Source organism: Nansenia antarctica, assembly GCF_963989245.1.
Source record: "Nansenia antarctica genome assembly, chromosome: 1".
In the NCBI taxonomy this organism is placed as follows: Eukaryota; Metazoa; Chordata; class Actinopteri; order Argentiniformes; family Microstomatidae; genus Nansenia; species Nansenia antarctica.
In genome coordinates, this window is record NC_137674.1 from 106,791,890 (window position 1) to 106,910,930 (window position 119,041).

Genomic DNA, 119,041 nt, shown 5'->3' on the forward strand with positions numbered 1-119,041 from the left:
CTATCTATCTATTAACCGATCACAGGACTTTAACCCTATCCTGAGCGAACACTCCAACATGGCAGGTGGCGGTACGTCACCAATATTGCCTATTTATAACGCAAAATATATATATTTTTATTAAATCGCCTATTTAAAAATTATGTAACAGGATGATGTTCTAGAAACACCTAATTTGCATATTAACATAATACTTGAATATTGGGGTTATTATGTTGATGGCATCAACTCAGTCTGTCCAACTGAAACAGGTACCACCCACTCATTCATGATGTCACACTTGTTTTGGACAACATTCCGACCTGCGGAATTAGAGAATACGCAAAATCCGCCCACAAATTAGATATTTTGTTGTTGCAACCCTGCTGTAATGCCTTAATTTCCCCCTCCGGCATCAATAAAGTACCTATCTATCTATCTATCTATCTATATCTATCTCTATATCTATCTATCTATCTATCTATCTATCTATCTCTATATCTATCTATCTATCTCTATCTATCTATCAACCGATCCATCACAGGACTTTGACTCTATCCTGAGCGAACACTCCAACATGGCAGGTGGCGGTACGTCACCAATATTGCCTATTTATAACGCAAAAGAAAATTGAATTAAATCGCCTATTTAAAAACTAAGATTAGTGCCCTGACCCACTTCTCCACACTACCCTGAGCATTCCCACTCTTTAGAATGAGTGTTTCCAAGTCCATAAACTTTACAGAAATCTCAACAATGAGCGCTGTTGTGTCCTCATACACTTGCTAAAACAAGTATTGAAGACCTCAAGACTGCAAGTGCAGAATGAAAGGACATGCACCTCCCATACGATGAGGACATGCACCTTCCATACGATCCCAGTTCATTTACGAGTGTCCCCTCTAGGGTTTATAAATATATACAGTTTCAAACTCTTATGTTCCAAACAAACCAGGGGTGAAAGCTACTGAAATGTATTTATTTTATTGCTAAAGATTGAAATGGAATTGACCCCAAGGCTAGGAAAAAGTTCACAGGCAGAACATGAGATGGGATGCTCCAGAGTTTCAAGGTATTGTTATGTCACATTACACCGAAGAACCGAAGCCTAAAGGCCAATGCACACGGCCCCGATTTTGTCGCACCGCCGAATTCGATTCCATTGTTTTGAATGAGACAATGCACACGGCGTGCGATGCGATTTTGTCGCACGACCACATTCGATTCTCCATTCACACCCACTCACTTCGGTGGTGTGAATTGAGAATCGAATGTTGCGTGCGACAAAATCGCATCGCACGCCGTGTGCATTGTCCTTAAGAATCTTACACTTGTGTAATGTGACATAACAATACACTTGAGAGTCATGACAAGACCATGCAAGAGGACGAGATGCTGTCGGCAACAAGGCAGGGCACAGGAACAGACGGCACAGGAGCAGACAGAGAAGCCATCACAGACGACAGCGCAGTCACAGTGATGGTGCAGTCTCAGCCACAGCTTCAAGGGTCACATTCAGTTCGGAGATGCAATTTGTCCCTGAAACAGACGGTTCAAAGGACAGTGTAAACGGAGGAGACATGTCACAAAAAACAGTTTGTATATGTTAAAGTGCAGCATGTTGAAGGTGATACACACGATGCATGTTGAGCACAGCGTAAACTCTCTTCCGGGTCTCCTGGATGTAGTGGCGCATGAAGTCTCGCCCAAACAACTCCCTGTCATCCTCTTCATCCTCGTCCTCGTCAGATTTCTTCGGGGTCGGAAGCTCCACGTCGTATATTAGAGGATTGTCTCGGAAATTCACAAACCTGCAAATGTCATGAACAAAATCGGGGGGGGGGGGGAGAATTTTCTTTTTTTAAGTAATTTTTTCTGAGTGGGGCAGTCCCACTCATATTTTTCTTTATTTCTTTATTGACAGATACAGTAGAGATTTTGACAGGAAGGATGGGTGAGAGAGAGAGAAGGGAAGACATGCAGGATATAACCCTGCGGTCACATGGTCAACGCTTTACCCGTTACACCACCAAGCACCCCAGAATTGTTTTGGATAAGAAAAAAGTTTTCTGTCAATGACATGAGTGACTCATGACTTGTCTATACTGCTTGCTAGCACAGTTGCATTTTGTTAGTAGGTTAGTTAGTTGTCTCCCCCGACCTTCTTCTATTCCGCCCCAGACCACACATCAGCAGTCAGGCACTCACCTGAGACTCACCTGAGCTTGTTCATGTCTTCCATCAGTGCGGGAATGTCACGTAGCTTGTTGTTGCTAAGCACCAGCGTGTCTAGGCTGCCCATGCGGCTGATGTTGTCCGGCAGGTGCTCCAGCTCGTTCCTCTGTAGCCACAGTGTGTGCACCTTCTCCATCCTGGGCAGAGCAAGTGTAGCACACGTGTGTCTGGTCAGTGCCATCACTTGCCATCATAAATGCAGTGGCTAGATACAGTATGTTGGTATCGATAGATAGATTGGGTACTTTAATGATCCCTAAGGGGAAATTAAGACGTTACAGCAGCAACAACCACAACAAAATAAAGTGACAATTGAATAATATATATATATTTTTTAAATAGACATAAATAGACATCTGAAACATTATATACAATAACAACAGTCCAGTTTAATTAAACACCCCCCAGCCGGAGGAGGAGTTGTACAATCTTATTGCGGCAGGCAGAAAAGATCTGGTATGATGATAACTCCATGAATGTGTACTCTTGTACCTGTGAATGTCTTGTGGTAATTCCTGCAGCCTGTTCCCTCCCATGTCCAGCCACTCCAGGGCCGGGAGGCTCACCACGCTGTCCGGTATGGTGGTGAACTGGTTCATGGAGAGATCCAGGTGGGAGAGCTTCTTCAGGTTGCTGATCTGAGGACAACGGCACAGAGATACCATGGCAACAGCACAGAAACACCATGACAACACCATGCACCAGGAAGGTTCCACTCAGGCCCGGCACCAGAACCGACACCTTCGGTTAGCAGGGCCCGACAGGGCGGGGGGGGCAGCAGTAGCAAGGCCAAGATGAACCACCGGGGGTGGGAGGGGGGGGTAGGGGGAGTCTCTTTCTAGCAGTAGCAATGCCTACAGTACAAACAAATTATGACCTTAAACATTCAAACACCCCCCCCCCCCCCCCCCCAGAATATCAATATCAATTCTGGGCACGATGCACGTTTGGGGTGGGCTGAGCCCATCCCTGCCCGTAGCCACGGCCGGCCTTGGTTCCACGGATGTGACATTAAGCCAATGCTCCTGCCATATTAACGTACTTCCTCAGGCAACTCGTCAAGGTCTCTGTTCATTGCCAACTCCAGTTTCTCTAGACTCTGGCAACAGCCCAGCTCCTCTGGAACACTGCTCACTCTGTTGTAGCTGACCAGCAACTCCCTAAGCCTGGTCAGTTTACCTGGTGGGGAGGGAGGGAGGGAGGGAGGGAGGGAGGGAGGGGGAGGGAGAGAGAGAGAGAGAGAGAGAGAGAGAGAGAGAGAGAGAGAGAGAGAGAGAGAGAGAGAGAGAGAGAGAGAGAGAGAGAGAGAGAGAGAGAGAGAGAGACAGACAGACAGACAGACAGACAGACAGACAGACACACACAGTTCATGAATTAACAGCTGCACAGCTGAATACAACGGTCCTCTGTGGCTCAGTTGGTAGAGCATGGAGCTAACAACGCTTCGGTTGTGGGTTCGATTCCCGCTGGGACCATATATACAGAAAATGTATGCACTCACTGCAATGTAAGTCGCTAGAAGCGTCAGCTAAATGGCCTATACTTGAGTACTTCAGCTAAATGGGATCTGCATAAAGATTTGCATTTCCCAGACAAAGGTTCAGCCTAATTAATCTTAGACTAAATTGCACTTTTCAACTGGACTAATTAAGTGAACGTCGTGAGTGAAATAAGACTGACTAAGATAGATCTAACTTCAGTTCAGAGCACTTTGTCTTGGGCGATATTGAGAAGTGACCGTCAAAACCCATAGAGGACAGTCATCATAAAAGTGCAATCTTGGCTTCATCTTTGGTTTCATCTTTGTTAATTCGCTTTCATTTATGACATGATTTATGAGATGGGTTCTTCTAAACGAGTTCTCTGTGCAGTAAGGAATTAAAGATATTATCATCATATATATTATTTAAAGATATTATCATCATATATATTATTTAAAGATATTATCATCATATATATTATTTAAAGATACTATCTTATAAGATAGATGAATCGAAATGTACAGTTCATTTTGGGCGTGGACCCTAGCCTTCAGTAGCCTACAAATATAACAAAATATTAAGGATTTTAACTTAAAATGATCTGATTTTACTGACCGATCTCCTTCGGGATCTCTGTGATGGCGTTGCGGGACAGGTCAAGAACAATCAGATTCTCAAAACTGGCGATGAAGCGTGGTATCTTCTCCAGGCCGACCCTGTGGAGCTGCCACTCCTGCAGCTGAGGCAGCTGGACCAGGACGGGAGGCAACGTCTGTCACAGAACAGAGGAAGTCCACAGGTGTTAGCAGCAATATGAAGAACTAAACAACAACAGGTTACTAACAGCAGCACTCGAGTTGAGGGGGGATGAGGGGGGTGAGGCATCCCCCCTGAAATAAAAACAGTCAAAATCATCCCCCTTCTAAAACTGCCATCCCCCCTTTCCATCCCTTAGGTCATTTTATCAATGAACGTGGTATTACTGCTATTTCAACATTTAGTTTTGCGCATATTGAGTAAAATACTGTGGGCGAGGCGAGGGGAAACGCACACATGCAATGACATTTTTACCACGTCACTGACACTGAAGTCACTGGCGCTGTGGGGATGCTAAAATTGTCCCCATATGATAAAATCCACCGTCCCCCCTGATTTTCTTTTACAACTTGAGTACTGACTAACAGGTGTTGAGTCCTATAGGATCTCCCCTCAGCCACCCCCCCCCCCCCCCCCACCCCCAATGGTGCAGTAGGTAGCTATTTTCATGAAAATGTGAGAACAATGTGCAAAAGGTACCTTCCACTCCTCCTTCTCTATCCTTAGAATGACACGGCCTTCTTCAGTCACCACCTTCTCTTTCAGTTTGGCCAAGACGATCCTGTCTTCCCATGGGCCGTGGGCCAACCTAGAGCAGAGGAGTGGAGCTCTATTGCATGACAGTCAGACACAGACCAACGTTTCTCAGAGGTTTTGGACTCCTTCTCTGCTCTTTCATTTGGCCTGTTTTCGGCTGCCTAAGACATGTACAAAAACATTGGTCACCTCCCTGCGAGAAAATAATCGTGAAGTATCTTCGTTTCCAATGAACTAAATCTGTACATTCTAACATTTCTCTGACAATGCTCTGAAAAGTCTTCAGTCTAAGAAATAACATTCACCTGATGATCTGCTGTTTAGAACTACTGTACATTGCTTACAATGTTAAGAGTAAGTAAGTAACGTGTATATATATAGCACAACATTTACAACGACAACAGCCGCCCAAAGTGCTTAACAGATAAAAGATAAGAGATAAAATACAGATTCAAGAAAACAGATAAAAGAGATAAAATACACTAAAAGCAAGGTGCTGCTTAGAGACAGACAGATGGGTGCAGATTCTAAGAAGAGAACAGTCACTCACCTACCTACAGCAGCTTTGTTTGTTTTCTGGAGATCCTCTTTGCTTTTCTTAATCCTCGTCTCCCAGAGGGCCTTGATGGAGTTCACAGCTCCAAAACACACTGACACACCCGTCATGGTGAGCCTGCATTAACTGTGTACAGCTCCCAGTCTCAGAAAAACAAAGGCTCACCAGTCACTGCTAATTTGCATTGTAAAGCCATGAGAGGAAGACAGGGCCAGATTAGGTAGGGTGATCTTAAATCATACACATATTTCAACAGGTACAATCCTTAATGTGTGTTTAAACTAAAGGGAAGTCCTGCCACTTGATTTCCCCTAAAAGTGAGCTACAGGGCTAGAGAAATGTAACCCCTTAGTAGTAGTTTTGCAATGGTCAAATCTTGAAGCCAGCACTTACCCATCTCATCTCAATTGTTCAGCTCCAGTTCCCACCAAAATAAACAACTTGTGTTTCCCTCCTCAAGTTCAAACCCATGTAATACATTCCTCAGACATGTCCTCGTGTGAATATCTCCCTCAGTGTTGTTGAAAATCATGTCACTCAGTAGCAACACAGGTCCTCTCCCTTTGTCAGTCGTGTCCCGTAAAGAAACATGACCGGAGAGACTGGATCTAATATTAGCCGGGGTAGAACACTGAGAATGGTGGGAGTCACATGCTAAAGTTGGCTCATGGACATTTGTCCTAGCCCCCCCTGACTGACACATGCCTTCAAAAGACAGTTAAAGGTGCAATGCCTCATTTGTTTTCCAGCCATATGGCTGGCCCCTTCACCTGATTGGTTTAAAGTTGAGAGATGGGGCAGATGGGGGGAAATGGAGTCACTAGTTTTAAACACATTTCAAAGCTACAGTATGCATTCTGTTTGTAAGTTGTTAAAAACACTCGTTCTCTCGACACAGATGTAAAACAGCCTTTTGATTCGATTCCGGATGTCCTGCATATCATCCCTCCTCTCTCTCTCTTACCCATCCTCCTGTCTAAATCTCTACTGTATCTGTCAATAAAAGGAAACATATGAGTGGGACTGCCCCACTCAGGGAAGAAAAGAAAAAACTGCCTTTTGGGTTACGATGAAGTAAGACAACAAAAAAAGCTATATTTCAGAGACAAATATATTTACACCTCAAATTTATTAAAACTTGTTTTCCTAGATCCATACTCCATATCAGACAGTACAGTGGCTTGTTGGTGATGTCACCAGTTCCTGCAAAACTATAATCTTCCAAACATTTTTGGAAGCCCCACAGCACACATTCCGAAAATACAAATACATAATACACTAGGGTGTTCCAACCAATAACTATATTTTCCTTTAAAGACAAAATAACATTATCAGACGACAAGAAAAGCAGTTAGAACATTCTAGAAAAGCAGCACCCTTGTATCATACAAGTTTGTCAAACACAGTTTGATCGGGTAACCAACCATGGATATGAGCTTTCTGTCCACTAGCTGTTGTGACAACACACAATTATTATCATAATAGCTAATATTACAGCAACGATTAGGGATGCTCCGATTTATCGGCCACCGATTTAAATCGGCCGATTTCACTCCAAATGACTCGATCGGTGATCGTCAAAAATGGCCGATCGCAAAAACCGATCTTTTTTTATTTTTATTCCTGGGGAAGACAGATAACTGAACAGAAAACATAGGAGGACGTAACAGTATGTAAACCATGAAGGCCACGTTTATGATGTCTTTTATACAGCCATATCGACTGACTTGGGCTTCAGGCCCTAACTGGGTGATAGGCCAGACCTTTACTATGCCATAAAAATGGGTCTGCGTTTGCTTGATGCCTAATGGATCAAAACTTTTGTCTAAAAAGCAAAAAATATTTAGGCTATCCAGTCAGTTATGTATTTTTTTAAAAATCGGTATCGGTATCGGTATCGGTATCGGTTGATCTTGAGGAAACAAATCGGTGATCGGTATCGGCCCCAAAAATCCAGATCGGAGCATCCCTAACAGCAACGATGCCTTTTACAAGGGAGTGAGTTTCTTGTGTGTTGCTGAGGGGACAACGTGGGGGACAGTTTTCCTTCAGATAGACAGTAGTAGGGTAAGGTTACAAAAGGCTCTCTTCTCCCAACATTTAGGTCCTCCGGTAAACAGCGCTACTGCTCATAACCGTTCTGTCAGTAAGGCAACAAGAAGAGAGGCCCCCGACACAAACTAAGGCCACACACACAAGGAAAAAACAACAACAACAACAACAACAACAACAGACCACTGTGAGATACAGTACCAGTCGAAAGTTTGGACACACTTTCCCCCCCATTCAATTGAATGGGGGAGAAAGTGTGTCCAAACTTTTGACTGCTACTATACTTGTCTAACAAGGTATATCGGTTTTCCGTGGCTTGTGCATCCATGGTATGAGGAAGGTATGAGGAAGGTTTGGAAAGGAGGAAGAGGGGGAAAAGTAACACCCAGTCAATGTGACTACCCATAGTGAGTCAGCAAGACGAACCATCTTCACATAATCATGGCTGTTGGCTGAATCTGCATAGCTGGGAGAGAGCTTTGCGTTCCTACGGAGGCCCGGCGGGCTCATTTTAGATCCAGGACCATGGCCGCCGGGTTCTCCAGGTACGCCTTCCACAGGTTGGAGAAGCGAGACATGGTGGCGCCGTCGATGATCCGGTGGTCCGCTGACCAGCTGATGTTCATGAGGTGAGCCTTCACCACCTCGTCCCTGGAGTTGAACCTCGGGAGGACCTAAGAAAGGGGGGCGTGATCATAATTAGTTGACAATTAATTAACATGAAGTTATCCTGAGCATTGATTTTGATTTAGCATTTTGAGCATTGATTTTGATTTAGATTTAGCATTTTGAGCATTGATTTTGATTTAGCATTTTGAGCATTGATTTTGATTTAGCATTTTGAGCATTGATTTTGAAATTAGACAAAATAACAATGCATCTGAAGCAGCTTCATACATACGTCATTTTAGTTCTAAAACTATCAAGGATATAGCACAACAAAGCAGAACTGCTTATTTCCATTGTGCATTCAAAAACACAGACCCATAAGCACCTAATAAACCAACAGTGTCAGAGGGGTCAGAGGTCAGAGAACGTTCTTTGTCATGCTGTGAGGACGATGGCTCAGTCAGGCGTCTGTATCGTGCCGGCCCCCCCCAGGTCAGCTGGCCACATGCCCTCTGACCTGGGAACTAGAACCAACACCCAGCTCCCATCATCAGCTGGGGTCCGTACCCCTGCGCTGCTCATCATTGCCATCGTTATATATATTTTGGCTGATTTTTGCCAATAATTTTATGCATTAAGTGAAATCTACACAACAGGTTGTGTGGACAATGGACTCCTCTTGACTTGCATTGCAGTGAGTGCGTACATTTCAGTATATATGGTCCCAGAGGGAATCGAACCTACAACCTAAGCGTTGTTAGCACAATGCTCTACCAACTGAGCCACACAGGACCACATACCACCATACACAGACATTAAAGGCATATTTTGCCACAAAATCAACATGTTGCCAATTATTTTATGCACTAAGTGAAATCTACGCAACAGTTTGTGTGGACAATGGACTCATCTTGAACGATTTGAGAATTGAAGAACTGACAAATTGAGTGGGGTTGGAATGTGCTTTACAATACATATGTTACGGTACATGTGGGAATACGGTACATGTGGGAAAACTAGGGTTAGGGTTAGGTGCTAGGGTGCTACGGTTAGGGTTAGGGTTAGGGTTGGGGTTAGACATGCCAGCATGTACCAAGTGGACATAGCACCTAACCCTAACCCTAATTTTCCCACATGTACCGTATTCCCACATGTACCGTAACACATACCTCCTATGGTGCATGTTGGAGGAGCAGGTGTGCATCCCTCTAAAATCAAATGTGAATAAATCTCTCTAGTTGAATCTTGGGATGATCAAGAAGCGGCATAAATGCATTGAAATTGTATGACAACGTAACTGATATGTCATTTGGAATCTCACGTAGGTCCCGTGTCCTCACAGGTGTTACCTATTCAATCTAGCCTGCCTGTCTATTTAATGGCTGTCATGCACCATGTTGTTTGTAAGACTTGACAAAGGCTAGGGCCGAAACCGTTGTCAATTGAAATCTACACTTTTGCACCTGGAACTAGAGTGTGCGGCTTCTACTTCATTCTATAGTATTCTGCTCCGTCGCCAGCACCTCGCCTAAGTTTTCTGCGGTGTGCGTTCTCTTCTTTTTCAATTAACGTAACTGATATGTAACATAATTCATGATGATTCACAAACCTGGATCTTCCCAATGGCTCCGATGGCCACCTCAGGAGGCATGATCACCGGCTTAGCATAGGTTCCTCCAATCTGATTTACACAGACACATAAGAAAACAACACATGTTATTCATTTTCATGGCTCATGTGTTTACAAAGCCTCTTATAAGATTAGCTTATTCGCTTTCACATCAGGTAATCAATCAACAATACCACATTTCTGTACATGGCTACCTTAACTGTACTTAGCTCATAAATGTATATACCTCTAACTACCATACCTATCACTGTCATGTTCTTATATCACATTTGCACATCTGGTTGGATGCTGCTACCTGCATTTCGTTGGTACTTCTACTCTGCAACGACAACGACAATAAAGTTGAATCTAATTTAATTTTGTTTAGCTTAACACACCAGGCAATTCTTCTGCCTTTACACTATCCCTATTAGCAAAGGTAGGGACTACATGTCACGCACTTGTTATTAATAGATGTACTTAAGGCCTTAAAGTGCTGGCAGTTGAAATGCTGACCGTATAGCCACGGCCGTCCTGGGATGCTAGAGTGCTTTGTCAGTAAATTAGAGATCGACAGGGAAGGCTTTCTCAGGGCCGATGCTAATAACAATTATCGGGGGTTGAAGACAGACGATTTTTTTAGCAACATTTTAGGCCAATATTAAATGTACAGAAAAAACAACAACAAATAAACAAAATGGGAGCAATTTGGGGTTCAGTGTCTTGCCCAAGGACACCTCGACATGTGGCCAGCTGGTGTTCAGAACCGCTGATCTGCCGACCTTGCGATCGTTAGACGCCGTCTCCACCTCCTGAGCCACAGCCCCCCTACCGCCACCCCCCCCTGCTCACCGTGCCGATGTTGGAGAGGGTGAAGGTGCCTCCCGTCAGCTCGGCCGTGCCCAGCTGGCCCGTGGCCCCGAGGGTCTGCAGGCGGTTCAGCTCCACGGCGATGTCAAACACACTCAGCACTTGAACATTCTTCACATTGGGCACCAGCAGGCCCTGGCTCGTGTCCATGGCCAAGCCGATGTTGTGGGACGCCTGGGGCAGGATACAGGGGGCGAGACACAAGGGGCAGGACACAAGGGGTGGGACACAGGGGGCAGGACACAAGGGGTGGGACACAGGGGGCAGGACACAAGGGGCAGGACACAAGGGGCAGGACACAAGGGGCAGGACACAAGGGGGTGGGACACAAGGGGTGGGAAAAGGAGAAAGAGGCAAGAAGAGTTAGATCCCGTTTGGGTTTTGCCACTGGGGGCGGGTCCCCTAAGTAGTCAGAAATAATCTCTGAGTGCCAGAGTCTACCATGACTGACTAAGAACTGTACTTTTTAACACTAGGCAAAAACATTGAGGTAATAAATTAGCAACACAACTTTTCTTTTCGATCTGGCAGTTCATTGGTTGATTATCACTCGGAATATTGTCAATACAGTACTTTCATTATGACAATACTATGAGTAAGCACATTTTCCACATTTTAATATTCCTGTTGAGACAGTAGGCCTAAAAACCGTTTCTCTCTCCAGCACTCACACATTCACAATTCCCTTACACAAGTGCGCGATGCTTGAGAGCCTTAGCTTGTTGGTTATATTCTGACAGGACTCAACAATGCTTGAAAGCTTTACCTTGTAGGTGATATTCTGACAGGACCCAACAATGCTTGAGAGCTTTATCTTGTAGGTGATATTCTGACAGGAGTCAGGACCCAACAATGCTTGAGAGCCTTAGCTTGTAGGTGATATTCTGACAGGACCCAACAATGTTTGAGAGCCTTAGCTTGTAGGTGATATTCTGACAGGAGTCAGGACCCAACAATGTTTGAGAGCCTTAGCTTGTAGGTGGATATTCTGACAGGACCCAACAATGCTTGAGAGCTTTACCTTGTAGGTGATATTCTTACCTTGTAGGTGATATTCTTACCTTGTAGGTGATATTCTGACAGGACTCGTCCAACGAGGAGTTGAGAACGGGGTAATGGAGGAGTCCGAGGGAAGCAGCCTGCTCAGACGACAGAACATCATCGTCAAGACAACAAGCTGACCATTCTATTGACATTTAAATTAAGCTTATGAAATCCAGGGCCGGTTTCACAGCAGACAAGGCTTAAGCCTATATAGTCCTGGACTAAAATCACACTTCCAATGTAAAAATCTCCATTGAAGATGCTTTTAGGGGTCAAAGGGCACCTTAATGAAGAAGGGCATGTAGCTGAGCTTGACCCCCCGGTCCTCACACAGGCCTTTCAGCTCCTTACGCAGCTTCACCAGGCGGGTCATGTCCACCTCGTCACAGTACCCGAAATGTGGGATCTTCAGGGCTGCGGTCATGATCTTCATCATGGCTTTGTTAAAACCTGGTCGTATACAAACATGACAATGACGACATTTCAATACCGGTACATTCCCAAAACTTACGGCAATTAATTACAGACATCTCAGTATATCAATAAAAAAGGCATGGTCTAATTTCTACGACACAAGACATGAATAGGGCTATGCGAGAAATGTTATACAGCCCAAGTTGCGATATTATTTTGCACCCGTAACTAGCCATGGTTACTTGAAAGCATACAGCTTTTTAAGCACATGATGCAATATATGAATCATGCCATGGCTGTTCAATGTTAGCGCTACTTTGTAGAATTGTACGCTGGCGCTTAGTGGTGTAGCTTAGTGGTGTAGCACACTAATAATAATCATTATAATTATGAATAACTTTTATTTGTATAGCACTTTTCCTGCAAACGTTGCAACTCAAAGTGCTTAATGAGCATAGCGCATAATCACAAGGTCCCTAATGCCCTAAAAACATAAAAAAAAGAAGAAGAAGAAATGTATCCTACAAAGCAAATAGAGGGTTAGTTCCCATGAGCCTGTGGGGGGGGGGCTCACCTTTCAGGGGCTCAGTGACGTCCTTGCCAGTGAAGACGGGCCTGGGCATGGCCGGGCGTGTGACAGTCGGAGGCACCTTGGCCATCGGTTTGGCAGCAGGTGAGAGGGCCGCTGCTACTGGAGGAGGGGGGCGGATCTCATGGAATGGGCTAGAGGGCAAGATGGCCCCCGTCTGTTTAGCCAGGAAGTTGAGAATGTCCTCTTTGAGGATCCGTCCGTCCCTCCCGGTCCCGACTACTTCACTTAGCTTGATCTGGAGAGGAATGGGGTATGTTGGTAACCCAACCCAAGGGATGTTTCACTATTTTGACACCATTTTTCTTATATACAGTGACGTACTGTGTACGTAATGGAATAGTGAAGCATGTTTTCTTCTTTTTGCTCTATACTCCAAAAGTTTGGATTTCAAAATCAAACAATTGCTATGATGTTAAACTATAGGGTTTCTGCTTTTATTTTAGGGCATTTGTGTATTGGTTTCACCTTCTAGAAATTACAACACTTGGTTGTACAAGTATTGTGTAGATTTAAATAATTGGCAAAAATCAGTACACAAACAAATGGTAATAGTATACAAATTATAGTATAATAGTAGTAGTGCCCCTATTTCAGGGCACCAAAACTACTGTGACAGATTCATATAACGTCAATTATAGATTAAGCACTATCCTTTGCATGCAATAACTGCCTGAAGTCTGTGACCCATTGACCCCACCAGACCCTGGGTATGGGTGTATACGTGTCTTTTGTTGATAACTTACACTGTTCTCCATGGCCAAGCGGCGAACTGCTGGTGTGGCCTGAGTCTTCAGTCCCTTGATCTGCTGGTGGGTGTGCTCGTCATTCGATATCGCCGGGGTCTCCACCACGTCCTCCTCATGGGCCACGACTGACAGAAAGAGACGCCACATCAGTCAAATTCTCTCAAACTTGACCTGTGTAAATGCTGTTTTTTCAGAATCTGACTTATTTTTATTGCCAAGTATATTTGCACATACAGGAAATAGACTTGGTGAGGTTGGTGCATAGAACATAAAAAAAAAACAATATATAAGCAACAATAATTTAAAAGACAATGGCAAAAAGAGCAATCGAAAAATAATTATGTAGGTTGTAATTTAGAATAAATGTAAAACTAATATAAATTACACTGTCAGTGCATTGTATGTGTGTGTGTGTTTCTGACATCAATACGTTTTTACCATTTAGAAATAAAAACACTAGGCCTATGTATGTGGTACCCCCATGTGTTGAAGTCATACGTATTTGGACAAGTTAACCGTAAGTATCTTCAAGTAGTCAAAAGGTTTGTATTTGGTCCCATATCCACTGCATGCGATAACTGCAACAACTCTGTGACTCTCTGAACTCTTTGGATGCATCTGCAGCGTATTGGGTCATGTGTTGTCCAATGGTGAGAGAGTGGGGAAAGAAACAGATGTCCGCCAGTGGAATTCTTTTTTGGAAAGCAGCAGCACACCAACCTGAAGTTGCCTCAGTCTCAATGTCCACCAGCGGCGTGCCAACCAGGGCTGTGCCGTCAACCTCGTAGTACAGTTTACGGATGACACCGTCGTAACGACTTGTAATGGTGACAGATGCCTTGTCACTCTGTACCTCACAGATACTGTCAAACTGGGACACCTTGTCCCCCTCCTTCACATACCTATTATAACACAAGACAGAAGTTCCTCATCACAGGGTTCTCCTCAAAGAAGGTAAGAGGGCCGCTGTGCCACTTTGTCCACTTAGCTTTGCCGTTATGTAAACATTTCAGAGCAAATTTAAACTGATATTTAGTAATGCTAGAGTAACTAAGTTCGATCGCCAATGCCATCATTGTTAGATTAGATTTAGATTCGAATTTATTGTCATTGCACAGAGTACAAGACCTGGGACAGCGAAACTTTGGCAAAGTCTGGCATCTAGACTAATGCAAATAGTTTCCTAGTGCAAAAATACATGATATGTACACAGTACATGGGATTACAGTATGAGGTATTAATAAGAGTATAAATAAATGTAAATAAAACGTGAACATGCATGAGATGAGTCTCAATATGATATGTACAGTGAAGTCATGATGTACAGTATGGTATATACAGAAGAAGGGCGATAGGTCTTGTGTAAACACACAGTAGTGTGCAAACACACAGGTAGTAAGGCAGGAAGTTTCCATAATGCCATGCTCTCTGTGCCCCCTCAATGCCCTCCAATGGCAGTTCCCACATACACTGTCTGCAAATGTTGTGATGCCCAGAGAAAACAGCTATCCTAACTTCCACCAGCGGTGTCTAGTCCTCTCTCACTCTTTACATTTACTTCCCACATGTCAACTGCCCACCCCCGTTTGGCTGCTCTATACACATTCAACAAAACTTTTGCAGACTTAGGCCTAGTCCACACGTACACAGGTATTTATGAAGGAGTTTTCAGAACCTAAAACACAGGTTGTGTGTGGACAAAAGGCCAAAACCCATAGAAAAAGCTATGTTTTAAAACATACCTGTGTACGTGTGGACAGGGCCTCACAGAGTAAGCAAGACAAACCTTGACCATAGGCACTGTGTAATATTCGTATACATACATACCATTCTTTCACTGTCACCTCCATGATGCCCTCCCCAATATCGGAGAGTTTGAATGGCACAATTGGTCCGGATGTGACTATAAAAGCAGATACTCAATTAAAGTAAGGCTATATCCACAATTAAAAAGCTATGTTTTTAAGACTACTTAACTCAGTCAATCAACTACCTAATGGGTTATGAAAGCGTAAACATACCATAGTTGGTGCGGAAAAATCTGGCGCTACACAGTTGAGGGACGATGAAAGAATGGGCTTGGAAGGTAGATTCTGGTCTGGCAGTTTGGACCCGGGAGCTGCAGCGCTTGCATTGATGTGAAAGCTGCAATGACATTAAAATAAATCGCATTGGATTTGTGATGTCATGCGATGTACTTTCTCAAGGTGGAAAAGATGAGATACACATTGCAGGGATCAACTGGGAGGTTTAGTGCAGTGTGGCAGCCTTTCATTTCTTTCGTGGAACGTCTAACAATGCCTCTTACTTCTTAAAAATGGCTTTGTATTATATATGAGAAGTACTCTGCGAACTGTTATTTATTATTATTTTTGTTTCTGTTTTTGTTTTGTTTTGTTGTTTTGTCTGTGTGCTTATGTCTGTTGCGTACTGTAATTAGTGATACTCCGATCTAGGGGTGGGCATCGACGATCGATAATTGATCGATAAGGATCTTGGTCGATCACAAAATAAAACATTTGGTCGATCACAAAAACAAAAAAAACAAAAAAATTTTGGGGTGATCGACCAAATGTTTTATTTTGTGATCGACCAAGATCCTTATCGATCAATTATCGATCGTCGATGCCCACCCCTACTCCGATCTGATCGGCGCCGATCAGTATCGGCCGATATGGCCTTGATCGGTTTTGATCGGAGTTCTCAAAACGGCCGATCAAACATGACCGATCAGTTTACAAAATGGCGTCGCCAGTCTGGAAATATTACACAGTGTCGGAAAGAGACAACAAATATGCCGTTTGTAATGTCTGCTCAAAAGAAATACCTTGCGGAGGAACGCACGCAAGGTCTTTCAATACCACGAATATCATACGGCATTTGCTGCGTTCGTCGATTCGCTCAGAGAGCGCCGAAGCGCACACTGGGCTCGACGTCATAAAGGGACCGAGTGCTTTGATTGGACGAGAGGCGTTCCACGAGTGCTGGTCAGAGTTCCAGCGCGACTTCACGAGCGTAGTGTAGGTAGTGTTCACCGACGTCATGTGACCCCGCGAGCAGGAAGTCACTTGGCCCATAGCAACAACAACTATTAGCGCGTGAGTTTTAGGTCTTCCTCTGTGCACCTTGCACAAGTGTAGATAGCGAGCGACTTTTCAGCAGCAGGACATATTTTAGATGATAAGAGGAACAGGCTGAGTGCCAAAAACGCTGAGATGCTTGTATTTCTCAAGGCTAATCTGCCAGTGATGCTGCTTAATCAGAAGTAAGGTTTGAGTCTGAAATCTCCTTAGGTGCAATGTTTTGTTTTTTTGTTTTATTGATTATTGCTGACTTGCTGTCTTATCTCCTCCTAAATATGACTTGAAACTGACTGACTTGAAACAGTATTTTATATTTGGCTATAGCCTGTTTATGTTGCAGTTTAGTTTGGGTATGTTTATTGTTCCTCAGGAAAGCTACAGTTACAGTATAAGCTCCAAGTTCTCTAAGAGCCCCTAGTTCCTCTCATTCGAGTGGAATGTTGCACATTTGATGTGACAGTGTACATTTTATTTATTATGATTTTTATTTTCACATTTTATTTGTTTTTCCTGAAGTAAGCTACAGGTGGTTGTGAATTCAATAAAACAGATGGTCGTCAATTCATGATACTTTCTCATCTCCTAATTTCATTTAAATACTTAATATACAATGTCAATGGTGTTAAGAATAATTTAAAACATAAATAATGCTACACAATAAATAGAATGCTTCAATTGCCATTTTCGACGCTGTGATCGGTGATATCGGATCGGCAGATCACTGATTCCAGTGATCGGTGATCGGTGATCGGCACCAAAAACCCTGATCGGAGCATCTCTAACTGTAATGTCTCTGAAAACTAAATAAAAAACACATCGAGTAAAAAATAAAATAAATCGCATTCATATTGTGGCTTGCTTCAGCAAGTCCAACTTTTGAAATCCCTAGAACCGTTGTTTGCCTTTACATACTAGCCTCTAGTATGGCTTAAACCAGGGCTATGGCTTAAATGCATTGTCACAGTCAACTACACTTCTTGATTATGATAAATATCAAGGAAATGCCTTTCAGGGATTACAAGCATTCTTTATACTCACAACCAACAAAACAAGGACCAAGCAGTAAGCACCTCTTGTGCACAACTTGAACACATATGACAATGCCTCGCCCTCGACAAGACCACAGACCACACTAATGCTGAACAAAAACCTGTTTCATCCTACTTGTTTGTTGTTATTGTGGGACGTTTAAATGAAGTCAGATACTCGCCAGAAGGAATGTTTTGATAGTTTTTTTCCCTGTGGCTTTCTTCCTGTTCCTGATCTCAGAGCATGTTTTTAAGACTGATCTAATGTAAATTATTGTAAAATAACAATGATAGTGGCTTACACTCCTGCAAAGCAGTTTCCTGACGACATAATTACAGTTATTAATGATACAATACAGTTGTATTACTCTACTTTTGCAATTATGATTAAGACAAACATTATGATTGGGATGAAAATTGCAGTAACATCAATTCCTGTTCTGAATGACATAATGAATGTTCAAATGCATTTGAAGTGCGATGGTGGCTGGTACGTTACCCATCAGTTAGTAGATCCAAAATCACAATGAATAGGAAGGGGAACATTATCTGACCAGAGGACACATGACATACTGTGACAGGTCACAGGTCACAGGTAGGAAAACACCACCGCCACAGACACAAAGGGATCAAACGCCACTTGTTCTGCTGAGTATTTTTGGGGGACTTATTTCAATTTTCCGCAAGAATGCAAGAACACAAAAACGAACAAAGTGCAAGAGCATTGGCAAAAAATCCCCCATAATGTAAGTTTAAGCTACATCATTGAACTGAAACTGATTAGTGTAGACACAGCGGCATCGTGACAATACATCAGCAATTATGGAAAAGTATTATAACGCTGCCAACTTGTGTCAAAACGAATCCAGACGTGACGTTGAGCTGATCAAAGACATCAAAGACACCGTAACCTGACTTGACATTGCCACTCAAGTTCAGTCGCCAGCGTCAACAACCAACAACTGGGTTCACATGCAAACTATCTTTCTCACAACATCAGATGTGAAAGTAAATAATCGTTCCTTGCAAAAAGGAGAGAAAAACAGACTCATTCTTTTTTTGTTTGTTGCAAAATGTCAAGCGAGTCAACTAAAGGTACACAACCTCAAATCAATGGGGTCGTATGTGTGATCGAACATTTACCATGTGTAGAACCAAATATAACTGGATGTAAAGTAAACGATTTGCAAACCTCTGACAAAAGCATAGTTTATGTGGACGCCAGAACTTTTTAGCTTCTCACACCGGTCCATTATGAGCCTAGGCGGTCAACCCATCCAGCTAACGTTTGCGATCCGGCTAAGCCCAGCTAGTTTTGGGTAACTGACTTGCCTAGTTTCAGGATATATAAGCTCCCAACTGTTAGCTTTCCCTAACGTGGATCGTTGTCGTGCATTCTACTCTAGTTCTTAGAAACCGTGCACATTTAGGAGAAGACATTTAGAAAGAAGTCAATCAAAACCTTACCAAGCGTCTCATTGATGTGAATGTGCATCTGGTCACTGCCGCCATCTTCACTACCTCTGGAGCCCGGATGTTACGCAGGACGCACGCCCCTTTGAACAGCCAATCAGATCGGTCGCATAAATGCGCCCCCTCATGTGTTCCGATTTCGGATGAGAGGACAGTTTGCGAACTACCAGTCAAGCCAAATAAAAAAAGCATCATTTTCACTTGGATAATCTCTGGTCAACCTATCCATAATAGACAGTGGAGAATTTCCTCTATGCCTATTATTACGACAGCTAAAATTCCCAGGTCAAAGCCAAAGAAAGAAAGAAAGCCATTCATATAGTGGGCAGCTGCTGCATCCCCCATACAAATGCAGGAATGCCAAAGGGTTGGCATTGGGTTGGCATTGGTCATTGGACGTTATAAACAGTTTTTCATCTCTATTTTTATTTTTTTATTATCTTTTTGTCTATTTTTGTCCTCACACTTTGTTTATTGTTATGCACCACCAGACTGTAATGTGGCCAGGAACAGTACCGACTCCTCCATTGGAATTGCAAACGTTTAAAAAAAACATAATTTGGTTGCAGGACAAACCCCCCCCCAAAAAAACAAACAAAATGTATACGGATTAGAAACGTTCCATTTTGTTTTGAAACAAATAAACATTGGGTGCGGTCATTTGATGCTTAAAATCATATCTCTACTAGGCCTATGTCCAATCTCTGGCCAACATCCGTGGTCAGGGTGGTCTTGTCGACAACACGTATGAAGTATCGCGGGACTTGGTAATGACCTTACTTTGAGCCTAGATGGCAATTTGCTCCTTCTTTATTTCTTAAGTTCAATTCACCACCGTTTACATTTCGGGGCATTCGTTTTCTACTGTTTGAACACGCCCTTATTGCCAGAACAATTACATTGACGTGGGGAGCATTTCTGGTTTGAACATGCGTATCCTCTCTGAAATGAAAAAAGCTGTGTAGAAATGTTTCATATGCCTACAATACACACCAAACAAGGTAGCATTTAAAATTAAAATAAAAAGTCGTATTACAGAGCTTCTGGCTGCATGACCTAATTGATGGGAAACAATTTAATTAATTATTTAGCCGGCACTGCAGCAGTCACTGTTGGGAACTGCGTGTGTGCACCAACGGCACGCTCGGTGCACATAGACTGCGATGGAGAGACTGCCTTCCCCCTGCCTAGCATTATGTGGATAAGTGGGGGCTAGTAGGGCTGGGTGGGTTTGTGGTGCAATGCATATCCTCATTCAAACAATTGACAGTCTGGCTGCATCTAAAAGTATACGATTTTCATAGACTAACCAGTGTTGTTGACAGTTCGGCTTACAATATCACAAAGTATTTGTCTAACTCACTTTCACCGGAAAGGAAAAGCCTTTTAACGCACAGCTAAAGCACCCGGAAAAGCAACGTGCGCAGCGCACTGCTTCCCATTGAATACGGGGCTGTGTTCGGAATGGCATACTAGATATAACGTATATTTTGAGTATGCAGTGCGTTCACACTGTAGAGTATGTGAAATTTGAGTATGCAAGAAATGTATACTAGATTTTCGGTCGGCTGGTATTGGCATACTTATTATGAATTTAGTAAGCAGTATGCAGTATATACTAATTGAGTATGCTAGTATGCAGTATGCTAGTATGCCATTTCGAACACAGCCCGAGACTTCCGCCTGACCTCAACTAGCGCATTGCGCAGTCTATGTGCACACGGCGTGTGGAGTCTCTGCGCTGTGATCTGGGGAAGTTCGCGCCGCGGAGGGATCGGTAGTATTGTTTGACTCAGAACCCGGCCGGCGAACGACACAGGGCCTTGACTTGTATCTCTGAACAAGACTTATCACGCGTGTATCTCGCAATCAAAGGATCTGATAGGCCACAACATTTCTTATCCAGTGGTCTGTCAGGCCGCAAATAGCTTAAGTTTAAAGAGTTTTTCTCTTCTTTTCTTTATCAAAAATGGCCGCAACAGCGTTGGATATTGACGGAAGTATAATGGAGGGTGTGAGTACAGTAAAAAAAAAGAAAAATCGACCATTTTAGCCCGTTTTTTAGACCGATTTGCCAGTAAACTAGCGAACATGTTCCTGTTTTTATTCCATTTTGTTATCTTTTATTCCAGGGTGGGCAAATATTGAGACTATCCGCCGCGCTAAGTTGCATCAATGGGTCATCCATCAGAATAAACAAAATCCGTGCTGGGAGAAGCACACCGGGATTAAGGTAACTAACTTCCTTAGATTCATTTAATTTAACAATCCTATTAGATGAATACATCTGTTAAAAAAAAAAACAAGGGCACTTGTTAAGCTAACCGACTAATAGATAGATCGGTTTCTTATAGCCTAGTTAGCACAGCCTATAATATAATATGTTAGGCGGATAGGCTGCCCCCCCCCCCCCCCCCCCCCATCTCTACCATAGTTCACAATCAAAACAAAGCAAAGGAAGCGTTTCTAAACTGAGATGGATCTGAAAGGTTTTCCCTGATCAACAAACGATCACCGTTTTTATTAAGGCCTGCTTAAACCTCTGAGTTTGGTCCTGTTTCCTAGCCCTCATACATTTTTCATGGGATCCTTTGTTGGTTTATGGAGCGGTTAGTCCACTTGTTCTCATCTGAGGCTGTAAGCTAAACCAACTCACAAGTTTATTTGACCGACTGTGCCATTTAAGGACCCGACAAAGTTTGATTGCCAAATGTAAAAATCGGATCGCTTAACCCAGTTTTAGGCTACATCATGCTAGCTACCATTAATAGCCTACACTGCTGTAGATTTTGTTATTGAAAGATACAACAACAGATCATCCTAATACATTACATTTCTCTTATCGATTCCCTTTGATGCCTATGATTCGGTGGGGAAGAAACAATGCATTGATTCAACTGCCTGTAATGATGGAAGACGTTTTTTTCTCCCATTTGTATTGTCACAACCCCCTTCCCTTCCCTTTCACCCCCAGACCCCAGCATCTGTCAGGCTTGGAGCTGGTGAGGGACATTTGTGGGGGAAGTCTGGAGGGAGCCACAGTTGGGTCGACAGAAGCGACGCTGACCCCAGGGAAAATCAAGGCCGGGAACCACACCGCCGATCCCCATACAGCAGGGTGAGTCAGGCAGACAGGCCCCTTTGTACTTGACTGCATACATACAAAGTTGTTTCTGTCAACGGGACGGGGGTAATTATGTTCCTTTTAAAACTGGCAGAAATTGTGATGACGATCAAAAGATTCTCCGTCTTGAATCGGGAGTGCATATTGGCACATCGAATTAGTAATACAAGTGGGTTTTAACTAAATATCCTAGGGGTAATTGGCCCATTCAACAATCAATGCTTTAACCTTGTAAGCTATTGTCAGCTGCTAAAACATTCGGCTGTGTCTCACAAAGTAATTCATGGTATTTTATTAAAACAACATCTCGCGTGGCCTGGGGTGGTCCAGGGGTCTAGCACCGTGGTCTACAGTGCGCACATATGCCCATGTCGGCATGGGTTCGAAGGCCTATACCCTAATAATTAATAATTTTGCCATTTAGCAGATGCTTTTAATCCAAAGCGATTTACAATTACGAATTACAGGGACATTCCCCCTGGAGTAACTGAGGGCTAAGTGCCTTACTCAAGGGCACACTAGTAGTGGTGTGGTTTCAGGCGGGATTTTGAACTCACAACCTTCCGATCACAAGTCCAACTCACTATCCACTAGACCACCACTACCCCTTTACCCTGTTGACATGTACCTCTTCTCCTTACTTTACTGTCTATCTTCACTATCTCTATCCACTAAAAGGAAAAATATGAGGACTGCCCCACTCAGAAAACATATCCTTAAAAAAACATCGAGTTAGTTCAGTATTCTTGATCATAGTGGTCTGTGAGGTGTGTCTGTCTGCCTTCAGTATGGAGACATCTCTAGGATCTATAGAAACATCTCTAGGATCTATAGAGACATCTCTAGGATCTTTTCTAACCATCATTATGCTGCTCTGCTCTAGGAGTGTTGGGCTGCTCCTGCAGGTGTCTCTCCCCTGCGCCCTGTTTGCTGACGGCCCCTCAGAGCTCTGTCTGAAGGGGGGCACCAATGCAGAGATGGCCCCACAGATTGACTACACCATGAAGGTATGGGTAACCTAATTTTGGGGGGGCTCTGCATTCTCTGAGTATGTACCGCTTTAGCAAACCTGAAGTCCAAATATGTCAGCCTCCTAGACGGCTTTTCAGAGTCAGTTCATGCAGCTAAATGAAACCTGAGGAAATTAGTTTACTACCCGTCCACGCCACAGTCAGTCTCCGGCACTGACGGCGTTTGTGAGTTAATGTATCTCTGTGTTGGTATTGGAATTGCTCTGAACTAACGCTAACCCAAATATCCTCTAGGTATTCAAGCCCATAATGGAGAAGTTTGGTGTACATTTCGAATGTGACTTGAGAATGAGGTGAGCATCTCTTCATGTTGTGTCTGACACAATACCTGCTCCTGAAAATATCTCAATAGATGAATTTACAATCCATGGAAGTATTTGAAATGTATGTGTGTTGACCTCGTGTTTTTGTTGAGCAGAGGATACTACCCTAAAGGCGGTGGAGAGGTGATTGTGAAAGTAAACCCGGTGAAAGAGCTGAGTCCCATCAACATGACTGAGCGTGGCACCATCACCAAGATATATGGGAGAGCCTTCGTTGCTGGGGTGCTCCCCCACAAGGTAGAGTACCTGGCCCTGGTTCAGAGTTGAGTGTGGCATATGTGCATTGTTAGGAATGTTACCACTAACGACATCCCAACTGCAAAAGATTATCAGTTGCCATGAGTAGAATGAATGACTTCAGATATAAACCAGCAAGACATTACACTTGTTTTTTTTAGGGCATTTCTGCTTTTATTGGGATCGAGACAGTAGAGATTGACAGGAAGGATGGGTGAGGGAGGGAGGGAGGAGGGGAGGGATGACATGCAAAATAGTCGATTTTAAGTACATTACAGAATGAAATAAAACAGCAACCTCTCTCTTCCTCAGCTTGCTAAGGACATGTCAGTGACTGCGGTGCGAACCATCAGAAGAGAGATAAAGGATCTGTACATTAGCATCCCGACGGTGCAGGAGAAGGACATGGCCTGTGGCAACGGCAACGGCATCATGTGAGCATCTTCACCTCCTCTTCCCCTCCTCCTCGTTAGGGTGAATTCTGGGTAATCTGGGACGTTGGGTAATGTCGGACACATAAACCCCAGTGTGTTTTATTTCAGAATCTAGAATCTTTTTACTATAGGCTTAGCATAAGTAAGGAGTAAGTAAGTAGATTTTGGTAGAACAGGAAATAAACACACTGGATGTCATTACTCAATGTCCAAGATTACACAAATTCACCCTACCTGATTGTTTAGTTTTTTTCTCCCATTACCTTTCTTTACCTGAAGACCATGTCATCTTGCAAGATGTGTATTTACATTTCACTTTGTTACAAGGTCCTTCTACATTAACCCCCCCCCGCGCCCAAAAACCCTGGTATAATACTGTAATTAGTTGAATCTGATGTGTTAGTGCTGGGCTAGTCTTGATACCATACCTCCAAATCTACGTTCCCACGCCCGTAGATGGTTGCTTGTGTGTGTGTCGTCTTTTTTTTTTTCGACCGGGGAGGACTATTTAGCAGAGTTGTCGCCTATGCTAGCTTTTTGGAGTCTTTTTGGAGCCCCTCCCAAGCAAGCTATTTGATTGGTTTGATATGTGGTGAGGTGGCAGTAATTTCAAACTGGTTCTCACCCCCTTTGTAGCTACATTCCTCAAAGTATTACCCTGGTGTGGCCTGGGGGGTGGTCCAGTGGTCTAGCCCCGCAGTCTACAGTGCACACATTATGCCCACGTCGGCATGGGTTCGAATCCCGGCCCACGCCCGGCTGACATGTACCTCTTCTCCTTACTTTCCTGTCTACCTTCACCATCTCTATTCAATAAAATGACAAATATGAGTGGGACTGCCACTCAGGAAAACATATATATATTTTTTTTAAGTAATTTTTTTCTGAGTGGGACAGTCCCACTCATATTTTTCATTTTATTTGACAGATACAGTGAAGATTTAGACAGGAAGGATGGGTGAGAGAGAGGAGGGATGACATGCAGGATATGCCCCCGGCCGGATTTGAACCGGGGACCCTGCGGTTACATGGTCGACGCTTAACCCGCTATGCCACCTAAGTGCCCCAGGAAAACATTTTAAATATAAAATGAAAGACAAAAAAGTATTTCCCTGGTATTTTGAGACTAGTGCTGGGGTGGATGACTGGTTGGTTAAATTCTATCAATGGTGGTGGAATTTATTCCAGTGTGGGTAAAGAATAATGGCATCACTGAGGGTTTAATCATCAAATAATTGCTCCTAGATGACCAATACACCAAGATGACCAATCTCACTAGTGTAATTATCTGTGTCACCTAAGTTCGGGTTGATAAGAGACAACGACTTGTATCTTTATGTATTCATTCATAGTACCGACTTGACTTGACGACTAGTGATTCGTATGCTGCGATTTGTTTTTTTACATGGTGTCTCTCCACCTTCCTCTAGAATCATTGCAGAGTCCTCCACTGGCTGCATATTTGCAGGCTCATCCCTTGGCAAGAAAGGTGAGAAATCCACTGCTATTTTGGCTAGGAGCTTAGTACACGACGTAGTACAGTTCTGCGCCACTAGAGGGCAGCATCCTACAAAAAACATACTTTGTCTAGTCTACGGTTTTTAGCCTCCTCACAATGGCTCTCAAATGCTGCCGTCCCGTTCTGTGCCACAGGTGTGTATGCAGACAAAATAGGCTGGGAGGCTGCGGAGATGCTACTGGCAAACATCCGACACAACGGTTGTGTTGATGAGTTTCTCCAAGACCAGGTAATTCATTAAACACACACGCACACTTCTCCCTGTCAGTCCGTAACTTAATGAATCCTTAATACGATGAGTATGTACGATGTTTATTGTTTTATTTCTGTGGTAAACCCGGTCATCTTGAGCCAAAGATACACTCCACATATTTACAGCCAATGTTCCTACTACTCCCGTAGTAGTAATTGTAAGTTCTGCCGCCCGCCTGTATACAAAAGTGCTGAGGTTTGTGCTGTAGTACAGCAGCTGGACTTTCCTACTGTATTCTATTAACAATTCAGCGATGTTCTTCCTTGCGAGGCTGTTCTCCATTTGCTAGGCTATTGTGTAATTGAATTGGGTTAGGGTTAAACTCACTCCTAGTTTAGCAAACCTCCACCCACGCCATGAAATTGTTAGCTTTTCGGTGGCGTAGCCGGTTAACATCGGAGGGCGTTTCAGGGGGCGTTAACTTACGCTTACAATACAGAGAGAGGACCCACGATCAGGACTGGAGTGCTAGCTTGTGAGGGAGGAATCAATACTGTTTTTGCGGCAGAGAGACAGCGGTTACAATCGCAATGACCAATAGGAGTGAAGGCAACAACACAGGGAGCATGGGACCTCTCGCTGGGGCATCAGTGCCCTGGTTGATTTACATACCGTTGAGTCAACGATCCTACATAATAATAATAATATTAGTCATAGTCAATTTATTTAAACACGCACCAAACTACACCGGTTTACGGCGCCCTGGGCGCGGACTCTAAAACAGAGAAAACATGATGGAATATGGTGACACAGACGGGAAAGGACAACAAAACAAACATGGAGGACGTCCAACATTCATAACCGCACACATTTAACGACAGACATTCATACTATTATATAACACATCGGAAACATCTCAGTAGCCAAGTTCACAACAGTAGTGAGTTTTAAGCAGAGTCTTGAAAGTCTCTCGGTCGGGGGCGGTCTTGATGTTCATTGGTCTATTGGTCTGTATTTGGCAATTCCTCAATAAATTGTTGCGGCATCGCCATGATATCACCCAGGTGATCCAAGAGCCGTCCTCAGCAGAGCCCAGAGCTGCCCTCAGAGCCCAGGGTTGCTGGTTGGGATACGTGCCCATACCTGTAGCCACCTATAGCCACATAGTTTTGAGACACTTTTAAACATATTTAACTTGATTCAAATGCAAATGCTGAACTTTTCCTCCTCCCTCTGGCTTTCTCTGTTCCAGTTAATCATCTTCATGGCCATGGCAAACGGTACTTCCCGAATGCGCACCGGGCCGATCACCCTACACACCCAAACCGCCATCCATATCGCAGAGCAGCTCACTCAGGTTGGTTAAACTGGTCCACTTTGTCACTTTGTCACTTTATTACCGTATTCTACTCTTTTAAACTTATTGTACTTTTTTTTTTTATTACTTACCGTACTTATTTGACTATCTTTCTATTACTGTTGATTTTGTATCCTCCGGCAATGCTAATGTCGAACCTGAGCCTAAGAATTTCACTCTTGTGTACCCGTACATTGGATGTAATAAAAGCAATTCTGATCTGAATTCTGATTCTGATCTGAATTCTGATTAAAAAGAGAGTGTAATGCCATCAAGGTTGAGCTTTCGCAAGCTTCTGTATGTGAGAGAAAAATAAGACAAAAAGAAGAAACGAAATAACAATGGTCATGATTTACAGCTAATAGGGATGGGACGAAATATCGTATGGCGATATATCGCGATACAAAAACGTGACGATACGCATCGTGTTGCTAGCTATCTCAGAGGTGATGAGATGAGCTAGTCTGCTTGCACACTTGCCAACTGGATGCACTTTATTATTTTACTTAAAGTAGATATACAATCTTTATTATTCTGCTAGAATTGGGCTTTATGGTAATACCACAATGGCATATTTATAGTACATGGACAGTGGATTGAAGCATTGTAAATGTCTGTTTTTTAATAGTTGGACATACTATGTTTTTTTTCAGGTGAGAGAGTAAAGTCAAAATGACATTATCTGACTGCATTGCCCACAGCAATCCAATATTCAATTATAATAATGTTATAAATTGATATGGATCAATTTATACCTCTTATTAGATTAGAAATACTCTGGTTGTTATGTTTGCCTTTTGGTTGACAGCAAAAGAGGGAGAGGAGGATAGAGAGGGAGAGAAGGAGAGAGAGCACACCAGAGAGAGAGAGAGAGAGAACAAGAACGAAGTGAGAAAGTGCACAGGTAGTCAAGACCACATAAGTAAGTAGCCTTGAGAACCGATGGTTCTCGAGCCTAATGGGCAGGAGCCTATCTCATACACCCCCTGGACATGACGCTGCCCCCCCCCCCCAAGGCAGCAAACCTAGGGGAAACACTGATCTGGTTTTATTTACGATATCGTATCGTGACTGTATCGTATCGTGAACCCCTGTATCGAGAGCTGCATCGTATAGTGAGTTGAGTGTATCCCTAACAGCTAACATTTTATTTTGTTTTTTTTCCCCCTCCCTCCCCAGGCTAAGTTTACCGTGACCAAGGCAGATGACGAGAACTCCAACAACGACACCCACATAATCGAGTGTCAAGGAGCGGGCATCACCAACCATAATATCTAGTGACTAACGGGTCACACCAGCTTCCCCCTTTACTTTTAGGTCTCCGCATGCAGCCGTGTATAGAGGCAGCACTGGAGTGACTGAAGGACTCATAGGAAATACACTACTGTGATGTCACTGGAAGATTAGATTCTTATTTTTTTGTAAATGGAACCCCATGATCCTCATGTAAGAGCTACATTAACTATTGTTAACCTCTCTCAACTTGTTGTACGTTACTCAGGGTATTGCCATACACTGTAACGAAAATGTTATTTCATTTCTGTTAAAGGTTTCTCTGCTGAAAACGTTAAGTGTCATGTTGTCTGAGGTTATTGAGCGGTTTTCAATTCATATCATGGTTTATCTTAATTTAAATGGTAGTTACATACAGTGTAGTATGCATGTACATAGTTTGTATGTACATAGTGTGCATGCAGCAAACAGGTATATCAATCTCAAGAATTTGCAAATCTAAAGGCCAATGCACACGGCCCCGATTTTGTCGCACCGCCGAATTCGATTCCATTGTTTTGAATGAGACAATGCACATGGCGTGCGATGCGATATTGTCGCACGACAACATTCGATTCTCCATTCACATCAATTGACATAATTCAAAGAATTGAGAATCGAATGTTGTCGTGCGACAAAATCGCACGCCGTGTGCATTGGCCTTAATTTAACAACTATTCATTTGAGATGTTTACAGATCTAAAGAGCACAAAACTGGAATAACAATAATATTAATAGTGTAATACCACAAATAGGAAACATGTATACTTGTATACCATTTGTACAGTACGTACTATGTGAAAAATAATAAAATATTAAAATTATAATAATAATTATACAAGTGATAACTATTTACCCACATCAGTTAAATTAGGACTTGCTGTTAATTGCTTAAACATGTGTGTTATTCAAGCTCTTTGGTGACAGAAATGGCAGGAGGGTTGACTGGAAAGTGTTGCTCGCAAGCCTGAGAATCAAAGGTTTTACTGCTGTAGCGGCACGAATACAATACACACGACTACACTAATGTGTAAATACAAAAGTTTGAGATGTGATATCACAAAAGGCAGGGAAAAGAGACATTTATGTCTGTCTCATAATGCCCAGAGAGAAGAAAATGTATGTACGACATGTTCTTTGTCTAGAATTTGCCATCCTTATTGAGTACAGTAGAGTGCAGGTAAACCATCTATTTACCCGTTGGTTTACAGGTAAGCTAGTCTTTTCCATGATGTCAGACTTCGAAAGTATGAGATCATCTTCAGCAGGGCCCAATTCATACTGTACCAAATGAAAACAACTGCGTCATCCACAAAGGATTTGTGTCAAATGATACACCACAATACAAGTGGATGAAAAGACTAACCATAGGCGGGAGAGCGATGTAGAGGAAATTGCGCATTAGTGGCTGATGAATTGGAAAGGTAACTCAAGGAAGCTTGAAACTCACACCTTGGTTCACAGTGTAACAGGAATAGGACCGCCATGTGAGGGTTGGTCTGGTCACGTTGCAGTAACCCGAGGTGGTCACCTGAGTTGACTGTCCCTAGCACTGTGTTCCACTGACACGCACAAGGTACAGCTCGTACAAACCTCTCTTGTTTGTGATTCATTGACTTTGAAGCCATATTGGTCTCCCTTTTGGTTTGGAAGGCTGTTTGGATTGGAAGGCGTGCAGTGTTCCATAGAGTTGTTGCTAGCTAAGGTCCTGGGTGGGGTGGCTCAAACCTCTTGATTTGCTGCATCCCAATGAAGGCATGTCAGACGTTGCGTCCTGGAGGGCCCAGGAGAACAACGAATGGACCCCGCCTGCTGCAGAGTCGCCCCAGCGGGTCTGGATCTCTCTCATAGCAGGTACGGTGGGTCAGCTGAGGGCCGCTCTCTCTCTCTCACTAACTGCGGCCCGAGGCACAAGCCTTGTCTTTACAAGGTTTCAATAGGTAGTTTAACAGTTTGATTTATGTATTATTTTTTGTCTTTTTTTCTGTTATGGATTAGTGAAATAGCATAATGGGACTATTTTCTGAAACTAACTCTGCTAAAATGTGGGGTATGAGGGGTATGCTCCTTACTAAAGTCTTAGAAAATACAATTAGATGTATTATAAATAGTATATGATCATGGAGTCATGTTCTCACACTTATTTGTCGGTTGATATACTTTTGGAAATACTGCATTTTTGGTGTATGCAGAGACTGCTCAATATCATAATAGATTTAAAAATATATATATATATAATACCTGTGTACAAGGAGTAGGCCAAGCATCTTTCATCTGTCCCTTATCATTGACAAAAGCTTATATTTGATGGTAAACAACTGTAGAACCTAATGAGGCCTGAACTTCAGGGCCAACCTGAAACTGTGCTGGCTCAGATATTTTCCTTTCACATTGCCCTTTTCCCTGTCTCAGCAACTACTGTGAATGCATAAGCAGGCCTGCTGCACAGTATAGCTCAGCTTGGCTAAGATTAGTTTGGCGCTGTAGTGTGAAGACTATTTTCTGCATATGATTTGAACACAATCACAACGTTGCAAGATTATGATCTGCAAACCAAAGTCTCCCATCTGTCCTGGATTGACCTTATGTTGTCCACATAACTCCATTAGCAATATTCGATCCAAACTATCATTTGAAGTAGTCCACTTGTGTTGGGATCTAATAATTACATGGCCTGTTTATGGTGATATATATATTGTTTGTTTTTAGTTGTGTCCCTCCCTCTGAAACAACTGCATTAGTAATTGTTGACCCCTGAATTTAATCAAATGAAATATACTCCTGGATTATGAATGAATGAATGAATGGTCTTTATTGTCATTGATATAGTACAGGTACCAAACAACGAAATTTGGGAGGGGGGGGCTCCCCTGGTGCTAGGAAAAAAAGAAAAAAAAAGATTATGACTCCTAAATACCTTCATGTGTTGTACATCTTTACAACCATAAGGATTTATTACTGTATTGTTTCTGTTTTTGTTGACATACTCTAGGAGATTTTAATTCAGTACAACAAAACATAGGAATCTAGTCATATTTGCATTTCCCCCATTGTTTACATTTTACAAGATCCTGCATGCCATTAAACAGATGTTATTATTACCATTTACTTTCAAGAAACAGTCGGGCATAATCTGAGAAATGTTTGTTTATACATATAATGTTGTCATTACAGTATGTGAGAGTAAAATAATAATAATAACACCTTTTTATTTGTATAGCGCTTTTCCTGCAAACATTGCAGCTCAAAGTGCTCCAATCATTATATAATCATAATTTAATTATTTAGTCATTTTAAGGCAATATTAAAAGTATTTAAATATAAAGGCAAAAACCCAACACACAACACAACACCTACAACACAATGTTTTTTTAAAGGGGACAATCTGGGATTCAAACAACAAAGTGGTCACCCCCGCCACTTTTTTTGGTAAACAGCTGAGGGATGGGGATGGAAAAAATGTACCCACTCTCAAATTCATAGAACTATGGATGCAATGGCTGACCATCCATGAGATCAACCATGAGATCAACACAAAACAACACAGTGTTGGTTTACAAGTACATTGTTCAACAACAATGGCGTTATATTTTGGTTTCTGATGGAGTCTGACAGTTGAACTAAGCTCATGATGAGCCTCACCTTATATTTTTCAATAATTAATGACTATACATGATTAATTTAAATGTCAAAAGTGTTGATGCACAATCCCAGTTTGCCTCTTTTTAAACTCTGAAAGTGACTTTCAAAGACTTTCTGTGCCAAAATGTTTTTTCCATAGAGTTCTTTGGTAGACTCAGTGTGAGTGACCCTACACTAAACCCTAACCTTACCCTCTAACCTACCATTAACCTAACTCTAAAAATGACAAATGGGAGATTGGGTCTCATAACGTCCAGTACCCTAACACAGGGTATATCCAGGAATTTTGAGGTTAATTTCAATACCTTTCTAAGACTTTTTAAAGACCTTGTCAATATTTTTCCCGACCTCACCGCCACTTGGAGCTGTAACCGTTGACATCAGTGACACCTTTAACTTAACAGTTTTAGTTTGCAATAGACTAGACCACTATCATACAACACAATTTCCGGTTCATATTCGTTTTTTCTAGTCTAATTCAGAAAAATACCTACAAAATTCAAGACCTCATAAAATAGAAAAAGACTTAAAAAATAATTTTTAATACTTATTAAGGGTCTTGATTTTCCCAAAATTGATTTATCAACTTTTAATACTTTTCAAGACACCGCGGATACCCTGCTAACCGGAATGTCCCGCCCTCTAACCATAAATGTAGCACTTAGCATTGTTCTATCTCCCTCCCTTTATTAATTTTAGACTCCGTGTGTTCTGACCGCTGATTGGTTAAAAGCGACTCTGTCCTAGCAACGTGCCTTGTGTGTGGTGATAGGCCTGCTGGTTGCCATGTGATGTCCCTTTAAGATGCGTCCATCATCATGGCCAAGCCGAGGGAAGATCTGTGCCTTGGAGTCTGGATCGGAAATAAGTGAAATGTTGAACAAGGAGTTCATCAGATGCGTGAAGATTTCCCCTCTGTCGTCTAAATGAAATGACGAGGAATGCAATTATTTCTTGATGCAGATTTTTAAATATATTTCGAATCGGAATGGCAAAGATGACGTCTAAAATTGATTATTTCGGCAGCAGATTTCAGCATAGTGCGTTAGGCTAGCAGCATCTGCTAGCTAAGCTAACTAACTTCTAAACCCTTTACTGTATAAGCCTTACTGGTTGTTTGTCTGCCGACTTGATCTAGCTTGGCTAACGTACGAGACAACGCTAGCGGAATACTAGCTTAGCTTTTCTCCCAATTTAGTTGAGGAAAATATTGGAAACTTCTGTCACTGATCACTCTATCCCCGATGATGTCTCTGGACAGCCTTAAACACTCTGCTGTCCTGTCCACTTTGTTTAAAATGGCAGACGACATTGAATTGATAGGAGCCTCCGAGTTGATTAAAGGTAAGTTATTAAATTGAACTATGCTATGCTATATCCCTTTAAATTCACCGTAGAAGTGCTTGATCCCCCTATAGTTGGCTATAAGGGGGGGGGGGTGGTGTGTGTGTATACATACATACATACATACATACATACATACATACATACATACATACATCCCTCCTGTCTGTGTGTTCGAGATTTGCGTAAATAAACACATTTCATTTGAAGTTTGCGTCCAAAAAACCATTTCGTGACGTTAGAATTATAAGGTTCTATCTCCATTTTTGGTCAAAATTGAGTTTTTTTTTTTACATAATCTGATCCATTAGGTGTTTATTAATGCCTGTGTGGTGTTATTTTAAAAATGTTGACATTTTTGAGGTAGTAATTCATAAAATACAAAATCTCACAAAACATAATGGAATGTAAAAACTTTGGCGCTCAATGTCTCAGAACTACCCTAAACGGAGATAGAACCTTATAATTCTAAGCTCACGATGTGTTAAATTAAAGTTAAAACAATTCTTGTTCGTCCCAAACTTGTTTCGATATCAACGTGTACAACACACACAGCAAGTCTTAGGAAGCCAGTTATTAACTGTGTAATGTAACGCATAGTATTTTCTGTCTGTAAAAATTGCTCATTTCTTTCTATCTCTCTTGTTTTCTCAGAACGGTTGTATTTCGCCACCCTCAGGAGCAAGCCAAAGAGCACCGCGAACACACATTACTTCTGCACGGATGACGAGTTTGTGTATGAGAAGTAAGTGTTGGTTCTCCCTCCTCCTCCTGCGTCTCCACATCCATCATCGCTCCAACAAGTGTCCATGGCGCACAAGAACCTGATGTTATGCAAATTGTTTTAATAGAATAGACTTTATTGTCCTTGTACAGTTGCCTATACAATGAAATTGTAGTGGTTCTTCTGAAGGTGCAAAAACAGAAAACATATTCACATATTCACAAACATATACACATATAACATATCACAAATATTACACACTAGACAATTAAAAAGCGAAAATGCTATAAAACAAGCTAAGAGACAATGAGGTCCGTAATGAAACACTTTTCACTGTTGCCTCGTGATTTCAGGTTTACCCACGACTCACATAAGGCAGTTTATCAACAAACGTGGGATTATTATTACATCTGTGGCTCACACTACTGGGGCACTACTGTGATTTGAAAATAAAAAACGATGGTGTTCTTTCTCCAGTTAGTTATGTCAATCTATCTATCTACAATGAGCATGTGTGGTTTGATCTGTCAATGTTATTGCACGTTTGACATCTGTCTTTGTTTTTTTCTCCCATTACATTTCAGCTTTTATGCTGATTTTGGACCCCTCAACCTAGCCATGCTCTACAGATACTGCTGTAAACTCAACAAAAAGCTGAAGGTAAGATCCACCTTGCCGCCTCTCTCCTCCACCCGCAGAAAGAATGTACACTATGCATTTGGAGTAACAAACGCACACATGGAATGTTACCTTCTACACTCGACGACAACAACAGTAATATCTGTGGAATTTGGATATTTGCCAACGGTTAGCGGGTTTTACTCTGTACGGGTTATCACAACGTGTGGATGTCACAAAGTAGGATGTGGAATTAATTGGCCTCCATGGTAATTAAGTATATGAGAAAAATGTCATCTGCTGTAGTTTGGAACTTGAAGGTTCTAATTTGGAACTTTGGAGGGTTCATCACTCCTGATTGGATGGAGGTTGTCTCGCTATGGTGAATCAGGGCTTTGACAGTTGGGCTTAACAAGCTCTCTGTTTTTAGCCACTGACTCACCTGTCCCAAAGCTGAGTTCGCAGAGTTCGCACTTCCCTGCTACAGAGTCGCCTGAGATGCCACAATGAGCGGACCTGTGACGCTCTCTCCATTGCTCTGTTAGTTGATATGTGCAACACAATGGTCTGGCCTTTTATTGTACAACACATAAAGGTGTATAGGTAATAGATAGTTCACCCAAAATAACATTTTAACATAATCGCACATATCTTGATTTTGGTCGATTCATCAAGTTTACTGTCGAAAGTCTCCCCTAAAGAAGCGTTAGGCTAAGTTTTTCAAGATTACATTGTTGCGTTTTATTATGTGACTTACTCCATCGTTTTCAATCGCTTGTACCCCTAAACTTATTTTGAGTTCTGATGAGTGTTGACAAAAACTGACCTCCCCGCTTTCTAAACATGTCAAATGTGTTCTCAACTCCCAATAATGATTGTGGAAGAGCCAGTCAGAGTGTTACTGGACACTGATTTGGAGAAGTCTACTCTTTCTGAGGCAACAGCTATTGAAATCCACTCGCGACCCCACGGACACTCACACTGTGTGATGGCTATCATGCAAGTCAAATTAGCCACCGTCCTCCTGGGGTTGGTGTTAGTGTCAACGCACCTTGTCACTTGTGTCACTTCTGGTCAATCCGTCCGTAACCAATATCGCCGGCCTTTCCAATGAATGAAAGTGCTCTTAAAATGCAGAGTTACAGTCTGTGGTAATAAGTCTGTGTTCTGTCTGTATGCAAACAGTAACAAACAAAAAGAATATGTTCTCTGAATGTGTCGTATGGCGTGATTGCACGCAAACGCAAGCTAACGTGGTTGAAAAACTGTGTCGCACCCTCACGTGTCAGGACTCATCAAACCCCAAAAAAGGAGAAATTCCCTCCTTATATTCTATATTGCGTCCGTATGTTGGGTGGGACACACTTTCAAAATAAAAGTCTTAACCTTAGCCAAAGTACCACTCAAAAAAGTTTTAAATTAATAACAACATAGAGCTTTTTGGCTCCAACAGCGTGGGGCAAATAGATTCCAAACGGCGCCAGCCTATGGGTAATAAGTTAAGTAACGAGAGTTGCGAGAAAAAAACGTGTTGTTTGCACTTTTAGTGTTCTGGTTGCTGATGTAAAAGGTTGGGGTTCTTTATAACAGTTGAAAGCCTTCCTCAACCTAGAAGGTTCTATAGCCTAGATGCATCACAGTCATTTATCAGTTTATCGTCGTTTGAAAATATGTTATAACAAGTCCTTACACCCTATCCTACGACATCAACCACCCCATTGGCTATTCCTTCGTCTTCTTATGAAGGACACAAGGAATCCGTTGGTGACGGTTTACCTGTCCTCTACTTTGATTCGTTCAACCATTTGTTCAAGCACTTGGTATTTGGGCAGTTATTTTTAATTGTTTTTAACCTGGGAGTTCTAGGTCCAACTCCTTAGCAAAGGCTTGACGATTAATTAATAATAATTATAATAATAATAATAATAACAACCACAAATAGAGATGTGCAACCCTGAGACGGGGTCCCTTGCCTGGAAACAGCCATGAGCATTGGGTCATGGGAAGCTGCTTGTTTTGTGGGGATTTTTATCTTGAGTAGCAGGATGTGATAAGATCAGTGTGCATGTCGTCAAGGTCATGATAGTAGCTGTAGCAGATGATCAGGGCACAGGCACGAGAGAGAGAGAGCTTCCGTCAACTTCTACAACTACTTCAGGTTCAAGCGGGGAAATTCCTATACGTTTTCACCATCAGTTTAAAGTGTTTGTTTTACACATAGCCGTACAGTTTCATGTGTTTTATTATTATTTCAGATCGAGAAGTAGTATTTGGTTCTGGTAACCATTTGTCATTTATTTTTGTCTTTAAGTCCAAACTGGAAAGTCACTTAGCTAACCTAAAGATTTGGATGCACCGATCCGATACTGAGCATTGGTATGAGGCCGAAATTTGGCCTAAAACGCTGTATCACACACACACACACACACACACACTAGGGATGGACGGTTTTTCGGTTAAACCGAAAACCGGGGTTTATAAAAATAGAAACGGTTTTTTATCAAAACCGTCTGAAACCGGATTTTTTTTTTTTTTTTTTTTTGAAGAATAAAATAGAATAAGAATAAAACTGGAACATGTCACATGTTTGTCGTGTGTGAAAATAACAATGATACAGTCTGAATCTGCCGCGCAATGAGTGAGAGGTTTGGTCAGTTGTGAAGAATAACTGAGGATTAATATCTAATTGGGATTATATTTAAGGGTAACGAATCACTCTATGGGAAAGATAGTTGCCTTCAGTTATTGGTAGATAGGAAAGGTTTTTTACAATTACTCGCTTACATTTAATAAGATCATTTTCGCTGCTCTCTGTAAAGCACATTGGGTCACTTTTGTGAGAAATGCGCTATAGAAATAAAATGTGATTTGATTTGATATCAATCAATCAATCAAACTTTATTTATGTTCTATAGCACAAATCATGCATTGAATGTAACTCCAAGTGCAGTATTTACTAAACCACAATATAATAAAACAAGAGCTATACGGATCAAGAGTGTTTGTGCACAGCGCCACTGTGTGTGAAGGCGCTACTGAAAGTGATGACAGAACGCATGTCTCAGAAGATACGCGGTCACTTAGTGACGCAAAGGTAGTTCTGTATTTATCTCTATCTGTATTAGTACATTTATTTTGAAAGCTCTATTTTGACAGCTCTACCATGGGCACTTTTATTTTGATGGGGCATTCTTTGTTGACTGACTTACGACAGTTCAGGACGAGTCAGTCTCGCGGCATGTGGTTTTTATGAAAAGCTTTAAGTATGTTCACTGCATAATTCTAAGTCTAATATTTCAGTGATTATTGAGCAGTATTCAAATATTTAAATACATTGAGCAGCAGCTGAAACTTTGTCTAAGAACCAAGATATTGAGAAAGCAGTTCATTCAATGAAGACGCTGTTCCAAGAGATGATCTTCCGTGCAGGCGTGCACCCTGGATCAGCGGAGCTGGTGTGTTAAGTGTTCATGTGTTTTCATGTATGGTGTAGCTTACAAAAGTCTGCCTTTCCACTTATATTTGTGAAACTAAGTAGCCTAAATGTGTTGCGACTGTGCTTACGGTGTTTTAATGGTGTTCGACATGAGTGTATTGTAGCAGTAGGGCTCAATTATTTGAAATTGGCGCTCTTTAAAAAAAAAAAAAAAAAAAAAATTTTTTTTTTTTTTTTTTTTTTACTGTATTTTTCGGTTAACCGGAAAACCGCGGTTTTACTCTCTGACGGTTTTTCGGTTTCAATAATTGGAAACCGTCCATCCCTAACACACACACACACACACCTGCAGCCCACCTGCCTTGCCAAAAGGCTCCTCTATCTGCGTCCTCAGCGGAGTTGTTGGGATCCGATGCCATGATGCAAACGGTCATAGAAAGTTGCCAAATATGTCGGCTGACGGCCCCAGAGCTGAGATGACACACGCATGTCCATGTCTACGGTCTCTGGAGTTACTTGAGAGGGACACTGGTAAAACTATGTGCTGCAGAATTGGCACGGCGAGTGTTTTTTTCGAGGGTTGGCAGTAGCATTTCACATTTGAAAAAAGATAGTGTTATCAGATAGTGTACCGGTTCAGAATCGTTATCGGCAATGAATGGTATCAGTGTGTCCTTACTGAGAGATAAGAGATAAGCCAATAGGATCCATGCAGTTCTCTTCCCTTGGCCGGCTCAGACTGTTACATATGACTTTATAGCGGTTAGAGAAATGCTTCTCTCATCTGATCTGGGCTATAGAATACGGAGGAGGCCGCCAAGGCATGAATTTATATATTTTAAGTAATTGTAGAACATCAAAGTCAACCTGGAATCGACCTCATTTGGCCAGGAACAATACCCAACTCCACCGTTGGAATTACTTGTGAAAAGTGACATTTACAACAGTACCACGAGTGACCAACACTGAACAGTCTACCCAAAATGTCTTGCTGTGTAAGCACTAGGCTGTAACCCAAGCAATAAAACAATGGTGATGGAGATGGAGAAAACGATTTATTCTACTTTAGATTTCAATTGCTCTTTCAAACAAGGGGCCTAACAGGCCAAAACCTTGGACCTAAAAGGTCCTAAAGGCACACAGTGGAGCTCCCAAGACCACGGCACACGACAATAAGCACTAAAATGTCCTCTTTTTCCCCTGCTCGTGTGCTTCTCCAGGGATGTAACCGTTACGAAAGAGGGGGGGGTGTCATTAACAGAGTCTCTGTCTCTTCTTCTTCTTCTGTCTTGTGTTGTTCTGGAGCAGATAGGATGTATGTCTCTCATGTGTTCATGTTTTGGAATGTTGAAGGTAAAGTTTCAAGCAAGTATGATGTTTGTTCTGCCGCCCCCCCCTCCCCCGACCCACCCACCCACCCACCACCCTCACCACGCTTGCCAGGATACCATGTTTGTGTTGTGTACCGCGCGTTGCCTTAGCAACAGAATTCCTTTGAGTCCCACTGGTTTGGATCTGCATGACAAGCTGAATATCGCGAATTATTGAGAAATGCTGAAATGATGCCTTCTGAATAATAATGTTTTTTTTAATGGTCTTTTGTGAATTGAACCGAGTGAAGCTTTGACAATCTCAATCTCAGTGTTTTGTTGCTGTTGTTGTTGTTGTTGTTGTTGGACTGGGATCTGCGATTGAGAGTGTCAGTTTGAGTCGTGCTGCCCTCTCATCTCCCCCGGCCCCCTAAACCCCCTCCCCCCTCACTACTCATGCATGTGTCTGGCCCCTTGATTGGTCTGGCTTAACCTGCTGAATGATATCTAGCTATGTCTATAATTTACACCCTCCCATCACCACGGAGGATGTCTCAGAACTCTCCTGGACAATGAGTGTATGTCTGTGTACTTTATTATTGAGGTATAGGCCTACACCTCCTACACCTATACCTATACACTTCACCACTTGCAGTATACAGAGTAGATTGTCCTACAAAGACACTTAGATTTAGATTAATTAGACCCCTACACTTTCTTTTATTTATTTTGTTTCTTTTTATTATTACTACTACTCAATCTTTTCAGTTTGTAAAGCGTCTTTGAGTGTCTAGAAAAGCGCTATATAAGTCTAATGTATTATTATTATTATTATTATTATTATTATTATTATTACACTATTACTCTCCCTGACCCAGGCCTAAATGGTATTGATGGATGATCCAGTTGCTAGTAGGCTATATCTCAGTATGGTGAAATATTCCTCCCCCTCATCCACTGAAAGCTGTTGGTATGTGTCCACTCAGAGAGAGCTTGAATTAATCATTGATGTGCAGGTTCATTTCCATACCTTAGCGGGGGGGGTCGGGTTGTGATTTGTCTAGCAGAGGTCTGAGCTTGTGGGGCTGTGAGAGCGTCTGTCTGCGTCCTGGCCTGCCTGCTGCTTCCTCACTGCTTTGGCACCATGCAGTGATTCAGTGAGAACACTGAACACACACACACACACACACACACACACACTGACACCGCCATATATACAGTATATATGTACATACACAGTCTCACACACACACACACACTCACCCACACACACACACACACCTGCAGCCCACCGGCCTTGCCAACAGGCTCGCCTGCCTGCGTCCTCAGCGGAGGTGTTGGGACCGGCTGCGTGCGTCTGCAGAGAGCAGCTGCTGCTGCTGCGTCTGTCTGCATCTGTTGACATCTGCACAAGCCAGCAGAGCGCCAGAGCTCCAGATGTGCATTCCCGGTTTATCACCTCCAAAACCAGACACGTTTATCACCTCAAACAGACACGTTGCATCGATTTCTGAGTACAATTAGGCAATTAACAAAATGATTCTACTCTGAGATGGTGGGCAAGATGAGTCAAATCAGAGTGTAACTTTCTTCATGTACCGGTACATTGAATTACAACGTTGACTTTGTACATGAAGGATGGTTAACTCACACAAGCTTAGGCTACTAGCCTACATTTTTATACGGCATGCTCCTCTGATGTTTTATAGCTTTTTTTTTTACCTGACTTGAAGTCATTACTGTGCAATTTGTATTCAGTCCAATGTGACATGATGAAGTGTTTGGGGCCTGCAGTCGACACAGCCTTAGATCACAGGAGAACCTTGTTGTGTTCACTTGGGGAGTGACACCTCGGAGCCTATTAGCCGCCTGAACAACCAGCATCTTCTCCCTGTAGTTATTGTACAACTAAAACATTTCCTCAACCACCACATCTTTGCAAAAAAACTCTTGACATGAGTTGAATTGGAGTTTGAGGGTTAGTCCCATCTGACGGTCCAGACCAAACGAACACACAGGCTGGGTTGCACCAACATGGATTATATTAATCCTGGTTTAGGATTAACCTAGGTTTAAGTGGAAATTAAACCTGGATTACCAGAGGTTAGATTTAAACTTTGAGCTGCATTTCTTGTATGAAAGGTGCTATATAAATAAAGCTTTACTTACTTACTTACTTACTTACTAAACCAGGCTTACATTTAAACTACATTTAAGATAGGTTTAAAGTTGGGTGCAACAGGATTAGTACATAAACCTTGACTTTAATCCAGTTTAATTGGTGCAACCCAGCCATAAGGTTTTGTTGTCTTGAACAAAGTAAATGATCGCAGCAGACCTTGTTCTCTTCTATGCCGGTAGCCATCTTGGACCTGAGGGGACTTGATCCTGTTGCTTGTTCCAGAGAGTATGGCCTCAGCATTTGTAAGGACTTGACTCCAATTACAGGGAGTTGGTGCCAGCTCTGACTCGGCTCTGACGCTGCACTGACTCCAAAGACATGTCAGTTGGTCCCAAACGGAGAGAAGCAGAGAGAGCATCAGTTCGCTTTTTATGTAGGAAAAAATAAGAACTGTCAGTGTGGTGAAAGAATTGGAGAAAACCGTCATTTTTAACCTAATTTATTGTGATTTAATTTGTTATTTACAGTGGAGACATTCAGTATTAAGTTGATTTTCAAGTATAACCTGAACTACTCCATTTGATGAGGTTTTGATTGATTTGATTATCTTATCTTTATATATCTTCATTGCATTTATGGTATGTATGTTTCTTTTGTCTGCAGTCCTTCACATTGACCAGAAAGAGAATTGTCCATTACACCAGCTTTGACCAGCGAAAAAGGGCTAATGCTGCTGTCTTAATCGGTGCCTATGCGGTAAGTATCTTTAAAAAAAAAATTTTTTTACTTTGTTTATTGGGTTTTGCAAGAGGATACAATTGTGTCAATAGAGCATTCTAAAAAGTAAAAAGGTACATATTCCCTCTATAGAAAAGACGTGACAGTTGAAAAGTGACAGTTGACATATTTCTAAACACCAAAACAGCTTACAAAGACTGATAACACCAAAATAACACAACACCACAACAAAAAACATAATTCAGCTAATAGTGAACCGTGTCAGAGTCTATCTCTAATAGTCAGTATAGCAGCATATCGCCCACACCACAACAAACACAATATTGATATGCGGCCAGTAAGTGCCCTTATCTCCCCTATGATCTCTCTCTCCCCACGCTGCTTGGAATGTGAAGGTTTGGAGGTTTTGTGCAAGGGAAGGATTATGTTTGAGGCTCTACTCTACTGTCATGTGCTTGCCCCCCCCCCCCCCCAAAAAAAAAACTCAAGTCATTTCGCATCAGTATCAACGTACTCGGATGGTCCCTGATAGCGTCTTTCCCCTTAGTTGGTTGTTTTTGTAAAATTCAGTTCATGCAGTTTTACTTACTCAGCTCATTCAGCCAGTGCTGATGCTACAGTTTTAGCATGTTAGTGCCAGCAGGGTCCGTCTCTTTTTCACGAGCTCCTTCAGAATAAATTACATTTACATTTTTGGCATCTTTAGAAGACGCCACCGTTATCCAAAGAGACGTTACGACACACTTACGTGTCTAAGTAAGTACAACAACAAAATAAAGTATCAGTTGAATAAAAAATAACATAAAGGTGGACCTAATAGACATCTGAAACCTTATTTAACATCCGCCAGCCTGACTGATCACCCCGATCGAACCAGCCGGAGGAGGAGTTGTACAGTCTGATTGCAGCAGGCAGAAAATATCTCCTATAGCGCTCCTTAGTGCAACGACGTGGTTGTAGTAGCCTGTTGCTAAAGGAGCTCTCTGCTCTGCCACAGTGTCATTTAGGGGATGCGAGGGATTGTCCATGATCAGAATCAGAATCAGAATCAGAAGACTTTTATTGCCATGACATGTAAACATGTTAGGAATTTGGTTTGGTACCATGGAGCACGGTTTACAGCAGGACAGGTGCAAGACAGGACAAGACAGTGCAAACCAACATCAAAGTGCAAGAGTCATAATTAATATAAATATAAAGTGCAGAGATCAAGTGTTCAAGTGTTCATATCCAGACAGTCCAGTGGGGGTGGAGGGAGGGTAGATAGATAGATAGGGGGTCAGGTCGGGGGGGGGCCAGCGGCATTTAGGAGCCGGATGGCTGTGGGGAAAAAGCTGTTTGTAAATCAGACCAGGAGTTTGGTCCTCATCCTCCTATTGGCCACCTCCTCCACAGTCCAGGGTGACACCGAGGACAGAACCAGATTTCCTAATAAGCTTATTTAGCCTTTTAGTGTCACCTTCCTTGATGCTGCCCCCCCACCCAGCATCCCACCATGTACAGCACTGCTCTGGCCACCACTGACTGTGACCAGATACCAACTTCCCTGTAATGTGACGACAATGTGTATGTAATGTGATGTGCTGATCAGAGTTCCAGAGCGAATTTATGAACGCAGCCAGCCTACATTCTTCCTATACAAATAGAACAGGATCATAATATGAGACAGCACATTTCAGAAGATGCCATGGCATGTCACTGAATGTAAACAGGTTGGTAATACATGGCATTTAGATTCCCTTTTCTTTTATCCAAAGCGACTTACATTGCAGTGATTTGCATACATTTTTCAGTATTTATGTGGTCCCAGCGGGAATCCAACCCACAACCTATGCGTTGTTAGCGTCATGCTCTGGAATGCCAAGGAAAGCCGTGTCATGTTTACATTACATTCAAAAGTACATTGCCTTGCTCTATTTATGTGATCCCAGGGGGAATCGAACCCACAACCTAAAGCGTCGTTAGCACCATGCTCTGGAATGTCAAGGAGAGCCGTGTCATGTTTGTGACATTACGATGCTGTTCATCACATGCAGGCTAGTTCAGAAGTGTTATGAACAGACGTCCCCCAGACTGGCAGCTTGGCTCACAGCTCCTCCAGCTCTGGCAGACGTCAGTGTAATAATGATATGATGATGTCCTCCTACGCTGTACCAGCTGTCGGGTAACACAGGGCGGTGAAACGAGGGGTTGTGATGGACCATATGTGGCCTTATGTGACCGACATAATATATATAATAATAATAATAATAAGGGGGTGCTTAGGTGGCGTAGTGGATTAAGCGCTGACCATGTACCGCAGGTTCGATTCCAGCCGCGGACATATCCTGCCTAATGTCATCCCTCCTCTCTCTCTCACCCATCCTTCCTGTCTAAATCTCTACTGTATCTGTCAATAGAAATGAAAAATATGAGTAGGACTGCCCCACTCAGAAAAAATAACTTAAAAAAATAAAAAATAAAAATAAAATAATAATAATGTATATGCCATTTAGCTGGTGCTTTTATCCAAAGTGACTTACATTGCAGTGAGCACAGCATACATGTTTCTGGATATATGGTCCCAGCGGGAGCGGAGATGGAATTATCCCAGGGAACCAACGCCACAAAGAGACTGTTCTGTTCTGCAAAGGAACAAGTATGTCATACATCAAAGCCATGCTCCAAACAAACACTTGTTCTTTTTCAGATGGTATGTGTGGCTATGTATCAGCTGGCTTGATGCAGTCCTAAATCATTTCAATATGATCATACAACAAACGATCAGTAATGACGTATTTGTTACCCAAGTGCCCTTTAAAAGCTTAAAAGATTCGTAGACAATCTCAACAAGGGTTTCATACACAATCACTTCGCTGGATTTAGCCCTAACTCTCAGCAATGGCCAAGACAAACCTCTCATTTAATGACACCAAAACAGAACACACTTCCCACAATTAGGCTGTAATAAGTCAACATTACTCAAACCCTTTATGGAAAATAAAACTCAATCACACAATCCCTTTACAAGTGCTAGTTGGTATAACTCTCCAACACGCACGTTGACTCTCTCGCCTGCCGTAAGTCGATTGGAATCTCTCCCCTCTGCTTGGATCAGTGATTCACAAATTAACACAGGATGTGAAAAACAAACCGAATCCTAATGATCTGTTTCAAACAATGCAGTCAGTGACGGACACAATTTGTCATGACTACATAAATAAACGGCTTAATGTGTCCTCCTAGACAAGTATGGCCACATGACAGTAGGTTCAAATTGTGACCAAGTGTCCTAAGTATTTCTCACAAAGCGGTGAGAGAAGTGTATCTCTGTTCTAGAGAGCAGCGATGTCGTATGTGTAGACCCGTTGTGTCACAATTTGCTCATTTCACAGACCACTTAAGTTAGATTACCGTTCGAAAACATGTTTTTCTTCACTGACAACCACGCAAACCACATGAATGTCCTTGTGGAGTGGATGATGCCTATAAATAATGATTGTGTGCAGGAGCGGCGAGGGCCGTGCGTCTGTGTAATGACGGGGAACTGGTTTCCCCCCGGTTCATGAAATCATAACTCTGACATTAATGCGTTTGAGTGCTTTTGAAGTGGGCGCGACTCTTCAGTCTTCAACCGACCAATTAGATTGAATCAAACTACAAACGTACATTATACATACACGTGTTATTGTTAACAATTAAATATGTGTTTTTTTTGTGCATTTTTAGCATTTCTACCATACCGTTTAACATTTTTATATACTGTTGACATTTTTACCGTTTACTGTGGCAATCAGCGTCTGTTTTCTGAGGCGAAGGTGAAGGGTCACAGTGGATGCGTCACAACGCGTAATCTCAGGTATCCTCCTACTGGGCCGAGGTTCACTTAGAACCCCGACTTGGAGGGTCGTTATAGTGGGTATTTCCCTCTCGGGATGGTTTCCGAACAGCTGCCGAACGCACCATAACTGCGTCTCTATCGATCCAGCGATGTTATGGTGCTGTTGTGTGCTGTGATGTTGAGCCCCTGCTCTCATTACAGACGGTTGAGATTCTGTTTTAATGCTGATCGCCTTGGTTTCCACCGAAGAGGATTCACTCTGTGTGATTCTAACATTTTGTATCATGATGGGTCGTGTGGGATCACACACACAAAAAACACACACACACGCAAAACCACAAAAACAAACACACCACACCACCCACTCCAACCAGCCTGCCAGCCAGCCAGCCAGCCAGCAGCAGAATTTAATATGGTTTCAGCAGGATCTAATTGTCTGGCCCTGGTAAATATTTCATGAGCTGAAGCAGGAGGAACAATCCGCTGTTCTCTTTGTGGAGGAGATGCAAAAGCTTCATGCACTGTTTCCCATGTTTGGCCTTGGCCTTTATTCCTCCATGTCACCAGACCCCGCAGACACACAGCTTTCTTTCATCTCACGTCTCTAGTCAGGACATCCCGTCAACCATGTAAAACTGGCACTCCTAGCCCAGATTTGTCTATGCATTTACACCTGTCCAGAGTGTGTATCTTTCATCGTTGGGTGGTAGAAAGCAAACCACATGGATGTTCAGTCGCTAATTGTTTACCCTGTTCCGGTGTTGACTTGCGCTCCCTATAATACAGTATCGGCTTTCCTGCCTTATTAAACCACGCCTTATATAGCTGAAGGGCACCCCCAGAGGGAAATCTTCCATGATGACATTTTAAAGGAGTATACCTGTCCTAACCCTCTCCCCCTCCCCTTCCCATGTGTCCCCAGCACTACCTTAATTAGGCCCCTATACTTTCTTCTATTTACCTTTTTGTTTCTTTTTATTATTACTACTCGATCTTTTCTGTTTGTAAAGCGTCTTTGAGTGTCTAGAAAAGCGCTTTATAAGTCTAATGTATTATTATTATTATTATTATTATTATTATTATATCTACCTCATGTCTGAATCCTTTGTACTGTCTTTACCAGACAAATTTCAGGCATCAGTCTGGCCAGCCTCACGGGGGGCCCATTTAAAGTGTCGTTTACATTTCATATGACAAGTATGTGACGACTACCCCTGGAACATTTAAGCCTGAACAAATGTGATGGTTGTTAGTTTTGCACATGAGTAGCAGAAGGGGAACATAAACAAATATATACATTTAAATAATTTATTTCCAAACACATACATGTATATGTTTGTGGCAAATACACACAAAAAAATATTCTGTTTAGTCAGGAATTGGAAAAAAGACTGTGTCTATCTGCCCCGCTTAGAGTGGTGCTAGCAGTTTTTGCAACTAAAAGTCTACTCTTGCATAGGAACAAATGTCTGTTATAATGACGTTGTCTATATTTCATCATCAGTGGAAAGATTGTTTAGAAAAGTTAAAGATCAGTCTGGGGACCACAAGAGGGCAGGTCACTGGCTGCATCTAGCCCCCCGGCCCCCCGGCCTCCATATCTGAGACACATTTAAACTATTTTACATTTAGCAGAAGCCTTGATCCAAAGCGACTCATAACAAATACATTTGTCTAAGTAAGTGAATCATCTATCCCCCAGTCATAGCAGGAAAAAGTAATCTATGCTACTACCAGAGGCCATCGGCAGTCATTATGCTAGATGGAAGAAGGATGATTTATTTCATTTTATTCTTTATATTAAAGTAGAGAAACTGTAGAGAGGATGTAGATGTCTCAGGAGGGACAGTTACGGTGAAGCCTGAAGAGATGGGTCTTCAGTTTTACGGCGCAAGATAGTGAGTGACTAAGTAGATTAGTAACCCCTTATCTATATGTCTATTGAAGATGTTTTTTGTTTGTTTTAATTCTTCTCAGGTGATCTACCTGAAGAAGACTCCCGAGGAGGCCTACAGAGCGCTGATCTCAGGATCCAACGCCTCATATCTCCCCTTCAGGTAAGTCGGTCCCTATAAAAACCCATTTAATTTCCCTTTTTTTCCCCTGATTCGGTTGTATGATTCCCCGGCCACCCAAGCTGGTGGCGTCGTCCCCTCAGGGCAGATTGGTTTACATAAGGAGCTCATTCCGCAAGGAGGCGATGAATTCGTCAGCGACACCCATGTCGTCCCTGCCACCATCCATCAACATACCTCCTAGTCACCATACATGTGTTGCCGGGTTGCTAATGAGGTCGTCAAGGGCACGTTGATCCTGTCAGAAGATCAAGTGCCGGTTGACTTGAAATGATTCCTCTTATCCACTTGTCCTTTTGAGTATTTGAAAATCAACAGATATGAAGATCAGGTTTATTCCTAGGTGTGTTATGGTTGTCACGGTTGTTATTTGCTGTGAGCAGGATATTAATCTTCTAAATCTCTGCCAAGTTTGCTGAATATACACCTGAGATATGGGTTTAGCGACATGTTCATGTGATGTGTTCATTGTGTTTGCTTGAGTTGTGATTGTTACGGACCCTTTGGGCTTGTCTCAACCTGTCGTGTGTTTGGAGAGTGAACTTGAACAGTGTCGATCAGTAACAGACCCTGCACCAAGGGACGGGCACTAAGGGGGCATCTGAAATCTGAAATGGGCACAACTATTTGAGCTTGGTCATAACACAGGCTATTTATATATGCCGATTAGCTGACGCTTTTATCCAAAGCGACTTACGTTGCAGTGCGTGTATACTTTTTTATTTATGGTCCCAGCGGGAATCGAACCCACAACCGTTGTCAGCGCCATGCTCTACCAACTGAGCCACAGAGGACCACAATAATAGTAATAAATAATGGTAGATTATGATAGATTGTTGAGCATGATGATTACCTAACCCTTTGTATTTGATATTCGAGACATGTGCTAGAGACAAGTTGCTAACCTGACCAGTCGCTATATATTGCAGATTTTTTTTTAAATCGTATTAACCTTCTCAGTTTTATACTGTCAAGTTTCTGGGAAATTATTCTGGGAGAAAGCGAAATAGTAAAAGCAGGGTTCCCACCGGTCCATGAAATCCTTGAAAGTTTGTGAATCTCAAACTATGCCGTGTTGGGTCCTTGAATTTGAGGGAATTGAGTCTTGAAAGGTGCTTGAATTTGATGTTTCAGAAGGTGCGGGAACCCTGTAAAAGAGTATTAAATTATATTACAGTGGGAGTACATTTTTTAGCAGCCAAATATTTCAATTTTTTCCATGTCAGTTTCGTAGCGCTGAAAGTTTGTTTTGGTGTCTCGGTCCACTGACTTTTTCCCACTTCCCACCAGCAGCAGCAACACTGTATAAGAGCAGCGCTGGGCCGTCTCCAGGTCGTCTGGAGATCATAATAGGACCTGGAATGCTACAGTAGCACTGTTGTGTATAGTCCCTCTCTGTAGCCAGGCCTCATTCATTTGGCTGGCCCCAGGGTGCCGTAGCCCACGGGGCTGATAAGGCTCTTCTGTGCCCTACAAAGATGGCCTTCTCCAGGCAATATGAAAGGGGGGGGGGCGGGGACGACGACAATGGGCCTTTTGTTAGTTTACCCCCACGACTGGATGCAACTTGGACGGGCCTACAGCAAATGGCATGGACTTATGTAATATGTTGCAATGGTGGAGGAAAAAGAAGGAGAAGAAGAGGAGGAGGAAAGCAAAGAGGGGAGATACTGTTCTCTCTTTTTTTTTTTTTTTTCGCTCCCTCATTAAGTTCTTTATCTTCATTGAATGTCCCATTTTACATTGTATTTTAGGCGTTATAGCAGACAGCCTTATTCCAAAGCGACTTGAACAATCAAAACATTTGACTAAGTAAGTGAATCGTCTATCCACTTGTCATAGAAGGGAAAGTAATCTATGCTCAGGCCAGGGGCCATTGGCAGTCGTCCTGCTAGAAGAAGGATTTAAAAAAAAAAAAATATATAGACACAGGGGAAACAATATAGGTAGGAGGTGTCTCAGGGGGAAAAAAAACAGTGGTAACTCAAGGTACTGCAAGCACAAGAAACCGAACAAAAAAAGCATGTGGGTACAAATGGAACGGCTCTTGTTTTACATAATTTATTGGTCAATTAAAAAACCGCTGCTGCTGTTCCTCCACAATGCCTGGGCCATTGTTACCTCTCAGTTTCTTCTTTTGTTGTTGTTGTTGAGTCAGTATGCGTTAGTGTTGCACAATGGCCCAGTTCTACAAAAGTATTACGATACGCTTGTTTATAAAGCTCTCACTGGCACAACACCAGAATATGTTCAGACTTTTGCTAGCATATCAGCCCAATAGAGCTCTCAGGTCTTCTGACACTGGTTTTCTCTGTGTACCACATGTACAAAAGAAGAGATTTGGTGAGGCTGCATTCTCATTTTATGCAACCAAGTTGTGGAATGCACTGCCAGTTTACATTAGGGATGCAACCTCAGCACATATGTTCAAGTCAAGACTAAAAACACATCTTGCCTTTAAATGACTAAATAATTAAATTATGATTATATAATGATTGGAGCACTTTGAGCTGCAACATTTGCAGGAAAAGCGCAAATGAAAGTTATTATTATTATTATTATTACCCTAAACCGGTTCTTTTATCATAAGTTGCCTGAAGCAGAGGGGAGTATCATCTTGTAAAACCCACGCAGTGATGGATTTATGCCATCCAGTTTAATTCGTTGCCAAATTTAAATCTCTCTTTCTGATGTTTACAATACTACCTCTGCACAAACTGTATATTACGTAGTTGCCTATCACTACCTCTTGTTCTAGTTATATCATAGCCCTTATATCACTGTTTGCACTTCGGGTTGGATGCTCAACTGCATTCCGTTGTATTGTACTTGTACTCTGCGATGACAAAAATGAATCTAATCTAATCTCTCCCTCTCTCTCTCATTATAGCCTATACAAAAAGACACTCTGACAACATTAAAACATGAACTCTCACCTGTAAAATGAACAGTGTTTCAGGGTGAGACACGTTTTCATTTACATGAATAGACGTGATATAACTGTAACAGCACACCCGATGAAGCAGAGAATGAAGTGAAGAATTCTCATGAGACAGGAGTCAGTATTTTAGGTTGTAGCAGCATTGGGACTGGACGGAACAATAGCCTGTCCAAGCATTTGCCTTCCTGTGACATCCTTTTATTTTATTAAGTACGTTTTTCAGGGGCAGTCCCACTCATATTTTTCATTTCATTGGACAGATATAGTGAAGACTGACAGGAAAGTAAGGAGAAGAAGGGAGAGAGAGGGCGCATGTCAGCAGGGCATGGGGCCGGATTCGAACCCATGCCGACATGGGCATAATGTGTGCACTGTAGACCGCGGTGCTATGCTCCCATGGCAACCTTGACTCTGGGTGGTTAACGGACTTCTTGGCGATGGTGTGAAAAAGACTGTAGGCCTATGAGTTTCATGTTCCATGTTCTGTTAGTGTATTTAATAGGATATTGTTTTACTTTCCCTGCTGTTTTCTCTTTTTGCCGAGGTATCGTTCAAGAATCGAAATCGTGATGCTTAAGCTGGTATCGGTTTTGATGTAAAAATGTTGGTATCGTTACACCAGTGTGTATGCTCCTAATTCTTGCTCCAGCAAATTGTTGATAGTTGCTTATGATACATGCCACTTTTTCTTGATACTTTTGCAATGCGCTGTTTCAATATCAAACACATATTTGCCATCTTGCACCTTTTAACAGAACCAAATGTCTAGAGAGAGAGAGAGAGAGAGAGAGAATATTTTATGTGCTGGAACACTTTTAGACCTTCTATTTTTACCGGGGGACTTTGACCTTGACTGTTCAATGTTTCCCCAGCGGTTCCCTCCAGTGGGTCAACGTGTGGTTGGAGAACAGAGCCTCTGCTGTGTCAGAGGAGGAGAGGAGTGCAGGGATGCAGCTGTTTCTCTCCGTTTCATCTGATTCTCTGATTCTCTGATTCTCACTCCCTGAAGAATCTGACTGGAGTTCAGACAGGGGCCGGCTGTGGCGCAGGAGGTAGAGCCGGCGTCTAATGATCGCAAAGTCGGCAGAGCGGCGGCTCGAACCCCCGGCTGGCCTTGGGCAAGACACTGAACCCCAAGTTGCTCCCAATGAGCGGGCCGGCGCCTTGCATGGTAGCTTTGCCGCCATTGGTGTGTGAATGTGTGTGTGAATGGGTGAATGAGAGGCCGTTGTAAACCGCTTTGGACTAAGGAGCTATATAAGTTAGTCCATTTACCAGGCCCGACGCCAGTACCAACACTTTGGGTGGAACTTGTATAAGTGAAGTCGTATACTGTCTAAGACTACTGGCATTAGTCTCATTATCTGTTAAATCCCCTACTAAGAATCTGTTTCCCTTCTAAAAACATTTCCTGTAAGTGTTTATCCCTCCCCAATATTCCACGGTATGACTGTGTCTGATCACAGCTTTTTTATAGTAAAACGTATCAAAGTTGATGCCCGAGATTCACATTTCCTAACCAACTGCCATTCTGAAAGCTCTCCGGTCCACAGTGTTCCGATAGGCTGAAGTGTTCTAGCTCTGGTGAAGGAGTGTTGTGTCAGCGTGTGCTGAGGTATTTGTCGTGTGAAGGAGAGGAGGTAGCGCTCCTGTGAGGGAGGCCTTATGGACGGCTGTGCTACGGGGTCCCTCAGGGTTTCATTAGAGGTGGCCTTGAGTGCAGAACAACTAATGAGTCGTCAGAAAGAAACTCGCACACTCTAACCCACCCCCCACCCCCCACCCCCCACCCCCTCCCCCCTGGCTCTTAAGGGTATCGGTGACTGACACACACACACACACACACACACACACACACCCCGAAGCTCTATATAGTTACTCTTATTCAGAAAGAAGAATGTTTTTTGGATTATTTTTTTTTCCTAGCACCAGGGGAGCCCCCCCCTCCCAAATTTCGTTGTATGGTACCTGTACTGTATTAATGACAATAAAGACCATACATTCATTCATTCATTCATTTGAAAGAAGAAGAAATCATTTTGTATTCTTTTTTTTCTTTTCTTCTTGTACAGTGTCCTTGAGTCTGAGAGAAAGGCGCTTTTAAATTAAATTATTATAAATAAATTATTAGTATTAATAAATACTACTAATCAAACATTCTCACTTGGTTTATACGTTGCAATTCCACATCCTCGTGTGACCCATTAAAGGGATAGCTCGCTCAAAAAAAAAAAAAAAATATGTTCTTAACCGCATGCGTCCGCCCCAGGGCACACTCACGCGCCCCATCTGTCTGTGACCGATATGAAGATGCTCCCATTGTGGTGGAGTCGAACACGCTTTTCCTTGTGATACCGGATAGTCCTGTTGTTGTGACTTTGTTGTGGTTTGGCCCCGTTCCCTTTAAGAGAGAGATGAGATAATTAGATGCTGTATTGATCCCAGAGGGGAAATGAAGGCGTTACAGCAGCTCACACCACAAACAACAACAACAAAATAAAGCGGCAATTTAATAGTAGAATAAAACCCTAATAGAATAAAAAAAATGTTACGGCTGAATTCCCCCTCTGGAAAAGTATCTCTCTCTCTATCTCTCTGTCTCTCTGTCTATCCATCTCTCTCTATCTCTCTCTCTATCTATCTCTCTATCTAGCTATCTCTCTCTCTATCTCTCTATCGCTCTCTCTCTCTCTCTCCCTCTCTATCTCTCTCTCTGTCTATCCATCTCTCTCTCTCTCTGTCTCTCTCTATCTATCTATCTATCTCTCTCTCTCTCTCTCTATCTATCTATCTATCTGTCTCTCTCTCTCTCTCTCTCTCTCTATCTATCTGTCTCTCTCTCTCTCTGTCTATCCATCTCTCTCTATCTCTCTCTCTCTCTATCTCTCTATCTCTCTATCTAGGTGTGAGCTCGGAGGAAGCACCACTTTGTGTGAACAATACCTTTCTTTTGAGGTCCGACCATCTCTGGAGTGCATTCATCTAAGGCTCTGAGCATTTGTGCGATGGCTAACTGGCCAAGCTCTTTTTGGTTAAAAAGTCACGGGAAGAAGAATCTAGAAAAAGAACACAACAGGATTTAAAAACCAACTGTCACTTTGTTTGTTTGTTTGAACAACAACACGTCCTGTTTGTGTGTCGGCGGTTGTTTGCCAGTGGTGTCAGAGTAGCTGACCTCCTCCTCTCCTGGCGGTGCCTCTGACGCTGCTTGGTGTGAGTGCCCTACTGTACTAAGGGATGCTGCTGGTTGAAGCTCTCCCATTCATATTCCAGCAGCAGAGCCCACGCAGCCCCCAGCTACACTCCAACTTCAAGAGAGCGAGAGAGAAGAAAGGGAAATAGCACAGCTGAATTTGACCTATTTGCTTTCTTTCTTTTCCTTTCCTTCAGCTTAAAACGTGCATACGGAATAAGACATGAAGTGCTGTAGCAGCGTGCACCGTTAATATGCTGCCTTAGAGGGCTGCGGGGGGGTGTGTGTGTGTGTGTGTGTGTTGTTCTTGAGTGTGAGTGTTGTGTGTGTATTGTTCTTGAGTGCGAGTGTTGTGCGAGTGTTGTGTGTGTGTGTTGTTCTTGGGTGTGAGTGTTGTGTGTGTGTGTTGTTCGTGTGTGTGTGGTGCGTGTGTGGTGCGTGTGTGTGTGTGTGGTGCGTGTGTGTGTGTGTGTGTGTGTGTGAGTGTTGAGTGAGTGTTGAGTGTGTGTGTGTGGTGTGTGTGTTGTGTGTGTATTGTTCTTGAGTGCGAGTGTTATGCGAGTGTTGTGTGTGTGTGTTGTTCTTGGGTGTGAGTGTTGTGTGTATGTTGTTCGTGAATGTTGTGTGTGTGGTGTTCTTGAGTGTGAGCGTTGTGTGTGTGTGTGTGTGTGTTCTTGAGTGTGAGCGTTGTGTGTGTGTGTGTGTGTGTGTTTTGTTCTTGAGTCCGAGTGTTGTGTGTGTGTGTGTGTGTTTGTGCTTCTTTTCTACCTTCACAAAGAGTGCCAAAAGCGCTGTAGATGTTTTCGATTTTTTCCCTAAAAATATTTCCTGTATATCCGCCCCCAAATAAGTGCCGTTTTTATGTAAACTTACGTGTTTGGCATTTAGCAGACGCCTTTGTCGAAAGCGGGTTACAACGAATACATTTCACTAAGTAAGTGAATCATCTACCCACCAGTCACAGCAGGAGAAAGTAATCTATGCTCAGGCCAGGGGCCATTGGCAGTCGTCGTGCTAGAAAATGGATTTTCTCTCTCTCTCTTTTTTATTACGACTCCAGGGGCCGCTGATCTCCTCCACTTCTCGGATCTCATTTCCTAAGCCCATTTTTATAAGGGAACGTCTCCCTTGAACATCCCTTCACTACCCGGCTTCCACGGCAGACTGAAGACCCGTCTCCTCAGGCTACGTCTTAACTGTCCCTTCTGAAGACCTCCTCATCCCCACTACCTCCCTGTACAGTTTCTCTACTATAATAATAATACAAAAGAATTGGCATAGATGACTATTTCTTACGATGACTGATGGATATAGACGATTCGTTTGGATAAAGGCGTCTGCTAAATGGCAAAAATGGAACGTAGGCTAAATGTAAACATCCCTAACAATGTAAACATGCCTAACAACGTAAACGAACGCTTTTCATTTCACCACCAACTGACACGAGTCACAACCTCCCGTCCAGCCCCAGAGGCTGTGTACACAGAGGCACGTACCCCGTAACTCACCGTGACTGTTTGTGTTTGTAAACTGACCTGGGGTCGGGCATGCCGCTTAACACTAGAACAGCCGTGTTTTTTCTACCTTCTATAAGAGCCGCCTCGGGAGTCAAATGACCATAGTCTTTACAATGGGAAGCTGCTATTTACCCACAACGACCACTAGTTGGCCGGCTTGTAAATTAGATAGATAGATAGATAGATAGATAGACTTTATTTGTCATTGCTACAGTACAGGTACCAAACAACGAAATTTAGGAGGGGAGGCTCCCCTGGTGTTTAGGAAAGGAAAAAGAAACACATTTTAGAAAAAGCATAGATGCATAAAATCACAAGAAGGTAAGGAGCTGGTTTACATCAATAAAGGCTATGTACACAATCCACTGTACTATACTGCACAGATAGTCAACTAGGGTTGTCATATTACACAAGAAAGTATTTTTTCACATTATTTTAAAGTGTCACAGTTTGCAGGCTTGAAAATGTACATGTTTGTGCCTCAGCACTAGCTGCCATACAATCCGTCCGGACTGTCCTGGGCCCAGAACTTAGGCCTTTTCTGTGTTCAGGGCCTTGACGGCCCTGTGGTAGAAGCTGTCCGTCAGTCTGTTTGTCTTTGCGGCCGGGGTCCTGTACCTCCTGTTCGAGGGCAGCTTGACAAAGTGTTCGTGCCCAGGGTGGGTCGGGTCCTTGGAGATCTTGGAGGCCCTCCTGAGACAGCGTGTTTTGTACAGCTCCTCCAGAGAGGGGAGGGGGGCGCCGGTGATCTTCTGTGCTGTTCTCACGACTCTCTGTAGCTCGTTTCTCTCCGCTGTTGTGCAGCTGTGGAACCAGTTGGAGATGCCGAAGGTGAGGATGCTCTCCACTGCGCCGTGGTAGAAGGCCACCAGTATCTCCTTCTTGTTGTGTTGTTTCTTGAGGCATCTCAGGGTGTATAGCCGCTGTTGTGCCCTCTTGATGGTGCCTTTAGTGTTGTCCTTCCAGGCCAGGTCATCCCGCATGTTGTGTCCCAGGAATCGGAGGGTTGAGACTATCTCCACGCTCTCTCCGTCGATGAGCAGGGGCAGGATCTCGGACTTTTTCCTCCTGAAGTCTACGATGAATTCCTGGGTCTTTGACTTGTTTAGCAGCAGGTTGTTAACCTTGCACAGCTTGCTCAATTGCTCTACCTCATCCCTGTACGCCGCCTCGTCCCCCCCCCGAGATATATCCCACCACGGTGGTGTCGTCTGCAAACTTTACGATGTAGTTGCTGGGGTGGATGGGGGTGAAGTCGTGGGTGTAGAGGTTGTAGAGGATGGGGCTTAGCACGCAGCCCTGGGGTGACCCAGTGCTGAGGCTGAGGGCTGTGGAGGTGTGGGGGCCCACCCGCACCCTCTGGGGGCGGTCGGTCAGGAAGTCCTTGATCCACGCACATATAGAGTGTGATAGACCCAGGTCTAGTAGTTTGGTCACTAGCCTGTCTGGAAGGATGGTGTTAAAGGCGGAGCTGAAGTCCACGAAGAGCAGTCTCGCGTAGCTGTTTCCCCTCTCCAGGTGGGATAGAGTGGCGTGGAGAGTCGTCGCTATGGCCAGCCTCCTACACTGCAAAACGGCTTTATACTTGCTTATCCTGATGTGATTTTGAAAATGTAAGCATACTGGGTGGTAGAACGCACATATCTAGGAACAGTCATGAAAGGAGGGTCCTGAAATTTGATTGAGTGCGAAGATATAAAAACCTTTTTACTCACCCATGGCTGTTCTAGTGTTAAACCTTTACCTGTGTCAAAACCAGTATCGGACCGGTCCTGTTAATAAGCAGATCTGGGGTCTGTGTAGGTAAATGATGGTAGTTAAGATAGGGAGGTAGGTACTGTATTGATCCCTGAGGGAGAGGTCAGGTGTACAGTAGCTCAGGCCACGAAACAACAACAACAACAACAACATAAAGTGACAATTGAATAATAGGCTAAAATAAAATACAAAATCATCTCTGTGGGAACTGGGCTGATGCGTGGCCCAATGACGTGTGGCCAATTGTTAAACATAATGCGGGAAATGCTTTCACTTTAATGTAATGTGCACCTGAAATAAAGAGTGTGTATTTGTGTGTGTGTGTGTGTGTGTGTATGAGTGACCCTTTTAGTCACGAACCTCTCCTTTATCTCTTGTGTTTTACAGGGATGCCTCCTTTGGAAACTGTGCGTACAACCTAACGATCCTCGACTCCTTACAAGGAATCCGCAAGGTGAGTTTGTTCTAATTTCCTAACGTTAGTTCATTCCAGTTTGCACCCCAGTTTCCTCTCCTCCAGAGAAGGTGGACACTGATTATTATACTGCCAACCTGTCATTTAATTACCCTCTAATTACATGGTTTAATTACCCTCTAATTACATGGTTTAATTACCCTCTAATTACATGGTTTAATTACCCTCTAATTACATGGTTTAATTACCCTCTAATTACATGGCAAACCACATGCAAGCTCAGGTTTACACAGCAATTGCAGATACAGTATGCAAGTAACTTGAAATAAATAAATAATAATAATAATAATAATAATGCATTTTATTCGTATTGAAGAATCTCAGAGTGCTACAGACTTTAAAAAACAACAACAACAAAAAAAACTGCCTAAAAACATAATAAGTTAAAAACAAAAACAGCCTAAAAACATACTAAGTTAAAAACAAAAACATAATAAGTTAAAAACATAACAAAAAACACAAAATAAATCACAAGAATGAACACAGGTTCAACAGTCAAATGCCTTTTTGAATAAAAAGTTTTTTAGGCCCGTCTTAAAAGAGTCCAATCTCTGTACTGCCCTTAGCTGGCTAGGAAGGCTGTTCAAATAAATATTTAATATAATAATACAGGCCATTTAGATGATGCTTTTATCCAAAGTGACTTACATTGCCGCGAGTGCGTACATTTTTCAGTTATATAATGTATTTAAAACCACCGTCTCAATATCAACGGTTGGTAATCGTTGCGTCAGCGCTCCGTCTATCAATCTGAGCGTGGCCACAGTTTCCCCCGCCCCCCTGGCTCTTAACCTAAAAACAAGTGTTGGGATGTGTGTTGTCAGCCCATTTGCTTGAGAATAACAGTGTGTTAAGTGTTTCAGCCAGTTTCTGTACGGTTTCACTTATGTAACCATGCAGGTGCAACAAGTGCAACTCGCCCTCACGTTGAACAGCAGGTGGGGCATTCTTGTCTCACACACACACTCACACTCACACACACGCACACACACACACACACACACACACACACTCTCACACAGTCTGGGTGGACAAAGGCAAACTCTCTCACACACACACACACACACACACACACACACACACTCACACACAGATAGTGGATGTGCTAGGGATTGAGTGTGCTAGTGTGTGTGTGTGTGTGTGTGTGTGTGTGTGCTAGTGTGTGTGTGTGTCTCTCTCTAATCGTCACGGCTTACAAATCCAATGTCAGTCTTGGGTCGGGAGATCAACCTTGGGGGAAAAAACAACATAAGTTCTAATTATAGGCCCGGTCTTATTGGCGCGGCCACAACAGATACCAACAGATACCACGGTCCTGTCCTGCGGGACGCTCCTCCAGACGGACGGGTCGGACCGCCTCTCAGACAGGAATGTCTCGGTGCTGCTCAGCACATTCCTGCAGCGCTGCTTTTTCCATTGTCCTCCTCGCTGCAGGGATGACTGATGGGGAGCACAACCTGAGCACTGTGTACACGTACACACACACACACACACACATACACGCACGCACACGTACGTACACATGCGCACACACACACACACACACGCATGCATGCACACACGCACGCACAGGCATACATACACACACACACACACACACACTATTGCCTCACTCCTTTTATCAAAACATTTTTAAATGATAAACTTCAAAGATTACAGATTCAAACATTGAGTTGAGTAAGGTTGAGTCAGTGTGAGTAAGGGTTGAGTAAGGTTGAGTCAGTGTGAGTAAGGTTGACTATGGTTGTGTAAGTAAGGTTAAGTAAGGTTGACTAAGTGTAAGGTGGAGTAAGTGTGAGTAAGGTTGACTAAGTGTAAGGTTGAGTAAGGTTAAGTAAGGTTGAGTAAGGTTAAGTAAGGCTGAGTAAAGGGCTCTGCACACAGCGTGCGATTTCTGTTGCGCGTCAACGTTCCATTTTGAAGTTTGAATGGAAGTCTATGAGAAAATCATAAAACATCGCATCCCAATGCACACAGCGTGCGATGCAATTTCTGTTGTATGTTCTCATAGACTTCCATTCAAACTTCAAAATGGAACGTTGACGCGCAACAGAAATCGCACGCTGTGTGCAGAGCCCTTTATTGTATCATATTGGCTCAGTCTGTTGTCAGTCTTAATTACCAGGCTGTTCCTTGGCTGTAATCACAGCAGTCTGCTCCCTGGTTGACTGTTTAACTGGTTAGCATCTGCACTGCTGGAACCACCCAGTGGCACATTTAGCACGCCAGTCTAATTTGATGAATTAATCACTTGTCTCTCTCACACACACACACACACACACACACACACACACGTGTTGGAAGGTGCTAGGTGAATCAGGTTCCATAGTAGGAGAGTTAGTTGGTGATAAAAGCAACATTGTACAAACACAAGAGGAGGGGGAAGAGGTGAGGCAACTACAAGCTTCTTCAAACAAAGGCTTAGTTTGTTTACTATAAATCTCCTCTCTTAAAACGACATCAGGCCGGTTGTGTGACAGGTAGTGACAGTCGATAAGAAGCCGTAGCATTGTCAACAGTTATGTATGAGGAATGATGGGCTGTTTTTGGAATAAAAGGCCATTGGTGATCTGTAAAGCAGCAGAACAGAGGGAACAATGTGAACGATTATTTCGGCAGTTTGGGTGGAGATGCGGTTAACCTGAGATGCTGCGGCCCGTCTGAGGGTTCCTCTCTGTCTCCTCCTCCTCACGCCTTTGTCCTGTTACAAATGTGTTGTGTGTGTTGGGTGTGTGGGTGTTGGGTGTGTGTGTGTTGGGTGTGTGTGTGTTGGGTGTGTGTGTTGGGTGTGTGTGTTGGGTGTGTGTGTGTTGGGTGCGTGTGTTGGGTGTGTGTGTGTTGTGTGTTGTGTGTGTGTGTGTGTGTGTGTGTGTGTGTGTGTGTGAGTGTGTGTGTGTGTGAGTGTCTCTTAAAGCTGCCCAGGAGAACAGAGCAGTTGCGTAACAGCGACCTGTGGGGGAGAGCTCCTGAGACAGCTGTCATCACCAGGGACCTGGGGGGAGGGGGGGGATAAAGAAGCTGTCAGCCTCACCTGTGTGTGTGTGTGTGTGTGTGTGTGTGTGTGTGTGCGTGTGTGTGTGTGTGTGTGTGTCTCTCTGTGTGTGTCTTTCTGTGTGTGTGTGTATGTGTGTGTGTGTGTGTGTGTCTCTGTGTGTGTGTGAGTGTGTGTGTGTGTGTGTGTGTGTGTGTGTGTCTCTCTGTGTGTGTCTTTCTGTGTGTGTGTGTGTGTGTGTGTCTTTCTGTGTGTGTGTGTGTGTGTGTGTGTGTCTCTGTGTGTGTGTGTGTGTGTGTCTCTGTGTGTGTGTGTGTGTGTGTCTCTCTCTCTGTGTGTCTCTCTCTGTGTGTGTCTTTCTGTGAGTGTGTGTGTGGGGGTCTGTGTGTGAGTGTGTGTCTCTGTCTCTGTCTCTGTCTCTGTGTCTGTGTCTGTGTGTCTCTGTGTGTCTCTGTGTGTCTCTGTGTGTCTGTGTGTGTGTGTGTCGCTCTCTGTGTGTCTGTGTGTGTGTGTGTGTGTGTGTGTGTGTGTGTGTGTGTCGGGTCATGCTCCCACTCTGTCATCTCTGAGGCTCTTGTGCCGTGGCCTTTGTCCTGCTTCATGTGAGCTCCTGTGGCAGGTTGTGATTTTAATGAACAGCTTCATGGCACAGGGCTACACAGGACTACACAGGACTACACAGGACTACACAGGACTACACAGGGCTACACAGGACTACGCAGGACTACACAGGGCTACACAGGACAGGTTTCTAAATCAAGACTGCCTTCATAGAGGACACTAAAGCAGTATTTCTTCTAATTTTATTTTATTTTATTTATTTATTTATTTTTTGGCATTTAGCAGACGTCTTTATCCAAAGCGACTTACAACAAACACTTTTGTCTAAGTGCGTCATCGATCCATCAGTCATAGCAAGACAAAGTACGGTAATCTATGCTAGCACCAGGGGCCATTGGCAGTCACAATGCTAGAAGAAGGAAGAATTACTTTTAAAAATTATTATTAATTGATTTACAGTAAAGAAACGGTCCGCGGGGGGGGGGTGGTAGAGGGGATGAAGAGGTCTTTAGGAGGGGCAGTTAAGATGTAGCCTGAAGACATGATGGGTCTTCAATCTATGGGGGTTTCTTCAAGACTCAGAATAACACACTAGGCAGTGACACAACATGACCGTTCCACAGAAACCCTGCATCTCAGGTCTTACCAGACCTTTCCCATCAACCTGACCTCAAATGAGATCAGATACTGCTGGGCAGTTAGCAGTTCAACTACTCCTTTTAAAAGGTGACAGGAAGGTCAACGTGTCTCTGTGGTCATTCTTGCTTTTTGAACCTGTTCAGACTGGAAACCAGTCAATCAGTGGGAGATAAGAAAACAGACGACACGGACACACACACCCAGACGGCACACACACACACACACACACACACACACACACACACACACCCAGACGGCACACACACACACACACCCAGAGTTTAATAACACCTCCCGCATACCGGTGGCAGTGTGGTCATCCGTGACAGTGAAAAGGCTGACTCCACACACCTGCGCACCGCGTGTTTTAATCAGAGCCTCCCTACTGATGTAACACCTCGGCCACAAATGCCACAGGCCTTAGACGAGAGGACCACAATAGTGTGCAGATGTAAGGGCAGCGGATGACTTGGGAGAAGGGCTACGGGGGAAGTTCTCACCTCGACGTGACCCTGACAAACTTTAGTCTGGATGCTGAACCGACGCTTTTCACCGGGATCACGTCGTCATCATATTCTCAGGACCTTATAGATTCACACAGCACCTTGTGTGAAAAGTGCTTAAAACATGATGATAAAGCAATGTCTTGTGAGGCCCCTCCTTATCTTTGATCTATATTCATAATATATTCCCCTTCATCAGTGTGTGAGTTATCTCTTAACACTTGTAGGGCTCTACAGACAAGGTTTATTAAGCCTAATAATCCCAGACTAAAATGGAGTATCTTCAATGGAGATTTTACATCGAAAGTGTGATTTCCAGTCCAGGACTAGGAGGCTTAAAAAGCGTTGGCTGTGAAACCGGACCCTAGTTGTACTATTATATAATGTGAAACCCGGCATGTAAAGTTCCCACAAAGTTCTGGTTTATGGCAGTGGTTCTCAAACCTCTCCTCGAGGGACCCCCAGCCGCTCCACATATTTGATCTGTTCCACCACCAGCACACCTGATTCAACTAATCAAGTACGGATCACGCTTTGTACTTGATTAGTTGAATCAAGCAGTCGGTGGCGGAACAGATCAAATATGTGGAGCGGCCGGGGGTCCCCGAGGAGAGGTCTGAGAACCACCGGTTTCTGGCATGAGCCGTATTTTTTCCGCCGTAGGGAATGTAAATGAACCAGACTGTCCTGTCTGCCTGTCTGTCTGTCTGTCCTGTCTGCCTGTCTGTCTGTCTGTCCTGTCTGTCTGCCTGTCTGTCTGTCCTGTCTGACTGTGCTCTTCTCTCTGGCAGGCTCTGCAGCACGGCTTCTTCGACTTTGAAACCTTTGACGTGGACGAGTACGAGCACTATGAGGTAAAACATGTTTTATTGGACAATAGAAGCATATAAGTCAGGTATAAGAATATACAAATGACAAGGTAGCCTATACAATTGACTTCAAAATAAGTAGACACATTCTTTTCTTTATCCCCCATTTGGTGTTCGAACAGAGAACTAGAACACCTTTTTTTTCTTTTTCTTTTTTCCCTTCCCCTAAACACCCACCCAGCCCAGTGAGAGACACAAAATAAATAAATAAAATAAAAATAACGCACAAAAACAAAATGTAACAATGTCACCTTGACCTGGGATTCAGCGAGCCCAGACTTGCCCAGTCATCAGTCTGATCGACCGTGCTTCTCTGTAAACGGCAGCAGCTTATTCAGAGTCACAGTCGTAGGCTGGGGTACGCAACGCTGCACTCGACTGGACTGATGTGCATTATCTTTTTTACAATGATTACTCTTCATGGGAGTAGCATGACTTTTCAGATACTGCTGACAATGGAAAGGACAATATCTACCAAAAAAGTGGTGTGGCAAAAGTGGTTCTTTGACTAGAAGGGGTTGTTCTTGTTGATACTTTGTTCACATGCTCAGCTTTTAGACCGGGCCTCTATTGGACATGCTCAGCTTTTAGACAGGGCCCCTATTTGACATTGGCTGTGTTTCCTCTCTGTCAGCGAGTTGAAAATGGAGACTTCAACTGGATCGTCCCAGGGAAGTTTCTGGCCTTCAGCGGACCCCACCCTAAGAGTAAGATAGAAAACGGTGAGAATCATTTTTGGATTTAAGTATTTTCTTTTAACTGTGGACTGAGGCCTTTTAATTGTGGCCATCTCTTCAGGCTACACCTTAACTGCTCCTCCTGAGACTTCTACTGCCCCCCGCTTTTCCCCTTTACTGTGTCCCCTAAAACTACTACTGCCCCCCTTGTACTGTTTCTCTGTTTCTCCAGTGTCTATAAATGTAAAAAAAATAAAAATAAATATTTTATATAAATTGTCATCTAGATCTGTCTCAAACTGCCTTGTTGGGTCCTTGAATTTGAGGGAATTGAGTCTTGAAAGTCCTTGAAAGGTGCTTGAATTTGATGTTTCAGAAGGTGTGGGTACCCTGTTATTTTCGAAATCTTCTTCTAAATCTCTTGCCTTCTTCTTCTCCTCCTCCAGGCTACCCGCTGCACGCCCCCGAGGCCTACTTCCCCTACTTCAGGAAGCACGGCGTGACCAGCGTGGTGCGGCTCAACAAGAAGATCTACGACGCAAAGCGCTTCACGGACGCCGGCTTCGACCACTACGACCTGTTCTTCGTGGACGGCAGCACGCCCAGCGACGCCATCACACGCCGCTTCCTGCACATCTGCGAGAGCACGGATGGCGCCGTGGCCGTCCACTGCAAGGGTGAGGTTTTATCCCCACTAGGCCACTACTACCCCCACTAGGCCACCCCTACCCCCACTAGGCCACCACTACCCCCACTAGGCCACCACTACCCCCACTAGGCCACTACTACCCCACACTAGGCCACCACTACCCCCACTAGGCCACCACTACCTCCACTAGGCCACCACTACCCCCCACTAGGCCACCACTACCCCCACTAGGCTACCACTACCCCCACTAGGCCACCACTACCCCCACTAGGCCACCACTACCCCCACTAGGCCACCACTACCCCCACTAGGCCACCACTACCCCCACTAGGCCACCACTACCCCCACTAGACCACCACTACCCCCACTAGGCCACCACTACCCCCACTAGGCCACCACTACCCCCACTAGACCACCACTACCCCCACTAGGCCACCACTACCCCCACTAGGCCACCACTACCCCCACTAGGCCACCACTACCCCCACTAGGCCACCACTACCCCCACTAGGCCACCACTACCCCCACTAGGCCACCACTACCCCCACTAGGCCACTACTACCCCCACTAGGCCACCACTGCCCCCACTAGACCACCACTACCCCCACTAGGCCACCACTACCCCCACTAGGCCACCACTACCCCCACTAGGCCACCACTATCCCACACTAGGCCACCACTACCCCCACTAGGCCACTACTACCCCCACTAGGCCACTACTACCCCCACTAGGCCACCACTACCCCCACTAGGCCACCGCTACCCCCACTAGGCCACCGCTACCCCCACTAGGCCACCACTACCCCCACTAGGCCACCACTACCCCCACTAAGTAATGTTTATTTATATAGCACATTTTACAACGACAAACAGCCGGCCAAAGTGCTAAACAGAAAACACTAGTAAAAGAGAAAACAACAGCTAAAATATAGTAAAAACAAGGTGCAATACAAAATACAAGTGCAGAAATAAAAGTGCAAAAAGTGCAGTGTCGGGAGGCAGGCCCACCTCAGGTCAAAGGCCAGGGAGAAAAGGTGTGTTTTAGCTCATTTTATATACTGTATATACTGTATATATATATACATATATATATATATATTTTAGGGCATTTCTGCTTTATTGGGATAGAGACAGTAGAGACTGACAGGAAGGATGGGTGAGAGAGAGGAGGATAGAGACAGTAGAGATTGACAGGAAGGATGGGTGAGAGAGAGGAGGATAGAGACGGTAGAGATTGACAGGAAGGATGGGTGAGAGAGAGGAGGATAGAGACAGTAGAGACTGACAGGAAGGATGGGTGAGAGAGAGAGGAGGATAGAGACAGTAGAGACTGACAGGAAGGATGGGTGAGAGAGAGAGGAGGATAGAGACAGTAGAGATTGACAGGAAGGATGGGTGAAAGAGAGAGGAGGATAGAGACAGTAGAGACTGACAGGAAGGATGGGTGAGAGAGAGGAGGATAGAGACAGTAGAGATTGACAGGAAGGATGGGTGAGAGAGAGGAGGATAGAGACAGTAGAGACTGACAGGAAGGATGGGTGAGAGAGAGAGGAGGATAGAGACAGTAGAGACTGACAGGAAGGATGGGTGAGAGAGAGAGGAGGATAGAGACAGTAGAGACTGACAGGAAGGATGGGTGAGAGAGAGGAGGATAGAGACAGTAGAGACTGACAGGAAGGATGGATGTGAGAGAGAGGAGGATAGAGACAGTAGAGACTGACAGGAAGGATGGATGTGAGAGAGAGGAGGATAGAGACAGTAGAGATTGACAGGAAGGATGGGTGAGAGAGAGGAGGATAGAGACAGTAGAGATTGATGACAACATGCTGTTGCTACAGATGCAGGAAATGTGTAATGGTGCATAAACACAATTGGTACCTTCTTGGAACCATCATGGTGCCTAGTGATGTGCAGGTTTAGCCATGAGGGGGCAGTGTTGTTCAACAAAAGCCCTTCTACTGACAGCGACTGTCGTGGTGATGTCAAGTTCTCTAGTGCCAGAGTGACTGTACGTCTGTCTGAGGTTAATGTGAAAGTCTGTCTTTGTACTTTAAGGTCTAATTCATGCATTTACTGTGATGACATGCTGTGTTTCACATTTCGTTAGCCTCATAGCATAATTGCCTTAGTCATATTTTGGCCAAATTGAGATATATCTGCCTCTCCTCTCCTAACACTGCTGATTCACTGTGCATTATTGCCTATGACATCAGCCTACCAGAATGCTTGTTCACGTTCCAAAATCACTAAATCTGCCCAAGTCATCTCTTTGTCATAGGCGGTTTTCTTTTTTTTATCAATGTTTTTTTATTTTGTTTTTCACAATATATCACAGGACTAACAGAGAACAAACTTAAATAAACCCCCCGTCCCCCAAATACCAGACATATACATATATACAAACACTATACATAGCCAGACCATGTACCGCCCATAAAAGTAAAATAAATGAAATGATAATACATTATCATGCTGTCAGATTCTTCAAAAAAGGTTAGGAAAGGTTGCCAAATACAAATAGTGAGGAATTTCTTAGTGGATCCTCTAACGGTATATCTAATTTTCTCTAGTTTAATATGGTACATGACCTCCTTGATCCAATGGCTATACATAGGTGTTTTTGACACTACATACAAAGATGGCTCGGCTGACCACAAGTGAAGCATGAAACTAACGATTTGTTCGTCTTTTGGCTTATGACGTCAATAGCAGAACTCCAAAGGCAAATGCAAAGCCTAGAATCAATACGAGACGTTGACAGCTCTCTTATGCCTGCACAAAGGACGACAAAACTCACCTGACTAAACCCCCGTAACGACAATCATCCTTTGCTTCTGGTGCGCTGAAAATATGGGGGATCACGACTACATATAAAAAGTGTTGTCATTTCTATATGGTAAAACCAATATGGACACAGATACCACCAAATAAAAGCTGAGAGTCTCTACTTTAACCTCCTAGGTATTAATATAGTAATAGTTTAGTAATTGTTTGATTTAAAATGCAAAGTCTGAAAAAATAATAAAAGTCAGAAAAAAACGTTTCAGAATAAAAGTCTGGGGGAAAAAAGTTTCAGAATAAAAGTCCCCCAAAATTTATTTCAGAATAAAAGTCTGAAAAAAAAAGTTTCGGTGTATAGAGCCAAAAGGAGAACAAATTAGTCACTGTTCCCATTACTTATGCATGGCTACTATATTAACCACCACTCCATCTTTCTCCCCCCATCTCTCACTCTTTCTGAATTTCTCTCTCTCGCTTTTACCATTTCTGACTCCTTCCTCTCCTTCTTTCCTGTCCTCCGCCTCTCATTAGCCGGCCTTGGTCGTACGGGCACCCTGATTGGCTGTTACCTGATGAAGCACTACCGCTTCACGGCGGCCGAGACCATCGCCTGGATCAGGATCTGCCGGCCCGGCTCGGTCATTGGACCCCAGCAGCACTTCCTAGAAGAGTAAGTACCCCCAGAGCTGGTCTCAGATCAGCCTCCTAGCCCAAATTGCTCACAATGAGCGGGCCAGCGCCTTGCATGGTAGCTTGTCACCATTGGTGTGTGGGTGAATGAGAGGCCATTGTAAATAGGGGTGTAACGATACATCGATTCACATCGATGCATCGATTCATTGACTAACGATCTGATTACATCGACGCAATGTAAAAACATCGATCTATATCGTCATCTTAAAGATACACCTTTATTTTGAAATGGCACATTCTGCGTGACTGTCACCATTTCCGTGCAGCGCGCGACTAGCAGACGTTTACACTCTCTGCTCGGTTGGGAAAACTCAACATGTTGACTGACGCTGGCTGCGTTCGTCAAACACGCTCTGGAAATCTGATCAGCACTCGCGGAACGCCTCTTGTCCAATCAAATGACTTGACGTTGAACCCAGTGTTGCGCTCCGGCGCTCTCAGAGCGAGTTGACGAACGCAGCCCACATGTTACTGACGCTGTCAGCCAGTCAAACGCGGACTCCCAAACCCCACCTCTCCTCTCCTCTCTGCTCTGAGCTGTCCTTCCAAACCCACGTTGCGCTAGCCTGCCTAGCTTAGTTAGCTAACGTTAGCTACAATAACTTTGCGAATAAAACAAACAACAAGCACCGTGTGTTCCTCACAGCCCACCACAGGGACACACATCTACCTCCACGTCCACTGGGCTGCTACAGGCCAACTAGCCGCACAGACACACATATTCACAACACTGCATGCTAACAGAAGTTAAGCTAAAGTAGCTAACGTGTGTTTTTTGGGGGGGGCATGGTAGGGTCGGGGAGGGGATACAACTTATACACACAAACAGACACACACACACACGCACACAACATGATATCGCGTCATATCGATCATATTGTAGCGGACAATACTATGATGTATGATGTACATAATTCACCTGTGTGTTTGGTAATGGGGAATTGTGTGCGGGCACTTTAACGCCGGTCACTGGGGTGTGACGTATGGGGTTACAGGTAACATATAAGGAAGTGTTGTGTGTTACCAGGGGGCTATGTCATGAGTTAAATAAACGCCGACACAGTCAGCTTTATACTGGCAGCAAGTCTCCGTTTCGTTTGTACGCTCCAACTCCTACAATATCGTCATATCGATCTTGAATCGAATCGAATCGAATCGAAATCGTATCGTGACTGACATTGTGATATCGTCAAACATTGTATCGTCATACAAACAAATCGATATAATATCGTATCGTTTTTTTTTTCTTTATTTTTTTTTTCTTCTGATTTTATCCCCTTTTTCACCCAATTTGGTAGCCAATTGAACCCAATCCTTGCATCCAATTATCCCCTGCCTATTGCGAAGGATCCGCCGCACGACCCCCGTGGCCGGCAGTCCCAGAGGAGGCCGCCAGGCAGACTAGCTGACTGGCTCCTCGAGCCCAGCACCTGTTATTCCGGCACCCCGGGGGCGCTGTTGCGCGACGGATCCTTGTCCGGAACTACTCCTATACCTCCCTCGGGAGCGGCCGCCCAATATGCCGCTCCGCGTGTGTGCCCCAGCCATATCCGGATCTGGCGAGCTGGGATTTGAACCCAGTCCCCGGTGGGCAGCATGCACTAGTGGCCAGTGCTTAGACCGCTACACCACCGTGGGGCACATATAATATCGTATCGTGATGAAGCTGGTGATTTACACCCCTAATTGTAAAGCACTTTGGAATAAGGAGCTATATAAGTGCAGTCCATTTACCATTTATCCATTTATTCCAGTACCCCAGAGCTGGTCAACAGGTCAGGATTGCCAAACACACATTGTTTTGAAAGACCGGGGATGAACAAATCCAGTTGGTCTCTCTCATCCCTTCCCCCCCCTCTCTCTCTCTCTTCCTCTCTCTCTCTCTCTCTCTCTCTCCCTGTCTCTGACTCTCACTCTCTCTAACTCTCACTCTCTTTAACTCTCACTCACTCTCTCTCTCCCTCCCTTCCTCTCTCTCTCTCCCTCTCTCCCTCTCTCTCTCTCTCTCTCTCTCTCCCTGTCTCTGACTCTCACTCTCTCTGACTCTCACTCTCTGACTCTCACTCTCTCTAACTCTCACTCTCTCTAACTCTCACTCTCTTTAACTCTCACTCTCTTTAACTCTCACTCTCTCTCTCTCTTTCTTTCTCTCTCTCTCTCTCTCTCTCTCTCTCTCTCTCTCTAACTCTCTTGGCTATCCCAAGTATGGGCTTCTACGTATTTGAGCTCAAAGAACATCATACCAATTCACAACCCATTGGGCAAGACGTGACCCAAAATATTCTCTGCAAATGCTTCCAAAGAGTTGATATGGACACAGTACCTCATCATGTCCATACTTGTATGCTAGGCTATTCCTGGGCCAGGGCTCAAGTGCCACCTAGTGGAACTAGATAAGACGTAAATAGGAACGTTTGTCAGCTCCTAAGTGCTCAGTGGTAGCTATTGTGCAATCATTTACACTTTGTAACAAGCCATACCATGGCCCAGAGTAATATAGTATTCATTCATTTATTTATACATATTATATATATTTATTTATGTATGTATTTGACAGGGACAGTGTTCATAACATTAACACTGTTCCGTGCTCTCAAAGTGATTATCACAACCTTTGCCACAACAATTTTCACATCAATGTACTGCAATGTGCCGCATTTAGCCATAGATGTAATTCTATAGTAATCATCAGTAGTCCCTGGGTAGTGGGGGTAGTGGTGGCCTAGTGAGGGTAGTGGTGGTGGCCTAGTGGGGGTAGTGGTGGCCTATTGAGGGTAGTGGTGGCCTAGTGGAGGTAGTAGTGGCCTAGTGGGGGTAGTGGTGGCCTAGTGGGGGTAGTGGTGGTCTAGTGGGGGTAGTGGTGGCCTAGTGGGGGTAGTGGTGGCCTAGTGGGGGTAGTGGTGGCCTAGTGGGGGTAGTGGTGGCCTATTGAGGGTAGTGGTGGCCTAGTGGGGGCAGGGGTGGCCTAGTGGGGGTAGTGGTGGTGGCCTAGTGGGGGTAGTGGTGGCCTAGTGGGGGTAGTGGTGGTGGCCTAGTGGGGGTAGTGGTGGCCTATTGAGGGTAGTGGGGGTAGTGGTGGCCTAGTGGGGGTAGTGGTGGCCTAGTGGGGCTAGTGGTGGCCTAGTGGGGGTAGTAGTGGCCTAGTGGGGGTAGTGGTGGCTTAGTGTGGGGTAGTGGTGGCCTAGTGGGGGTAGTGGTGGCCTAGTGGGGGTAGTAGTGGCCTAGTGGGGGTAGTGGTGGCCTAGTGGGGGTAGTAGTGGCTTAGTGTGGGGTAGTGGTGGCCTAGTGGGGGTAGTGGTGGCCTAGTGGGGGTAGTAGTGGCCTAGTGGGGGTAGTAGTGGCCTAGTGGGGGTAGGGGTGGCCTAGTGGGGGTAGTGGTGGCCTAGTGGGGGTAGTGGTGGCCTAGTGGGGGTAGTGGTGGCCTAGTGGGGGTAGTGGTGGCCTAGTGGGGGTAGTGGTGGCCTAGTGGGGGTAGGGGTGGCCTAGTGGAGGTAGTGGTGGCCTAGTGGGGGTAGTGGTGGTCTAGTGGGGGTAGTGGTGGCCTAGTGGGGGTAGTGGTGGCCTAGTGGGGGTAGTGGTGGCCTAGTGGGGGTAGTAGTGGCCTAGTGGGGGTAGGGGTGGCCTAGTGGGGGTAGTGGTGGCCTAGTGGGGGTAGTGGTGGCCTAGTGTGGGTAGTGGTGGCCTAGTGGGGGTAGTGGTGGTCTAGTGGGGGTAGTGGTGGCCTAGTGGGGGTAGTGGTGGCCTAGTGGGGGTAGTGGTGGCCTAGTGGGGGTAGTGGTGGCCTAGTGGGGGTAGTGGTGGCCTAGTGGGGGTAGTGGTGGCCTAGTGGGGGTAGTAGTGGCCTAGTGAGGGTAGTGGTGGCCTAGTGGGGGTAGGGGTGGCCTAGTGGGGGTAGGGGTGGTCTAGTGGGGGTAGTGGTGGCCTAGTGGGGGTAGGGGTGGCCTAGTGGGGGTAGTGGTGGCCTAGTGGGGGTAGTGGTGGCCTAGTGGGGGGTAGTGTTTCATTAAAACAGAATGAAATGTAAAACCTTTGAATTAAAAGAAAAAAAAAGATGGGAAAACAATTTCTTCCTTCTATCATTGCGTCTGACCCCAGATCTGAGCATAGATTAGTTTTTCTTATGATGTCTGATGGATAGATGATTCATTTAGATTTTTGGCATTTAGCAGATTCCAGATCATTCCAGATCAATACATTTGTGAATTAAGTGAATCACTTACTTAGACAATTGTTTTTGTTGTAAGTCGATTTGGATAAAGGCGTCTGCTAAATGCCAAAAATGCAAATGAACAGGTTTTTTTTCTGCCTTTTTATGAGTCATGCTCACATTGTAATAAATTACTATCATTATGAGACTGTTCCAAAAGCATTGTGACTGAAATCATGCAAACAAACTAAACATGCAATTATGTTAAACACCAGGTTGCGTTTGACCTTTTGAAGTCCTGAGTCATTGTGCTTTTTGGCTTGACAGAATCTCTATCTTGTTTTGTGTTATCTTTTTACCAGTTCAGTAAAATATGTGTCCTGGTCTCTGCGCTCTTTTATTTTGCTGACCAGTGCTGTGTGTCTGTGTGTGTCTGTGTGTGTCTGTGTGTGTCTGTGTCTGTGTGTGTGTGTGTGTGTGTGTGTGTGTGTGTGTATATGTTAATAGTGCTCATGTCCTGGTCTTTGCGCTCTTTTACTTTGCTGACCAGAGCTATGCGTGTGTGCAGTGTGTGCGCGTGTCTGTGCAAGTGTGTCTGTGCGTGTGTGTGTGCATGTATGTATGTACTGTATGTGCGTGTGTGTGTGTCTGTGCATGTGCGCGCGCGTGTGTGTGTGTCTGTGCATATACGTACAGTATGTGTGTGTGTGTGTGTCTGTGCGTGCGTGCGTGTGTGTGTGAACACAGTGTTCAGGTCATGCTCCCCGGTCCGTCATCTCTGAAACTGAACAGACTTTGTCCTGATCTCTCCCTCTCCGGAGTTCCTCGGGTCTTGTGGAAAACGGGGGAAAGATTAAAGAGTTCCCACTCAAAATATGTTCCCCCTGTAACCAGGCAGCCGGAGCTGAACAAGGTGCCCTTATCTCCTGGCATAGTTTCCACCCCGAGGGTATGATATGGCCGTAGCGTGTGAGAGTCGCGCTCCTCTATCAGGAAGTATTGGTTTCTCACCCGTTAGACCCGTGTCGACAGCGGTCTTACTTATTTAAGGCCACACGGGAGGCCGGCCGGCGTGTCCTAATGCAACCTTTCTCTCTCTTTCTTCTTTCTCAGGGTTCCCGCGCTGGTCTTAAAAAAGCCTTAAAGTCTAAAAATCCAGCACTCCGATTTACAAGGCCTAACTAAAGAGATCTTACATTCCAGTTATTCGGTCTAAAAATGTTGGTGCTAGGTCTTAAAAATGAGATCCTGCAAGGAAATCAGTCCAACCACATCTATTTACGCGGAAATTAATCAAGCTGGAACCCCAAAAATGCCAATTCGCTTCCTTTTTTGTCTGTATGGCAGTGAAATCCCTAATTTCATCACCTGGAGGATGACAAAAAGCTATCATATGGTGTCGCGAATAGGTCAAAAATGATATTCAAAGAGGTCTAAAAAAAGGTCTAAAAAGGTCTTAAATTTTACTTAAATTGAACCCTAACCCTGCTTTCTGCCTTTTTGCCTCCCCCTCCTCTCCCCCTTCCCCCCCTCTTTCTCAGGAGGCAGGGGGCGATGTGGATGCAGGGTGACGTGCAGCGCTCCCAGCAGAAGCAGCGGCAGGTGGAGGAGAGGGTGGGGGGGGTGTCTCATCTCATCACCAGCATGGACGACCTCTGCCTCGGCCCCGCCAACACCGGCATCTGCAGGTCCCACAGCAGCGACCGCCTGCAAGAGGTGAGACACCGCCAGACACAACACGGCCAGAAGTACCGCTTCCTGTCATGTGACTGACTGACTGACTGACTGACTGACTGACTGGGTTTGAACCATGACAGGGTTAGCCTGTACCGCTTACTGTCATGTGACTGTGACTGACTGACTGACTGACTGGGTTTGAACCATGACAGTTGGTTAGCCTGCTGAGCTTAAGCCGAGAACACGGTTTCTCACCCTTTTTTTTAACCAACTGTAATGACCCCACCACCTCCCTCCACCACCACCACCTCCATCAACCCAGGTTTCGGTAGCTAACAAATGGAAGCCCAAAATATTTCATACACAACATTTAGTCATAATAACATTATGACATTTTCTATGAACATGTTTTCAGGGTAATATTTTCCACTGCCTCTGGGATAACGTGACCGTTAGTAACAGATCCACAAGTAACCTGAGCAGAGGCGTGCAGCGGGACTAACCCAGGGTGGTCATATGAGAACAGTTATTCAAAAGTTGCTGTCAAGCCCTCCTTCCCTTGACATCCTAACTATTTTCAATATTAGTTTATGCTGAGGGGGATGTTTTGCTATTGTAAAAAGAATGTAAAGCTCTTATACCCTACTCGTATACCCAGCACTCAAGTTGCGGGGGATGAAATAAAAACAGTCAAAATCATCCCCCTTCTAAAACTGCCATCCCCCCCTTTCCATCCCATATGTCATTTTATCAATGAACTTAATTTACTGCTATTTCAACATTTAGTTTTGCGCATATTGAGTGAAATACTGTGGGCGAGGGGGGGGGCACGCACACATGCAATGACATTTTTACCAAGTCACTGACACTGAAGTCACTGACGCTGTGGGGATGCTAAAATTGTCCCCATATGATAAAATCCACCATCCCCCCTGATTTTCTTTTACAACTTGAGTACTGCTTATACCCTACTCATATACCCTATGATTTTAAAAATCAGAATGAAAGGAAACAGCAAAACATACGTTGCAAGGTGATACAAGATAGTATTCTAAATTTGTCTGTCTCGTTTATTTTAGATCTTCCTGCTATTCTGGCTAACTTATTTTTTTCATAAAACACTTTGAGCTCCAATTGATGAAAAGTGCTGAACAAATGATGTTGATTATCATTATCAGCATGACGCCTCGCTCACAGCGTGGGCGGTTTCTGTACAAGGAGAATGTCATCTTAGCTGTCCTTCCAACACAACGCTATGATCTGATCTTCCCCTGCCTCTCCTCGTTATGTAACAACCATCCTAGTGTTCTTACCGGAATATTCATCTCAGGGTGCCCAACTCCCCTTTCCCCCCCACACACACACACACACACACACACACACACACACACACACACACGGGGATACAGATGCAGTGTTTGGAACAGTAGCATGGTAATGACTACATCGAGGGTGAGTCACACACTGCATCGGGTGTGTGTGAGAGTGTGTGTGTGTGTGTGTGTGAGAGAGTGTGTGTGTGTGTGTGTGTGTGTGTGAGAGTGAAAGTGTGTGTGTGTGTGTGTGCACATGCACGTCTGTGCGTGGGTGGGCTTCCTCCATTGGGTTAAGGGTGCACTGCAGACAGGCAGTGGAAGTCGGCTACAAGTTGACGTTGTAATATCCAGGTTTCAGAATGTGCACGTTGTACTGAGACACGTCTGATGAGTAAGAGAAGGAGAAGGGAAGGAGGACAGGATAATAATGAATATGCACAACTCAAGAGAGCTTCGTCATAACTGGCGCTCGGTAATTAGAGATATAGAGAAATAAAAGGCTCACACACGGTATATACCGATGCTCTCCAGTGCTTTGATTCTGCACCAGACAGTACAACGTTTAGACTACAGACAGTCGTCGTCAGGAGGGTTCATGGTCAGGCTGTGGCACAGGAGGTAGATGATCGCAAGGTTGGCAGATTGGTGGTTCGAGCCCCGGCTAGCCACATGTCAAGGTGTCCTTGGGCAAGACACTGAACCCCAGAAATTCCTCCCGATGAGCGGGCCGGCGCCTTGCATGGTAGCTTGCCGCCATTGGTGTGTGAATGTTTGTGTGAATGGGTGAATGAGAGGCCATTGTAAAGCACTTTGGAGTAAGGCGCTATGCTATGTAAGTCAGTCCATTTACCGTTGGCTATGTGCTCTCTCCACAGAACGACTATGGGGAGAACGGTCTGTGCATGACCCAGGGGGACAAGCTGCGTGCCTTAAAGGGCAGACGGCAGCCCAGGTCTGCCACCACAGGAGCCCTGAGGTAAGAGCTTTAGATTTACCCAGGATGCATTGTGAACTAAATATAAACTAGGAGGTTTAAAGTTTGTTGCAACCGGATTAGTGTTTAAAAGTTCAACCGTGTTGGTGCCACCCAGCCTTTGAGCTGTATGTCCAAATGCATCATCATAAGACTGTTCCAGGAAGTATTATCTAAGCTTGGTGTTAGGATAATAATCTATAATATTAGATTTGTAATAATAATCTGTGATAAAAAATCTGTTGCACAAAATGGTGGGCCGATTCCAAAAATGATTTTGGAGTAAAATTCTGCTTTTAAACACTCTCGCTTTGCATGTGAACCGTCATGTAGGGTACTCATTGTGTTCATATCTCCTTTTCAGACTTGAAGACATGAAAATGCACACCAGATCACCGTCCCAACCGTTCAGGTACCTCAAGTTTTACCATATTTCTTATTGTCTTTTTTTCCTTTGCCTTAGTATGTATGTAGTATGCTGAATAGGGGTTAGGTGGTCTAACAGTGATATGGTATCCCGCGGAATTAGAAAACACCCACGGTATGCTTTTCAATACCGTCTTAAAATGTCTGCTCCGTTATCTATCAAACTGCCACATTAAGCAGCTCAGACTAGTGCAAATGGCTTGATCTCAAAAAGAAAATTTGACTGCAGCATTTTGGGTTCTGACCCGATGATAAAGGAGATTTCGACGGGGTTATGTGGAAGATTTGCATGAAAAAGATGACGGCCAGAGATGGGAAACACTAATGGGAACTAATCTACACTCTACACTTTGTACCTCAGACTGAAACAGCCATTAACAGCTGTACCTCAGACTGAAACAGCCATTAACTGCTGCACGGGTGGGATATCTGTCTGTATCAAGTGCTGCTGTCGGTTTCAACAGGTTTCAAACAGCCATTCGCTGACATGACGCCATACATGTCGTTAACCGTCCACTTTGTCACACCCGACTAGAAACTACAGTCAGAATGCCTACAGACAGACTAGCTTTTTCCCAGGAAACCACACAGCGACAACTTTGTTGATGCACTCTGCACGGCACTCGGATTTGAATAAACTGTCACTCGTAACGACCGATAATGTGGTCGACCATACGGAAAAATCGTCCACGGCTCAACTGAGAGAGTAATATATGCCATTTAACTTACATTGCAATGAGTGCATACATTTTTCAGTATATATGGTCCCAGCGGGAATCAAACCCACACTACCAACTGAGTCATAGAGGACCATACTGAGTCATAGAGGACCATACTGAGCCATAGAGGACCCTACTGAGTCATAGAGGACCATACTGAGTCATAGAGGACCATACTGAGTCATAGAGGACCCTACTGAGTCATAGAGGACCCTACTGAGTCATAGAGGACCCTACTGAGTCATAGAGGACCATACTGAGTCATAGAGGACCCTACTGAGTCATAGAGGACCATACTGAGTCATAGAGGACCATACTGAGTCATAGAGGACCCTACTGAGTCATAGAGGACCATACTGAGTCATAGAGGACCATACTGAGTCATAGAGGACCCTACTGAGTCATAGAGGACCCTACTGAGTCATAGACAGGGTTTGACGCTTACCTTTTCCCCAGGTAGCACTGTGCTACCATTTCAAAAAATTTAGTAGCACACCAAGAATTTCAGTAGCACAATGAAAATTGCGCAATTTTCGTATGACGACAACAAATTATCAGAATCATAACATATCAGAATGATCATAACCGGCTCTTGGCCGTAATAAAAATGGAGACTCACACAATGTAAAGGGGAAGTAAGAATATTCAACAGCGCCCCGCGGTGGTGTAGCGGTCTACGCACTGGCCGCTAGTGCATGCTGCCCACCGGGGCGGGGTTCGTATCCCGGCTCGCCAGATCCAGATATGGCCGAGGCACACGGGAAGCGGCATATTGGCCGGCCGCTTCCGAGGGGGGTATAGGAGTATTTCTGGACTAGGATCCGTCGCGCAACACCGCCCCCTGGGTGCCGGAATAACGGTACTGGGCTCGAGGAGCCAGTCAGCCTAGTCTGCCTGGCGCCCTCCTCTGGGACTGCCGGCCACGGGGTCGTGCGGCGGATCCTACGCAATAGGCAGGGGATAATTGGATGCTAAGTTGGGTTAAATTGGCTACCAAATTGGGTGAAAAAGGGATAAAATCTGAAAAACAAATTTATAAAAAAAAAGAATATTCAACAGCTTTCTCAAGGGGCTTGTTCTGAGCTGACATGAAAGCTTCCCTGCATTTTACATGTTTGCGAGACAGACCATGTTTTTTCACTGTGTCGCGTTTCAGCTGTGCATCTCCTGACACAAACGCGGTCTTTCCAGCTAACTTCATGTGGGCGACACACCACTTGCAATACATCTTCCCTTCCTTCAGCAACAGCCACGGGAAAGATGTTTGCCACTCGGCACTGTACCTGTAGACCTTTGTCACTTTTGTCAGACCAGACTTCGCGTTGGCAGTGGCACCGCCATTATCACCGCATGGATAATGACCTTCCCCCTCCCCTGACACACTTTCTGACCGGGCGCTCTCCTCCTCGCTTTCCCCGTCTGTTTTCTTCGTCACTCTCGTCTCCAGCTGTAATGTTGACTCCACTACCCCCCTCTACCTCCTCTCTGTCTGGAACGGTGCTAACATTAGCCTTGCTAAAGTATGCCGTAATCGGATTCATTTTAACAGCGGTCTTTTTCTGACAGGATTTTCAAATGTAAATGCGCGCTTGTTGTGCTTGCGGGTCACGTGTCTGTTTTTTTTTTTCTTCTGGTTTAAAAGGATTGCATTGGTTTAGATGCGCTGTGATCTTATTAACGAACATAAGATTGAATGACATTAGTTCCGTTTTTTATTTTTTTATTTTTTTGTCGCACTGGTGCGATTGAATGTATTTCCAAGTCGCACAGAAATATATTCACTCGCAAATGCGACCAAAACAGTCGCACTGTCGAACCCTGGTCATAGAGGACCATACTGAGTCATAGAGGACCCTACTGAGTCATAGAGGACCCTACTGAGTCATAGAGGACCATACTGAGTCATAGAGGACCCTACTGAGTCATAGAGGACCCTACTGAGTCATAGAGGACCCTACTGAGTCATAGAGGACCCTACTGAGTCATAGAGAACCATACTGAGTCATAGAGGACCCTACTGAGTCATAGAGGACCATACTGAGTCATAGAGGACCATATAGTGTGTAGAGGCAGTGGAGTAGACTGGGCTTGGAGCCGGAGAAGGGTCTTTTTTCTTTTTCCGCTTGGAGAGGTGATGGAAATTGAACTCCGTCTTTTGTGTAAGAGTGTAGCCATTAATTAATATCCCTCAAAGAACGTTGAGACGAGGGCTCCGAGACGGAACTCTCCTCCCTCTGCCTTGCACCCTGGTCCTTTCATCCACTCAGAGGTGTGTGTGTGTGTGCGTGTGTGCCTGTGTGTGTGTGCGTGTGCAAGGCGGCGAGAATGGAAGCGACTGAGCAACCAGCGCTGTAAGTGCTCTTCACTCCCGGGAGAAAATGTAAAGAAAGAAAAGAAATACTGCCCTTTTGCCCCAGACCCTCGAAAAAAAAACTCTGAGCAAGAAGGAACACAGAACAGTCTGTTTTATGAAAACATTCTGAGCCATTCCTATTCCTTTTCTTTTCTCTCTTCGTTCAGTTTGTTCAGTTATTGTGCCTTTTAACACTAGAAGAGTGTTGACCCCTGTGAGTAAAAAAGAAATTCTATCTTTGCACTCGATCAAATTTCAGGACCCTCCTTTCATGACTTTTTCCTAGATATGTGCGTTCTACCACCCAGTATCCTTACATTTTCAAAATCACTTAAGGATGGCAGATTTACATTCTAAAAAGGGGGTCTATTTGACCCCCAAGGCGGCTCTACTAGTAGGTAAAATAGGCACGGCTGTTGTAGTGTTAAGACCTTTCCCCCACCAACTAGTTGCTCAGATGAAGGAGTTTAACTTACCCAACCCTTGGCCGAGAACAGACAAGAGCCACCTATCAAGGCTGTCCTGTGCTATTGTTTGTTTGTTTGCTTTCGCTTTAAAAATGTTGGATTTAGGTTAATAAATGATTGTGCTTTTCATATGTTATTACCAGAGGAAAGACGTGATGTATTTAAGTGTGTTCTGAAGCTTTCTAAAATGTATCAAACCTGTGAGACAGACGAATTCTGTTTTGATTTCATTTGATCATCCCATAACCTCATATTTGTTTGATTATTTTTGATTTCTTTTCGTTTTATCTTATTGTGTTATTGGTCTCCTTTTTGGAAAGAAGCTCTGATTTTCTATTTGTGAGTTTCTTGTTCTTAAAGTGAAAATGTTCATGAATAAAAAAGTAAAAACAACAACAACAACCTGGTTGTCAGGACGATGACTTATTTAGTCTTCCTCTCTCCCCAGCAGGATGAACCTCGGGGTAGGGACCCAGGGCTCCATCTCCCCCCTCAAGTCCTCCAAAGTCCCATCATCCTCTGCTTCCGCTGCAGCCAAAAGAATCAGCCGTAGTTCCTCGTCCACAGCCTCTAACTTCAAGAGGTGAGCCTGACCTCCTCTTCCTCTCTCTCTCTCTCTCTCTCTCTCTCTCTCTCTCTCTCTCTCTCTCTGCATAGCTCTCTCTCTCTCTCCCTCTCTCTCTCTCTCTCTCTCTCTTTGCATAGCTCTCTCTCTCTCTCTCTCTGCATAGCTCTCTCTCTCTCTCTCTGCATAGCTGTCTCTCTCTCTCTCTGCATAGCTCTCTCTCTCTCTCTCTGCATAGCTCTCTCTCTCTCTCTGCATAGCTCTCTCTCTCTCTCTGCATAGCTCTCTCTCTCTCTCTCTCTCTCTCTGCATAGCTGTCTCTCCGATTGTTATTTATACGCTTATCTCTTCTCTTGCCTCCTGTAGTTTTTATTTTTCTTGTGCTAACCCTCTTTCTCTCCCTCTTTCTCTCTCTCTCTCATGTCTTGTCTTTCTTGGCTGTCTCAGTCCCCTGGTGGTGTTCTTACCTGTCTGTGACTACCCCGTTCTCTGAGAGTGAGTGGCAGGGTAGATGTTAGGCCAAGGCAGGGAACATCTGTACGGTGTGGATTACCAGGCCGATTTTTTTAGTAGAGATTTCAACCGATGCAGTTGTAGGCAAACTGAGTGAGCTGCCTGAACTGCCATGCGTTATTTTGTAAAAAATAATTTGGTACTATGCAATATATCTCTTCTATAGTGATCGTCAGACCTATTTTTGGTTTATGTACTGTATTTTTTTTAGATGCTATAAAAGATATGTGGGGTCACAGGACCAGCTATTATATATATATATGTTACGGTATGTGGGAAGACGGTACATGTGGGAAAACTAGGGTTAGGGTTATGTGCTACGGTGCTAGGGTTAAGGTTAGGGGTAGGCTTAGGGTTACGGTTAGGGTTAGGGTTAGACATGCCAGCACGTACCAAGTCACCCTACCACCTAACCCTAACCCTAGTTTTCCCACATGTACCGTATTCCCACATGTACCGTAACATATACACACCTGTGTTTATATAAGGGACAGTGGGGTCCCCTTTGGATCCCCCAAAACCCACTCACTCCATACGATCCACTTTAGGAAGAACCTCTATCACAAAGGAAGGCAGTGACTGTTACCGTGCTGTTTGGGGGTGTGTATGTCCTGTGCATTGTGTATGCCTGTGTTTAAGACATCCCCCCCCCCCTCCCCCCTCACCCCCCCACTCCACCCGACCCCCCCCCATCTCAGCCCCTCCCATCTCAGCCCCTCCATCAACTCCAGGTTAGCCAGCTCCTTAGGCAACTTGTACGCAGCCGACCACGAAGACAACAGCAGCAAAAGAAAGCCGCCCTACGCCTTGCACTCCTCCTCACCTTCCTCCTCCACCCCCCCCTCCTCCTCCTCCGCCCTCCTCCCCCCGTCGGGCCGGACCAGCCTGGGGGGCCACGCGGGGGTCTACGCTAACGCCGCGCAGCAGCGCAACTACCACCACGAGGTCAACAACAACAATCAGTATAACTGCTCCCCGGCGCCCCCCAGTGGCGGTGGTGGTATTGGTATTGCAGGCCCCAGCAAAAGTACAGCCTTCGGGCACGGCGGCGGCGGCCCCCCCGCGTGCCCCCCCCCCCACCACGCTGGGAGGCTGGGGCCGGAGGAGTTCGGCCCCTACAGGGGGGGGCCGCAGGGGGGCTACTCCGGGCTGAGCGGCGGACCCTCTGGACGCTATCTCAGCCGCTCTATCCCAGTAAGTGTGTGTGTGTGTGTGTGTGTGTGTGTCCGTCCGCCTTTCAAACGACGCAACAGCAGCGCAGATGTTTATCTATCGCATCCCTCCAACCTCTTTTTTTCTTTTCTTCTCTTCTCTTCTCGTCCCTCACACTCGCTCGAAAGGTTTGGGGTTTGTTTTTCATGCCTGCCGCTCTTTATTTGGACTTTTCTAACGCTAAATTGTGTGTGTTTTAATCTCTGGTTGGTGGCTCCTCAACTGAACTTCTCAACTACCGTGTCTGTCGGGTCTGAACGGGTAACAAGGCCCCTCGCCTCGCTGAGTGGTTCTGGTTCTGAATGGCTGGAGGCGCTACTGTATCAGGCCCGCTCCATCCACACTGAATAGAGGCGCCTGCCTTTGTTGTGTTCGTGCCGACATAATTACTCGCACAATAAGGAGGAGTTCCTAATTAGTGTGATGATGAAGTGCCTCTCGAATGGCATTTTGTGGATTTCACTCTCAGCTCTCTGCCGCCTTTTTAACATTTCACCTCTTTAGAGTAGAACTACTCGCCTACTTGTCTCATTTAGTTAAGTAAAGCAAATGAACAACCAAAAAACGAACGGGAAACTTAACACGAGGGAACAGATGGGTTCTGGGTTAAACGAAGGCTCCGTAGGCCACTTAGGCCCTATTGGCTAATACAGGGAGGAGGGGCCTAGCCTCATCTGATGGCTCATTGGATGATGGGTGAGTATCGGTCCGTTCTGGTCTCTCGCTGACTAACTTCGACGTCAGGACACTGAGGCCTCAGGCACTAATAACCCTGAGACTTTTATTCTGGAATAAAAAATGTAAATACAGTTCAACGTTGTTGAAAGTCAATGACGCACTCACCAGTCAAGCCAACATTTTTAAATGCCATGGATTCTGTGAGTACAAAGATAATCCCCACTACTATCTAGTTAGCTATAACACTACTTCACATTGCTAGCAGGCTCACAAAACAAGCTTGTGTCAGTTGACAAGCGAGTGTGTGATTTGATTTTCAACAACGTTGACATTTATCTAAAAAAAAAATCAGAATAAAAGTCTGAACATTTCACCGGCTACCGAATCGTTCCCCTGTTTCACCAGCTGCTGTCACATTCACGTGCTGCAGTTTGACTGATGCCCAATTACCCTGGATCAGAGACTTAAAGCTTAGGAGTGGCTGCCATTTTCCGTTCCGACAGTTTATATCATTGACATGTCATCATTTCCACTTCCAATAGAGATTGTATCTTTTGTCTGTAAAGACTGGCTTGCTGTTGTCTTTCATTTTTGAACAGGGCTACTAGAATGTCCCTGAATGATGTCACCCGCATCTTTAGGAAGCTGGAGTGAAGTGTATAGTGTATAGCGGAAACACTTTCGAGCGTCTCCTTTGCACGAAGAGGAAGTCATAAAAGAGTTCTCTTAGTGTTGGGGCTGTGCCAGCTCCTACTCCCCTGTTAATGACAGTTTCATTATAACGCAAATTCCCAGAGAGGATGTAGCGTAATCCTCCTTCAGACGCCTTCGTACGCCCACACCGGCGCCTGGCATTTGGAGTAAAGGCCTCGTTTTCCCCCGACTAGAGCATGTGACTTAATTCAGCTGATCGGTATCTACCGCAGGAAGTGACTGTTTGTGAGTCTTCGCCCCCGGCTGCGCAATCTTCTAATTTTGTCACCTCAAGAGTCTAAAAATGGACAACAAGAACCGTGTGAATGAGTGATTAGAAGAAGTGGTAGCTGTGGTGGCCTGGGGTGGTCCAGTGGTCTAGCACTATGGCCTGGGGTGGTCCAGTGGTCTAGCACCATGGCCTGGGGTGGTCCAGTGGTCTAGCACTATGGCCTGGGGTGGTCCAGTGGTCTAGCACCATGGCCTGGGGTGGTCCAGTGGTCTATTACCATGGCCTGGGGTGGTCCAGTGGTCTAGCACCGCGGTCTACAGTGCACACATTATGCCCACGTCGGCATTGGGTTCGAATCTGGCCCAATGCGCTTCTGACATGCCCTTCTTCTTCTTCTTCCTTTCCTGTCTGTCGTCACTGTATCTGTCCAAAGAATGAGAAATATGAGTGGGACTGCCCCCCCCCCCCCACACACAAAAGTCCTGTTGAGACTGACGGTCGTGTGCTCTGAATGTGTCTCCACTGTGTCAGTCAGTGGCATTTTGCGTACACTCTCTATCCCATATCCCACCCCCTTGGCTCACCCCCTTATCCCCCCCCTCCCCATAACCTTCCATCAATATTTGTATTAGTTTCTGAGGTGAAATATACTGTAGGTTTCTCAGAGCTTAATCCTAATCCTAGACTATCCATCTTCATCTTCAATGGAGATTTTACATTGAAAGTGTGATTTTAGTCCAGGACTAGGCTTAAGCCTTGCCTGTGAAACCGGCCCCATATGTAAAACCGTTTGACATTTTCGTTACGGGCAACAGATCTGAATAGATGATGTAACATGGGCTTGTTAAACCCACCACGTCATTTCACGCAGAGTGATAGAGCTTTCCACCTGACCTCATTATCTTTTGACGCGGTCGACACTTACTTGACAACAATTACGTGCAGCAATTAGTTTTTTTTCCATTTCAGAGATTGTGTGTGATACACGACCAACTGCCATTATGCTCAACACCATGTTTGTGTGTGTCTCTCTCTCTCTCTCTCTCTCTCTCTCTCTCTCTCTCTCTCTCTCTCTCTCTCTCTCTCTCTCGCAGTCCCTCCAGTCCGAATATGCTCAATACTGAAGTGGCGGTGGTGGTGCGTTGACCCGGACTGGACACCTTTCCCTCGCCCTCTGACCCCTATCATCCATCGCCCTTTCCTCTCAGCGCCCCCCCACTCCAACACCCACCCAGCCTTCAGTCTCTCCTCCCGCCTCCCAGGTGTTAAAAGGGAAAGGAATAAAACCAGGAGGTGCTAAGTGCATGTGTGCGTGTGCGCGTGTGCGTTTGTGCGTGTGTGTGTGCGTGTGTATGTATGTGTGTGTGTGTGTGTGTGCGTGCGTGCGTGCGTGCGTGCGTGCGTGCGTGCGTGCGTGCGTGCGTGTGTGCGTGTGTGCGTCTGTGTGTGTATGTGCGTGTGTGTGTGTGTGTGTGTGCGTGTGCGTGCGCGTGCGTGTGTGTACGACTGCATCCACATCCACATCCACAAGCTCTCCCAAGGGCTCATGGGATTTTTTGGAGGGCAGCTCTTGTGAGCAGTGTGCTGCTTCTTCTGTCAGCTTTCAGGCCTCGATTCACCTTAAAAAACTGAAGTCACTGTTTGTATCCGCTAACAAAGGGGCATTGTTCACCCAGCCTTTATTTTATTATGGCCGGCTATGCTCATGCTCTTGTTGTGGCGTGGGGTCAGGCTGTAACCTTGTTAGCGCTCCTTAATGTCCTTAAAGCTGAGATGTGGCCACATAGGCAGCTCCGATTTCAGGCCTTGCATATTTCCGTTCCTATATTCCTTTTTATATGTGCTATATATGAATAGTATGTACACACATACTGTATTATTACTTGTACTGAAAGAGAGAGAGAGGATATTTTTTAGATTCAAAAGGATTTTATACTACTTTATCTATACATGGACACATGACATGATTGTATTGCCTGTAAACATACATGTTTATATTTACAAGTTTTATTTGGGTGTAAAAGAACATGTTTTCGGATTTATGATGATTCCTTTTTTTTTCTTTCCTTTTCTGTCTTTTTTTCGTGTACTTCACTAACGACATATCTAGATCAAAAATATGAGGGCTTCACGGCGAGGTGATGTATGGATTGCGCAAGCCTCGTTCCTCGTCAGTGAAGTTGTATTTGCTGCATGAGGCTCAGGGGAAAAGTGCTTGTGTGTGTGTGTCATGTCAGTATGTGGGGGGGTGGGGGCTTGTCTCAGACTTGTGTGTAAAGTCACCCTCTACACGTAGCATTAAAGGGTGAATAGGTTCGTGTGGTTTGGTGGACCCAAATTTAACAAAGCGATACTTAACGGTTCTCATCTGTTACCTCCACCATGCAGTAAATCGTACTACTTGCGTCAGCAGGGACATACGGTAGTCGCAGGTAAACGCATGTACAGATAAACACGGTTACACTGTCTTTTTAAGTTGAGAATAGCGTTTATCCACCTTTCACGGTTTCGTCGATTTTTAACTTCAGTGTTTACGTTTCTTCTGGTGTCTATATAATTGTTAAGCTACGTTTATTTTTATTTTTTCTCTCTACCACCACATCCCTGTACATTAACCCGATTAAGGACTTGGGGAGTTTGTCAAATATGTGTGGTAAACGACACCGATAACATTCACTACTACTGTTGAGTTGAGATTTTGTCTTAGAATTTGACAGTACACACACAGCTCCCCGCTCTCTTCAACCCCCCCCCCCTCCACAGACACAAGACTTCACTGCAATAACGGTCTTGGCAGGTTTTTTTCAAAGTGTTAACTCGAAAACCGCAAAGAAATGCTTGTAGATCATAGACTTGATTTGTGGCGGCCTATTTTTTTTTTGCACACTACTGTAGGGCCGATTATGTTACAGAGTTTTATTATAATGAAAGCACACTGGCGACAGATTTTTAACCAGCTTCATTGCTAATTGAAAGGTTTTCTATGTCTTCTCTTATATGTCTATATCTTTCTTGGTGTGTTTGTCAAAAGAAGACTGAAATCGTTTCGCCCATAATAAAGCTGTTACATAACTAAGAACTACAACTGTCCCCCCCCCAAAACACCTCCTTTGAAAGATTATACAATCTTATGCTGGATATCACTGGGTGTACAATGCAGCTTTTATATATCAAAGCTGGGTTTATACCAGTGAATATGACCTAGGCCGCTCCAAAGTAAACTACATGTTGGACCTTACTAAGGTGTTTGGATCCATATTGGGAAGGTTTATAAAACAGCCGTCTTAAGCTGTTGAATATCTAAGTTGTTTAAAAAGTTCAACTGTTAGGACAGAAAGCTCTGTCAATGATTTTTCGTATTATTTTAAAACTCTGTACATTCCAGGCATTGAAATTGTTTTTTTTGTTTAGAAATGGGAGAATCTTAATATCGCAAGTATTCTACCTCCTTGAAATGTACAATGAATAGCTGTAAAATTCTTACTTGCATATATTTTTTCAAACAGTATGTAAAGTATGTAATATCATAACTGTAGATCAGTATTTTAGCTTTTTTCATGAACACATACAGTTAGCATACAGAAATGCAAATGTATCTACTATACATATATATTTTTCATTTTACGCAGATAGCAAAAGAAGTAACAAATAAAAACTAATTTTAAAGATTCTTGCCTCTGTGTCGGTTCTGTGGCTTTTGCCTTGCTGTTTTGACTGGCTCATATTCTGGTTGACTTGGTCTAATTGCTGTCTGACCTTTCACGCTGTCAAAAAGGTGAACATCCTAAATATCTTACCAAAGTGTGTGAGCATCTTTTTATGAATAGCACCTGTTCCACATGACAAGTAGCTTGGTGCCTAGTCTCTGGGATGCTTGTATGTATTGTCTTTTTAAAGCAGAGTGAGCATCAGATGGATACAGCGCATGGGTTCAGATAAAGTGAAATGGCGAGCTTGGATTTCATCCTGTGCCGAAGTGGACACACATAATGTGTTACAAAGCCGGTTTACCACTGCACACTGACTCCAGTACAAATTGCTTCCACATCAAAATGAGGCCAGACACAGAGCAATCCTGGGGGTATTCCATCAACCTCACTAAAGGAAAATCCAGGCTTAGTTTGATAAATCCTGTGAGATTTATTTTAAAAATCCAGCCTTATTTTGGTTTCTCGTGAGACTTATGAAAATAAGCCTGGATTTTCCTTTAGTGACATTGAGGGAATCCCCCCCCCTGGTCTAGTGAAATAAGAAATCAATAAACACTGACTATCATGAACCAAACAGTCGACACTGACAATTGTGGTGTATGTAAAGAATTGGCAACATAAATAGCATGCCTGTAGCATCTCTTTAACAGTATTGCTTTTTGTTGTTGTTGCTTGTTGCTTGAAAGAACCTATTTCAATATCAATAATCTTTGTTACTCACATGTTGTGACCACTGTTCGTGAAGAGACAATTCAGCCTAATTAATTCATGTTTGCCTTTGAAATTCTAATGACGAACCTTATAATCCGTTTCTCACAGCTTTGTAGCTTGTTGCCAGATAGCCCTCTTTTGATAACATGGCTAAAAAGGAATCAACTTTTTTACGTTTCCTTAATTTTCTTTTGGTAGAGAATAGTAATGAAAGAGGCCTACAAAATAAGCCACTGAGTGTGACTTTGACCATAATCATAATAATAATAATAATAATAATTTACATTTACATGTATATAGCAAACTGACAAACAGGTGGGGCTTGAGGGCCGTTTTAAATGACCATGCTCTTCCCTCATTACAGAATGTTTATATTTCCTGTAAACATGATTTCCGTTGTGGATATATGGCCAATGGACGTTGGGAATATGTCATGCTTTGACTCTACACGCTGGCCAGTCTTTTTCATCATGCAGCTCATTTGCAAGCTCCACACTGCACACTGTGGGGGTGTCACTGTGGGGGTGTGACGCTGTGTCGAGGACCATAATGAATAAGTAACAGCTTCACCTGAACAACTCAATAACACATTAGTGCCTTTTTCCAAATGGATACATTAATTAGGCATGGTTAATTTGAAGTGCTAAGATCAAAAGGGTGCCCCTTTACAATTGTGTATTCATTGCTTTTATAGACACAGTTTGACATATTTATATGTTTTAATTAACTTGTTACACTTAACTAACATTATTTGCCGCCTAAATCAGGGATTGGATATTTCAAATGTGCTTGTTAATATATTGGTACACTGTCCAGCTCTGGTAAGCTTATGTGTGATGACTAGTTTGCTTAGAGCAAATGGCTGAATGGATGCTCTTGAAATGCTGCAGAAAACAGTCTTACTAAGAGATTTGGTTATGAACAAACTAAATGAAACTGCAGAGATAATATGGTGGTGGTTGTGGTGGTGTTACTTTTGTTTCCATGATCATTATTGTAATCATTATCATTGTGAGTTTGCCTGATAGGTTAGGCTGATACAGTAGATGTTCAAAAGGCTTTGTCTGTTGAAATATTAAATATGTCACATGGATGAATAGATTAGGGGGTGAATAGATAGGGGATGAATAGATGTTTTTGACTTATCATGTATAGGCCTAGTCTTAATCAGATTGATTGTTTTTCTTCTTCTCTATTTATAGGCATCATAATAGACTAGAATAGTTGATTCAACACATATCATATGATGAGACGTTGCTACACTAGTTATGAATCCGCCGCATAGATGGGTACCACCTGCGCTCAGCCCTCTCCATCATCTCCCCTCGGTCAGCTGAGCTCGCCACATCTTCTTTGTTGAGCGTCTGTCCCTGCAGCATCACTTCAAGCGCGCGTCTTTCTTTACGCCAATGAATTAGAACTGCCTTTTAAAACCGTAACCGGCGGGGAGAACAACTACTATCTACTGAGATCAAGAGATTTAAACAACGACACTCAATCAAAAATGACTGCACGCCGATTTCTCTTATGAAAGAAAGAGGAAAAAACCCATTTGGTGTTCTCCTTCAAACATGCAGAACCACTCGGAGGCGCAACAACAGTCACACTGCGATGTACTTGGACGCAATGCAAAGATCAGCATCGCGGCGCTCTATTCTGCCATGTGCTTGTTCGGGACCGTTTTAAACATCTCCGTGGTGTACCTGGTACTTTCGTTTAAAAAACTTCGGACGGCCAGCAACGCGTTTATCGTGAACGGCTGTGTGGCCGACCTGTTGGTGTGCGCCTTCTGGATGCCGCACGAAGCGGTGCTGATGTCCGCGGATGATGGAAGTCCGTTGTTCGCGCCAGGGTACCAATCCTTCAAAGACGCTCTCCTCTTTCTCGGCATCATAGTCTCCCTTCTCTCCCATTCCCTTATCGCCGTCAACAGGTACGTGTTGATCACCAAAATACCCTCGACTTATCAGTCGATCTTCCAGAAAAGGCACACGGAGTGGATGATAGGCGCGTCGTGGCTCCTGGCGCTCGGATGTCTGGTTCCTTGGCTCCGGTCGTCTGGGTACGCGCAGGAAGGATGCTCCGGTCCACCGGTGGCAGCATCAGCACCACTCCCTCCAGGGAAGCCCATTCTCTCAGACTCTTTTGCAGCTGGTACACTTATGTTGACTATTATTGCCCCGACGGTGGTCGTTCTGTATTGCTATTTCAAAATATTCCGAAGGGTGCAGATCAGTGTCAAGAGAGTCAGCATATTGAATTTCCCAGTTGTGAATAACCTCCCGTATTCCTTCCCTAGAAAGGACAAACGTTTGGGTTTTTACGTGTTGGCAGTGTGTTTCATATTCATACTGACCACAGAGCCCTTTCTCTGGGTGTTATTCACTGGAGTTTTTGTGACAGTGCCTTTGGCACTGAGAACTTGTTCGTGGATGATGTTCTGCGCTCTCTTTGTCACCAACCCTTTCTTGTACACCTGGAAGAACGAGGAATTTAGAAAGTCTTTTAGATCCCTGATCAAGGGGGAATTCTTGAGAGGGTCTACCGTTGGAGTTGAGCCCATCACTATTAATACAATCTCCCATCTTCTCCCCAGACAAAATAGTCGAAGGGCATTTATGAGCGAGATGAACTGAGCACAATCTGAACTGTTTTTTTTACTACGATTACACATCTGCTGTAGGCCTAGATGTGTGCAGTGGGCTCAGCTGTAATAAACCTTGTTTAAAGGGCCAATTTTTATTCAAAAGACAACAAATCGTCACACCGCCACGTTCTTGTTCAGGGAGATTGCTGGAGAAATGTAACCTCTCTCAAATATGAAGATGGAGCTATGGATGCAAGGACTGACCATCTATGAGAAAACAATGATAGTTTTAATCATATTCGAAGCTATACAGTGTTTGTTTACAACTACATGTTTGCAAGCCATGTTTTAGGTTCTCGTGGGGTAAGATCTAGTTGACCTTTAAAGTCATGAGGGATTTATAATAAGTGGCTATATATAATTAATTGAAAAGTGAAAATGTGATGTACTAATTACAGATAGTTCCTTTAAGGATAAAAGTAGTAGAGGAGTGTATAAGGTAACAACTGTTGCTTATTTGTTGTTCAATTATAGGCACCAGGGGGGTATTCCATCAAGGTCGCTAAAGAAAAATCTATGCTTATTTTGATAAGTCTGGCTAGACTCAAAAATAAACCTGGATTTTCCTTTAACGACGTTGATGGAATACCCCCCCCCAGGCCAATTTGCTGACCAACTGGAAGCACACTGAAACGAGTTGATGTAAAATAATTTGTAAAACATTGTGCTTGAAATAAATCTATTAATGTATTTTGATACATGTATCCACCATGGCAAATTGTAAACCTGCTTCAATTTCAAAGTGAATAAAACAAACAATTTAAATATCTATTTAAGTGCAACTATGTGGTCCCTTGCAGAAATATTCTAACATAAAGTCCCCCTTCCCTCTTCCCTCTCCCTCAAAACATACCCAAAGAGGATATTAATGAGAAAGTATTCTGATCAGACTTCCATCAGGAAAAGAGATTGTGTGTCGGCAAGCCTGGAATTTCCAGTGAGGTCTTTTCAAAGGAATGGGTGGAGAGCGTGCACATTGTTCCAGCTGTATGCCAAGTACAGCAGGGGATGCTGGGATAATGTTGCCCTGTAGTTCATTATTCCCAGAAATGGAAACGATTGTTTTGTTGTTTTGTAGTCTGTAATCAAGTAACCATTTCACATCCTGTTACCAGAGGTGACTGTGATGGCCGGCTCCTCTTTACAGTGCACCTGTACTTATGATGGTAATATTAATAATAATAATAATAATAATAATAATAATAACTTACATTTATATAGCGCCTTTCACAGACCCAAGGTCGCTTTACAAGGGAATGGGACAAACAGAACAGAACCAGAGAGACAAACACACAAAACAAGAAACAGTGAAACAGCTACTAGGGTTGAAAGCAATGGTGAAAAGGTGGGGTTTTGAATATGTCCAGGGTTGGAGGAGTCGCGGATATTCTTGGGTAGAGAGTTCCAGAGGGTGGGGGCTGCCACACTGTCTGGTAGTAGAGAAACTGTGCTGTACAGGTGGACGAGAGGCGGTAGGGACTCAGATGCTGAGTTAGACAATGATCACACACTGGTGTTGCCTCACATAACACGTGAATAGGTGGGCCAGTACACCTGTGAAGTGTCAAGTGGTCAAGGTCACAATGGTTGTCTATGGTAAGAACACTGAATGCAGCCTGACCTGACATAACAATCTTCATGTTTCAATATCTTATTTGTCATATTTCTACGCTAACCCTAACCCTAAAAGTGTTTGATTTTTTGGGGTGAAAATGTTACTTAAAATGTTTTCTCTTTATGTTTCCCCTTCATGTTGAAACCATGTCTCTCTCTAGGTTTTGCAGATTACACTCAACCTATTTCGACTATACCAGGTGTTTTGACTGAAATTCAGGCTAGTATTGTAACTACAGGGTTGACAGTGTTCATGTAAGCTGGTATCTTCAAAGTGAGCTGCTTAATTTTTTTTTTTTTTTACACATGAGTGTTTAGATGCAGTAAATCAGACACATTGGCAAGGAATCATAATTATTGGGAACAAACAAACCTGCATAGTGAAAGCATAGTGTGTAGATTAGGCTATGATAGAGCGTCTCTTCTATCATGTAGCCTATCATTTCATCATTCTCGCATTGTGTTTTTGTTAAAAATGGCATGGGATATTGTGTACTGAGAAAAGTGTGTGTGTGAGAGAGAGAGAGAGAGAGAGAGAGAGAGAGAGAGAGAGAGAGAGAGCGCTTTTGGCATCAGAATGTTTTTGTAGGTAGCCTACTTCTCTAAAGAGCATTATTACTGTAACTTAGTTGGCACTGTATCTCTGATGTGATGCTGCTGTTGCTGCAGTGTGAACTATTGATGGGTATAGACCAGACCTGGGCATTGTACGGCCCCCGGGCCTCATGCGGCCCTATGGCTGTCCCTGGCCGGCCCTGTGTGAGGTAAAAAATAAAATAATGTGTCCAGTACAATTGCATTGCTTTTATTTTGAAGGAGACAATTTTATTTTCAATTTACGTACTGTATGTGCGTGCGTGACTATGTTATGGCGCTTTTCCACTACCGTGCCGACCCGTGCCGTACCGCGTGAGCCCGGTTTGTTTTGCTTTCTCCACTGCCAACCGAGCCGGGCCGAGCCGTTTTAGTTCTCGTTTCAGAGGGGTAGCGAGAGGTACTTTTTGCCAGGCTGTGTGTGACGTGTGACGCTGCAGACCGTTGATTGGTCAATGGAAAAAGTCACAACATCGTCATCCCATGTTCAGAGTTCACCCTTAACCGCCATTTTTAAATACCACAACAGATTTCGCTCTCGGAAAATGTCACTTACTGTTTCTGTAATAACTTATTAATAAAGATTTGAAAAATTATGATAACCATCTTATTATCTTAGTTTAATGTCATTTCAATGCATCATAGAACTTTTATTTACAATAAGCATAACAAAAAAATCGCTATCATGGCGATGTGCTGTGCCTATGCTGCCTAAGCAGGCCGAGTACCAAAGACAATCACAGCCGTGCTGATATTCAGTATAACAGCACAACCTCAAGTGTGATATTGCTTTTATACAACAGTTCTACAGCGCGATTTATTAGTTAACAGTAATAAACGACAACAGATTATGATTTGTTTGTTTATTTAATCATAAAAATAAACAAAAAATAGTTCCGCAACTGAACTTCAAATGGACTGTTGCCTAGCAACCTGAACACAAACAAATAGTCTAATTAACGGTCATTTAGTAGAACATCTGTGCGGCGGAGTGATACATATAGTTAAAAGTCCCAGTGCTGTATACTGTATATCAGCACTCATGGAATGCCTCTTGTCCAATCAAATTACTTGGTCGGAACTAACTGTTGTATAAATAGCCTATATATACAGTATATATATATATATATATACAGTATATATCTGCCATATATCATACCTCTACTATGATTGGAAATTAACTAGTGTCCAAGTGAAGTGCTCTTATGACACACGTAACTCCTCCTACTGTCCCGGGTCGCTCCAGGTATGTTGTGTATAATGGAGAAGTGTTTCTGAAAATATGATACGGGTAGGATACAAATGCGTGCCGTACCGAACCTGGTAAAAATATTTCAAAATAAAAGTCTGAGAAAAAAAAAGTTTCAGAATAAAAGTCCACCAAAAAAAAGTTTCAGAATAAAAGTCAGAAAAAAAAAGTTTCTGAATAAAAGTCCGGGAAAAAAAGTTTCTGAATAAAAGTCCCCCCCAAAAAAGTTTCAGAATAAAAGTCAGAAAAAAATAATTTCAGAATAAAAGTCAGAAATAAATAAGTTTCAGAATAAAAGTCAGGAAAAAAATGCTGATTACTGTGAGGGGAGAACGGAGAGACGCCACTTTTATGTGAGAAGCTGTTTTCAACACAGATGGAGAGAAGCCTATTCTAGACCCTTGCGATGTTTACCTTAGTTAAAGTGGGTCAATTGGGACTGTGACCTACCCCCTCGTCTTGTCCGGGTTTGTCTATCCTAATATGCGTTGTTGTCGTACGCAGGGCCGGCCACTGACATAAACACACATGTTTGTTTAGTTGTTTAGGGCCACAACCGCTAGAGTAGGGCCAAACACCTGCTACCGCTCCGCTACCACTCATACTGTTCAAATACAGTATGTCTTTCTGTGGGTATAATTCATTATGATTCCATAGTTTACTTCAGGGTATACTTGGGCAATATTTCTGTGGGGATTTTAGCTTAACCTTAACATGAGTTCTGTGGCCCCCCCAGATGCACCCAGGGTCACTGTCGCTGCTCCAGGGTCCATGAGGGAAGGAGGTGAAGTGAGCCTGCTCTGCAGAGGTGAGGGCCTCCCCAGTCCCTCCGTTAGTTGGAGAGAAAAAGGGGCATTTATGGCCACAGAATCTGTGCTCTGATGGAACTACTCTAATGGAACTATCACAGGTCTGCTTCACCGTGGCAACCGAGGGAGTTACAAGTGTGTGGCCAAGAATGTGGTGTCAAAGGCAATCGGAGAGATGGACTTGGTGGTGCAATGTTCATTAATTAATTCATTCATTCATTCATTCATTCAAACCTTTATTTATTCTCGAAAGGACAATTGAGGTCAACCTCATTTCCAATGTCGTTGAGACATACAGATTATTCAATAAGTTGATAATAAACATTAATAAGTCAAAGAATCAGTTTACACGGTAAACATAAGAAAATATAAAGACATAGATAACGTACAGAATAATGGGGAAAAAGACTACAAACAATTGCAGGCAGATCAGCAAATCATTTTCTAAATCTTCCATAGGATATCATTAATCTTCAGCGTGAGCAGGGGCATTACAACGAAAGGCTGACACGAAAGGCCTGTATGCGGGGAACCTCTAGTGTAATGTGAGTAATACTGTATTTATTTTAGAATTAGCCATTTAGCAGACACTTTTAATCCGAAGCAATTTACAGTTACAGATGGGACATCCCTCTGGAGTAACTGAGGGCTAAGTGCCTTACTCACGGGCACACTAGTGGGGGTGTTTCAGGCAGGATTTGAACTCACAATCTTCCAATCACCAGTCCAACTCACTATCCACTACTAGACCACCACTAGTGGTAGAGTTGCACATCTAAGGCTATGCATGTCGTATTTGTCCAAATTTCGAATGCCTATTCTCACGATGTCAAACACTGAGTGTTCACAGTATCTTGTCTATTTATTTATCCAGGAAGGCCCGTTACGGCTGAACAAACTCTTTCACAATGGAGACCAGGACGGTGTTCCACCAACGTCGCTAAAGGAAAATCCAGGCATTTACATTTACATTTTGATAAGTCACGCGAAACTTAGCAAAATAAGCCTGCATTTTCCTTTAGTGACGTAATACCCCCCTGGCCAGTAAGGCAGCACAAGCTAAAACAGACAAACAATGACACATACAATACATACAGGACATGTTCCTAAATGGGGAGTTATAGAAGTAAAATACAGTATACATACACCTGTAACATAACAGTATACAATACACCTTTAGTAACATAACAATAGAAGGCAGAAAGTTATCAATTGCTCGCCTGGCCATCCCGAAAACCAATAAACAGGCTATCAAGGTCCACTGCCAAAATAAGTAGTTTGTAGTAGTAAGCAGTAGTAATTAAGTTAGGCCTTAAATAGCCGCTGTACGTGTAGGAAAAGCAGAACACATTCATTTCCATAATGAACATGAGTGAATGTTTTTATGACGATTTCACACTCAACGTTGTCTCTAGCTCTACTATGATTTTGAGTGACAATAATAGCTTGCAAGTACTGTGACTAAACCCTCTCTTTGTGTCGTTTTTCTGTGCACAAACGTGCTGATTAATATTCTGCACCAGTGCTCTTGGTGCCTGGTTTCAGACCACTGTGCTCTGGAGTAGTTCAGTAGTTGGCTGGAGCACAAACAGATCTGGGAGTAGGATAGCGCTCTTCCACACTCTCCGTCCCAAAAAAACCTCATTGAAATAACACAGCAACTCCTATCCAGAAGAACTCTGACCCCCCCATGATAGAATAAGTGAAGGCCCACAAACTGAACATGTGTTGTATGAGCCAGTTGAAAGGCTTATGATTTGCCCTAACAGAGAGAGTTCTGGCACCGATATACATTCTTGTGATTCATCAGCATATGGGGGTGGGGGGGATTTGACACAAGAGCACAAATGCTTCTCCCCCCCTACCCTCGTTTCATATACTCCCATGTCTGTGGTATCTCCTCCCAATGACAGTGTTTAGCGTTTCTGGGAAAAGCTGAGTATCTGGATCAGGAGGGCCAACATGATTGCATTACATTGGTTGTATTCCATGTCATCTCAGCAGATAAACAGTACATACTCATATTCAGAACAGTGTAGAGCCCATTGAGGACCTATGGTACATTGATTAGAGCTGTCCAGGACACTTTACATAAGGTTAATTTGTTTGTTCCATCTTCTTCCCATGTGATCATGTGTACTGTACATAACCACTCGTGGTCCCTTGAGTAAGGCACTTAGCCCTAAATTACTCCAGGGAGACTGTCCCATTTACAACCTCTTATTGTAAATCGCTTTGGATAAAAGCGTCTGCTAAATGGTGTAGAAAAATATATAAATGTACATCTGTAGAGAACACAGCGCTGTTCACAGTGAAGTGATTCCCCTGAGGACGAGGAGGCCTGCGTGTGTCAGTCTCACCTGTCCCTCTTCAGAGCTACAGCTGATAAGCCACAAGTGGCCTCTCCACCTTCAATGCCTCTAACCTACTGTACGTCCAGAATAGCGGCCATGCAGATATCTACTGCTACTATACGGCTACAGTATCTATCGAGCGCCATTTCGCTGCTCTTACGTCATGGGGCTATTTTCTGAGCATCGTTACTCACACGTAGACACGGTTACATGAGATATATTCAACATAAATTGATGTACAGTATCTATCATCTTAATAATCATTCCTTGCTGCAGACAAGCTTGTGGATAATGGAAACCATTTTTTTAGACCAGCAGGGGGCATGAGAGAGAGAGAGAGCGAGAGAGAGAGAGAGAGAGAGAGAGAGAGAGAGAGAGAGAGAGAGAGAGAGAGAGAGAGAGAGAGAAAGAGAAAGGAGAAGGAGAGAGAAAGTGAGGCCAGGCAATGGGAAAAAGCAGTTGAGCCCGGAGTAACGGGGGAAATCCATCCGTGACTGACCCCCTTGGTATTTCAAGGGGGTGTGTGTTAAATGTATCCTCCTCCCTTACACACACACACACACACACACACACACACACACACACACACACACACACACACACACACACACACACACACACACACACACACACACACACACACGCGTACTGGATGGTCTCCCCCTATTCCAAGTTTCAACCCTCAGTCAGACCAGACACATCATTCACTGTGAGGCTTGACCAAGAAAAGTTAGAGAACTCAAGTTGTTGTACCTGTCCTTTGTAGCTTATCCAACACAAGAATGTTACTCAACAGAATGGCTCTGTCTCTAATATGGATATTGATACTACCAGTAACAGGTAAGCCATATCTCCATTATGGAAACTGATAGAAGAACTCTTCACAATGTGACATGCTTTCTGTTCAGGTTTTCAGAAAAAAAATCTGTTAAGATGATATATATGATAAATGAGGATATGATGTACTAAATTTGAACATGATAAGCTTACTTACATTAAATTATTGTGATGGATTTGATTTGAAAAGTTAAACATATTATACTGATCTCATCCTCCCTGACTGAATATGATTTTTCAATTAGTTAAGTGCTTTTCTGATAATGTAATGTAATATTCTAATTCAATATTCTAATTCATTCTCATTTTCCATTGGAAAGGATTTGCATTTGATATACATCTGAAGCCAAGGAAGACTTTATTCAGAGTTGGGGACAGGCAGGAGTTGCGATGCAGTGTAAAGGATTGCCCTGAAAGGGTTTCCATCTCTTGGGGTCTGTTGGAAGATAAGCCCATGTATGCGAAGATCCAGACCACCAGGTCAGAATCGGTGGCTCTCTTTGATCCAGTAATACCAGACCATGAGGGCACATTTCTCTGCAAAGCCAGCTGCGGACAAAAGAATAAACAATTGCGTGCAGTTGTTAAAGTCTATGGTGAGAACGTTATCTTTGTATATTTTCCAATCTAATCATTTCAAGGAATGAACTCTACACCCTGAGGTGAATGTAATAACTTTCTAGATTCCATAATGAGATTAGTACAGCTGTCTGTCATAACAAGAACAATGAGGACTTCCTGCATATGAAAATAAATGTCATGGGCAGGATGTGTATGTTATGTCATATTAAATCTTATAACCAAATTATGCTCAGCTCCAAATGATTAGAAAAAGTAAGGCTGCTGTCATGGTGTGTTAAGACTACAGATGCATACAGTATATTATAGATAAATCAAGAAAGCGACAGCTATTTGCATGTGAACATGTCATGGAATGGAATGCCTTTGCTTAATAGCTCACTTAATTTACTTTATAGACTTTAAAAACAGAACATTTCCGAAACAAACTAAAGATGAAATGGATTGTTCCATCTAATTCCATTACCGTTGCAATCAAGATTTGGCAGAGCTAGCAAATTAGACCTCAGACAAAGTATTGCAGTGTTATCTATTGGAATCATGACAACATTACTTCAACTACAGTCTTTTGACTTCCTACAAGTAGCTTCCATCATCAAAGCTTTATTTATTTCATGTTTCAGCTTTTCCAAAGGACCCCATTGTGTCAGGGCAGGACCGACTTCTGTTGGGTCAGAGAAGCACGCTGACATGTGAGGTGTCGGCCATCTACCCAGCAGAACAACTGCACATCGACTGGCTGCGAGGAGAGAGCGTCCTGGAAACACACGATGGGGATGGAGACTCTGACTCTGTTCTGAGTACCTACACGTTCACTCCCACCCTGGAGGACACAGGGAAGAGCATCACCTGCAGAGCAGAGCATGGTCTGAGAGGCGTTCCTCCTGATGAGAAGATGAGGGAAACCACCGTCTCTCTCTCAGTGCTCTGTAAGTCATGAGCCGTTGCTGTACTTTTGTACATTTGACATTTTTGGCATTTAGCAGACGCCTTTATCCAAAGCGACTTAGCAACAAATACATTTGACTAATTGAGCCTTTGCACTGGTGCTGGTTGCACATCCCCCCCCTGGTCAATGTGAACACTCAATTACCCTTTGCACTACTGCTGTTTACAAAATACACATACATTATTTTTGCACATTGCACATACCTCTTTTTGATATAGCCTCTATTTATATATCTGTAGGCCTACATACCATACTGTACATAGCTCATAACTGTATCTATAACTACCGTACTCTGCCACACTGTACATATCACTATCACTGTCATGCTTTATGTCATGTTTTATGTCACTATTTGCACTTCTGGTTAGATGCTAAACTGCATTTCGTTGTCTAGTACTTGTACTCTGCAATGACAATGAAGTTGAATCTAATCTAATCTAATCTAATCTAATCTTTTTTTTTTTACAAATAATTTCCTTTTTTTCTGCAGATGCACCACAAATTACCATGACATCAGAGCTGGCTATTCTAAAAGTTGGCTCAAATCTCACTTTGTTATGCCTTGCTGATGGGAACCCCAGACCAGTGATACAATGGAGGTCCATTAAGCCACACGGACAGTCTTTTATAGTAGGGGAAAGCGAGAAGCTTGTGGTCAAAGACGTGACACTATTTGATGCTGGTGAATATGAGTGTGTGGCAAGCAACTCCGTCGGAAACCAAACAGCGACAGTGGACGTCGTGGTTTTAGGTGAGCAAGAAACCTTTGGATTACCCGTGGTAATTACCCTTGGTAATCACCTTGGTTTATAGGTTGAATCTTCCCAGTGTTCCCACTCAGCGTTTGTGATGGAATAATATTGCCTACTAAGACATTTTATTTACAAGTCAATAGTCAGATTGTCTGGCCAGAACCAACACATTGACGACCTCAGCCTAGTAGACAATGAAACCAGTTTCTCTACTTGAAGCTTGACATTGGCTAGACAACAGATACATTTAAATTATTACAAAGACCTGATTGCTCTCTTTTCTCCTGACCTGCACCTAGATGGACTAAGCCATCTAGAGCAGTTCTGGACTTTTGTGTTTCCCCAGGCCCAGTACTCTAGGACCAGACTAAACCAGTTTGTGGCCTTTGTGTCCCTTTTCCACCTTTGTGTCTAGAAAGTGGGGGTCGATTGCCCCTTAACATTCATCCCCCATCATCTTCCTCCATATACAAATTCACACCCCTTGCTAATGTTGGCCTATACCTCACCCGAGGGCGGGCTTGTTACCTGAGTGTACCTGAGTGTATAAAATCCCCTGTATCTCGACTTTCTAGAGGAACCTTTGACTGTCAGGCTCGCTTGATATGATATGCTGTAAACTTTCCTCCTTTTGCAAAAGTAAATTAAATACCTTTTCCTATGCAATTTGAAACGAAGCAGGCTGCCTTTTTTGAATTCTATATTTAGATAGATCTACGACACGTTACATAACAGTAACAACGGTGTATATACAGTATAACAAAGGTGCCCATAATACTGCCCACAATATGCATACATGATTTCAAACCATACAAATGGACCATACATGTATTTCTACCTATTGACACAAGCATAATGTCCTTTGTTTGGGCCTTTCTATTGTCTATTTCTACAGACATTATGAGCAAGACCGCTATGAATCTATATGCTGTGAGTTGTATGAGCTGTAGTCATTTATTTATGTTTGTAAATGTTCTCCCTTGCCAGCTCCCCCACCAAACGTCTCCATATCGGTCAGCCCGGCCGCTGAGATAAAAGACGGCGAGCCGCTGACCGTTTCCTGCCTCTCGGACAGTGTCTCGCTGGGACGGACGGTGCTGTGGAGAGTCTCTGAGGACCAGAAGACGGAGCTTCAGTCCGTCGACGGCTCCTCCATCTCCTTCACCCTCTCCTCCGCTCTGCCAGCAGACTCTGGCGTCTACGAGTGTGAGGCCTCCAACGAGCATGGCAGCCAGAAAGTCAGCACCCTGGTCACTGTGGAAGGTGAGAGCACTGGTTTACATTCAGTTTACATTAACACTTTATAATAATAACCGGCATTAATGGTGCTAACTTTGGTAACCAGAATAGGTTTACTGACACGGCTGTACAGTATGTGGAAAAAGCAGATAAGGTACATGAATGAATTAATGGTCTTTATTGTCATTAATACAGTACAGGTACCATACAACGACATTTAGTAGGGGGGGCTCCCCTGGTGCTTGGAAAAAGACTAAAAACAAGAGGGCCAAGGGTAAAATAAAAAAGGGAAAAGAGCTGGTTTACATAAATAAAGGCTATGTACACTATCTACTATACTATACAATAAAACACTGTGCTGTACTCTATGCTATGCTATAAATATCCTAACTTTTCCTATATCTGAACCTTATGTACACAAGGGTTGTCATATTGCACATAGTATTGTTGCACATTCATTTAAAGTGTCGCAGTTAGCAGGTTTGAAATGTTCACAGTTGTATTTCAATATTGCACTTATGTTTACAATCTAGTAGCTGCCATCAAGTTGTCTAGATTGTCCAGGGCCTAGAACCTAGGTCTTTGCTGTGTTCAGGGCCTGAATGGCCCTAGGGTAGAAGCTGAGCTTCAGTCTATTTGTCCGTGCGGACATGGTCCTGAACCGCCTGCCTGAGCGCAGCCTAACAAAGTGTTCGTTCCCAGGGTGGGATGGGTCCCTGGAGATCTTGGTGCACAGAATGTGGGTCCCTGGAGATCTATGAAGCACAGAATGTGTTGTAACCCCAAGAAACTGGACAAATGTTTTTTTTTACATTTAGTTACCAATATAGAACACTCTATTCTGGTCATACATCTGGTCATGCTTCTATGAGTCTATGATCATATGAGTCATAACAGATGTCAACACACTAGCCACCGATAGCTATTTAAGTGGCCAACTGACACATACTGTTGTCATAGTAAGTTACTGTCACCCATGTCATAACTGTTTTGATGCACGCAAAATGACATAGGCTTGACACTTGACATTCAGGGACCTAAGATGCCCTGACATCTTATGATATCTGTTGTCATGTTTATGACAGCAGTTTGACGTCGTCATGACGCACAGTAAAAGAAAATTGTGTTTTTCACGTCCGTTGCTGTGGTGGTGGTAGTGCTGGTCCCCCTCCTGCTGAACTGCTGGTTGTTTCACAATTTCTCTTTCTAAGTATTTATTTTCTGAGTGAAGCAGTCCCACTCATATTTTTCATTTTATTGGATAGAGTCAGTGAAGATAGACAGGAAAGTAAGGAGAAGAGGTACATGTCAGCAGGGCATGGGGCCGCATTCAAAACCATGCCGACATGGGCATATGTGTGCAGTGTAGACCGTGGTGCTAGACCACTGTTCCCCCCCAGGCCACGGTTGTTTCACCTGTCTTAGATGAGGGCACTCACATTAGGCGTGAGGCAGGTGCGGGGCATGTTCAAAAAGGGGAATTTGTTTGAGTGATAGAGCGAAAACTGCACATCTCTGGGGATCAGATTCAGAGAGCTGAGTTGTGACGCTGTTGTCGTGGGCAATTCTTTCAATACCTTATTTATTTTTACTCAATTACTGACTAGTAAATTATTACAGAAATCAGAGCTGTTGATTGTCCAAGTTAGACTGCATTTATTGTAAAGCACAATAGTATACAGTCGAGATCCGTTTGCAAAAGCATCTCCCCTCTTGTTTCAAAACCTTCCTTATATCCACAAGTAACAAGTAACTTCCCACCTGGCTAATTTACATATATTGGTCTAAGACAATTGGCTGTAAGTGTCTACCTCACCTTGATCTGCAACAAACCTTATAATTCATACACCTTTCAACATTTCAAGGCTCACAAATCCACATTACTATTAGCTTCCCTTCTTTAGGAAACAGAGCCCTGACAGAACACTGGCAGAGGAGATAGTGCCACATCCGAAATGATCTGTGCACGGGTATTTCAAAGGCTGTTAGATGTGGATCGCTGTTATTTCTACCGTATGCTTGTGCTTCACATGTCTTCCAGGTGTGTTCCAAGATAAAAGGAATGGAACACTGCAGGCGCCAATGACTATAACCATCACTAAGATCAGGAAGATGAGAATAATACTTGGAATAATACTCAGAATCTGGAGGGAACTGCCAATGTTGACTCTGTCACGAGTCTGTCTGTGCTGTATATCTTTCCATTTTTATTGAAATGTACTGTGTTGCAGGGATGTGTATGTATGTATCATCATTTAGTTGAACTGCATTGAGGGAATAACCTACAACAGAACTGAACTGAACTAATTCTTCAACTGAATTGAACTGAATTGAACTGAGGGGGAACGGAATCAAGTCAACCATCCAGAAACGGACTTTAAGAATCGAATTGACCCATACTCGTACTCAACTGAACTGAACTGAACTCAGATCAGATCAGAATAGCTTTTTATTACATCCAACTCATCTCTCCTTTTTTGGTCCTCCTAGCGTATCCCCTACAAGTGGACCTGGAGCCCGGGGTCACCACGGCCGAGAGAGGCTCCAGCCTGCTGCTCTCCTGCAGAGCCTCTGGTTGTCCTCAGCCCACCGTCTTCTGGAGGAGCCCGTTGGACATGCCGGCCCACAGCCACATCCACACCCAGGGCCCCCTCACGCAGCTCCACCTGGGGCCCCTGGGCCTCCCGGACGAGCGGGCCTACACCTGCGAGGCCAGGTGCGGCTCTGTTGTTAAGACAAAGCAGACAGAAGTGAGGGTGTTCTGTGAGTATACTCGTACTTGGTTTACACGCACGCACGCATGCACGCACGCACGCACACACACACACACACACGCACGCACGCACGCACACACACACACACACACACACACACACACACACACACACAAACACACACACGCACACGCACACACGCACACACACGCACACACACACACACACACACACACACACACACACCCACACAGTTTTAACAGTTTCATACACATCGTGCAGAAATCCAATGATAGATTGATAGTGCAAAGTGCATAGTGATAGTTCCAGCACATTTGGTAATACCTGAAGGACATCCAGAGTCAGGGTTAGTTGTCTGTTTATACTAAGTCTTGTTGAGTTGGTCAGAGCTAGGTACATAACAAAATTCGAAGGTTTTGGATGCGATACCATTTCCCCCTCAGTTTTGGTTTTGGTCATAGGGAATGTCCTTGCTCAATTCCAAAAAGACTTTGGAATGACTCAGTGACCCTTTGGAGGAGGCTAGATAATCCTCCTCCGGTTATTAAACAAAATTCTTTCTTTTTTTAAAGTTATTTTTCTGAGTGGGGCAGTCCCACTCATATTTTTCATTTTATTGGACAGATTCAGTGGAGACAGACAGGAAAATAGGAGAAGAAGGGAGAGAGGACATGTCAGCAGGGCATGGGCCGGAATTAAACAAAATTCTTGATCACTCATAATAAAACAGTACACTGCTCTCCTCCACAACATGGGCAGAGGTCCAGTTAGCGGTCCGCCGCGGTCTGGTGGTTCTCTGTTGGAGAGACGAGCAAGGGAAGACAGATAAAAGCAGCTCTGGGGTCAATGAAAACATTTCACGTAGGGAACACATTTCATGTGAAAGTCAGAGATTGGCAAATGCATTGTCATTCTGCTGAAACAGGTCAAACCTCAAAGCCCTCTGGGTCTTTGACCCACAAACGCACCCGTAAGTCAATCCAGAGAGCAATTTCGCAAGCTGTGAACCTTATACCTACCATACCATAAGTCTCACATTCACGATTCTCTTGGGAACAAGAGTATTTCAACTTGTTTTTCAAATGTTATTAGAAACATGTGTGACATTGTTTAGACCTAGGTGTCAACGCACATTAAAATACGAAACACACTGTTATGGTTGTGACTGTGAAACATCAGATATCTGCCCTCTAATGTACCTGGACTGACACCCTGTTTTCTCCATGTCTCTCTCCTCATCCAGCTTTCCCCTCTGACCCTATCATCACGAACCATAGACCCGTATTGGAGGCCGAGGAGGCGTTTGCACAGTGGATCTTGCGCTGTTCCGTAGACAACGTCTTTCCTGCCAACCACGTGAGGATTCTGTGGCTGGACGGGGACACGGAGCTCCTCTCAGAAGTGGGAAATTACTCCAGCGACCTGCAGAATATGTCCTCAACATTTTCTGTCTTGGTGGATTCAGAGGACCAGGGCAAGCGCGTCACCTGTCGAGTCAGTCTGGAGATGGACGGAGTCCAGAGACACAGGGAGACGGAGACTGTCCTCGACCTTCACTGTGAGTGTGTTGTATTTACCTGAGATCACCTGTAACCTTGTTGAGACCGAGATTTCCCTAGTTTGGAAAGCCTGGTGAAATCCTTTGCAGAAAAATAGTTAGAAATCGATGGAATGATAAGGTTCTATCTCTAAGGGTAGTTCTATCTAAGGGTAGTTCCGAGATATTGAGCGTCAAAGTTTTTACATTCCATTATGTTTTGTGAGATGGAACCTTTGTATTTTATGAATTACTAACTAAAACATTTCAACATTTTAAAAATAACACCACACAGGCATTATATATATATAAATATATAATATATATAATATATAATAGCATTTAGCTTAAACTCTCAGCGAATTAGTCCTACCCAGTTGGAAAAGAGTCAAGATGATGTACACAACAACAAGCAGTCATCTACGGACGTGTGTGGGAGAGTTTGGGAAATTGCGAAATCATTCTCCCATCGCCCCGTCTAAGTTTAATCCAAGCCAGATCGGCAAATCTAAAATTCTCCAGACCCCTATAGGAGGCGTGAGAACAACAGACCACTAACGGCCGAACACAAATCATTATGTTCGCTGCCAACGTCTCAGCTGGTAGTGATCATATTATCATGTTAGTCAGAAGTGTTTGTGCCTCGTTAAGATGTAGATATGCTGTTCTGTCGATGCTGAAACCCAATAAATACTCAAGTCATAAAAATACTCAAGTGAGCTGTACACCCCCCAGGCCTTGGTGCTTCCTACTCTGATAATTTATATTTATATATATTAAATATTATACAGATGCATAATGTCTGTCCTTTGGGTGTGAATAGAGATGGTGGGTGGTAGGGAGTTTATTCCAAACTTATGAAAGTGCATAGTGACGGTTATGAAGACTTAATAAGTATAAGGCGTATTGACCTTTTCTCAAATGAGCCCTATGAAGTGACCTATGACCTGTGTTTGCCACTCAGATGCCCCACGGAATACCTCCATCTCGGTGAGCCCAGCCGGCGAGATGAAGGAAGGGGAGCGGGTGACGGTCACCTGCGTCTCGGACGGCGTCCCGGCGGGACGGACGGTGCTATGGAGGGTCTCTGAGGAGAGGGAGGAGACGGAGCTGCAGGCCAGCGACGGCTCCTCTGCCTCCTTCACCATCTCCTCCGCCACGCTGGCAGACTCCGGCGTCTACCAGTGCCGGGCCTCCAACCAGTACGGCACTGAGCGAGCAAGCACAAAGGTTAGGGTCCAAGGTGAGGTCCATGCTACAAGCAAGCACAAAGGTTAGGGTGCAAGGTGAGGTCCATGCTACAAGCAAGCACAAAGGTTAGGGTCAAAGGTCAGGTCCATGCTACAACCAAGCACAAAGGTTAGGGTCAGAGGTGAGGTCCATGCTACAAGCAAGCACAACGTTGAGGTCCATGCTACAAGGGGGAAAGGAAAGGTTTGTCATTGCACAGTACAACGAAATGCATTTATGCCGCCCCCGCTTCAAGCAAGCACAGTGTTCTCTTTGTTTTTTTTACATTTAGCACTCGCCTTTATCCAAAGCGACTTACAACAAATACACTTTGCTTAAGTAAGTGAATCATCTATCCATCAGTCATCATAAGAAAGACAAATCTATGCTAGTGCCATAGAAGAAGGAAGAATTACTTTATTTTTTAATTTACAGTAGAGAAACAGTACATGGGGGGTAGTGGGGATGAAGAGATGTTTAGGTGGGACAGTCAAGATGTGGCCTGAAGAGATGAGAGGTCTTCAGTCTGCGGCAGAAGATAGGTAGTGACTCTGTAATCCTGACAGCGGTAGGAAGCTTCTTCTTCCACCTTTGTGTAGTGACGACAACAGTCAAATTCCCCGTAAACTCAAGTTGGCTTCTCAGTTGAATCACTGTTCCTCCGCCCCCGTCTAGTTTTTTTTTACTTCTGCTTTTCAGTCTTGAGTTGCTGTCATGAGATAGTGTGGCCTTTATATTGTCATGTGACAGCTGCCAGTATCTAAAGACATGACCTCTGAGTTATTTCATTTGCTGTCGCTGTCACGTCGTACCAAAATAGAATACACGACACCATTGTTCTACACTGCAGAGGAATTTTAAGAACAAGTACTGTAGCATCATCGTAAGACGCATTGCTGACCTTATCCCCCGATATTCTCATCAACAGAAATGTTGAACTACATTTTTGTTATACTATCTTTTGGACTTTAATATTACCGTATTACCGTAGTAATGTCCTGTAAAATAGTGTCCTGTAAAATAACTTTACTGTGTACTACTGTAATTGCGTTATAAGCAGCACTCAAGTTGAGGGGGGATGAAGGGGGAAGGCATCCCCCCTGAAATAAAAACAGTCAAATTCATCCCCCTTCTAAAACTGCCATCCCCCCTTTCCATCCCTTATGTTATTTTATCAATGAACGTGGTATTACTGCTATTTCAACATTTAGTTTCGCGCATATTGAGTAAAATACTGTGGGCGAGGGAGGGGGCACGCACACATGCAATGACATTTTTACCAAGTCACTGACACTGAAGTCACTGACGCTGTGGGGATGCTAAAATTGTCCCCATATGATAAAATCCACCATCCCCCCTGATTTTATCTTTTACAACTTGAGTACTGGTTATAAGTGCTCAGTCTCAAGCTTTTACCCACGGTTATTCAAGTGTGTTAAATAATAATAACAAATAAAATGTCCTGTTTCCTTGTTGTGTACTTCAGCACCACCAAGAAACACCACCGTGTCCGTGTACCCCTCCTCTGAGGTACAGGAGGGTCAGAACGTCACTGTATGCTGCAGCTCCGTCAGTTACCCCCCACCCGCTGTGGTCTTGAGGAAGATGGGCAACGGCATGGAGCACTACTCCTTGGACGGCACCTTCCTCCTGGTCAACCTCACGCCCGACGATACGGGCCTGTACCAGGTGAACGTCACCAACGACCTGGGTTACGAGACAGAGATCTTCACCATCAACGTCGTGGGTGAGTGAGGTTGAGTGAGGTTGAGTGAGAGAGAGGTTGGGCTACTGCTGTCGGTTCGATCCCCCAACCGCCTCAGGGAGGGAGCTGGATTTGAGCTGGTGACTGGAGGGTTGCTGGCATCATATCTATCTGCCGTTGTGCCCTTGAGCAAGGCACTTAATCCCGAACTGCTCCAGGCGTGCCGACTATGGCTGACCCTGTGCCTAGTGCACAAACGTTTTTGTACTCTTTGTACTCTGTGCAATGAAAACAAAGTTGAACCTAATCTAATGTTTTAGGGCAATGATGGCCTATTCCCCCTATATACTGTAGTTCCCGTGGCCAAAAGTAATGCTCTATAGATACGTAGTAGTATCTAGAGTCCCATTTGAGATGCAGCCTTTCTTCTTGTGTTGGGAAACTTGTTATTTCGTTTTTAGACAGGAAGAGAGGGATTTATTTAACCGTAGTGTGAAAGTACATAATTCACATTACAACCGGGCTGAAGAAACAATTGAATCCTCCGACTCTATTTCAAAATCGAGGCGCAGAAAGAACTGATATAATGTATTCTCCATTCCCTCAAAACAAACAAACTGTGGAATTTGAAAAGAGCAAAGCTTGTAAAAATGGTTTGCTGTCCACAGAAAATAAACAATAGAGTCATTTAAGACGGTCTCTCAAGCTGTAAAAACAGGAAACTCAACGAAAAGTGTTCTTTTTTTTTTCTTCTTTTCTTTAAAGAATCCACACTCTGTCCACACTCCTCACTTTGTTCTTTCCTCTCACCTCCAGAGAAGCGCTCCAGCCCTCCGCCCAGCTTAACCGACTTTGTCATTCCTGCTGTCTGCCTGGGCGTCATGGCGACCACCGCGGCCCTGGTGTTAGACTATCTGAGGAGAGCCAGGAGGAAGGGCTTCTATGACCTGGCTAAGTGTGTGCCTAGCACTGCGTAGAGTCGAACCTGTGGCCAAGGCAGCCAACGCAGGGGGGCTGACCTGCTCATGAACATCTACTGTATATACACAATGGCTTAGACGGCCCTGGTATACACAGACCAATGGTTTATACTCCAAAAGACTTTATTACGGGGGGTCGGTTTCTGTCCAGGGAGCAGAGCAAGGGGAGACTAGCACTGGTGTGTGTGTGTGTGTGTGTGTGCGTGTGTTGTGCGTGTGTGTGTGTGTGTGTGTGTGCGTTGTGTGAGTGTGTGTTGTGCGTGTGCGTGTGTGCGTGTGTGTGTTGTGTATGTGTGTGTGTGTGTGTGTGTGTGTGTGTGTGTGTGCGTGCGTGCGTGCGTGCGTGCGTGTGTGTGTTGTGTATGTGTGTGTGTGTGAGTGCGTTGCCTGTGTGTAAGATCTTAAAACCGTAATCTCTAAACGGATAGACGGATGCGTTTATCATGTGTCTGTTTTAATGCGCTCTTAGAGAGCGTGTGTTTACCCGTAACTAGTAATCATGTTTGTTTTAACCATTGTGTTTGTACTATTTGGTCCTAATTCCAACTGCAAATTGACACATAGAATCCACAAGGGACTGACACCTGAGCTGTCTGGACTCTTAAAAGGAATAGAGATGCACATAAAGTATGTTTGAGGTTGTATGTTTGTACAGAGAATGTGTGAATGTGTGGGTGTGTGTACATAGACACTGTATCATTTCTTCTGTTTAGCATTTCTTGGCAGCTGTTTTTAAAACCATTGCTGTTTGTGTCACGACAATGAAATATGTTACTTTTGTAAAAACTAATCACACAGTTTGTCACTAGCAGTGATAAAGATGTATAACTCCATGTAACAAGCTAATACAATGTTGCATTTTGATCAGTGAACATTGCTATGTCTATATTGCTGTGTGTCATATGCGACAGAGTGGTTTCACAAGGAATAGAATCTGTTTTGTGGTGCTGTAATACAGTATGCAAACAAGACAAGATATATTTTCTTCATACTGTCGTTTAGGCTGTTACACACTGGTAATATATAGCCAAACTACAGCTCTAAAAATAGTCTACATTCATTAAAGTTGTTTACAGTATATGATAAAAGAATGTGATATATCAGTGTGGGGTACTTTTATCCTGTACTATTTACTTACCTGTGGGGGAAGGGGAGTCAGTTTGGTACGTGTTTACTGTTTATTTTCTGTTTTGTCTTTATACAAGTTTTTGTTTTATGATTGCTTGATTTCTCTATTGTATGTTGTGATATGTTTTGTTTGTTTTCCCATGTGTGCGAATTGCAGATTGAAGAGATGTTTCTCATAAATAAATATTTATTTACAAAACTAGAAGTGGTTAATAAGGGCATCAGAGCTTGGGTTCTCCCCGTTGCATTGTGGAAAGTCAGGGAAAGTTCTCTATAATTATTTTATGTAAGTGGAAGTTTCGAACAATCACTGGGGGTTTCCACATGAGACAAGCATCAACAGGAGACAACAAGTCTACTTTCACTTTCAGTTTCTGTTCTTCTGGGAAACCTTTCCAGTTCTCTCATGGAGTTCATTGAAATCAAATCACACAAATCAAAATTTGGATAGAGAGGGGATGGGGTGGGCCAATAGAAGATACACATTCAAGTTAGCAACAGACCATTATTATGTTTTCATTGGGCTTTCTGACTCTGAGGAAAGAGTGATATTTGAAAATTGGTGTGTCTGAACCAACACGTGTAGTATAGTATAGACCACACCTTTCAGCAAAACATATTTTAACAGGGTAAGCTACAGTACTCTAATATTCTCTATACAACAGAGAATCAAACCATAAATACATCGTCAAAAGAGGCTTAAGAAGGTGGTAACGGGTACAGATCATAGTGGAGGATGAGTCACACTGGTTGGATGGTTGGGTTTCAACATCATTAGAGTCCACAGAAGAAGGGCATGTCCTCTCTTTAAAGTTTATTGGTAGGCTTGCAAGTTCAACTGTTGTTATTTGTCATACTTATTAGTTGGCTTGCTTCAGCAAGTCCAACTATTGTTATTTGTCATATTTATTATTAATAACACTTATTATTGCTATTGCTATTGTTCTTGTTCATAATTATAAGTGGGCTTAGAGTAGGCTAACCTTTCTATCTATCTATCTGTCTGTCTGTCTGTCTGTCTGTCTGTGTGTCTATCTATCCATCTATTTATCTATCCAACCATCTTTAAACTTTTCCGACAACCAAAATAAGACTTTGCAAGCCCACAAAGTGTCTTCTGTAGCTTCTTTTTCTACTTTCATTATGATGACCGTTAAATAAATGTCCTGCAACAAAAGCATAATTGAGCAACATGGATAGTCTTCATTCTTCAATTGTGAATAATATTAGTCAAATTAGTCAAAAGGCGCTTAGTTTAACAAGCCTGTATCATGTTCTCTGCTCTTAGTTCAGCTCATTGTCTATTGATTCTTTTTCCTTCCTTCTATAATGGGCAGTTGTCATGGAAACAGTCCTGATGCCTGGCTCGAGACTCGGGAAGAAGGGTGTTGGGGTTTTTAATACCCATAGGACAAAGATGTGAGAGAGAGAGCAGTGGAGGTGTAAATGGAACAGTGTGGTTGTGGTAAGCCAGGGGATAAAGGTTTCTCCAGGTCACTGCTATTTTTTGTGTTGCCAAATTTAGAGAGAGACCTGGCCACAATGTTAGGTGTGAGATGAGCTGCAACCCCATGCGCAATTCTCGGATGGAATAGGTTAGGAATTAAATTCCCTTCCCTGTTGTAGAAGCAGCAATGCTCTTCTCTGCAATCCTCCTACCTACGGTCTGTTGTGTTGACGGAGTAGAAAGACTCTTAAAAAAAAAAAAGTTTGTGTCACATTGTCTGTATTTTAATTGGCTGTGGACACAAACCACCCATGTTCCCCATAGTTAACGCAGGAGAAAGGGAAATGGAAAAGCACAATAAACAAGAGACAGAAACCATTTGTTAAACCGTGCTGTTTAATGCCAGTCATTCAAACGACTGAAAAAATATCTCTTGACAGATTGACAGACCGTTGCAATCAGTATTACTCAGATTATGTAATCAAAACACAACACAACAAATTAATGAATTAAACTGAACACTTCAATACAAATACAGTGATGATACTGAATATGTTTTACCTGTAGACCTACACATGTCGACAAAAATAATACTCAGGCATTGCTCTATATATTAGCTAGTAAATGAATGAATGAATGAATGAATGAATGAATGGTCTTTATGGTCATTAATACAATACAGGTACCATACAACGAAATTTAGGAGATGGGGCTCCCCTGGTGAGAAAAATACTAAAAACAAGAAGGGAAAAGAGCTGGTTTACATAAATAAAGGCTATATACACTATCCACTATACTATACTACTATACTATACAAATAAAACACTGTGCTGTACTCTATGCTATGCTATAAATATCCTAACGTTTCCTATCTCTGAACCTTATGTACACGAGGGTTGTCATATTGCACATAGTATTATTGCACATTCATTTAAAGTGTCGCAGTTTGCAGGTTTGAAATGTTCACAGTTGTATTTCAGTATTGCACTTGATTACAATCTAGTAGCTGCCATCAAATTGTCTAGATTGTCCAGGGCCTAGAACCTAGGTCTTTGCTGTGTTCAGGGCCTGAATAGCCCTAGGGTAGAAGCTGAGCTTCAGTCTATTTGTCCTTGCGGACATGGTCCTGAACCGCCTGCCCGAGGGCAGCCGAACAAAGTGTTCGTTCCCAGGGTGGGATGGGTCTCTGGAGATCTTGGAGGCCTTCCTGAGGCAGCGTGTGTTGTACAGCTCTTCCAGAGAGGCTAGTCTCTGCTAGTCTCTAATAAATTGTCATTTGTCCTCCAATGAACCACTTACCGGTGCTCATTTGAATACATTGCTGTATATATTGCATGTACTGTGGTTAAAAATCTAATAATAGTGCAGAATTATTCTCCATGGTAATATTGCTTTTGTGCCACTCATCACCAGTAATTGTTTGTGTCTAGAAGAACAGGAGTTGGGGGAATGTCTACTACACAGTAAGACACAGTAATTAAGACACTGTGTGCTTTGTCTGGGTGAACATGTAATTCGGAGCATGCTCAAGAAATCTCAGAGAGTAGAGTACAACGTCGAGGCACATGAGCTGGGCTCTTGCTTCACTGCCCCATGACTTAGTGGTAAGGGGAATGAACTTGACAACTTGTGAGTTTTATTTTTTTTGCCAAAACATCTCAGGAAACTAATGGGGGATAACAATTTGTCAAATGCTTTTCAGCAGAGCTTTCCTGTGAGGCCCTTGAGTTAGAGCCTCCTTGCTCTGGACTTCTAATGACCTCTGACCTTGTCGTGAACAAAACTTATGTAAGACTAAAGGATGTTCCTCAGCGAGGGTGAACATCTTTCAGTCCGCTGAATTGTGCTGGGTCTTGTCATTTTTAATCGTCCAGAGTCGTTGGTATTTCCTGGTCAGCGGAGCACAGGGGGGACAAGTTTTTTGTTTTTTTGAAGAGACAGACTCCAGATGCTGTCCCGGCTCGGAGCGGTTTGTTTGATTGCTACGGCAGCCATAATACTATATTTATGGAGCCAGACCCCCTGGTTCAGCAGATGTTAGCTAAGCAGGGTCTCTTTTTGTTTGGAGGACTGAGACACAATGATTATCTGAGAAACATATCTGCGTTGCCAACAACTCTTGTTTTACTATGTATTAGGTTCATTAACGCTTTCGTTTACAGACCGGTATTAAACAGGTACTTACTTAGAAAAGTGCTGGATAAAGCAGTTTTTTTTAAAGATTCACTCACTCAAGCACCACTCTAGCATATGCCATTTAGTACTAGGTAGTTTCCAACTGTGTTACCATATGGTTACAACATGCTTTTCAAAGCTGGAATGTGCTTTGTGAGAATTGCACCGGTGGCTTGATAAATAAATCGATTTTGTTTCGCCTCTGCAGGGCAGGTAACATGGGGAACTTCTTAAGTTCGTAAGTTCACAATAAGTTCACCAGTTTTTTCATTCTTAAAGTAATTCAGGTTGGTTTTACACTAAGCTAAAAGCTAAAGACTTAAGAATCTATGTCTGCCAGACATTTTCAATGTGAGGTGAAGTGTTTATCTTTCCAAATGACCTGGGCAGTTACTCTCCCTGTCTGTGTTTCCCAGGTCCCTCAGGCCTCCCCAGAGCTGGCTGACCTGCTGCATTACAATCAATGAAGGGGGTGAGGGTTTGCATCTCTGAATAAGGACTTGTCCAAGATACAAAAGGCTGAGCGTGAGGTGCTACAAGAGTATGTATAATGTAGACAAGTTGTGCCTGCGTGCCGTTGTCTAATGCAGATGGGTTGATCTAAGGGCTATCTTTGGTGGAAGTGAGCCTTAACGGAAGTGCCAGCTTGACCCTTTGAATGGATACTTGGCCTTATCATGTGTCTGCCATGGTTAAAGTGGATAGTTGTAGCGATGGTTTGAATACTTGGCAAATCTCGCTGCTTACTTAAGCATAAATGTGCACTGTACATTGTGTTCTTTGCTCTCAAACAGCAACTGTATTTGTTGATGACCTCAGAATACCGTGGGACTTTAGCCCCTGGGGAAAAAACAATTTAGGGAAATTAGGATACTGTAAAACAGCTCTAACCATTCATCTCTAGGAGGACCATCTCGATACAAATTTTAAATATTTTGTCCAAAGCATAACAATAGATTTAATCCCAAAAATACTTATATGACTGTTTCAGACAATGTTGAGTGAGATTGAGTCATACGTTGTAAAGAGCAGTGCTATTTTCATCTTCTGTGAGTGGGGGAGGTTTACTTATGGTTTTTAATTAGAAATGGATGTGTGCAAAGACACCAGGGCTTACTTACACTCTGACCCAATGTCCCGTAGCTGGAGAACTGCCAAACTAAACACTGTGTGGAGGATTCAAGAGAACTGTGCAAGTGCTTAGAACAACAGAGCTAGGCCAACTGGGTTGGCTTGGTTGAGTCCAGCTCATTCAAAATAATTTGTGGTAGATTTCCTTATGCATTTGCATTAGACTAGTAAGTCTTGTAAATGCAAGAGGAAATCAAAAAAAAAGTTGTTTGTGGGTTTATTTTAGTTTTAGGGTGGGATTGGGGTGTTGAAGATAAAAAATGTGGAGGAAGCATGTTCATACTAATACTAAATTGTGGTATGTGGTATGTGAATCTCCAATAAAATATGGTAAAACAATAAAAATGTGTCACATAAACAAATTCCTCATTAGCGCACCAATCCGGCAGTCATTTTCCCAATAAAGTAGTTTATTATCAACTTCAATGGTAATGAGATGGTAATGAGGAATCTTTTTTTCTTTTCTTTCTTTCTTTCTTTCTTTCTTTCTTTCTTTCTTTCTTTCTTTCTTTCTTTTTTTAACCTTAATAAGTGTTGGAGTGTTCTTTATGTGTGTCTGGGTAAGTAACTCGGGGGATTGTATAGACGAGAGTTTTTTCCTCATTTAGATGAACAGAAACAGTTACCATGGGAACATTTCCACTTTTATGTTGCACAAGTACAGTTTTTTTCTGCTATTTAATATGCAGCACTTCCCATTCAATTTTCCATTACCTTAGCTTTTTGGTTGATTATCTCAGTATTGAACAGCTCTTACTTTTGTGTGGTAAGTGTCTCTTTATCACGAATATGTTTCACCTTCCTTTCCATTTCTTCCCTTTCCTCTCCCCACTGTGGACAGACAAAGAGACTGAATCCATTAATGAATTACCCATCACTCTTAAATTGAATAATATAAATAGAATGCTATTGTTGGCATGGAGATTTTGGTTGGTGGGAAAAATACAGAGACGACCATCGTTGGATCTTTCTGTGAACAGGATGTTGGCTGTCGAAGTGCCAAACTTGAATTTAAGGTTATTTCCCAGAACTCCTTGGTTGGTTTTCTCTTCTAATGAAATCCAGAGGATCAGGAAATGGTTCAGAGCGTATCGTGTGGTTCACATTTTAAGACACACTTGTACATACACTTGTCATCAATGACATAGGCTAAAGCTTGTAATACTCACTGCTGGGTGTTGGGAGACCAAGCTGACTAGTTGAGCAGTTGTTTAACTGTACTTCAACTGTACTTCAATGTAATGTGATAAATCAACACGTCAAATCCCGAAAGTCAGAATTTGAATCATGAACGGTTTTTCATGACCTGTTTTTCATCCTGGTATCTTCCCTCCACAGCTCCCTCTGAAAGACTGTATATAATATCATGTTTAACTGACCCTCTTATACAGTGTTTTGAGCAATTTATGATTGAATATTCCTAAAAATAAGATGTTTGATGTTTACTAAATGAGTCCAATTTGGATTATACACACATTCAGTTATTAATCTGCTGAACAACAGAACATTGAAATCTGTTTTGAAATTATACTTTTTTTGTCTTTTACTTAATAGATGGAGTGATGTGATTATCTATTGACTATTATTAGTGATGGTGTAGCTATGGGCAAGATAGTGTTTTCTTTGTAGGTTGTAAAATGATCAGATTGTCACATTTGATTCTCACACTGAGACTATTCTATGGTTCATTGGCACTGCCCACCAAATGCATGAGGCATGGTTCAAAATAGCCACCTGGCTTGTTTATACAGAACATGGGCGCCGCCTTCTGGTCAAAAAAGAGAAATGCACTACAGTGCCTTTTGCTTCCTTCTACCTTTTCGAAAACACTACTTTTGACAGTATTCTGGTTAAACACTTAACATTTGTATCTGAGTGGGATGATGTGATGGAAAGGGTGAGGAGGATGTAGAGTGGAGTAAGAATGAGCCTAGTAATGTTCCAATATGACAACCCTCGGGTACATAAGGTTCAGAGATAGGAAAAGTTAGGATATGTATAGCATAGCATAGAGTACAGCACAGTGTTTTATTTGTATAGTATAGTATAGTGGATAGTGTACATAGCCTTTATTTATGTAAACCAGCTCTTTTTCCCTTCTTGTTTTTAGTATTTTTTTCCTAGGACCAGGGGAGCCCCCCCTCCCAAATTTCGTTGTATGGTACCTGTACTATATTAATGACAATAAAGACCATTCATTCATTCATTCATTCATTCATTCATTCATTCATTCATTAATTCATCTTACTTTGGGGTAAAGTTGTAGT

The 119,041-nt window shown here is 43.6% G+C and overlaps 6 protein-coding genes across 6 annotated transcripts; 4 read left to right on the plus strand and 2 right to left on the minus strand.

The window, feature by feature from the left end:
- Positions 1 to 1,585: 1,585 nt before the first annotated feature.
- On the minus strand, positions 1,586 to 5,714 carry lrrc39 (leucine rich repeat containing 39; the record flags this gene model as incomplete). The annotated part of the gene is made up of 7 exons (XM_080529464.1): positions 1,586 to 1,790; positions 2,199 to 2,351; positions 2,707 to 2,852; positions 3,257 to 3,393; positions 4,311 to 4,467; positions 4,992 to 5,100; positions 5,599 to 5,714. The coding sequence occupies 7 exons, from the start codon at positions 5,712 to 5,714 to the stop codon at positions 1,586 to 1,588; spliced, it is 1,023 nt and encodes a 340-aa protein (XP_080385590.1).
- Positions 5,715 to 6,716: 1,002 nt separating this feature from the next.
- dbt (dihydrolipoamide branched chain transacylase E2) lies at positions 6,717 to 19,182 on the minus strand. Its single transcript, XM_080536597.1, has 11 exons — positions 19,119 to 19,182; positions 15,562 to 15,685; positions 15,368 to 15,443; positions 14,261 to 14,442; positions 13,538 to 13,665; positions 12,777 to 13,029; positions 12,072 to 12,238; positions 11,806 to 11,883; positions 10,727 to 10,918; positions 9,875 to 9,946; positions 6,717 to 8,330 (listed from the first exon to the last, which is right to left on the minus strand). The coding sequence occupies exons 1-11, from the start codon at positions 19,161 to 19,163 to the stop codon at positions 8,163 to 8,165; spliced, it is 1,485 nt and encodes a 494-aa protein (XP_080392723.1). The 5' UTR covers positions 19,164 to 19,182; the 3' UTR covers positions 6,717 to 8,162.
- A 1,696-nt stretch (positions 19,183 to 20,878) lies between these two features.
- rtca (RNA 3'-terminal phosphate cyclase) lies at positions 20,879 to 28,913 on the plus strand. The gene is made up of 11 exons (XM_080543497.1): positions 20,879 to 21,138; positions 21,257 to 21,357; positions 22,099 to 22,242; positions 23,132 to 23,255; positions 23,514 to 23,572; positions 23,698 to 23,839; positions 24,152 to 24,273; positions 25,704 to 25,762; positions 25,927 to 26,021; positions 27,238 to 27,342; positions 28,522 to 28,913. The coding sequence occupies exons 1-11, from the start codon at positions 21,094 to 21,096 to the stop codon at positions 28,618 to 28,620; spliced, it is 1,095 nt and encodes a 364-aa protein (XP_080399623.1). The 5' UTR covers positions 20,879 to 21,093; the 3' UTR covers positions 28,621 to 28,913.
- Positions 28,914 to 34,254: 5,341 nt separating this feature from the next.
- Positions 34,255 to 85,786, plus strand: cdc14ab (cell division cycle 14Ab; the record flags this gene model as incomplete). The annotated part of the gene is made up of 17 exons (XM_080529475.1): positions 34,255 to 34,345; positions 34,909 to 34,984; positions 39,687 to 39,731; positions 42,474 to 42,566; positions 48,346 to 48,425; positions 58,240 to 58,306; positions 63,814 to 63,876; positions 64,526 to 64,613; positions 65,015 to 65,245; positions 68,530 to 68,668; positions 74,380 to 74,554; positions 76,707 to 76,807; positions 77,169 to 77,216; positions 81,218 to 81,352; positions 82,561 to 82,644; positions 82,732 to 83,041; positions 85,757 to 85,786. The coding sequence occupies exons 2-17, from the start codon at positions 34,943 to 34,945 to the stop codon at positions 85,784 to 85,786; spliced, it is 1,731 nt and encodes a 576-aa protein (XP_080385601.1). The 5' UTR covers positions 34,255 to 34,345; positions 34,909 to 34,942.
- Positions 85,787 to 90,744: 4,958 nt separating this feature from the next.
- On the plus strand, positions 90,745 to 91,719 carry gpr88 (G protein-coupled receptor 88; the record flags this gene model as incomplete). The annotated part of the gene is made up of 1 exon (XM_080539769.1): positions 90,745 to 91,719. The coding sequence occupies one exon, from the start codon at positions 90,745 to 90,747 to the stop codon at positions 91,717 to 91,719; it is 975 nt and encodes a 324-aa protein (XP_080395895.1).
- A 7,353-nt stretch (positions 91,720 to 99,072) lies between these two features.
- vcam1b (vascular cell adhesion molecule 1b) lies at positions 99,073 to 112,211 on the plus strand. The gene is made up of 10 exons (XM_080550361.1): positions 99,073 to 99,190; positions 99,508 to 99,783; positions 100,390 to 100,695; positions 101,206 to 101,466; positions 102,455 to 102,730; positions 105,197 to 105,469; positions 106,685 to 106,999; positions 107,943 to 108,221; positions 109,695 to 109,955; positions 110,730 to 112,211. The coding sequence occupies exons 1-10, from the start codon at positions 99,133 to 99,135 to the stop codon at positions 110,888 to 110,890; spliced, it is 2,466 nt and encodes an 821-aa protein (XP_080406487.1). The 5' UTR covers positions 99,073 to 99,132; the 3' UTR covers positions 110,891 to 112,211.
- The last annotated feature ends 6,830 nt before the right edge of the window (positions 112,212 to 119,041 follow it).

Excerpts from the sequence above, each read along its gene's own strand:
- dbt (XM_080536597.1), bottom strand. The coding sequence starts at position 19,163 with ATGGCGGCAGTGACCAGATGCACATTCACATCAATGAGACGCTTG. Across the intron at positions 15,444-15,561 it reads ATTTTTCCGCACCAACTATG|TCACATCCGGACCAATTGTG; the intron begins GTATGTTTACGC and ends CTGCTTTTATAG. Across the intron at positions 14,443-15,367 it reads GAGGTGACAGTGAAAGAATG|GTATGTGAAGGAGGGGGACA; the intron begins GTATGTATGTAT and ends GTGTTATAATAG.
- rtca (XM_080543497.1), top strand. The coding sequence starts at position 21,094 with ATGGCCGCAACAGCGTTGGATATTGACGGAAGTATAATGGAGGGT. Across the intron at positions 23,840-24,151 it reads CTGGGGTGCTCCCCCACAAG|CTTGCTAAGGACATGTCAGT; the intron begins GTAGAGTACCTG and ends TCTCTTCCTCAG. Across the intron at positions 24,274-25,703 it reads GGCAACGGCAACGGCATCAT|AATCATTGCAGAGTCCTCCA; the intron begins GTGAGCATCTTC and ends ACCTTCCTCTAG.
- vcam1b (XM_080550361.1), top strand. The coding sequence starts at position 99,133 with ATGTTACTCAACAGAATGGCTCTGTCTCTAATATGGATATTGATACTA. Across the intron at positions 102,731-105,196 it reads CACCCTGGTCACTGTGGAAG|CGTATCCCCTACAAGTGGAC; the intron begins GTGAGAGCACTG and ends TGGTCCTCCTAG. Across the intron at positions 108,222-109,694 it reads CACAAAGGTTAGGGTCCAAG|CACCACCAAGAAACACCACC; the intron begins GTGAGGTCCATG and ends TGTGTACTTCAG.